The 121,896-nt window shown below is 42.6% G+C and overlaps 5 protein-coding genes and 1 pseudogene across 16 annotated transcripts in view; 3 read left to right on the top strand and 3 right to left on the bottom strand.

Moving 5' to 3' along the window:
* The first annotated feature begins 280 nt into the window (after positions 1 to 280).
* LOC135514789 (non-muscle caldesmon-like) lies at positions 281 to 56,076 on the top strand. Of its 7 annotated transcripts, none has more exons than XM_064938394.1 (16): positions 281 to 421; positions 24,025 to 24,120; positions 29,038 to 29,120; positions 35,546 to 35,680; positions 40,016 to 40,376; positions 40,472 to 40,501; positions 41,493 to 41,566; positions 42,007 to 42,265; positions 43,217 to 43,357; positions 46,104 to 46,147; positions 46,265 to 46,340; positions 46,827 to 46,961; positions 47,170 to 47,262; positions 49,438 to 49,506; positions 52,761 to 52,797; positions 54,142 to 56,076. In XM_064938394.1, the coding sequence occupies exons 3-16, from the start codon at positions 29,047 to 29,049 to the stop codon at positions 54,159 to 54,161; spliced, it is 1,548 nt and encodes a 515-aa protein (XP_064794466.1). In that variant the 5' UTR covers positions 281 to 421; positions 24,025 to 24,120; positions 29,038 to 29,046; the 3' UTR covers positions 54,162 to 56,076. The 7 variants fall into 7 exon arrangements, 5 of the variants coding, with proteins under 5 accessions (XP_064794466.1, XP_064794468.1, XP_064794465.1 ...); XR_010451729.1 differs by lacking the exons at positions 281 to 421; positions 24,025 to 24,120 and adding exons at positions 28,218 to 28,388; positions 50,995 to 51,060 and having other exon boundaries at positions 54,145 to 56,076; XR_010451730.1 differs by lacking the exons at positions 281 to 421; positions 24,025 to 24,120 and adding exons at positions 28,218 to 28,388; positions 50,995 to 51,060.
* A 9,533-nt stretch (positions 56,077 to 65,609) lies between these two features.
* Positions 65,610 to 70,035, top strand: LOC135514536 (troponin T, cardiac muscle-like). Its single transcript, XM_064937967.1, has 8 exons — positions 65,610 to 65,667; positions 65,819 to 65,935; positions 66,381 to 66,458; positions 66,565 to 66,678; positions 66,809 to 66,921; positions 67,169 to 67,259; positions 68,347 to 68,384; positions 69,857 to 70,035. Exons 1-8 carry the CDS (start codon positions 65,611 to 65,613, stop codon positions 69,894 to 69,896), a joined length of 648 nt encoding a protein of 215 aa, XP_064794039.1. The 5' UTR covers position 65,610; the 3' UTR covers positions 69,897 to 70,035.
* A 2,121-nt stretch (positions 70,036 to 72,156) lies between these two features.
* Positions 72,157 to 83,218, bottom strand: LOC135514788 (dynamin-1-like protein; annotated as a pseudogene).
* Positions 83,219 to 84,227: 1,009 nt separating this feature from the next.
* Positions 84,228 to 87,252, bottom strand: LOC135514786 (dnaJ homolog subfamily B member 9-like). The gene is made up of 3 exons (XM_064938392.1): positions 87,160 to 87,252; positions 86,463 to 86,702; positions 84,228 to 85,674 (listed from the first exon to the last, which is right to left on the bottom strand). Exons 2-3 carry the CDS (start codon positions 86,677 to 86,679, stop codon positions 85,232 to 85,234), a joined length of 660 nt encoding a protein of 219 aa, XP_064794464.1. The 5' UTR covers positions 86,680 to 86,702; positions 87,160 to 87,252; the 3' UTR covers positions 84,228 to 85,231.
* A 141-nt stretch (positions 87,253 to 87,393) lies between these two features.
* Positions 87,394 to 101,619, top strand: LOC135514785 (sugar phosphate exchanger 3-like). 3 transcript variants are annotated; one of them, XM_064938390.1, is made up of 15 exons: positions 87,394 to 87,507; positions 87,644 to 87,776; positions 88,202 to 88,316; positions 89,006 to 89,120; positions 89,515 to 89,607; positions 89,861 to 89,944; positions 90,134 to 90,279; positions 93,330 to 93,426; positions 93,686 to 93,770; positions 97,380 to 97,591; positions 98,002 to 98,143; positions 98,502 to 98,603; positions 98,882 to 99,081; positions 99,197 to 99,262; positions 99,412 to 101,619. In XM_064938390.1, the coding sequence occupies exons 3-15, from the start codon at positions 88,240 to 88,242 to the stop codon at positions 99,502 to 99,504; spliced, it is 1,512 nt and encodes a 503-aa protein (XP_064794462.1). In that variant the 5' UTR covers positions 87,394 to 87,507; positions 87,644 to 87,776; positions 88,202 to 88,239; the 3' UTR covers positions 99,505 to 101,619. The 3 variants fall into 3 exon arrangements, with proteins under 3 accessions (XP_064794462.1, XP_064794461.1, XP_064794463.1); XM_064938389.1 differs by having other exon boundaries at positions 87,644 to 87,780; XM_064938391.1 differs by lacking the exon at positions 87,644 to 87,776.
* An 8,100-nt stretch (positions 101,620 to 109,719) lies between these two features.
* The window catches only part of LOC135514784 (cyclin-dependent kinase inhibitor 1-like), a 13,769-nt gene continuing 1,592 nt past the window's right edge, over positions 109,720 to 121,896 (bottom strand). For 3 of the 4 annotated variants that reach the window (XM_064938386.1, XM_064938387.1, XM_064938385.1), the window contains exons 2-3: positions 114,232 to 114,734; positions 109,720 to 113,604 (exon numbers count right to left, since the gene is read on the bottom strand). In XM_064938386.1, coding sequence (XP_064794458.1) covers positions 113,546 to 113,604; positions 114,232 to 114,734 — 562 coding nt within the window. In that variant the 3' untranslated portion in view covers positions 109,720 to 113,545. Of the gene's footprint in view, positions 113,605 to 114,231; positions 114,735 to 121,290; positions 121,516 to 121,896 lie in introns of those variants that run through there. The other variant, XM_064938388.1, reaches the window with a different exon arrangement.

The raw sequence follows: 121,896 nt of genomic DNA, 5'->3' as shown, positions 1-121,896 counted from the left end.
TTCTTTCAGAGGCCCCTTGAAGGATAACCAAAAAAAGGGCATTCAGCAAATCAGTTTTGTCTGCTTAGATTATTTGGGGTTGTAGAACTTTCAATGTCGGCATTTATTTCCTCACTTTTTTACGAACTGATGGCCTGAGTTTCAGACTTTTGACATCGTGTTTTTTTTTTAAATACATAGGCTAAACAGCACTTGGACCAGACTAAGGGCAATGCACAGGGCTCTTCAGCTGTAAACATATGAGAGATGTGTGCGATTATGTTTTGAAGGGAGGGGCTTGCGCTTTGTAGTAGCCTATTATTGAATACCGTGGAGCAGACCGATCGGAAGGCAGATTCTGTCTCTCTACATTGACTGGCCTGCTTCGTGGTTGTTTGCTAACCCGGTGAAAGAACAATCGTTTATTTGCTGAACTCAAAAGGTACGTTTTGCGCTTCCGAGGTTGTTTGTGTTGTTTATCCATCTTGGTGAAATTTGCGTAGTGTTTATGATTACAACTTGTGCAATGATCTTTTTGTGTTGTGCGATGCTGCAATTGATTAGATATGTAATTTTAAAATAATAGATTTCTACAGCAAACTGCACAGGGTGCACACACCCAGCAGCTTCCTAATAATGTGGCTATCCTGCGGTTAGCATTTTTTCAATAATTTAACTTAAACTATAAAGAATTAAAGAGTCGATGTAGATGATTTGCGCATTGTAATCAAATGTGGTTGTTATCGAGTATAATATTTTATGGCAAATCACTATAGAAAACCTATTACCGATCTGAATGTGAATTCTGGAATGTCCCCGCTGCCCCATGCCATATATTCTTATCAGACAAATATGAGGAGGCAGTCTCCAAACTCATAGAGTGGGATGTGAGCCAGATCTCTCTCCCTTATAATAGACAATACATAGGCTGCATATCAACTGACAATTTCAGGAAATGTGTCGTTGATTTAATGATGCTTTTGATTGGTATTTGCCAGTGGGCTAACTCTAGGATCAATTATACCTACAGTTAAAGTCGGAAGTTTACATACACCATAATCAAATACATTTAAACTCAGTTTTGTGCAATTCCTGACATTTAATCCTAGTAAAAATTCTCTGTCTTATGTCAGTTAGGATCACCACTTTATTTTAAGAATGTGAAATATCAGAATAATAGTAGAGAACGATTTATTTCAGCTTTTATTTCTTTCATCACATTCCCAGTTGGTCAGAAGTTTACATACTCAATTAGTATTTGACAATTAAACAATTAAACAATTTAAACTTGGGTCAAACGTTTCGGGTAGCCTTCCATAAGCTTCCCACAATAAGTTGGGTGAATTTTGGCCCATTCCTCCTGACAGAGCTGGTGTAACTGAGTCAGGTTTGTAGGACTCCTTGCTCACACATGCTTTTTCAGTTCTGCCCACACATTTTCTATCGGATTGAAGTCAGGGCTTTGTGATGGCCACTCCAATACCTTAACTTTGTTGCCCTTAAGCCATTTTGCCAAATCTGGAAGTATGCTTGGGGTCATTGTCCATTTTTGGAAGACCCATTTGCGACCAAGCTTTAACTTGATGTCTTGAGATGTTGCTTCAATATATCCACATAATCTTCCTACTGATGATGCCATCTATTTTGTGAAGTGCACCAGTCCCTCCTGCAGCTAAGCACCCCCACAACATGCTGCCACCCCCGTGCTTCATGGTTGGGATGGTGTTATTCGGCTTGCAAGCCTTCACCTTTTCCTTCAAACATAACGATGGTCATTATGGCCAAACAGTTCTATTTTTGTTTTAGGTTTGAGTCAGGTTTGTAGGCCTCCTTGCTCACACACACTTTTCAGTTCTGCCCACAAATATTCTATAGGATTGAGGTTAGGGCTTTGTGATGGCCACTACAATACCTTGACTTTGTTGTCCTTAAGCCATTTTGCCACAACTTTGCTTGGGGTCATTTTCCATTTGGAAGACCCATTTGCAACCAGGCTTTAACTGATGTTTTGAGATGTTGCTTCAATACATCCATATAATTTTCCTATCTCATGATGCCATCTATTTTGTGAAGTGCACCAGTCCCTCCTGCAGCTAAGCACTCCAACAACATGATGCTGCCCCCGTTCTTCACTGTTGGGATGGTGTTCTTCAGTTTGCAACCCTCCCCCTTTTCCATCCAAACATAACAATGGTGATTATGGCCAAACAGTTCTATCAAACCAGAGGACATTTCTCCAAAAAGTTCGATCTTTGTCCCCATGTGCAGTTGCAAAATGTAGTCTGGCTTTTTTACGGTGGTTTTGGAGCAGTGGCTTCTTCCTTGCTGAGAGGCCTTTCAGGTTATGTCGATATAGGACTTGTTTTACTGTGGATATACATACTTTTGTACCCGTTTTCCTCCAGCATCTTCACAAGGTACTTTGCTGTTGTTCTGGGATTGATTTGCACGTTTCGCACCAAATTACGTTCTCCTCTGAGACCGAACGCGTCTCCCTCCTGAGTGGTATGACGGCTGCATGGTCCCATGATATTTATACTTGCATACTATTGTTTGTACAGATGAACGTGGTACCTTCAGTCATTTGGAAATTGCTCCCAAGGATGAACCAGACTTGTGGAGGTCTACAATTTTTTTCTGAGGTCCTGGCTGATTTCTTTTGATTTTCCCATGATGTCAAGCAAAGAGGCACTGTGTTTGAAGGTAGGCCTTGAAATACAGTCACATGTACACCTCCAATTGACTCAAATGATGTAATTTAGCCTATCAGAAGCTTCTAAAGCCATGACATAATTTTCTGGAATTTTCCAACCTGTTTAAAGGCAGAGTCAACTTAGTGTATTTAAACTTCTGACCCACTGGAATTGTGATACCGTGAATTATAAGTGAAATAATAGTCAGTAAACAATTGTTGGAAAAATTACTTGTGTCATGCACAAAGTAGATGTCCTAACTGACTTGCCAAAACTATAGTTTGATAACAAGAAATTTTGAAGTGGTTAAAACGAGTTTTAATGACTCCAACCTAAGTGTATGTAAACTTCCGACTTCAACTGTATATAAATAATTACGTTACAAATGCATTAGTTTTAACTGGATAATACCTCAAGTTATGAAGAACAAACAAAACAACATCCTCCTTTACACAAAATGAATACTTTTTCACTTAAAAGCACTTTCCTTTGATGTCATCCCTAAATATTTGGGATGAAAATAATTGGACATTCTCCAACTGTAAACTGTGGCCTTGTGCTGTGGCGTGGGATTTTACTGGCTCTTGTAGACGAATACTAGCTGTCTTCAATTGCCTGAGCCAAGGGATGTCATGAAAGCAAAGGATCCATCAGGTCAGATCCTCTCCACTGGGGGTCCAAATGACAGCCGTGGCCCTCATCAGGGATAGGCTTAACCATCTGTACTGGGTTGGTTAGAATCTTTATCCCTACGTAGGTCTAGCTGATGCTACACAGGACCAGCTGAGCCCAGTTAAACCATGATTAATCGGAGTAATCAACTTGATATCTAAGTTTATCAAAGCAACAGGAAACGCTGATGTTATAATGGGCTGTAGAAGGCCACTCATTGATTCAACACTGTCCAAACAGTGTGTGGTATTCCAAGAACCTTGTCTCTCTCTTTCTCTCTCATCTCACCGCATTGTGGTACAGTAAAGCATTGCAGTGAGATGTGCAATAACTCCAAATGAATCCACCCAAATAGTTTGGGCCAACCACCTTTTTTTTTTCAACGTAGTCTGTCACGGCCTTCCGTTTGATCTCAGGTTGATTACAAAGCAGTTAGTATGAAGTGAGTGAACGGTAGAAAATGGGGTTCGGGGGCTATGGAGCTGCAGAATGCTCCGAGCTAGACAGCACAGTAATTGTCCATGAAGCTGTATCTGATAACACTGCAGTGTTTGGAAAATATGAGGGGAATGCCCTTGTCTTATAAGGAACAGATTGAACCTGCTGACAGACGATTGATATAGCCTTTGGAATGCATAACAGCCGGGCTTATTTTTTAGTCTCTTTCTGCCTCTTTTGGCGACTTTTGTTTAGCGTATAAAGAGCCTGGGTAATGTGCTGTGCTGTATGGAGAGAGAGAGGGGGGGGGGGGGTCTGGAGGTAATTCTGCACAGTGATAACAAGGGTTTGGCTAGGGCCCGGGCAGGATGTAGGGAACACTGCCCTGGGTTTCCGGAGTCTGGTTTGCCCTGTGCATTACAGGCTGTCGTTACTCTGCTCTCTCTCTGTCCTTCATTTACAGAATGTTTCAGGATCAGTTCTTCCATAACCTTAATCATGACTCAAAACGACGTAAAGATGGGCTTCAGACCAGTGAAGGGAGGAGAATACGCCCTCAAGGACTAGAGAAGGGAGTTTAGGTCTAGTTGGCTGGAGGTTAGAACATTGGGATGGGACTTGGACATAGACTTGAGGCTTGACCCTGCAGCGTGCGATAGATTGTGGCCAACGGCAGGGCTTTGATGCAGCCTTTGGATTCACAAACAATATAGTAGATCCCCCCCCCCCCCTTAACTGTACTAGATAACTTTTCATTGCTCTCCGACTGACCTGAGCTACTTGTGTTCAAGCTCCCTGCAGGTGTGAAAACACATTCTACTCTGGAATCAATACCACTGTCTTCAGGGTTGAGAAGCTGATACAGTTATTAAGGGCAATGTTAATCCAGGCCCTCTCTCTTTCAAGGAGTGCCTGGAGACACTGTGGTTATGAGGGAAGGCTATTTGTTAGACACAGTATTTGAGAGAAGGCTAGTTGAAGCATAATGTCTTTTAAAGGTGGCGTCCTCTTAGGATTCATGAGAAATGTCTCGTTTTATTTTTCTGCGTGTCACTCTGAGTCTCTCTGGCTGCGTTTTACAAAGGCAGCCCAATTTTGACGAATCACATCAGATCTTTTCATGTCCGATATTTTTCAGAGCTGATCTGATTGGTCAAAAGACCAGTTAGTGGAAAAAGATGAGAATTGGGCTGCCTGTGTAAATGCAGACCTGGAGTTTTGCAGTGCCTCTGTGGTGCGAGGCAGAGCTTTAATCCACTGCACTATTCAGTTCCAGAAGTTCTTTATATCTCTGCTAGAGCCTACAGTTACTATTACCACCACTGAGAGAGGCTGCCAACTAAAGTTAAGTACGAAAAAAAGAGAACTCGCATCGGAAATTGTGTAACATAAACTGTTAGTTTTTGTTATTGCCATTGTTTACCGATAATATATTCAATTTATGTTTGTCAAATGTTCTGCAAGGAGTTCTAAATTATTACATTTTGACATGTGAATCCAAACACACGCAGTTCTCAGAGTTCGCCAGAGCATATTTTCTGGTTTGTCTTATAATGGACAACTTGTCTGTCAAACATGTTTTTGCCTTGTTCAGTTTATTGCCACTTGGGTTGATTTTATGCAGATTTGCCGCCTCAAGATATATTTGTGGGATCGAGGAGCCATCTTTATATGCAATTGGTTACACAACAAAGATGTCTCTTCTTCATCTCTGATTAAAAGAGTCAACATCATCAATGTCTCCAAGGGAGAAGTCTAATTGGAGCCCAATGCTCAAATTTGTGTCCTCTCGACAACTGTTCCCGTGGAGCGTTCAGTTAATTTGAAGTGGAGGATGATTGACATGGAACGAAACCTCAAGTGATTCTGCCCTGGACTCTGGCCACAGCATACTCACTGTTATTTATTTTGTGCTTTGAATATGATAGCATGTAATTTGAATGCACTGTACCCAGAACCACACAGTAAGTTGGAGCACATTTGGAAAATTTGAGAGAGGAAAAAAAACAGGAATCTGCTTAACTCTTAACTGGTGACGATCAAAAAATGGGGGCAAATGGGGCATTCCTAATTTGTGAAGTAAGAGCGGCCAGCTGAAACTGAAACTAGATTTTGTTTATTTTGGACCTAGAAAATATGCAATAACTAGCTTACAGATGTTTTGTTGGTAATATATAATCTTTCCTCTTATGGCATGAAATCCTCTTTTGTAATTCAACTTTATATTCAGTTTGTTGTTCTTCATTACCTAGCCAGGTTGCAATGGAAAGGTTCTGCATTGCATTAGAACCCGTGCCATACCAGGCTTGTATGTCTCCTCAGTCCTTGGTATGGATAGACTCTGGAAGTAGTCGAACTCTTCTGGGGAACGAAGAGTTTGGATGATGAAGAAGAACGCTGACACTCGTTCTTTTCGCTGTGGCTCAGATTAGAAGGCCTGTTAGATCAAACCTCTCCCACATTTCTCAGACTTTGAAGTGCTATCGTTCAAGGCCAGATTCCCTAATTGGTAGCATGGCAGACTGTTGATAATTGGCACATTTACCCATTGAATGCCAGTTGGCAGGCAGCGAGGCCTCCAGAAGTCCACCAGCTGTATAAGGATATTTTCACATCCAACTCACTCACAACACAACCAACTCTCTTTTTAGTGGATGGGAGATGGTACAAGAACCCTTGGCTTACTCAACACAAGTCTTATAAGGTAAATGTTTTTTGCCCCAAGGTATAGATTTCAACGGTGGGGGTGATCGTGGGAGTGTGAGTTCAAGTTCACTACCCCGAGACTCATACACTACTACTTATGTCATCCTCCAAAGATGTCTTATGTTCAGTTCCCAAAACAACGACGGGGCTGAAAGTGTGTAACATTGTTGAGCAGGCCTTTTGCCCCTGGGCTTCTTTCCTCATCTGATAAAACAAGCACAGGAAATGTCTCTGCGAGCTGATTTGCTCTGTGTTTTCCTTTGCCGTCTACCCACAGGGACCACAGACATGCCTAGTGCTTCAACCAGTCCCCTGGCAATAAGTCTCTTCACCCCCCCCCTTTACAGACAGCTAACATTCCTCCTTCTCTCCTTCTCCTCCCTCCTCTCTCTCTCTCTCCACCTCTCCTCAGCCCCCAAAACTAAACAAACATAGCTGATCAAGGCCTTAAAATCATCGTTTTAAAAGTCTCATATTTTAGGTTACTGGGGGAATTAAAGGTCCTATAGGTAATATAGTGAGGTAAATCCCAACAGTGTGTGTGAAAGATGCTATTGAGTGGAGGAAGAGTGAGGTCATGTTTTTTGGAGATGGAGAGAGTCTATGAGTAGGGACATTTACATTTACATTTAAGTCATTTAGCAGACGCTCTTATCCAGAGCGACTTACAAATTGGTGAATTCACCTTCTGACATCCAGTGGAACAGCCACTTTACAATAGTGCATCTAAATCATTTAAGGGGGGGTGAGAAGGATTACTTTATCCTATCCTAGGTATTCCTTGAAGAGGTGGGGTTTCAGGTGTCTCCGGAAGGTGGTGATTGACTCCGCTGTCCTGGCGTCGTGAGGGAGTTTGTTCCACCATTGGGGGGCCAGAGCAGCGAACAGTTTTGACTGGGCTGAGCGGGAACTGTACTTCCTCAGTGGTAGGGAGGCGAGCAGGCCAGAGGTGGATGAACGCAGTGCCCTTGTTTGGGTGTAGGGCCTGATCAGAGCCTGGAGGTACTGCGGTGCCGTTCCCCTCACAGCTCCGTAGGCAAGCACCATGGTCTTGTAGCGGATGCGAGCTTCAACTGGAAGCCAGTGGAGAGAGCGGAGGAGCGGGGTGACGTGAGAGAACTTGGGAAGGTTGAACACCAGACGGGCTGCGGCGTTCTGGATGAGTTGTAGGGGTTTAATGGCACAGGCAGGGAGCCCAGCCAACAGCGAGTTGCAGTAATCCAGACGGGAGATGACAAGTGCCTGGATTAGGACCTGCGCCGCTTCCTGTGTGAGGCAGGGTCGTACTCTGCGGATGTTGTAGAGCATGAACCTACAGGAACGGGCCACCGCCTTAATGTTAGTTGAGAACGACAGGGTGTTGTCCAGGATCACGCCAAGGTTCTTAGCGCTCTGGGAGGAGGACACAATGGAGTTGTCAACCGTGATGGCGAGATCATGGAACGGGCAGTCCTTCCCCGGGAGGAAGAGCAGCTCCGTCTTGCCGAGGTTCAGCTTGAGGTGGTGATCCGTCATCCACACTGATATGTCTGCCAGACATGCAGAGATGCGATTCGCCACCTGAAGGGGGAAAGGAGAAGATTAATTGTGTGTCGTCTGCATAGCAATGATAGGAGAGACCATGTGAGGTTATGACAGAGCCAAGTGACTTGGTGTATAGCGAGAATAGGAGAGGGCCTAGAACAGAGCCCTGGGGGACCCCAGTGGTGAGAGCGCGTGGCGAGGAGACAGATTCTCGCCACGCCACCTGGTAGGAGCGACCTGTCAGGTAGGACGCAATCCAAGTGTGGGCCGCGCCGGAGATGCCCAACTCGGAGAGGGTGGAGAGGAGGATCTGATGGTTCACAGTATCGAAGGCAGCCGATAGGTCTAGAAGGATGAGAGCAGAGGAGAGAGAGTTAGCTTTAGCAGTGTGGAGCGCCTCCGTGATACAGAGAAGAGCAGTCTCAGTTGAATGACTAGTCTTGAAACCTGACTGATTTGGATCAAGAAGGTCATTCTGAGAGAGATAGCAGGAGAGCTGGCCAAAGAGTTTTGGAGAGAAAAGAAAGAAGGGATACTGGTCTGTAGTTGTTGACATCGGAGGGATCGAGTGTAGGTTTTTTCAGAAGGGGTGCAACTCTCGCTCTCTTGAAGACGGAAGGGACGTAGCCAGCGGTCAGGGATGAGTTGATGAGCGAGGTGAGGTAAGGGAGAAGGTCTCCGGAAATGGTCTGGAGAAGAGAGGAGGGGATAGGGTCAAGCGGGCAGGTTGTTGGGCGGCCGCCGTCACAAGAAGCGAGATTTCATCTGGAGAGAGAGGGGAGAACGAGGTCAGAGCACAGGGTAGGGCAGTGTGAGCAGAACCAGCGGTGTCGTTTGACTTAGCAAACGAGGATCGGATGTCGTCGACCTTCTTTTCAAAATGGTTGACGAAGTCGTCTGCAGAGAGGGAGGAGGGGGGGGAGGGGGAGGAGGATTCAGGAGGGAGGAGAAGGTGGCAAAGAGCTTCCTAGGGTTAGAGGCAGATGCTTGGAATTTAGAGTGGTAGAAAGTGGCTTTAGCAGCAGAGACAGAGGAGGAAAATGTAGAGAGGAGGGAGTGAAAGGATGCCAGGTCCGCAGGGAGGCGAGTTTTCCTCCATTTCCGCTCGGCTGCCCGGAGCACTGTTCTGTGAGCTCGCAATGAGTCGTCGAGCCACGGAGCGGGAGGGGAGGACCGAGCCGGCCTGGAGGATAGGGGACATAGAGAGTCAAAGGATGCAGAGAGGGAAGAGAGGAGGGTTGAGGAGGCAGAATCAGGAGATAGGTTGGAGAAGGTATGAGCAGAGGGAAGAGATGATAGGATGGAAGAGGAGAGAGTAGCGGGGGAGAGAGAGCGAAGGTTGGGACGGCGCGATACCATCCGAGTAGGGGCAGTGTGGGAAGTGTTGGATGAGAGCGAGAGGGAAAAGGATACAAGGTAGTGGTCGGAGACTTGGAGGGGAGTTGCAATGAGGTTAGTGGAAGAACAGCATCTAGTAAAGATGAGGTCGAGCGTATTGCCTGCCTTGTGAGTAGGGGGAAGGTGAGAGGGTGAGGTCAAAAGAGGAGAGGAGTGGAAAGAAGGAGGCAGAGAGGAATGAGTCAAAGGTAGACGTGGGGAGGTTAAAGTCGCCCAGGACTGTGAGAGGTGAGCCGTCCTCAGGAAAGGAGCTCATCAAGGCATCAAGCTCATTGATGAACTCTCCGAGGGAACCTGGAGGGTGATAAATGATAAGGATGTTAAGCTTGAAAGGGCTGGTAACTGTGACAGCATGGAATTCAAAGGAGGCGATAGACAGATGGGTAAGGGGAGAAAGAGAGAATGACCACTTGGGAGAGATGAGGATCCCGGTGCCACCACCCCGCTGACCAGAAGCTCTCGGGGTGTGCGAGAACACGTGGGCGGACGAAGAGAGAGCAGTAGGAGTAGCAGTGTTATCTGTGGTGATCCATGTTTCCGTCAGTGCCAAGAAGTCGAGGGACTGGAGGGAGGCATAGGCTGAGATGAACTCTGCCTTGTTGGCCGCAGATCGGCAGATCCAGAGGCTACCGGAGACCTGGAACTCCACGTGGGTCGTGCGCGCTGGGACCACCAGATTAGGGTGGCCGCGGCCACGCGGTGTGGAGCGTTTGTATGGTCTGTGCAGAGAGGAGAGAACAGGGATAGATAGACACATAGTTGACAGGCTACAGAAGAGGCTACGCTAATGCAAAGGAGATTGGAATGACAAGTGGACTACACGTCTCGAATGTTCAGAAAGTTAAGCTTACGTAGCAAGAATCTTATTGACTAAAATGATTGAAATGATACAGTACTGCTGGAGTAGGCTAGCTGGCAGTGGCTGCGTTGTTGACACTAAACTAATCAAGTCGTTCCGTCGAGTGTAATAGTTTCTACAGTGCTGCTATTCGGGGGCTAGCTGGCTAGCTAGCAGTGTTGATTACGTTACGGTACGTTAAAAGAATGACAATAGAACGACAATAGCTGGGACACGGGTATGAGGGAACAGACGTGTGTGTGCGTGTGCGTCTGTGTGTGTGTGCACTTTAAAAATAAAACACCCGCAAATTTAGTTGCTAGAACTAATTATTATTAAATAACTGGTTCCACATATTTTTTGGGGGGGTTTAGTCAACTTTTCGGTCAAAGTGTTACCTGAACTTAACATTTTTAACAAATTATGTCTTTGCTCAATTTGTCTCATATGATCATTCAACTGGAAATTATTATTTTTGGCATCTTAACTTCCAATGTTTTCAACTTACATATTTGACACACATGATTACATTGTGCATGTTCATTTACGCAGTAATTGTTATTAAACATGTCCTCACCTGGGATTTGAACTCACAATCTTTTGGTTCACGGCATTACAAGCTTCCTGCTACTCCACCATGTTTGTATCAATTATTCTCTCATTATTGATTTGATTGACTTATTTAAGCAATTTGAGCTTTTTCTGTATAGTTCTTGGTGGGGCATATGACATTTTTGTTTTTAATGTTATTCCTTAATCACTATGATAAAGTGTACTTTTTAACAGATCTGAGGTTTACTTTTAAGTCCAATGTGTAGGAATACAGGTGAAATCGTTTATTGACACAGACAAGGTGACGTAGCTGGAAGATTAGACCGCTGTGACTGGAGTAGTTGTGAGTTCAAATCCCAGGCGAGGACATGTTGAATGCTAATTACTGTATAAATGTAATTATGTATGAAAATGTTGTATGTCAAAATCACTGTGTGTAACTAGTTCCACAGCCCAAAATAACAATTACTAGTTGAATGAACATATGAGGAAAATGTAGCAAACGCATCAATTTTTAAGTTTACTGAACTTTTGCCTATGTTTTCTCGTGTTAGAACCAGTTACTGTGTGTGTGTGTGTGGTACTGTATGGATGGTGGAGGTGGTGAGTGCAATAGGGAGTGTGGGGATTTCATGATGAATGCTGGCTCTCATGGGACAGAGCAGCTGGAGGAACCGGGGCTCTTCGGTAACAAGGGGATTTACCATTCGTATACAGCCGTTTGGATTTACCTCATGCTCAGACACGCAGAGTGGTGTCTTTTTAATTCCAGAAACTGGAGGATTTGCGTCATTGAGTTCTCCGATTGACATCAATGGATGATTTGTGTGTCTGTGAGATCTCGAGTTATGCAGGCTTAGGGTTCTGGAGACAGGATTCTGCACTTTTATTGCTGACTCGCCGTACTGTGAGAGCACACGAGAGATGAGGATGTTACTCATCTGTGTGTCACACAAGTCTAGGCTCTGACTGGTATGACACAGGATGCTGATGTGCTGCGCTAGTTGTAACACTACATTACTTTGATTAACACTTTAGCTGGAGTCAGTATGTAGTTACTCCCCCCCCCTTTTTTTTAAATGAATAAATAAATGATGTAACAAACATTGTCGGTTCATTACGCTGATTGTGCTGCTTCAGTTCAAAAGATGTGACTCTTGGAACTACAGTGTCAGTACTCTTTAGACTGAGTTGGATCATTCTGACCTGTCTGGATCAGAACTACAGCTTGGGACAACGCTCCCTTGCACAGCAGCAATCCGAAGCGATGACCGCTGCCATTTCTCCAGTTGGAGCCAAGTGTTATGTTTTTAAGAGGTGCAGACCTTTTTTTAATATTTTTTTTATTGTCTCCAGTAATGTTACCCACCTGAATTAGCCAGCCCAGTCTGGGGGTCTGCGTTCTGGCTGGTATTAGGAGCAGTAGTAATGGTCTAAGAGTTTATTGAGTGTACTCTGTCCCTCGTAATCAGAAGCATATTCAGGCATTGACATACAAGCCTCTCAGGGTTGCTCAGGAATGTATTACAAGCAACGAGAGGAGCCGAGCAGCGAGCAGATCTCCCCTTCCATTTATTTTCCTAGTCACATGTCATTGCTCCATACAGAGGAAGGCAATGGAATCTGATTTAAAGCTGAAGATCAAAGCATCTAAAATGGCTGACATGGAGGATCCATCCCCAATGTAGCACTTATTTTGTTTATTGTGTGTGTGTGTGTGTGCGCATTACTGTGTGTTGTGTTTCTCTCTTTCTCCCGGCACCTAATAATGCCAAAGACTTCTCCCCCACTTCAGAGAAAGGGGAATGTAAGTATCCCCTTCATCCATATATAGTACTCTGCGAGACCCGAGCCCAGCTTGAATTTGTTAGTTTGGAATCATTTCAGTACCATCGGGTAATTCATAAATTCACTTCACTGTTGGGTAACATGGAGCTGGCAGGTGGACTGCCTCCGTCCTATATGGTACCCTATTCCCTTAATAGTGGGCTCTGGTCAAAAGTAGTGCACTATTTAGGAAATAGGGTGCCCGTTGGGACGTTACCACTGCCTTTTGACAGGGGGTTTTAATCAGAGCTCCTCTGCATGGGAGAGAGGCAGAGTGTCTTACCTCATAAGAGACCTGCTCAAGGTGATTGGGAGAAACCATCAGTCATGTTATTGTTAAACAGCCCAGGTCTAGGGCAATGGGTCTGGTGCTAATGGCTGTTGAGGTGCTAGCCAAAACTCTGCTAAGAAGGGACAGATTCGGATTCATGCTGTGTTTCAACTCTCCTGCATACACTTGTAGGAAGCTAGCTGATGTATTGCTTGGTCCAAGTATTTTCTTAGTGAAGTAGTTTGACAAGTATTACTATTTGAAAATAAACCCTTCTACCTAACAGGCGGCCATCTTGAGTTAAAGATAAAATGATGAGTAGGCCTAATTATTTAATGGAACAAGACCCGATCTGTAGCATCAACAGTCTGACAGACCGAGAAAACCGGCTAACAAATTGAAATGCAAAAAGAAGTGGCAATCAGCCAATTCCACACATGCCAAGATGAGGACACTATGTCAACAAAACAACAACTCTAAATAAGCAACTCGATAACAAGTGTGATGCTAGACTACACAAAGACAATGGAGCAAATCTGCTAGGCCCCGCTGCTTATTTACGCAATGCACGGTTAGACTAAACGAAGTGAGCATGCTCATTAAAGGAGAGGGAGCGCTTCTTAATTACAGGCCCATTAGCGCTAATGGCTCTCTTCTCATCAGATGAATGCAGACACATCTTCATGAGGAGGAGCGTTTTGCTAGCTAGCTAAGACAAGGCTAACTGAGTGAGTTGGGTTGAATAGAATGTACACATGCGATTGTGTGGGGGGAGGTTTGGGGAGAGGAGGGGATGGGAGAGGGAAGGGGTGTGGGCGTATGACGTTGGGTGAGATGGGAGTAGATTTAAAGGGTTGGTTTGGTGGGTGGGTGTGAGGTAGTTGAGTAGGGTAGAGGGTTTCGATGAATAGCTGTGAGGAGGGTAGAAGGGGTGTGGTGGGGTTGGAGATTTTGGGATGGGTTGGGTACTAGGGGTGAGGGTAGAAGAGAAGGGGGGGGTTGACAAGCTGGCTGGCCTCATTAAGCCCTGCTTTAATGAACCCAGTAGCTGAGGGAAAAAGTAGAACAATGAAGGCTTGTTAGGGGGAGGCCTGTGTCAATGTCTGCCCCAGGTTGGCATGTTCCCTGGGACAGAGAAGAGGATGTCTGAATGCTCTTGTCCCTAAAGCTCTGTGCCACCCATTTACTATGACAGACATCTGGGGGACCACCTTGGATAATGAGCAGCCATTAGCTCAGGTTAAAGTTAATGACCAGTAATGGCACACCAGCCCTGCTTGGCGCGGAGTTTGAGCCCGTCTGAAATGAAATACCAGTCACTCAGGCTCAATACATAATAAACAGAGGGAACAGGCTGGAATTGAACAAGGTGTGTGTGCTTGTGTGTGCTTGTTCAGAGGTGGCACAGGTGGATGGGTATCATGTGAGAAGGAGATGGTTTTCCTTCTGAGCAGATTACTAGCAGAAAAGAAACCTGGGGGGGGTTTTGGATTTGTTCCCATTGTACTTAAGTTTACAGAGTAATCTCATTTCCAGTTTTGCCATTAGCTAAAACGGCACGGACCCCTATAAATGGGAACCTGAGCACTCTCCTAAACCCGACGACTTAATTATTTACAACTTCATGGTTGTCTGAGATGTGTTATTCTACTAGATTTTGGGAAGTAGACGCTTTAAATAACGTACATTAACCTACAAAAGCTGAATTTGTATCCTTCATTTGGCAGTAAAAGTCGCCTCCCGTTGAAGAGGAGTAATGCTCTTATCTAGAGTTGTGTCAGTGACGTAGCGTAAGGAGGCACGTAAAAAAAATACTTCGTAGTATTACTGAGGCAATGCGCCATTGTACAAAAATACTTAAGACACTCACGAGAGAACTAACCACGAGGCTTCCAAGACTGGACAAGACCGAGTGAGTGAGACAGAGGGAGAGAAAAAAAGAGTTGTGCGAGAGGAGACGGTGAGCGAGAGAACGGGCAGATGGGGAAGAGAAAGATGGAAGGGAGAGCGACTGGGATAGAAAGAGACAGAGTGAGTGTTTTGTTATGTCTCCGAGAGCTCTAGTGTTTCCTGGAATGCCTGGCAGCAGAGTCAGAAGTCAGAGCCACAGGGAGGAGGAGAGAAGAAGAGAAGGAATGGCCTTCTGTCCTGACAGACAAGCATTGCTGAGTTGACATAATTTAGCAAACTGTCAATGGTCAAGATGTTTCACTGACAAAAATGGCTATGCTACTGCGTGTGGATGTTGCTCTCTGGATGGGGCCCATTGACAGACAGGACTAGGAGAAGAGAGATATACCTATGCTTTATGGAGATCAATGGCTTCTGGCCCCCACTATCACCCTTGGGGGGGGCCACACAGAGTTGCAACCCGTCCCGGACGGACCTCCTGACCCCCTGCGACACTAATAATAACAGCCAGCAGAAATATGCACAGAAACGAGATCTCCTATAGCGTAGCCTAGCCTCCAGGATAGGAGAACACTGAGGCACGAGAAGGGTTGTCTCCTCTCTCCACTCAGACAGGAATGTAATGGTCTTGAGGGCTGAAACTCACAACTATCGATTACTATTATGTCACACGGTCTTTTACACTGAGCTAGCTGCAGGCTCAGAGTCTTAAGGTGAGCTATGTTTACACTAGAGGCAAACACGCATATAGACATTCATATTTATTACACACAGACAGACCTAGACATTGCGTCGTAAGCAAGGCATCTCTAGAACATCGAGAGGGTTGGAATAGGAGACTCCTGGTTTCTGTCTAAGAAGGTGGTGTTGTTGATATGGCTCTTCAAAATCAAGGGGAAGGTTTAGAACCTTGTGGTGGTGGGAAGTAGACTCGAGCAGGGTACAGCTTAGTTACATCCATCGCATCACAGTTAAGACCGTGGTTTTGGCAGTGCAATGAGAACCTCAACAGACAGGAGTTTATGGAAGAGCAGAGCTTGACTGATAAATTAGCCCTTGTCTCTGGTCACGGTTTCCACTCCCATTCATCAATCTGTACTGCTACTGAACACCTCTTAGTGTCACACCTGGCCTTTAGCCCCAATGCAGTGACCCACCCCACCCCCTCGTACAGATGTGCTCAGGCCTGTTGAGTGATGCTTGGATGCAAAGAGCAACAGACCTCGTCCTTTATCTCTTCCTCTTATTTCGTCCGAAACAAAAACAGCACCGGCAGCCGTCACAATGAGCTCCATTATAATCAGTTATCCTGACAGTGATTTAAAAAAAAAAGTATTTGTTCACTAAACAAACCAAAATGTTTTTACAAGGGAGTCTCGGAGCAGCCTAAATGCTGGACCTCTCCACCTTTCCTGTCCACTCAGAGTAATAGCCCTCGGTGAGGTCATTGTGCTCGAGCTAGAATCTTAATCCTCTCTCTCTCTCTCGCTGGTAATCTCTCCTCTATCTTTCTCCTATCTCTCCCCAGGAATGCAAACGGCCCATTATTGTGAAAGATCTCTTGTCACACAATACCCTTGAATATCCTTGCGCGACGCTTCAGAAAGCGCATTCCGCAGCCAGATTTACAGATTTGCGCATGGCTAAACGATCGGATTGATGAAAATGTATGCTCTGAGGTAAAACGTGTAATTTTGAAGCAGTGGTCATGGTACAAATTTTCTGCGGGGCAACACGGCCCCCTGGGTAGACAGAGACAGAACAAAAGGAGATACACAAACATCTATCAGTGTCTGATTCAGCCCGTCATGATCTGAGCAGGCCTCACAAGCTTCTCCTGGTGTGTAAGCGGTTTCGTCATGGCTTCGTTGCTGCTCGTGCTGCTTGTACGTTTCCATGTAAAGGCATGACAGGAAGTCATTTCTCCCACTGTGATACGGACCAGGCACATAAATCACTCCGATGTTTTCATTCATTTTTTTCTCTTGAAAGTATAGCCTCGTTTTTTTCCCTCTGGCAATCAAAGGGTCTCTCAATCTCTGCAAAACATACATTTTTTTTTTAGGGGAAACTTGTCAAATGTTTATGATACTTGTTTTTTTTTCTTTATGAGAAAGACATTTGTATGTTCCAGAACATGTGTTCCAGTTGCCGTGATAGATACAGTGTTTGTCTGGGTCCATCCGCCACTGCTCTGTGTCATAATAATTATGTGGATCAACTCAGAACATTTTCAAATTATATTTCAGTGACTCTCAATGTGAAAAAAACTGTTTGCATGTTCTTCACAAAGAGGGCAACAGATGCTACTGAGCCAGACGTCTGTGTGTCAGGGGAGAAGCTCCAGGTGGTATCTGATTTTAAGTACCTTGACATCATACTTGATTCCAACCTCTCTTTTAAAAAGCATGTGAAAAAGGTCATTCAAATAACCAAATTCAACCTAGCTCATTTCCGATTTATACAAAATTGTTTGACTACAGAGGTAGCAAAACTGTACTTAAAATCTATGATACTCCCCCACTTAACATACTGCTTGACTAGTTGGGCCCAAGCTTGCTGTACAACATTAAAACCTATTCAGTCTGTCTACAAACAGGCTCTCAAAGTGCTTGATAGGAAGCCCAATAGCCATCATCACTGTTACATCCTCAGAAAGCAGGAGCTCCTGAGTTGGGAAAATCTTGTGCAATACACCAACGCATGTCTTGTATTCAAGATCCTAAATGGCCTGGTTCCCCCTCCACTCAGTATTTTTGTTAAACAGAAAACTCAAACATATGGCAGCAGATCCACAAGGTCTACCATGAGAGGTGACTGTATAGTTCCCTTAAGGAAAAGCACCTTAGTAAATCCGCTTTCTCTGTGAGAGCTTCCCATGTCTGGAATACACTGCCATCAGACACACATAACTGCACCACATATCACACTTTCACAAAATGCTTGAAGACATGGCTAAAGGTCAATCAGATTTGTGAACATGGTCCCTAGCTGTGTGTTGCCGCTTTTCATGTCATCTGTAGCTTGTGAGGTGTGGAAACACTTTGTTGCTTTTATGAATTTTGTCTTGCTGCTTTTTGTTCTATGTTGCCATGTCTGTATGAGGCGTCTTGCTTGTCCTATGTTGCTCTGTCTGTATGCTACGTCTTGCTTGTCCTATGTTGCTCTGTCTGTATGCTACGTCTTGCTTGTCCTATGTTGCTCTGTCTGTATGCTATGTCTTGCTTGTCCTATGTTGCTATTGTCTATATTGTAATTGTTTTTAATAACCTGCCCAGGGACTGCCGTTGACAACTAGCCGGCTGGCTAAATCCGGCACTTTTACTGAAACGTTGATTAATGTGCACTGTCCCTGTAAAACTAAAATCAACTCAAACTCTAAACTCGAGGTATATGATATCTTGTATCTTGTTGTGTTACCTGCGTAACACAGCTCCGTGAGCATAAACAATGTGCATTCTTTATTTTACTGGACTGATTGTGTCTGGATTTGATGGTCAGTCTCAGTTTAGGGAGAGCATCAGAGGGTCCATTTCTCACAGTGGGACCGTCCCTCGGCTAAGACTGACCAAAAAGGGGCGACCGTGCTGATGCGGAAACTCACGGCATTATTTTTGGCACAAATCCATGTTGGGGGGGTTTGTTTTTTTTAAACATTTTTTTTTAAAGACATGACTCTAATAATAATAACAACACAACCTTATCGCGACATTTTGCTACTCATTCATTGAAGCTGCGGTGCTGATTGCAGCGCAAGTGGAGAAGTGCATTTTATGGCATATAAAAGTGTTGACAGTGCAGAGTATGAACTTTTAAACATGAACTCACTCATAAAAACAAAAGCTCTTTTCTGTATTCGTTGACAGTCTCTCTCTAGTCATGGTTTTAGATGTTTTGAAATCACAGTATAAACTTACTTTGTTGTACGCTCGAGGAAGCTGTAGACAGGCACATGGTCTGAGCAAAACTATTTGCTAGCGGTAGGCCTATAGGTGCACTTGATTTGCTCTCCGGGAACGCTGAGTAGGTGGAGTTTGTATCTTCAGACACATGAAATGGTTCAAAATGGGAACACTTCGCCTACCCGGAACGCAGGGCAGATGAAACAAGTCCACCTACTGTCAACAGCGCGAGACAGAAACATTTAGGAATTAATGGCTTTATCGCAGTTTTTTTTTATAGAAATGTTTGGCGATCGACTAGGAATGTCTTTGAAATTGATCGCAATCAACGGTTTGGTGAGGACAAGGTTACTGTTACTTATGCTTCACGATGTTATCATGTTCCGTACATGAATTGGGACCTCTAGTGACACAGGTGTATTTTGGTACAGCATGTGCCCCCAACCTGGAGACGGAGAGCAATACCAGAGTAGCAGATCCAGACCTTTTGAATGTACTGGCATCAGTAGTGCTTTGCTTTGAGTAAAACACATCATGTAGGTGTCAACACCCCAGCCTTGCTACACCCTGCTACTCTCTCTGGTCAGTGAATGTCAGATTAATGATCTGTGGAGGAGTGGTTCAGGGCCCATGGAGGGGGGGGGTCATTTATACTAAAAGATGGCAGGTGTCAAGATGGTAGGTTGTCTCCTGACGGCACGTGTCCCAAATGGCACCCTGTTCCCCTACGTGGTTCGCTACTCTTGAAGAAGTGCGCTGTATCCGGAATAGGGTGCCATTTGGGACGCAGGCAGGGTGGAGGAAGAGGAAGCCTTTCTCCTGAACAGGTGGGGTGAGCGAGTCATTCGTCAAAGTCCCCGGTCGTGAGTGAGTGTTTCAACTGAGTGAGCTTCCTGTCCACTAAACAGGATTCATTCAGTACCCACCCCCTTCTGTCAAACTGCTGTAGAGCGGCTTCATAGCCACGTCAGAAGATGGCAACATTTAGTGTACTGTATGTCCTAGTGGAATTACACAAGACAAAGGCTGTTGATATCCCGTGTCAAGGTTGACGTTTATTGTCATTAATCTTGCCCTGGAGACAGAACCGTGCGATTTCCGCTAGATAAGCCAACTGCAAAGTCAAAATTGGCTATTTTATTTTATATTTTTGGTCTTCGTTCAAGGTTAGCAGTGTGGTTAGGGTTAGGTTTCAAATCAGATGTTATGACTTTGAGGCTGTGCTAGCTAGTGACCAGTCGACAGAGCTGCCTCCAAAAAGATTCATGACAAAAAAAACCTGCGTCAAGAGCGGAGGCAGATATTTATTGAGATTAGTTGGTGTTCTGGATATTTGGACTAGAGTCTTGATGTATTATTTCATAGGTTACATGCTGACAGCTAAAACCACTCCGTCTTGACTAAATACAAGGGAAAAAGCCAAGCGAGCTTATTTATTGCTTTGTTCTACTGCTGGGTTGAGTGTTGTTTTTTTTTTTTCCTCTTGGCCAGTCGTTTGGTTTCCTTCTTTGATTGACAACAGTGGCAGGCGTTTGTCAGGGACCAAATAGTCTGGGGGCAGATAAACAAACGGTTTCTAACTGAGAGGGCCCCTCGGATTGAGACTGTGTTCAGCCAAGAGAAATGTAACCTACGGTACAGACCTTCAGGCTTTAGAGTGCAGAATGTCGACCCTTTCGTGGAAGAGAAATATGTATATTTTTCTAAAAATGAACAAAGAAAGGTTAGTTATTTTCAACTTCCTACTGGCTTCAAATGGAGTCTGCCTTTGCCACAGATTCACACACCCTTGTACCATAGCGATCCAGCCAGACAAAGATATAGAGTTGCAATGTGGTCCTTCTTGTCTAGGGCAAGCCAGTCTAATAATATTCTGGTTTTACTTTGCACTGTCCCAGGGATGCCACCCTCATCAGGCATGTTGCTTAGGGATACAGCCAGCCCGAACCAAACCTGGTTTCAAATAGTATTTGAAATCTTTCAAAGAGTTTTTAACTGTGCTTGATTGAGCTTGCCAGGGTTAGTGGAACCACTGGACTAGCCCCCAAAAGTGCAATCCCCACCCCATCTGGCACGCCAGGCAGACTCCGAGCAAACACTCAAAGAACTTCAACAATTCCCAATACTATTTGAACCCTGGACCTTTTAACCCCCCTCTTTTGTGGTCAGTATGTTATGAGTGGGAGAGCTGCCTGTATCTCACTGCACAGCATGTTAGCTAGAATTTTTTTTTTTTCTCTCTCTCTCTCTCCAAGTTAGGTTACGGGAAAGGGAGCTTTTATTTCTTCCATATTTGGTCATATGGAGTACAGCCAGTGAGCAGTAGCCTTCTGATGGAGTACAAAAAAAAACATCCCTATTTTGTGTGGGATTTGTTCTCCTTGGGCCGCGCTGCTCTGATACGGGCTGATTGTGGATCTGACGTTGAAAGTGCACCATTAAGGCACGAGCCTTTTAAAACACAACGAGGACAGGAGAAAAGGCCTCGTCTCATGTACTGCCGTTGGTCGTCATTCTGAAACTCGCTGAATCTTTTACAATGTCATTAAAGGGTTCACTGTATAAACGAATCCTAATGCGAATGACTCTCTTAAAAAAGCAACGCTGATAGCAGGATTATGTTTTACCGACGTCCTCTTTTGTCCTCTCGTCTCAGCTGTTGGCAGCGATCTCATTTGTACTGAGTATTGGACTAGGGTTGATGGTTTAACCCATGGTGATGTGAATTAACTATGGCATGGTGGGTGTATTTGACTTTGCCGACGAGCACGACGAGTCTCTGCCATGGTGCTTTAAAGACAGACATGTAGCGAAGGTTGAAGCTGATCAACTGAGGAAAGCTGATGTACAGGTGATTGTGTGTGTCAGGCCCGAAAAGGAAGGCCCATCTGGGGGAGAGAGGTCATAACACGTTTAACAGGTTTAATAAGCATTACTGGGGGAGTGGAGAGGAGTGGAGAGGAGAGGAGGAACAGAACTGTGTTTGGGACCAAACCAGAAGAGTAAAAATAGATTATTCCAATGACTAATGTTCTATTTAAAACACCAATTGAACATGCCACGCCAAAAAACCCAAGTTTAATCACACTGGCACTGGGAAATGTATCGAAATGTTCCAGGATGGGGCTAAATTTGTAATCTCTTATCAGAATTACGTAAGGCATTCGGGTGCCTTTTTTTCCTTCCCAAAAAAGGGTTATGTGAGTAATTTGATCAACATGTTACATCACACACTAGGTTTAGTAGCTGCGATGTCAAGCATATCAGTGAAAGAACCTTGTCTAGCACAACACTGATTTGGACAGTAACATCCAAGTGATCCGTTTTTGCCTGTGATGATTACAGTGTGTCGGTGACGGATTCTCAGCTGTGAGCTGTTACAGGTGACCTTAGGCTGTAGCTAGCAGTCAGTCTGAATATTCGTCTGGGAAAGGAGATGTGTCAGGGATCGTGAACCATTGTCTGGGAATGCATGCCGGAGTCTCCTTTTTCATCCCCAAGTGGAAACTCAGAGGCTTGGACCTTTTTTCAGCCCCAATATTTTCCCCTCAATCCTCAATCTCACAGCCAAAGTCAACACAATAGCAATCTGTGGTGATTTGGGAGGGATTGTGTGTGATCATCAGACTTAAGTCACTAATGATGGTGCGTCTTAAGAATTCAAGTTTAGTCGATCCTTATACTGTCCTTTCCAATGGGCTCTCAGCTCTCCAATATTCTATGAATAGTGCTTTAATTTGCCGAATTCTTCCGTATTAGCGCTAACCCGAAACTTCTCGCGGAATGAATTTGTTTTGGAGCGGATAGAGCCCGAACATATGAAGCAGATGGTTTTGAGATCGAGCTGAGCTCAGATGCTTTTGGCCACCTCATATCCTGCCCAAGGAAAGATGTGTCCCCGCTGAAGTCTTCTCCTCTGACACCACAGGATCTGTCCTCGGGTCAACTGAGTTGTCTGACAACCCCTTGGCATCAGTATGTAGGGGGGGGGAAGTATGTGCAGTCTCTCTCTCACACACACGCTCCTCCTCCTCACATTCTCCCAGTGTTGACAATGAGCACGTAGTCAGCAGCTGGTCGGATCATGCCTTTGCGGTCCAACAGCAGTGTCTGTACCATGACAGACGAAGAGCCTGGTGAGGAGGGGAGAGCGAGGCAAAGAGAAAGAGAGTCAGAAATGATGGCCTCCCCCCCATGCCTAAAACTCCAGTGAATTGATGTGGCCACATCCTGGCGTGTTTCACTGCCTGGGCTGGGCCAGAGGCAGTAAATGTGTTAATGGAGGCGAGGCACGGGGCCGGCGTGTGAGAGGAGAGGCAGATCACGCTGAACGGGACCAAGGGAGGACAACCTCTTCCAAACACATCATTACAGGTGGCGATGGACAGGACACATGCACGTTGGCTGGGCGCACAGAGACACACACAGACCAAGACAGACACACACTCCCAGATGTTCTCAGAAATGGAACATTCCTCTGCCCTCTGTATTGCTATCCACATTTGGATACATACCCATACCCCTACAGGTATCATCTTGGCGTTTGCCCATCTCAAACGGCCCCCCCTGAGCACCTGCATAGCGTTAGTCAGTCAGTCAGTCAGTCAGTCTGCCTACAGAAGACCATGGTATCTACTACAGCTAAACCTCTGTTCTGTTCCTCTCCTCTGTGTATGAGTAGACAGAGCGCAGGCTGTGTGACTGTGAGATAGTCCTGATGGCTCCTGTGTAAACACTGCTGGGTGGGAATGGGGAATCCTGGCCTGTCATCTGACTGACAAGGAGTGACTGCTACACTGTGCAGGGCTTAGTTTCAGCTCCAGTGGGGACGCTGCTCAGTCTCATTACTGTACAGGCCATTAGCTGGTCTGCTGCGCTGTAATACAGACACCGTCAACACACACACAGTGCACACAGACCTGAACTAAAACCTGAGTCCACCATAAAACATCACACCAGCAGGTCTGAGATCAGTGTAATAGGATTTTGGCTCACTGCCTAAATGACACTGCACCGGGATCAGGAGGCGACACACCTGCAGCGTTGACAGACAGACAGAGAGCCCTGACTTAGAGTCAGCCAGTCGGACAGAGTTGAGGAGCTCAGTTGGGGTGACCTGACCCAGGTGAATGTCATAGTCTAGACAGATTTCACTGTCTTGGCTCTCGCACCACACTCATTGACAGAACTGGGTCTCGAAACAGAAAGAGCCTTTTGATCATTAGGTTTCATTGGAACACTTTAAGTGAATAGCAGCCGGGGGGGAATGGAATGAAGAATGGAGTTTTAGTAGTTTTCTCCTTTTCCACACAGATTTGAGACCCTCCTCCTCCTGAACGTGGAACAGGCCGAGGCTGGAGTGACTGACACACTGACTGACTGGTGCTCAGATTCTCTCTCTCTCTCCAGGTGAGAGTACGCCTCCCATTTCCTCCCTTGGGCAGCTTCTCACTCACCCTTTCCCCCTCCCTCCCCATCCCTGTCTGTCAGTGTCAGAGCCAGACATGATTCATGTCTCCAACCGGAGGACGGGGAATTGGGGATACTGTTGTTGCGGCCGGAATCTGTTGCGCAGATAATCACGCCATTGTCAGGAATTGAATGGTATGGTTAGATTATATTACAATATGATGATCAGGAGGATGATGATGAAGAGGAGGAGGATGGTGAACTCAAGATTGTGATGATCAAGATACAACACTCCTTCCATGGCCTCCAACGGCTCTTAAATGCAAGTAAAACAAAATGCATGCTCTTCAACCGATTGCTGCCCGCCTGTCCAACATCACTACTCTGGACGGCTCTGACTTAGAATATGTGGAAAACTACAAATACCTAGGTGTCTGGTTAGGCTGTAAACTCTCCTTCCAGACTCACATTAAGCATCTCCAATCCAAAATTAAATCTATAATCAGCTTCCTATTTTGCAACAAAGCCTCCTTCACTCATGCTGCCAAACATACCCTCGTTCAACTGACTATCCTTGACTTCGGCGGTGTCATTTACAAAATAGCCTCCAACACTACTCAGCAAATTGGATGCAGTCTATCACAGTGCCATCTGTTTTGTCACCAAAGCCCTATATACTACCCATCACTGCAACCTATATGCTCTCGTTGGCTGACCCTCGCTTCATATTCGTTGCCCAACCCACTGGTTCCAGGTCATGTATAAGTCTTTGCTAGGCAAAGCCCAGCCTTATCTCAGCTCACTGGTCACCATAGCAGCACCCACCTGTAGCACGTGTTCCAGTAGGTATATTTCACTGGTCACCCCCAAAGCCAACTCCTCCTTTGGCTGCCTTTCCTTCCAGTTCTCTGCTGCCAATGACTGTCATATCTCCCTCACTAACTTTAAGCATCAGCTGTTAGAGCAGCTCACAGATCATTGCACCTGTACATAGCCCATCTGTTAATAGCCTACCCAACTACATCCTCCCCATTTTGTTATTTTTGCTCCTTTGCACCCCAGTATCGCTACTTGCACATTCATCTGCTGCACGTCTATTACTCCAGTGTTTAATTGCTAAATTGAAATGATTTCGACACTGGCCTATTTATTGCCTTGTCTTACTACATTTGCACACACTGTTTATATAATTTTCTATTGTGTTATTGCCTGTACGTTTGTTTATTCCATGTGTTTATTCCACACAAACAACTCTGTGTTGTTTGTGTCGCTTTGCTTTATCTCCACCAGGTCGCGATTATAATTGAAAACTTGCCTACCTGGTTAAATAAAGGTGAAATAATTGTTTGGTTTTTTTTAAATAAAAAAGATGATGAGGATGATCATAGTGATAACGATCCTGATGAAGACGTTTATTGTACATGGCCATACCAAGTCTCTCACAGTAGCCTATGGATAGACTGACAGTGAGTAAGAGTGACAGCAGCCTACCTCTCCACCCCACCTGAGAGGCCCAGACAGGGGCCAGAGCAAAGAGCACATAGCTCACATTCCACCAGCACCTCCTAATGAGTAGGCCCCAGCGAGAGAGAGGAGGTGAAGGATGCCTTGGCCTCACTCTCCCTTTCCCTCTCTGCTCCTGCCACACAATCCCTGGGTCTTGTGCCAGCCCACCACTGACATGGCAGATACCTGGGATACCTCTATTTCTCCCAGCTCCCTCCCTCCAACCACACCTGGCCCACCCTCACACCTGGGTCACCATAGCAATGTGCACACAGCTTGCGCTTACCTGCAGGTACAGGCAGAGCCAGGGAGCTGGGAGGGTGGGAGCTGGCCCACAATCCCCTCCTCTTCTTCTCTTAAAGGGAAAAGAACAGAGCATTCCTTGTGATGCCAAAAGTAGAAACCTTAGGCAGAGTCCCCATAGCATAACCATGTTTGCTTTCATGTCCCCACTAACAGTGAACTGTGCATGTTGGTGCATATCTAAGGTGCATATCTAAGTGCATATCTAAGGATATATTAGAATATATTCTAAGTAGGCCAAGTTTGTGTTGGCATCAATGTTTTTCTCTTTTCTTTCTTTCTGTCTTTTCTTTCTTCCGTTCTGCCTCTTTTTCTCGGGAGTTAATTTTAGTCCCACGCTCGAGTCGTCCAGAGCGGCTGCAGTCAAAAAGTTGGTGGGTGGCAGTCCAAATATTGTGTCATTTAATCAGTTTTGGACTCGGGCAATCTTTGGATAACATGGACTAAAAGCTTCTGTTGTATCTCAGGAAAACATCCTCCCATTCTATTTTCTTTCTGTTTATCCAATGAAGAAGTGTCAGGGGTGTAAGTTATCTGCTGACAGGCCTGCCAATGTTAACTTTACATTTGACAGCTTTTTTTGTTGTTGTTGTTTTGTTCATCAACTTAGTGCTTCGTCCTCTAGAAGAATATTTTGGAGTTGTTTTTAAAACGACGCTTCTTTCAAGATCCTGTGCTAACATTCGGAGGTTAAAATGCTGCATTCCGCAAATAGTTTCCGAGGCACAGTCTTGAGATGAATGTGTTTGTGCTAACGTGGTGAGGGCAAAGTTATTCGGTTGTGTGTCACAGTGATGACTCGTGGAAAAAGAGGCCTCCTATGCTGTTCTACTCGCAGAGCAATACAGCACGTCGACATTTCACTGCATATCAACATTGCAATGCCTCCTAAGCATGAAATGGTGCCACATTCTCTTCCAGCTCTCTCCTTGTGAGTAGGGAACACATCGTTTTGGATGTTGTTAACACAGACCTCTCCTGAAATGATAGGGGGACACGAAGCTTGCGCTATCTGGATAACATCAACATGGCTGTTAATATAATGTTCCTTAAGCGCTGGGTAGTTCCAGACAGAGAGTTGCGGCAGAGCATTAATTTGACTAGTAAATGTTTCATTATTGCCATTGTAGCTCTCAGGAGCTGGCAGACAGAGAGTGGGGAGAGGAAAAAGTCATTGGTTTACAGTAGAGAGAGCGAGAGAGAGAGTTTACAGTGGTGAGAGAGTGCTGAGAGAGACTTTAATTTACAGTGGGCGGAGAGGAGAGAGAGGTAGTGTGTGGGAGAGAGAGACAATAGTTTACAGTGAACAGGGAGAGGCAGTTCTAATATGAAACCCTCAGAGAGAAAGTCAGAAACATGTCATTCCTGGAAGCTCTCTCTCTCTCTCCATTCTTCTGCTCCATGTATGTTAGCTTTGACAGAATATGGGTGGTCCTCTCAAGCAATCAGTGCAACACTGACATGTCTCCATTCTATTGAGGGTTGTACTCTGGAATGCAAAAAACATATCTCTGCACTCACAGGCAAACTCAAAATCCAGTTGAATCTAATATCAAATTATGATCTATGCATAAATCATTATTCTTAAATATCCCCGAAATCATACTCGTACTAATAGCGTGCTCTCAGTCCCAGTGCTGCTTTTAGGAAGTATGTGATTAAACTAACGCTGTTTTAGGCTTTAGGGTTTTCGTTATTGCTCTCATTTTGTCTAATTACAGTTGTACGAATTGCCGAAATCCAAGTGCCAATTTTCTTCCTCCTGCAAATGGCGTAAGTGTATCTAAACATAGAGAGCAAATTATTGCGGTGTTGGAAATAATCTGGCCCGAGTCACACGCGCGTCGTAGTTTGACTATGATATAGTTAAATCTAGTTAAAATGAGAAGGAGGTGGGGTTTGAGAGAGGGAGAGAGAGAGGAAGGGAATGAGAGAGGGACTAGCCCTGGGAGTGATGGGTTTTGTTTAAATCATACCTCCCCTGTCCTTGTGTTTCCTGTCCTCGTGTGCGTGTTGGAGACCCTTTTCAGGTCCTCTCTCTGTGTGAGGCTACAGAGGGGCACAGAGCAGGAGGCTACAGCAGGATCCACAGCACAACTCAGGAAGCCACCCTGCCTCTCGAAAACTGATCCCAGATCTGATCCTAGCCAACCACTGACAACTCTGTAAACAAAACAGGAAAAGTAATAGAGGTTTGGGAAGGAGAGAGAGAGAGAGAGAGACGTAGAGTTACAAGAAAGGAAAGGAAGGGAGGGAGAGTGGGAGGGAGGGGAGGAGTAGAAGGGCGAAAGGAAGAGGCGTTTGCCTTTTCTGTTGACTGCTGAAGCCGGTGAAAGATTGTGCAGCAGCAGGAACTCTTTGTGTTGTAGCCGTGCTGGGATAAAGCAGTGGGAGACAGGCTGGAATGGTGTAAGAGGGAAGAATATACAGTATATTTCAAGGTCTAATCAACTGCTAAGGTATAGTACTGTAGCCTTTCACTCAATGTACTTTACTATTAGCTGTAGTAGCAGGCTAGATTGGGGTTGTGTATGGTTGTGTTATTGTAAGAGAAGAGCGTAGGTTGACGATGACCGGCTAAGGATCTTCTGGGTGGTCCCGCTCCTCTCCTCGGTCACGTACCCAGGGTATTTTTAGTGAGGAGCGTTAACATCCTGTGCCAACTTCTCTTCCTCCTCACACAATTTCTCCTCCTCTGTCATTCCTTCACTTTCTCCCTTTGTTTTTGTTTTATAGGAAAATGTGACTGTGTGTCTGGCTTGGCAAGATATCAATGTACCGTAAATGTACTGCAAGTATTGGTAGTGAATGTCGTAGTAGGCACACAAACATGCATCCCTGTATCGAGGTCTAGAGCAGAGAGACCTCAGGGTCATTTTTAACTACCAATCAAGCAGAAGAAAACTGAAGGAAACAGGGAAGAACTACCTACCATTTAAGAAACGCCTATTTTAGTTTTTCTATTGCAGAACCTTTTTAAAATGTTTTTTTGTTCCATGTCCTAATGAATATGACCCAGCAGGATACAGAGGTACCGGATGGTGATAAACCCGTATGTCCTTCCAGTATATAAACTAAAACGTCGTTAATGATGATGTCATCCTGCAGGGCGTAACCATGGACGATGACTTTGAGCGGCGCAGAGAGCTCAGGAGGCAGAAGAGGGAGGAGATGCGCCTGGAGGCTGAACGGTAAGGCTGGCCTCCTCTTCCGCCTCTTCTTCCTGTCGCCGCTTATTGCTCTTACTCATCTTCATCCTGCATCTCTTCTCCAACCTCTACTCCTGCTCTTCTTCCATCTCCTACTCCTCCTACTTCCCTTCTTCCTCCTCATCCTCCTGTGAACCTCAAACCTCTGCCATATCCATCAACAACGACACTTACACATCTGCAATATTATTGTCTTGTCTCATTGGAGTTTATAAACTGGGTGGTTCGAGCCCTGAATGCTGATTTGACTGACAGCCATGGTATATCAGACCGTATACTATGTGTATGACAAAATATGTATTTTTACTGCTCTAATTCCTTTGGTAACCAGTTTATAACAGCAATAAGGCATCTCAGGGGTTTGTGATATATGACCAATATACCGCGGCTAAGGGCTGTGTCCAGGCACACTGCGATGCGTCGTGGGTAAGAACGGCCCTTAGCTGTTGTATATTAGCCATATCCCACACCTCCTCGGGCCTTATTGGTTAACCACTCTGATCATGATCATGACGGTAAATGTGCAGCCAGAGGGAGTTGCAGGTACACGTGTCGTCCAGAGGGGGTGTTGATGGCACAGTGAGTGCTGTGATCATATGACCTCAGTGTTCTTCGGAGCCCAGTTGAAGTCATTTAAAGGGCTTTGAGCTGGGCTCAGGTTGTTACAGGTCCCTGTGATCTCCATGCCAAGTTGGAACCAGAGAGCCAACCCTTAAATAGTTTGGACTCTCCTCAGGGCTTTAAAAACATCACTCAGCAAATATTGGCTTCCTCTCCTCATGCAGGCAATAATCTACCACTGATCTGATGACATGTGTTGTGTTCTCTCTCTCTTTTTCTCTCTCTCTCTCTCTCTCTCTCTCTCTGACTCAATACGTTCTGCTTTGTCTCTCATCGTGTCACTGGTAGAATGTACTGTTGACCTCATATAGAAAGCCTCTGTGCATCCTCAAGTCAAACGAGTTACTGTAATACATGACAAGCCCAGACATTTCAATTGAGCTCATCTCAAATGGATCACCTCATCAACCATGTCTCCTTTTACGGAGCAAGGATACAGGAGACTACCAGCAGCTTAGTTTTCTCAGCCTGTCTGGGTAGCTTCATCCCTTATCCCGATTATACTTACGAACAACATTCATTTAACCTGCCGACACACATGGTAAAACTGGAATATGCATCATGGGCAATAGGATATGCAAATGTGTATCTCTGGAAGTCCAATCCCTTACTGAGAGATATGGCAGTGACATTAACTGAAGAATATGATAAGTGCTCTCTGCAAACAGGAGCTATTGAACAAGCCTGAACAGGTCTGTAAAGCCTTGGATGACACTATGTTACTGCTTTGATTGGCAAGCCACAAAAGTGTCAGTGCTCACTCTTAACATGTGTTGACAATACAACAGAACAGATGAACCGGAATGACATTTACTCTCGCGGGTGGCCAAATAGAACTATCAAAAAGCCACGCCTCCAGTCTTCTTCTTCTGATCTATGACCTGATGGATCATAGCTCGTAAAACCAACTGGTTGGGTAAAACAACTCCACGTGTGTTCTGTCCGCTATTTAACCCAGCATGTAAATACTGTAATGTGGCTGGAAACTGGGAAATACTTCCCAGTCAACTTAATCAGTGAATATAATAATCTTTTACATTTTAATTGTGACGTGTGATTATGTTGTACAACAAATGTAAACTTCTGCAGCAATGTTGCCGTCTATTGTCGTACCTTTGGGCATGTGCCTCATCGCTCCAGCTCTACGCCAGTTGATTGAGCGATAACTCAATGCAGTTGTTATATTTCACAACAGGTCATAAAAGCCGTGTTTTATATATATTTCTATTATCCCACAGTGTTTATATTATATGGAGAACATGGAATTTGGCAGAGAGAACAGACTGTGTGCGAGTAAGAGTAGTAAGCTGTAGGCACGATGGGAGTTTGTTCACGTCTGTTTATTTAGTTAAAGGAGTCATTTCAGTTGGTGGGACCATGCGCGATTTTCAACCCAACTCACGTTATTGATAAAAGATGACATCGATAATATTTTGCAAATATGCTTGCAGCAATCAATATTTCCATTTCTCATTGCAAATGAGAGTAGGCCATCTTTGTAAGTAAGAATTTGTTCTTAAAAAACATGTTGTCTTGTTGGACTAATCGAGTCAACCATCACCAAATATGATGTAAAAAGAAAACACACGCACACACACAGAGAGAGAGACACATAGAGAGAGGAGACAAAGAGGAGTGAGAGCACTCCAGTCTATACAATAGTATCTGCAGTCAAGGCTGCCAAACTCTTTTACATTATAAGTGTTTACTAGTAGAGATCACAAGGAGCTGTTTCCTAGTCGTTAGGCCTTGGAGGTGTGTGTGTGTGTGTGCATGTGCATCACAGGAGGTTGGTGGCACCTTAATTGGTAAGGACAGGCTCGTGGTAATGACTGGAGTAGAATGGTATCCAACACATGGTCTCCAGGTGGTTAATGCCATTCCATTTGCTCCGTTCCAGACATTATTATGAGCCGTCCTCTCCGCAGCCTCCACTGGTATGCATGCATGCTTGGTTTACTGTGGTGCCCGTGTACATGCAATATGGAGGTCTGAAAGTTCTGGAGGGGTTCAGCCAGATTGAACCGTCATCAGGTGGTGAAGGCTTGACGAGCTCCATTCGCCTCCTTTAGCCCGGTGAGCCAAGATTCTTGTCTGCTCTCCCTCTGTGTGTGTGTGTGTGTGTGTGTGTGTGTGTGTGTGTGTGTGGAGAGACCTAGGAGTTCCCCAGCACTTTTGGCTCTGCATTGTGTCAGAACCCAGTCTAGAACAGAACAATCTGTCTTGTTGACAGAGAGGTGAAGCTCCAGTCCTAATCACCAGCAGGCCAGAGACGACCAGGCCAAGGTGGACTCCGCTTCACCGTCTACTGTGTAGTTCTGCTGGGTTTAATACTCTGCACATACTGGAATTAACGTATGAATGTAAAGGCATCCGCACAGCTCCCCTAAAGAATGTGGTTTAGAAAGCAGTGTTTGTGTTTCTAGTCACTGTGGACCCAGGGGTTACCTGACTGGGCTTTTTGTACTGCACTCTGTGACAAATGACATACAGCGATATAGCTGGGATCTCAAGCTGTCTGGTTCACATACTGTCCTCTGCCCTCTGTGACTGACCAGGGCTTTGCTATGACAATGTAACACACACACACACACACACACACACACACACACACACACACACACAGGAAAGTTTTGACTGGTTTTAATTTGTCCCCTTTAAAAACTGATATTCTGTTGGAATGTTCCCAAACCTTGTAACCCTGTCCTGTGTTCTGTCATGTCACACCCCCTTTTTTTTCTGGTGACCGAGCCCAATGCAGTTGACTTGATTTATGTCTAATTTCATATGACATGCAAAACAGTTCTGTGCAGGCCAGTGTTTGTCAGTCTGCTGCCCTTTGAGAAGCGACGCTACCATTTTGCCCCCATCTCCTCCACATCTGTGTGCAGGTCAGGTCTCCAGAGAGGCCAGGAAATAACACCCATCCTCAGTGAATTGACCATTCCAAACAGACCCAAACAACACCCATCCTCTGTGAATGGTCCATTCCAAACAGACCCAAACAACACACATCCTCAGTGAATGGACCGTTCCAAACATGCCCTCCCCAACTGGCAGCCTGCACCATACGCTTGTGTCTGTTAGGGCCTCTGCCCAGCTCTGAAAGATTTGGGTAGACTACAGTAGGAGCAGTGGTCTGGTTCCCTCACCTTTTGGTGCTCCTGTGACCCACCCACTCAATTTCGGGGTTAGTTAATTTTGCCCACAATGTATATAATGCAAAGAAATGTGTCTCGACAGGACCCATATTGTCAAGCTATAACTCAAAAGGAACTTGTGCACCAGTGTGACTCATCACCATGGGAAGCACTGTACTTGCCCTTTACTCAGTTGCTCAGACATAAGCACAGGAGCTACAGAGGTGGTTGACGAGCAGGTTAAAAGGTATGTAGGCCTATGGAGCACTGATAACACCACAAGGGTCCCTAAGAATGTCTGTAGACTTCAGGACAGGGGAAATGACGCTGCGCTCTCTGGGCCTGGCGGAGAAAGTGGAGGACGGGGACGAGCGTGGGAATGGGCCAGACGTTTTGGCAGTAAATCACGCCCCCCTCCCTGTGCACTCTTTCTTTCAATCTCTCTCTCTCTCCATTTTAGTCCAGTAGAAGTGAAGAAGTGGTTTTCCCATGGGCTTTCCGAAGTTGTTTTCACAGACATTGCTGAGATATTTTGTCGTAAAGAAAATATATGGGAATCTTTTTCCCCGAATGTGTTTGGTGACTGGACATTTCGTGTTTACTCAAGTAGTCAGGAAACTGAATGCAACATTAGGCTTAAATCAACTTTATTGTACACACTGTAAAAATGGACCACAGCAACAAATTGGGTTACGAGATATAAAACCAATGCGGAAGTGTTTTACTGTTGAACATTTCACACACTTGCAATAAAACGATTACCTTCATCCTCCAGCGACAGAATTTACTCCACCAGGAAAACATCTTCCCGTGATGGCCGACATAAGTTATGCTTGTCATTGCAAGGGAAGCTGGCTAGCCAAAGTCAGGCTCCTACTTGATAGGAAGATTTATTATCTTGAATATGGGATAAGATCTCTCCCTATTTTCTCTCTCTCTCTCTCTCTCTCTCTGATGGGAGGAGATGCCGTACTGAAGTGCTATGTGGTCTATAAGGAATGAGGATATTGCATTGGCGCCTTCGTTGGTGCAGCAGTCTAGAGCCAAGAGCGCCAAGCGTTTGATTGACAAGAACGCTAACTAAGCTGATAAGAGTTGGTTGGACTGTCCATGAGGCATCGTCAACCCTGAGATACTGTCATACAAACTGCGCTGTGCCACTAAGGACTGGCTGTTGTCTCCGTTTCCCATGACATTTGGGCTGTTTCTGGGACAATACTTTTCTCCAGAGCTTGAGTCCGTCTTGGCTGCTTTTTTTCTTTTTTGAATGTTTTTTTTTTTTTATTCTTTTTTTTTTACAAACTGCACTTCTAGCCAGTCATCTATGTGCAAATGTTAAGCATGAAGAGCAATGTAGACTGTTAGAATAGAGCTTCTAGTCTGATGGAATTGTAAATGCATATCAAATTGCAGAGCGGTGCAGACCTTCGAGCATACACACTCTCTCCCTGGCACTCAAACGCACATGCACTCCCATGTACTGTGAGGGAGAGAAAGAGAGTGTGGGTGTTTCACAATATGCACGCGTACTCATGTGTTCCGAGTACGCAAATAGGAGCACGGAGCTGTCGGAGTATGAGCACAGAGGGCAGTTCACCGATGCGTACTTTGTTCCTACATGTTTTGAAGCATGCGTCAATGCAAGCTTCAACTGAAATATTCCCAAGATCGTTGATGTAAGATGACGAGAGAGAGAGAGAGGTGTGTCACTGTCCCCCCAGGTTTAGTTTGGGCGTGAGCAGAGTCTTGTGTTCAATTATAACAACATTCCACAGTCAGTTTACCCAGCAGGAGAGCCTGCTGTTCGCAAGCTGTTAAGTCTCCCATAAAACCTCTCTGCTTAACATGTTAACTGCACATGCTTCAATAACATGCAGTACGCACTGCCAAACGACCATATGATGTTAGCTTAGCCGATGCCTGACAGTGATGTTGAAGATCACACAGAGGCAGACAGAATGGACCTCTTCTCACAAACAACAGAGGCGGGAAGAGAAGAAGTTGGTTCAGACCTTTAGGGGAGAGGCTTTCCCAATGTTTCATGAACGATTCATGAAATTGACGATTAATGTAAATAGAATGGACTGGTGTAAAGCACATCTGTGGGCCAGAGACTTTCCTGTCAGACTGTCAAACAGCAGGGCATTGAGATCAGTGATCTGGCCTTTGTAAAGTTCTCGGCTGGCTGACATAGTACAGGCAAAACACACAGACTCGTGTGTGTGTGTGTGTGTGTGTGTGTGTGTGTGTGTGTGTGCACACAGACACTATACACACTAGGGCCCTTCACACACTACAGCTCCCGACCACTCCAACCCTCCACTGGGCCTGGGCTGAGGCAGGCGTGGGCCAGCAGCCATGTTACGCTCGGGGTCCTCTCCTCTCATTGCTGGCCAAGCCACATCTCCAGACACTGTTTTCATCATGCTGTCAAAAGTGAAACCTCAGCAGCAGTGGTCTGCGCTCAGTAGCGTAAAGCAGAACAGGGCTGGGTGAGAGTACAGTGAGTCAAGTAGATAAGACACCATGAGTCTTTATATTGTACTGTAAATACCCTGATCCCTGTCTAAGGAAAGAAGAGCTTACTCTCAGCATCACTGGGAGAGAGAAATGACTTGCTCTCTCTCCCCTCTCTCCCTCCATCAGGATGGCCTTCCAGGGTAGTAATGAGGATGAGGAGGAGGCTGCAAGGGAGCGAAGACGCAGGGCACGTCAGGAGAGGATGAGAGGGATGGGAGGCGAGGAGCCCAGTGACAGCGTGGTGATGACCAACAGCCACAGGTAAGACCTGAAGACGTGTGTTAGCTCCCAAACATAATGCCTAGGCTTTAGCTCAGGGGCTAACAGTATTGTGGTGGGCAGGAGATTGTGGTTTGAACCCAGTTTCCCCTTTAATAATGGATGTGTGTGTAACGAGGTTCTTATAGTAAAGTGAAACAAAAACAAGTAATCAAAAAACAATTTAGTGAACTGAAATAAAATAATTAACTAATCTGTTTGAAAAACTATACTGGATAACTGAAACGATCATCTTCGACTTCAAAACTAATTAAATAGAATAACCATCACGAATTATGTTCAGTTTTAGTTTTTTGGCAAGATGGTTTTGCCAAGAGCAGCACAGCAGATATTTGGAAGGTTTGAGTGGTAAGGCTAAATCAACCTTACTGCAGACGAAAGACGAGGAGTGAAGTCGGGGGAGATGCATCTGCGACAGCCGAAAGTCTGACACCAATGTGGTTTTCCAACAGCGAGGCGCAAATGTTTTCTTTACAATGTCGAAATCAACATGTATCTAACCCCCATGTCACACACCAAACTGAAAATATCCCAATGTAATATTATGTTGTTACACGTTGTACAGTCAATGATGGAGAGAGAACCTCAAATATCACATTTAGTTGTATATATCCACTGTACACTTGGTTCCTGTTTCATGTCATGTTCGCGCGGGTCAAACAAAAACACCCTAATTATTGGTTGACAATACAGCCTCCACAACAGACGATGGATGCAGGATGAAGTCGGTGAGGAGTAACTGCAGAAACGTCATCACTGTTGGATAATTTTGTTGATGTATTTGAATATTTTAGTTTGTATTTTATCCCCAATTTTTTTTTTTGATCTTGTCTCATCGCTGCAACTCCCCAACGGGCTCAGAAGAGGCGAAGGTGGAGTCATGCATCCACCGAAACATGACCCGCCTAACCGCATTCCTTAACACCCACCAGCTCAACCCAGAAGCCAGCCGCACCAATGTGTCGGAGGAAACACCATTCAGGCACCCAGGCGGCCACAATGAGTCTTTAAAGCGCGATGAGCCAAGTGAAATCCCACCGGCAAAACCCTCACGATTCTGGGCCAATTGTGCGCCGTCCTATGGGACTCCCGGCCAACGCCCGTTGTGGCACAGCCTGGGAAATGAACCTGGGTCTGTAGTAACGCCTCTAGCACTGCATGGGATGTAGTGCCTTACGCCGCTGCGCCACTTCGGAGGCCCTAAGTTGGACCATTTTTATCCCCAGAATGTAACACGCTTTGAAAGATTTGACAAAAGTGATCTGCTCGAAAGCGTCATTTAAGACGAGCACGATGCAAGACGATGCTCTCACACACGGGTGCGCTGTACACTGCTACAGCGTGGGAGCTACGGGACCACAACTGGTTCCTGGTTGCTGTTGTGGGAATTGACCCACTACTACTGTTTTCTACTGTGTATCTACAGTTGAAGTCAGAAGTTTACACACACCTTAGTCAAATTTATACTATGTTTCCTGACATTTAATCCCTGTAAAAATGTCTCTGTCTTAGGTCAGTTAGGATCACCACTTTATTTTAAGATTGTGAAATGTCAGAATAATAGTAGGGAGAATGATTTACTTCAGCTTTTATACCTTTCATCACATTCCCAGTGGGTCAGAAGTTTACATACACTCAATTATTATTTGGTAGCATTGCCTTTTAAATTGTTTTACTTGGGTCAAATGTTTTGGGTAGCCTTCCACAAGCTTCCCACAATAAATTGGGTGAATTTTGGCCCATTCCTCCTGACAGAGCTGGTGTCACTGAGTCAGGATTGTAGGCCTCCTTGCTCGCACATGCGTTTTCAGTTCTGCCCACACATTTTCTATCGGATTGAAGTCAGGGCTTTGTGATGTCCACTCTAATACCTTAACTTTGTTGTCCTTAAGCCATTTTGCCCAAACTGGAAGTATGCTTGGGGTCATTGTCCATTTTTGGAAGACCCATTTGCGACCAAGCTTTAACCTCCTGACTGATGTCTTGAGATGTGGATATATTGAAGCAACATCATTTTCCTACTGATGATGCCATCTATTTTGTGAAGTGCACCATCCCTTCTGCAGCTAAGCACCCCCACAACATGATGCTGCCCCCGTGCTTCACGGTTGGGATGATGTTCTTTGGCTTGCAAGCCCTTTTTCCTCCAAACATATTGATGGTCATTATGGCCAAACAGTTCTATTTTTGTTTCATCAGACCAGAGGACATTTCTCCCAAAATTACGATCTTTGTCCCATGTGCAGTTGCAAACTGTAGTCTGGCTCTTTTATATTGGGTTTGGAGCAGTGGCTTCCTCCTTGCTGAGCGGCCTTTCAGGTTATGTCGATATAGGACTCGTTTTACTGTGGATGTAGATACTTTTGTACCGGTTTCCTCCAGCATCTTCACAAGATCCTTTGATGTTGTTCTGGGATTGATTTTGCTTTTCGCACCAAAGTACGTTCATCTGTAGGAGACCGAACGCGTCTCCTTCCTGAGCAGTATGACGACTGCGTGGTCCCATGATGTTTATACTTGCGTACTATTGTTTGTACAGATGAACGTGGTACCTTCAGGTGTTTGGAAATTGCTCCCAAGGATGAACCAGACTTGTGGAGGTCTATAATTGTTTTCTGGGGTCTTGGCTGATTTCTTTTGATTTTCCCATGATGTCAAGCAAAGAAGCACTGAGTTTGAAGGTAGGCCTTGAAATACATCCTCCAATTGACTCAAAATATGTCAATTCGTCTAGCTTCTAAAGCTATGACATAATTTTCTGGAATTTTCCAAGCTGTTTAAAGGCACAGTCAACTTGGTGTATGTAAACTTCTGACCCACTGGAATTGTGATACAGTGAAATAATCTGTCTGTAAACAATGGTTGGAAAAATGACTTGTGTCATGCACAAAGTAGATGTCCTAACCAACTTGCCTAAATCTATAGTTTGTTAACAAGAAATGTGTGAAGTGGTTGAAAAAACAGTTTTAATGACTCCAACCTAAGTATGTAACTTCCGACTTCAACTGTACGTCATCTCGCTGAGTCTACCTTTAAACCTAACCCATGACCTGACCCTTCACCTTACGCATAAGTGACATCCCAAAACACACACACTAAACACATAAATGGCTCCCAGCCTCCCACAAATATCTTTTGTCCCTTAAACTGAAACAGAAAATAAATGATGTAAAAATGTTTTTATCAAACTTGAACCAGATAAACGTCTTAAATCTAGTAGAAATAAAAAATGAATAGAAAATAACAAAACTCTAACAACCTTGGTGTGTAACCCTGATCTCATCCGCTGTTGGAATGCAGCTCAGGCCATCCCTGGAGGAGGTTTCCTGTCCAGGTTTCCTGTCAGCTGTCCTTTCCTATCCTCTTCTGTTTTTGTTTTTATACAGTGCACTCTCTCAATAGAATAGATGCACGGTGGGTTGCTGTCATACTGTCGGCTCGTAGCCTTTCTAAAGCGTTGAATACGTCTTACAGTAGAGAAACCCAGACATCATAGACTTACATCATTTAGACAGAGGCCCCCTTCTTTTGTCTACCAATCAGTCATAAATAGCTCACCCTACTGTCCGCCCCCATACCATGTCCAGTCGAGGTCCGTACAGCTGTCGACACTGGAAGTAGTGGGCTGCTCTGACATCCACCAGTACAAATGCACTGTTGTAGTGGAGAATGGTTTCTCTCTGTGAGGTCACAGCCATATCCTGTGGGTATTGAACAAGTCAGGGATTGTCTGGACCTGTGATCAGACGTAACCCGGCCCGTTGTTAGCACAGAACCCAACACAACCAACATCTGCCAAACGGTGTTGTCAGCCTGTATTCAACTCTGTGGGTAGTATGTGTGAGGTGGTTGGAGGGTTGGATGCAGACCAACGTACTGTGTTGTATGTATATCCTGTCAGCTTGCTATGAGGCTCGGCAAAGGAGGTAGCTAGTCGCAAGGTGAAAAAAGCAGCCATGAACTTTCGTGTAGGCCTAAGTTACGCTGTTGGACCTAACATGTGGATAAAAGAACAACCTGCAGCTAGGAAGCCAGAAGACTCAGTGAGGTAAATTGATTAGACGTGTCAACTGGAAATGGAGCTGTAATGCTATTTCCCCTGTTGTTGATGTCCATATGAGCCTCTTAGAAATCCATATTGACTGTGTCGTGGTGCCCTGATCTTGGGGATTGTTCAGCAGAGAGGGGTAGTTTAACATCGAATTCAGTGGTTTACTGTTTTTGTCCCTCAGTGTGATATTGATTGAATGTGTAACTGACTGTGACATTCTCTCTCTCGCTCTCTCTTATTTACTTTTATTTTTTTCGCTCTCTCAGTGTAACCGAGACTGTGTCGGTGTCCTCCTCCTCTGTGACCTCCTCGGGTGGAGGAGACGATGATGAGCAGGCCCTGCTGGAGCGCATGGCCAAACGAGAGGAGCGCAGGCAGAAAAGGATGATGGAAGCTCTGGAGCGAGAGAAGGATCAGAACCCCGGCAATGCCAGTAACCACGGCAGCGGGGAGAATAGTGTGGATGAGAGGTCCGTCGGCCGCAGGGGCCGTTACCAAGACAACGAAGAAGAGGTGGAAGAGGGGAAGGCTGCTCCGGAGGAGGAAGAGGCTGAGCAAGGAGAGGAAGAAGAGGAGGAAGAGGTGGTGGAGGAGGAGAAACCGAGACGATCCTATATGAGAGAACAGGTCAGTCTATTCTTATTTTATACTTTTCTGTCCATTTTCACTTCATTTTCCGTCAGCATGTTTTCATTCATAAAATGTACCTTATTTATCCATAGGAATCCATTGACGAGAAAACTAGAAACGAGGTATGACCGTGGATATATTGATTGGATTGGTGGCTGGAGTTTGCTGATCGTTTATCTGATTTTGATTAAAAACGTGACACTCCCATTCCTTCTCATAGGAAGATACAGGAGAACAAGCGGTGGTTTTAAATGAGGTTAAGGAATCAGTCAACTCAGAGGCAGAGGTTGAAGAAGATGCTGAATTAAGTGATAAGGTAGAGGAACCAGATCAGTTAGAGGTAGAGGGCACGACAGTGACACCGAACAATGAGACTGAGGAAGACTGTGACATACCAACAATCCAAAACGGCTTGGATGTGGTAAGACCTTAACATAGAGGTGTGAAACAGGAGCATGAAAATCTCTGGATAACTCAAATGTCTCCGAAATAGTCTAGTTGATCCGAAATCTGATCAGAAATCATACTGTATTATAACTCTAAAGACAACTCCTCATGCCTTTGTCAATGGAGCAGAGTAGCGGTGTAGCCTAAATGAATGTTTCCCAGACATTGAAGTTCTCTAGACGCTAAATGTGGTCACAGTGTGGTTTTTACATCCACGGTTAACAGAGCTGCACCTTATAAGGTGTGGTAGTGGTCACCAGTCGTGTGATTATCTTTAATATAGTTTAATGCCAATGCCATCCACTGAGTGGTCACAATACGGTCACTGTGTGTTTGCCTGCATGTTTGCCTCTGTGGGGAAGAGGTTGTGTGTGTGAAACCCGTGTTTTGCATCTGTTGTCATGTCTACTCACTTTCCGCAACCCCCGGTTTTGCTCTCAGGCGTGTGTCCGAAATGACACCCTATTCCCTACATAGTGCACTACTTTGAAGACTTGGGCCAAAAGTAGTCCAGTGGAGGACAGGGTGTCATTTTGGACAAAGCCAGGGTCACAGAGTGGAGTCACTGGTCCTGGTTGGAATGGTGTGATGTCACATAGACCACAGACACGAGCATTCCTTCATTCCCAGAGTTCAGTGTGCTCAGGGTGTGTTCTGTGCCTGCAGGTGAATGAAAAGCAGAATGGACGTCTGCACGAGGAGACTCCTCCAAAACACAAAAAAACAGAAAGGACCCTGAGGTAGGAGCCAGAGACATACGTGCTCTAATGGTTTAATGCTACACGCAACGTACACACACATACAAAACACACGCACTCTGTGGTCTTCGCTTTACATTGGTCATGATTCAAAATATGGGGGGAGGAGAGAGGTGTGAGAGTCTTGCCCAAGGTGTCTTTAAGGTAATTGAAGGGCATATTTATCCCAGCGCACACAAACACACTGTTGCTTAGCATGGTTTGTTTCTAGAGCAGAGCTGCTGTGTTTGACATGGATCATGTAATCCTAGCTCCCCAGGGGGAAGCACTAGAGTGAAACATTAGACACACTGTTACCTTAGACAGCGCCAGGCTGAATCTTAGTGTGTGTGTACATGTGCATTTGTGTGCTTGTGCGTGTGGGCTGTCTTTCTACCTGTGTGACGACATTAACCTCTCCTCCTGTGCGTGACCCGCGGCAGCGTGCGCTCTCTGGAGGCGGGGGCGGAGGAGGAGCAGGACGACGCGGCGAACCTGGAGGCGGAGCGTAAGCTGGAGGAGCTGAAACGGCGCCGTGGCGATGCGGAGAGCGAGGAGTTCGAGAGGATGAGACGGAAGCAGCAGGAGGCTGAGCAGGAGCTGGAGGAGCTGAAGAAGAAGAGGGAGGAGAGGAGGAAGATCATAGAAGAGGAGGAGAGACAGAAGAAACAGGAGGAGGCCGAGAAGAAGGACAGAGAGGAGGTGGGGTTTGAAGTGGACAAGGGGAGTGTCTCTTTAGCAGTGATGTCACTCTCACTCTCTCGCTCTGTGCCGCTCTCCTTCACTGTTCTGCGCTCTCTCTCTCTGTCTGTCTCCGTCTTTCCCTCCCCTCATCTATCTCAAGACTGTTCCGTTGATGTAGTCATACCACCTGTTGAAGATAACAAGCTATATGTCATATTCCTGCCTGCTTCACCATGACACGATCTTATTATACTGCATCGTTATCGGCGCAACCCTATTTGAATCGCAATAATAATTCATTTATAGGCCATCATTCTTCTTCCCCTGCTATATGACCTCACCCTAACATATCTAAGCTATGATAGTCAGTCCATAATTTGCCTGTTCACACTTGCGCTTGACACTGCACCATTCACTGTCCAATTACCTAGTCTACTGTGCTGTACTGTCTTATCCAGACAGGTTTCTCTGGTTCCATCTCAAATGGCGCCCGTATCCCTATAAAGTGGACTAATTTCGATCAGGGCTCTGCGGATACGGCTCTGGTCAAAAGTAGTGCACTTTATAGGGAAATAGGATGCCATTTCAGACACGGCTTCTGTCATTTCCAGACAGGTCTCAGGTCTGTGCTGTGCTTGGCTTTGGCCAATGGGGTTGTCTCATGTTGTGGTGTATAAGAGACTGTTTGGTGTCAGGGCGGGAGAAGCCTGGATATAGTTGGACATCAAATATAAATAGTGTTTCCCTACTGCACTGTACAGTACCAATAAGAAACAGACTGTAATACAGTAATGAACTGTAAAGAGGTATTTTCACTAGAGGAGTAATGCTTTGATCTATAGACTAGGCCAAAGTTAAAGTTAGAGGAAGATACCCGTGCTTAGTTATCGTTTGCGTGCGTACATTCCTGGTTGTGCGTGTGTGACCGTTTTAATAACTGGGCGTTCTGCTGTGTTCCGCATCTCCCAGGAGGAGAAGAGGAGGATGAAGGAGGAGATAGAGAGGAGGAGGGCGGAGGCGGCCGAGAAGAGACAGCAGATGGGGGTGGAGACTGTCGACGGAGAGGCCAAACCCTTCAAATGCTTCAGCCCCAGAGGATCCTCCCTCAAGGTCAGTCAACAACTTCTGACCTTTGACCTCTCAGTCACCTCCCTCTGTGTTGTCTGTCTATGATCATGTTCGAATACTGTCACATAGATTTAACCCTGTCATCAATCTAGCAAGTACACTGCAGGGATCTTTAAAGCTACTCAAGATGTAACAGTTGGCTCCCATATAATAGCTTGCACTTCTTAGTCTTTTTGGTGGCATAATCTCTACCTTATCTTACATAAGATTACATCTTACATCTTCACCTCATTCTAGGTAACCGGACAGTTTTACTGGGAACATTACGGCATCATTGTTGTTGACAATAAGTGTCTCTGTTCTGTTGTCTTCTGCCTGTGTGAGTTTGTCTGTTGTCTTGCTACTGCGCACAAGGCATGCAAACTGGAAACGCCACAACTTATCACCATAAAGATAATATTTGTCATGGAGTAGTGTGTTTAATCAACTTATGTGAATAAACGCTCCAGTGTTGTGGAAATAAACTCCCATGCAGTGAATGTCCATGGGTTTTTTTACTATTCTACCAATGGAGAAAGTCTAATTACTACAAGTTTAGCAAATACCCATCTCACAGGCTGGACTCACTTAAACCTGCCCTGAAATAGTCTTACTTTGTGTTTTATTGTTTTTAAAAAATACTTTGAGGTAATAATCTATTTCCATTTGTTGTCGTTTGTGGTCTGGTCTGTTGGTATATGTTAACATCCTTCCATTCCTCTCCACAGCTTTACTTTGTCATCATGTTCACTGTAGGTACAGCTGATGGTAGAAGTTGCCCATAGGTTACAGATCTAGGATCAGATTATCCTTCCCCATATCTAAACCTGAACCATTAGGAGGGAGGAATATAAAACCAGACCCTAGATCAGTGTCTATGGGCAACGTTGTTCTACTCATAGCTAATGCGTGTGTGATGCATTGTTGTGAGGTCATACTCATTCCAGTGTCTGTGTTATTATTGTTTTACAGTGGAGTGAGTTGTGTACCTTTTGTTTGATTCAGACTTACACACTAGTCCTTTTAATAGTAGTTTGATTTATTTGAGTTGATTCCTCCAGTGTGCTGTTCCTGTAGTTCAAGTCACCATACCGTAGTTGTGACAACATTTCCTGTAGTTCCAGTGTAACGATGACACAGGAGGACATACTCCGATCCTCTTGTACTATGCCAGAGTAGTGACGTTAGGATGCAACGTTCCAGAAGTATTCCAGAGTAGTGACGTTAGGATGCAACGTTCCAGAAGTATTCCAGAGTAGTGACGTTAGGATGCAACGTTCCAGAAGTATTCCAGAGTAGTGACGTTAGGATGCAACGTTCCAGAAGTATTCCAGAAGTATTCCAGAGAGTTAGGATGACGTTAGGATGCAACGTTCCAGAAGTATTCCAGAGTAGTGACGTTAGGATGCAACGTTCCAGAAGTATTCCAGAGTAGTGGCGTTAGGATGCAACGTTCCAGAAGTATTCCAGAGTAGTGACGTTAGGATGCAACGTTCCAGAAGTATTCCAGAGTAATCCAGAAGATTCCGTTAGGATGCAACGTTCCAGAAGTATTCCAGAGTAGTGGACGTTAGGATGCAACGTTCCCAGAAGTGGCGTTAGGATATTCCAGTATTCCAGTAGTGACGTTAGGATGCAACGTTCCAGAAGTATTCCAGAGTAGTGGCGTTAGGATGCAACGTTCCAGAAGTATTCCAGAGTAGTGACGTTAGGATGCAGAAGTATTCCAGAGTAGTGACGTTAGGATGCCAGAAGTATTCCAGAGTAGTGACGTTAGGATGCAACGTTCCAGAAGTATTCCAGAGTAGTGGCGTTAGGAGGCAACGTTCCAGAATGTATTCCAGAGTAGTGGCGTTAGGATGCAACGTTCCAGAATTATTCCAGAGTAGTGGCGTTAGGATGCAACGTTCCAGAAGTATTCCAGAGTAGTGACGTTAGGATGCAACGTTCCAGAAGTATTCCAGAGTAGTGACGTTAGGATGCAACGTTCCAGAAGTATTCCAGAGTAGTGGCGTTAGGATGCAACGTTCCAGAAGTATTCCAGAGTAGTGACGTTAGGATGCAACGTTCCAGAAGCTGCAAATGGGAGTTATGACTAGATAAAGAGGGCTGCTCCCTTCGAGAACGTCAGCCTCCGAGGATGCAGGAAACCGATTAGGTTAATAGGATTAGTGTACCCGCACTGGAATGGGAGCTCTTTAAAATGTGCTGCTTCAGCCTGAGAATGGGGTATTTCCTGTCGAGAGGAGTATTTTAGCAACACCCACATTCGGTAGCAGAACTGAGCGAGAGACCAAGCAGGGTTCTTTTTTATTTCATTTTTTAGAGGGAGCGGGGATGGATGGTTGTTTTTTCTTCTGTTCAGGAACGCTCCACCCCCCCCTTTCAGCCCTGTTGTCGTATATCATAAACAGCAGTCGGAGCGAGGTTCCCACAGCGCAGGGTCTGAAAAAGGCCAGTGCTGCTCTGCTCTATGCTTTTCCTGGCTGGGTGACAGTAGCTGTAGCTAGTGCTGTGGAGAACAGAACAGTCAGTCACATTGTGTCTCGCTGGGCTTGGAAAAGCCCAGTCTAAACAGGGATGTAATGGGTCTGGTAAAAAAAAGGGAAAGGTAGAACAGGAGAAAGGAGGAGAAGGAGGGTGCTGCTATGTTTGGATGGTTTGTGGGATTACTGTGTGTGTTTGGGAGGTGTGTGTGTGGCTACTGCCTAATAAATGGTGGATGCATAATTCACTGATCTGTCTACAGATTGGTGAAAGGGCAGAGTTTCTGAACAAGTCGGCACAGAAAAGGTGAACAGTCATTTCCATTTATTGTTTGAATCACAACCGGTGCTTTCAGTGTGAAGTCTTACAGTTCAGTAATAAAATGACCCTTTGGCTAATTCTGTTGTTGTATGTTCTGAGCAGCACGGTGAAGACGTCTCACTCTCCTGTCGTCTCTAAGATTGACAACAGACTGGAGCAGTACACCTCTGTTGCGCAGGTCAGAGGTTACGCATCAACACAAATCACCTGACTAGACCTACTGTTACCAATGAGCCCTATGAGAACAATGTGAGAAACATGTTGGAAAGACCTCTTGTGTTGACTGGGACTGTATAACTGTTACCATTGCTGATTATCATATCTAGCACATCGAGTATATATGAATCCTGCTCTGAATCTAAAAGCTACAGTACATGCATTAGATAATGCTAATGGTACTATACTACAATATGCTTTATTTATAAGCCTACTCTGTATGGCTCCTTTCTCCAGCCCATTTTAAACACGTCACAAATCGAGTACCAGATATGAAAACGCAAAATAAGACATTTCTCTTCTCTCCTTTGCCGACATCGATCATTCCCCACTCTGAATCCAGCACTAACACAGTCTCCCATTCCCTTTTCTCTCTCTCTCTCTCTCTCTCTCTCTGTCGCTCTCTGTCTCTCTCTCTCACTCTCTGTCTATATGTATGTATACACAGAACAAGGATATGCGGTCCCCGCGCTCCGGTGCCGTGGACCTGCCAATGGTGACAGATGGGATACGTAACATCAAGACCATGTGGGAGAAAGGCAACGTGTTCAACTCACCCGGGGGCGGCGGGGGCACGCACAAGGTGGGGACCGGATTAACAACGGGGACTCTGGAACTCCATTTGGGAGCGGTTTGGGAGGAAGTCAGGACCGGGGAAGGGGGGGGAAGGGGCTGAGAGAGAGGAAGGGGCTCGTTTCACTGCCACTTCCTGTTCATCCCCGATGACGAGCTGCCCAGGGCGTTCTGCTGAAGTTGAACTTTGTCCGTGTCTGTTCCCCCTCTCCACACAGGAAGCAGCTGGGATGAAGATAGGTGTGGCGGGCCGCATCAACGACTGGCTGAATAAAACCCCCGAGAGCAAAACGCCGGGAGGAAGGCCCGCGGTAGGTCGTCTCCACGGCAACCACTTACTGTACAGTGCTTTTGTCCTCTTTGCACCTCTCCATCTAATCCTTTATTGAGATGAACTACGTCTTTCAAGGGAGACAGCGAACAGACACTCATTATGAAACATACTATATGTGCGGCCCCCAACTCTGTGTTGCTCCTGCACTTCGGCGAGTATTCATCAGACCAGACTCAATATTAGGAAGGTGTCCTTAATGTTTTATACAGTATTTACTAATAGTTTTGAGAAGCGCTGTTAGCTACCATGTATTTTTTTGTATATTTATTAATAATTGCCTGCAATAAGCAGTAGTAAGATGATGGGCCGTGTTGGGAGAAAATAGTCTAGCGTCACCCAGGGATTTTGAAATACAAATCATAGCAAAGTGGATGAGCTGTTGAGTTATAACCATGAAGTCATGAAGGGAAAAAAAACACACAGCACTTAACAGCAGTCATTTATTTGTGTTGTAAAAGCACATATCACATGTTGTCAGAGTACCTATTAGTTTTAATATGAAATGTGGCACGGTTCCTACCATGGATCACATGCAGGTTATCAGAAGGACTTAGAGATTTAGTCAGACAGGCTGCTTCCCATGCTGGGCTGCGTGGATGCATTCCAACATACCAGTGATTCATCTCAAATGGCACCCTATTCCCTACGTAGTGCACTACTTTTGACCAGGGCCCATATTCTGCATTTATCCCATTATTTTACCCAAAGGGCTCAGGCTTTTCTGTTTCTATCTACACGGGCCCGGCGCCCGTGTCTCACTGAGTCATGGCTATGGTGAACCTGCTTTAACTAAAAGCAACAGTCTTGAATGATGCAACGGTCGTTGATTCTGCTCGCCACAAGTCTTTAGGCGGCAGGTAGCCTCGTGGTCAAGAGTGTTGGGCCACTCACCAAAATGTCACTGGTCTGAATCCCTGAGTTGACTAGGTGAAAAATCTGATGTTCCCTTGAACAGGGAACTTAACCCTAATTGCTCCTGTCAGTCGCTCTGGATAAGAGTGTCTGCTAAATGACTTAAATGTAGTGTCACACTGATGATAACTCAAGACCTGACATTAACATAAAACACTGGCGTTCCGCTTGTGTGGGGTAAGTCTCAATGGAAAAGCGCTTGTAGAGTACTCCATTATGCTCTGATCAAAAATAGTGCATGGAATAAGGGTGCCATTTTGAATGCACTCCAGTCCCTTAATCACTATGGTCCACTCCTGGACTATATTTCAACTTCAGATGGTGCTTATTTTAAGACGTTCAGGCACCCAGACCTGTTTTCGAATAGGTGCACAGTGTGAGAGGAGGCACTAGATATGAATGCAAACTTACATAAGGTAGCCACTGCCATAACCACTGTAGGAGTCATAGATCATGGTGGCGTAGTGATACGCCATGTGGCCGCTAGAGGGCCGTTGCCATGGTGACGCGGCGTTGAGAAGAAGTAGTGCAGAAGGTCCGGGCGTTGTGAGTGGTGTGGTGTGGCTGGTTATACGGTCGGTAACACGATACCTGCTGCCGGCCTTTGACGTGTAGCTTTTTAAACCGCTATGAAACCCTGTAATTTTGCACGGACGTTAAAAGTAACTGTCTCTTAAATCATTTCCGTAAAATACTTGATTGATTGAATCGTGGTCGCTCTCCGATATAGATTCTGATATGGGTGACTGACTTGCCCTCTGGGAACGTTTGCTCTGGTCTGCCTCTCTGCCTGCTGACAAATTATGTCTTGAAGTGACTGCAACACCTGTGTCTCCCTCTTGTGGTTAAACGGAGCATAACACAATTGCATTTCTGAAATAAATATTTTACTGACTGTCGCTCTTTCTTCTGTCTTCTTTCCTTTAGAAGCTTCTTCCATTCTTCAATCTGACTGTTTCTCATTTCCTCTCTGCCTGGTAGTCCTTCTCTGTCTTTTTTTCCTTCTTCTTCTTCCCGCTGGACTTCTCTTTCTGCCTCCTCTCATCCCTTTTCTCAGCACCTCAGGTATTGTAAAGTAATACAACCCAACTGTTGACGCATTTCTGTTTCCTCAACTCAAATACTGCAACCATTGTTGGAATTGTGTGTCTTGAATATGAGTTGACGAGGACTACAGACACTGATGCACTCCCCGCCCCCCCCCCCTTCCTTTTTCCATCCCTCCCGTCTCTCTCTGCAGGATCTGAAGCCAGGAGATGTGACTAACAAGAGAAGTCTGTGGGAAAACAAGGGATCCTCCCCAGCCAAGGTAACCTGGCCCACCTGAACTCTTCATAGTATATACACACACACACACACACACACTCTTAGGAAAAAAAGGTACTATCTAGAACCTTGAAGGGTTCTTCAGCTGTCCCAATAGTAGAACCCTTTGAAGAACCCTTTTTAATTCTAGGTAGAACCTATTTGGTTCCAGATAGAACCTTTTGGGGTTTTGGAAAGGGTTTTCCTATGGGGACAGCCGAAGAACCCTTTGGAACCCTTTTTCCTAAGAGTGTACACACACATGCATAAACACACATACCTGAGTTTAGACCATGGCTAATGCCATGAAGAATGTACACTGAACAAAAATATTAATGCAACATGTAAAGTGTTGTTCCCATGTTTCATGAATTGAAATAAAACATCCCAGAAATGTACCATAGCAACAAAAAGCGTATTTCTCACAAATTTGTTTACATCGCTGCTAGCGAGTGTTTCTCCTTTGCCAAGATAATCCATCCACCTGACAGATGTGGCATATCAAGAAGCTGTTTAAACAGCATTATCATTCACACAGGTGCCCCTTGTGCTGGGGACAATAAAAGGCCACACTAAAATGTGCAATTTTGTCACACAACACATTGCCACAGATGTCTCAGATTTTGAGGGAGTATACACTTGGCATGCTGACTGCAGGAATGAGCACAAGAGCTGTTACCAGAGAATTGAATGTTAATTTCTCTACCATAAGCCGCCTTAGTCATTTTAGAGAATTTGGCAGTATGTCCAACTGGCCTCAACCGCAGACCACGTGTATGGCATTGTGTGGGTGAGCGGGTTGCTGATGTCAATGTTGCGAACAGACTGCCCCATGGGGGCGGTGGGGTTTATGGTATGGGCAGGCTTAAGCTACAGATGACTAACACAATTGCATTTTATCGATGGCAATTTGAATGCAGAGAAATACCGTGACATGATCCTGAGGCCCTTTTAAAGTATCTGTGACTAACAGATGCATATCTGTATTCCCAGTCATGTGAAATCCATAGATTAGGGCCTAATGAATTTATTTCAATTGACTGATTTCCTCATATGAAGTGTAACTCAGTAAAATCTTTGAAATTCCTGCTTGTTGCGTTTTATATTTTTGTTCAGTATAGTTACAGATATGCAAAAAGTTTGCAAAAATTACTGGAATTTGTACCATCATACTTTCTCACACATCTGTGTCCCAAATGGCACCCTACTCCCTACACAGAGCACTTTTTTTATTTTTTTACTACAGCCCTATGGGTCTTGGTCTAAAGTAGCGCACTACATAGGGTGTAAGGTGCCAATTGGGACACACATACAGTATACTCCCCAGTACATTCGCATGATGTCACACAACGACAGTACACCTAAAAGTATACCTGGGGAGTGTTTTGAGGCCCTGTAGTATTCATCTGTTAGTTAATAATATCATATGATGTACATTTGCCAGCTAGGGGGATAACAACGGCTTGTTGCTTTGTCTTGTTTCTGTTTGAAGAGCTCTGAAGAAGAGCTCTCTTAGCTAGTTGACTTCACCGTTAACTAGTCTGGAAACCCTGGAGAGGTAAAGATGTTTTAAAGATGTCAACTTCGCTGCACTGATATTATCACTGGAATGACCTCAGTCTACTACGATGTCAGGTCTTCTCTTTTATTAGTAAAAATCACACTCAGGCCTGGTCCCAGATCTGTTTGTAGCAATGACAATAGGAGCTGGCAAGTCAGCACAAACAGATCTGGAACCAGCTGCACTGTAAATAGAAGGCACTGTTAAGGGCCATGTGTTGTGCTATTGCTATTCTATAGGTAATTAGAGCCTCAAGTGCCTTTCACAAAACGGCTGTTCTATATTTTTTTCCAGCCTCTCATTGCTATGCCTCTCTTGACACAGCAGCAGCCATGCTTCCTGTATAGTCCTTTCTACTTTGCTCTATATTTCAATTCATGCTGTTGTAGAAGTACACTTCATTTTACACACAACTCTGGCCTTGCTAGCAGAACCATTACTTGCTACTGTATGTGTGGGTCCTTTTAACCACATTCTGAACAGGCAATTGTAAGGACAGCTATCTCCAACCTCTACTGTGACCCTCGTAATACAGGACCCCATGGCGCTCCAATGACCACAGTGTTGGCCACAACCCCACCATGTGGCCTCTGTTATTTACGAGGATGACATTTCACCGATAAAAGACACCAATAATGATATTTATTTATGGAATGGCTCTAAATTTGACCCCTGGAGCAGAGAGGCTTGTGAAATAGGCCTTGTTCTGCAGTCTCCCGATAGCTGAACACACAGACAGAGTATAGCAACCTGCCAGCAGTGCAGTCCAATCCTGTGGCGAGCCACATAGAGATGGAGGGCCACTAGACTGCTGGTTAGTGCTGACGTAAACCAGGCGTGGAGCTGGGGAAGGTAGGGGGCTGGCGGTTATGAGCTGTGTTATTAACTAACCACACATTGTGGTGATGTCAGGAGAGCTGTATGAGGAGATAGGGGACGTAGGGGCCTAATGGGCTTGGGATAAGTTCATGGAAGCGGGCGGGGTATCGGTGTTTGTGTCCAGAATGGCCCTGGTCAAAATTAGTGCACACTGTAGGGAATATGATGATATTTGCGACACAGACAGGGCAGTGTTACCACAGGGAACTGTGGGAGATGTTGTCCACGAACCACCACGACCAGGCTTTACTGGATAGACTTTGTGTGGTTGTGTGTTTTTTGTAGATGCAGGGTTTGGATGTGTTGGACAGGATGTTCATGTTATTTCCCAATTCCCCCAATTGGCTGGAATAACCTTCTTGGTTCGGGCAGGTAGCCTAGTGGTTAGGGCGTTGGACTAGTAACTGAAAGGCTGCAAGATTGAATCCCTGAGCTGACGAGGTTAAAAAATCTGTTGTTCTGCCCCTGAACAGTCAGTTAACCCACTGTTCCTAGGCTCTCATTGTAAATAAGAATTTGTCCTTAACTGACTTGCCTACTTATATATATATATATATATTTAAATGCACTCTGTCTCAAACCTCTCGGTCTCAAACTGAAGTCCCTAAAAAGAATGGAAATCATTCTCAAATTAACATAAAACCTTCCTTATTAATGTAGAAGAGATCAATTTGGTCAAACCACAGCCTGAGATTGAAAGGTTCCAGTGCACACAGTATCTCTCAGGTTATGGTAGCATTGACTAAATGGACTGTTGAAGTGACTGCTACCTCGGATGACTTTCTCTCTGACTTTTCTCTCCATCTATCTTCTCGCAGGTGACTGGTAGAGGGGAGAATAAATCTGTTGCCAATGGTGAGTCCATTCTGTTACCATAACCAACATCGTTTTAAGCCTTATGCGGAGGTCAAAGTTGACTGACTGTGTGTGTATCTGTGCCCATCTTGTTTGGGCCTATGCATGTCTTTGTATCTACAATAGTCATAAGTCTGCTCTACTGACAATACCCACCCAGAGTCAGTGAGGTTAAAGGGGACTGCTCCGTCTGAAAAAGGACAGGGAAAGGAGCCTGTTGTAATTTACGACCATGTGGCCCGGCAGCACCCATAACTCCCTCCCTTCTTTCCCCAGCTCCCATAACCCCTTCCCTCCCTCCCTATAACACCATTGCCCCTGGGACCTGGTGCCAGCTGTAAATCATCTCTGTTTGCTGTTTGGCTCTCTGGCAAATGGCAGTTTCAGATGCTACTTTCGCATTGTGTTCTATTTCCAAAGTGGCCTGCCCACCACGACTATTTTGTCCCAGTAGAGAGAACTGGCCTTCAAGGATGTCAGATGTGAAATGTGTCGTTTGTCCAACCCCCCCCCCCCCCCATCCTCAACCCCCTCCTTACCCCGACATGGATTCTATTGTCGGGGTCGGACCTTCCAGGCTGTGAACAAATGAACAGCTGTTGGGTTGACACACTACTAGCTCGTGTGGTGGAAGATTATCACGCCATACACCTCATTTTGTCAGGGGCTAGCAGAGGAGAGGCAAACGTACTGTAACAAGCTCACTTCACAGTTCAGGCAAGGTGTGGTTCCATATTTGGTGCATTCTGAAAATCTCGACCCCAGACAATCTGTCTCTCTCTCTACTTTTAATGGTGAATGTGTAAAAGTAGAGCGAGACGCTTGAAATAGCTACACACATCCAACGTTTCTCGACACACACACACACACCTTGTATTCACTCCCTGTCTTTGTTGTCGCTGAGAGAAGGGCAAATGACAACATGGCAGGAGTCAGTTATATAAATGTCAGTAGAGACGGGTAGGCAGGCAGGGACCTCAGAGGCCTCTGACACCACATCGAACAGCATGCAACAACCCCAGTCTCATGCAGAAAGGCCTGCTTGACTGTTTTTCCCCGAGGGCTCTAGTCATACTGCAAAGACACCAGATCAAGATTACTACCAAGACCGAGGTCTCTTTAGTTGGCTAAATTTGACTGACTGTGTGTGTAAAGGCATAATGGTTTTGTCCTTCGGTAGTTAATTAAAGGTTAAATCATAAATACTTTTTTTTAAATGTAAAAAGTATGTGTGAGTAGGTGGATGGATGTGTGGGTCTAACCCATCTGAAATAGGTTAGAGGTTAGAGTATTCAACTCTTAGATTTTGACTGTAGCTCTGATAGACTTGTCTCTGTCCCTCAGCAGGTATGGGACACGAATGATACGAAGAGTTTCTTCTGAAGGCTGGTGGGGACCAAGACAATCCAAGACTCTTCCTTTTTCTATGTGTATTATACCAAAACAATATGACCACCACCCTGAGGGAACCCAAGGAATGGAGAGAAACAGGAGATTTTATTTAATTAGCACTGTACTGAAACGAATAGCCACCATCTCGTATCTACAGTGTAGTGCCTTTGCACAACGAATTTGCTATGCTTTACTTTCTCAACAAACAAATTAATATGCTGTGAAATTTGGATGTTTTTATGATATGGTCATTTGTTTTATATGTAATAAGCAACAACTTGCAGAAGAAAAAAATAATAATTGAGATTAGATGTATTTCCCATACGCTCTTCAGTACATGTGTACTTTTGATATAGTAAAGACATGGTTTTTATGAGGTGTCCAGTTCCACAATCATCTCCGTGTTCCAAAGAGAGATATCTACCATCGATGCTCTGTCCATGTCGTCCATCTCACTTCTTTTTTTAAATTTATATTTAAAGCAAAGCTTCACACATAGCTATTTTATTCATGTTCACCAGTTCAGGAGAGAGATTATAAGCACTCCGTAGATTTGGCTTATTTCACTTTATTTTGTCTTACCAATAGTGCAACAACGGTCTGAGTTAATATGTGTTAGCACAGAAGTACACGTCGTTATGAATATTATACTGTATCTTCTATTACAGCTTTATACTCGAGATTTGTTTCGCTTTTGTACTCTAAAATTAAATGACTACCAACCGACAAGAGGCAATGAAAGGCAGTGCAAGCAACTAAAGGAAAGTTGTATATTAAGACGGCTATTATAACATTTATTATCCTCGTTTCAATTTATTTATGTTTTTTTGTTGTTGTTTTTTTACGTGTTTTGTCATTGGCTGTTTTTGTGACTTTTGTACCTGCTGTTTTGAATTTCTAAATTCACTTTGTTAAACTTTCAAACAACCCATAATGCAGCAGGTGTACTTAGAGTTACGTCGTCATTTTAGGGACTCTCTGACCCACAACATTCCACGCCACTAAGCACACCGCCGGGCTTATTCACATGCATGCTCCAATGGCTTCTATCCAGGACGTTAAGGACCTCCGCTTTGTCAGTGAGGTTGTCTGAATATAGCAGGCCAGATACACATTTATACACCGTGCCTGTACCTTGAGACGGCATCGGTTTTAAGCCGTATGCCGCCTTGCCATTTAAGCCCAAATCCCATGTGCTAATAACTATAGCACTCTGGGAAGAAGGGAAAGTGCACATTTAGATGTGGACAATGATCGAGGACTGAATCAGTCAACAGAAGAGTCATTTTGACTCCAGACGACAATTGCGCTTGACGCTTGTTTTGAGTTTTCTTAAAGTTGCATTTGCGGTATGTAAGATCGTGTTTCCAGCACAAATCCTTTACATCCAAAATGGTCTCAAGGCCTTGTTGTTGCAGGCACCGAATAAACTGTACCTTCGACTTTGCCAACTCAGTTTGACTTCAGCTGTTTCTTTCTTCTTCTTTTACCGTTTCTTTATTGAGGTTTATGCGTTTCACGTTTCGCTCATTCATTTTGCATGACATGCTTTGTTGATCTGGGTATTAAATAAAGGTTATCAGGGGCATTGAAAGATTGTCAAGGTTTTATACAGAACAATCACATTCCATGACTCCTTAGAACTACAAGCAATGGAGTCTGACCAAAATATATGACATTATTTTACATTGCTGTTATTTCATATTTTGGTAATTTTGCTTTTTATTTCAAACACCCTCATTTATTGTGTAGAGTTAACTATGCAAGGCACACTATCTGCAGTTTCAGATCAAACGTTGATGGTAGTGGGTAGTTTCCTACAGAATACATGTTCTGAAATATTTGTACCGCTGACTCAACAACTGCAATAAAGAGATATAAATTGTTCCAATTTGTCTAGTTTATTTTCCTCTTTCTCTCTTAACACTGAACTCACAATATCATTGGCTGCTTAGACCGTTCAACCTCTACCTATCTTGGAACTCGGAACCAAATGAATGTTAAAAGTCTGTGTGAGTATGACATTACATGACTACAGCTATTAGATCAGCCGCTGTCAAGTCGTTGTTCCTCCTTTAATGGTTGAGATATATACTAGGCTTTCTCTAGCTCCAGCAATAGACTTCACTGCCCTAGCCAATCAGAGATAAGAGGTGGTGACATTGGTGGCAGGGCTGTATTATGGGAGCCTTAAGAGTCTCATTGAACTTGTCTGTTTCTGGATCTCAACGAATAAGACCGGCCCAGCACTACTTTACCATCTCTCTTCCCCGTGGGGTTTGGAGGTAAGGCTATTAACTGTGACCCCTGACTTGACTGTGATGGTAACACTTTACGGGGATGCATGCATGCATGAATGCCTGCTCTGAGGCTGGACCTATGCCTCATAACCCGTGTCAATCCGGGCACTGGGGATGTGGAATAAATGTTCTCTGGGCAAGAGGGACCATATATTTTTTTTGCATTCACAAATGCTAAACTAATACATTTCAGGCACTGCCAGAGAGAAAAGTCTATGGATTCTGTTGTTTTTTCCCCATTTGTTTGATTTGCTTCTCATGGCTCAGACTGGACAGAGACAGACTGTCAGTGGGCGCTAAGCTCGTCCTCTGTAGGGGGAACTGGGTGTTAGCATGCTTTGGGCTTTGACTTAATGCTGAAAGCGGCACCCGCAACATTCCTGCCACTGTCAGACCATGTTATTCCAGCGATCGAGCCAGGATCCAATACTGACCACACACATTAAAGCAAAACACATTTAATTCCACAGGGAAACAAGTCTCATCGCCTGTGAATTCTCGGTGGATTTCAGTTAATACGTTTTGAGACAGCTCTTTAAACAGATGGTCTATATTCTACTTCACACCTCTCTTAGCTAGAGTTCTCTGTTGTATCCATTTGGGGGTCGTACTGGGACACTTGTCCTCAACTAAATTGAAAGTCTGTGTTAAAGAGCTACACTGTAGGCTAGCTACTTCAGTCCAAATATATGTTATGCATAGGAGTGTGTCCCAAATACACTTCACATGAACTGGCATGTAAAGTCAGACGGTGGGCACAGGAAGGGACAGAAAAGGGGTTAGGGAAGGAGGGAGGGAGGGATGGGTGAGGTGAGGGGTAATGGTTTTCTAATCCAGGTCTCTAGGGTTGCTTCAGTTTTTACCTTCATGGCAAATATGGTCAATGTTAAGATTGACTCCCATCTCCTCTGATAGTTTCATAATGGGATCATCTTGGGAATGTAATGCATGTTGCTAAAAGCTGTGGAGTTGATGGGTGTTGTATGTAAAGCTCTAGATGGCTGGCCAACCCCTGTTGTCCAAAATAAGCTGGCCTTGACTGGCATGTTGTTCATTGATTTACTGTGTGTGTGAGTACGAGCACACAGGCACTCAATAAGCTCAGCCAACTTCATTGTCTGGAAGAGCACCTAACACCTGCTGATGATCTGTGCTTTATCATGGTTAAAAATAACCCCTCTGTATATCAACGGGGGGACACTAGTTTTATGATCTGACGATTGGTCTTTCAAACGGAAAGGTGTCATCTCAAATGATTCATCCACATAATAGCATTCTGACATTTGTTAGTTAAATATAGGACTATATAACCTCAGGAATCTGTTCCTGTCTGTAAAGGTAATGATAACCGTCAGGTTGTCCCTAAAATGCCCCGAATGTGGTATGACAAGGCCATCAGCTTGAAATAACAAGTTGGAGTTGAATTAAAGGGGCAGTACATATCTGGGAGATATCTGCTATTCCTTTTCACATGTTCACGTGTTCACCTTCTGTTTCTAGAATAGAGTAAACACATTTAGTGCACTGATTTACTATTGGGACGGTAGGGCAGTGGTTGTAAAGAATTAAATTAAAAAGTTGAATTTACTGTTATCTGTTTGCCTTAAACTGGAAATCTATAAAGAAAGTATTGGAAAGTAACAGTGCATTTTAGTGCCTGGTGCAAAAATACTTAAATGTGGCCCTCAAAGTGTCCGTTGCAGTCCCAGTCCCAGTGTAATGGTTAGTGTGTTATCCAGACAACAGGTTTTCCTGACGATAGAGCAGAGAGGAGAGGCCCTCCATGCCAAGAGGAAATGGCTGAGGATTAGTCTTGGAGCTGTTTAGAGCTGAGGGCCTCAGGGCAGCCAGTGCCAGTGGTGAAAGAACACCACATACACTACTGTTCAAAAGTTTGGGGTCACTTAGAAATGTCCTTGTTTTTGAAAGAAAAGCACATTTTTTGCCCATTAAAATGACATCAAATTGTTGTAAATGACTATTGTAGCTGGAAACAGCTGATTTTTTATGGAATATCTACACAGGCGTAGAGGCCCATTATCTGCAACCATCACTCCTGTGTTCCAATGGCACATTGTGTTAGCTAATCCAAGTTTATCTTTTTAAAAGGATAATTGATCATTAGAAAACCCTTTTGCAATTGTTAGCACAGCTGAAAACTGTTGTCCTGATTAAAGAAGCAAGAAAACTGGCCTTCTTTAGACTAGTTGAGTATCTGGAGCATCAGCATTTGTGGGTTCGATTACAAGTACATTAGAGTGTCTAGTTTGAGAAACAGATGCCTCACAAGTCTTCAACTGGCAGCTTCATTAAATAGTACTCGCAAAACACCAGTCTCAACGTCAACAATGAAGGGGCGACTCCGGGATGCTGGTCTTCTAGGCAGAGTTCCTCTGTCCAGTGTCTGGGTTCTTTTGCCCATCTTAATCTTTTATTTTTATTGGCCAGTCTGAGATATGGCTTTTTCTTTGCAACTCTGCCGAGAGGGCCGCCTCCTGGAGTCACCACTTTACTGTTGACGATGAGGCTGCTGTTTTGCGAGTACTATTTAATGAAGCTGCCAGTCGAGGACTAGTGAGGCGTCCTCTAACTCAGTTGTGCACCGGGGCCTCCCACTCTTTCTATTCTGGTTAGAGCCAGTTTGTTCTGTTCTGTGAAGGGAGTAGTACACAGTGTTGTACGAGCTCTTCAGCTTCTTGGCAATTTCTAACATGGAATAGCCTTCATTTCTCAGAACAAGAATAGACTGACGAGTTTCAGAAGAAAGGTCTTTGTTTCTGGTCACTTTGAGCCTGTAATCAAACCCACAAATGCTGATGCTCCAGATACTCAACTAGTCTTCTTTAAGCAGGACAACAGTTTTCAGCTGTGCTAACATAATTGCAAAAGGGTTTTCTAATGAACAATTATCCTTTTAAAATGATAAACTTGGTTTAGCTAACACAACGTGCCCTTGGAACACAGGAGTGATGGTTTCTTATAATGGGCCTCTGTACGCCTATGTAGATATTCCATTAAATATCCGCCGTTTCCAGCTAAAGTAGTCATTTACAACATTAATCACGTCTACACTGTAATGGACAAAAAATGTGCTTTTCATTCAAAAACAAGGACATTTCTAAGTGACCCCAAACTTTTGAACGGTAGCATGCATGTACATAGACTCCACTCAAACACGTCAGATATTACTGTACTGTGTATCTCTATTTGCCACAGATGTAAAATGTTACTAGGTCTGAGTGGGTTTAAAATGGTCCCTATTCCTTATCTAGTGCACTAGAGCCCTGGTTAAAAGTAGTGCACTATATCAGGAGTAGGGTGCCATTTTAGACACCGCTTTGTGTGGGGAGGAATGATTCAAAGGGTTCGGTCTTTATCAAGTATTTCTACAATCCATCCATGCCCCTGTCAGTTCACCACTCTATTCCTTCCCTCCTGTGCTTATTTGTGTGAAACAGAAAACCTCAGTACTCTTGTCTCTCATGTCCAGGTAATCCAATCTAAGCATGGCAGATGAAGAAAATGAGTAAGTGTAGCCTATTTATCTTTGTCATCTCAGAAACTATAGAAACGACAGCCAGTGTATCTAGTGATGAAAATGTTATCCAAAACAATGTCTTCCAACAAAATGTCTCATGTTTTTTTGTTTGTTTTCTTTTCAGGGAGGAAGGTACAGTAAGACTTTGAGAATGTATTATTACTTTTTGACTGAACAAAATATGCTTCAAGCCACTGTACGCTGAGTGAACAAAACATTAGGAACACCTGCTCTTTCCATGACATAGATTGACCAGGTGAATCCAGGTGAAAGCTATGATCCTTAATTGATGTCCCCTATTAAATCCACTTCAATCAGTGTAGATGAGGGGACAGGTTAAAGAAGGATTTTTAAGCCTTGCGACAATTGAGAGATATGTGTGTGCAATTCACAGGGTGAATGGGCCAGACGAGATATTTTGAAACGGGGTATGGTAACAGGGGCCTAGCGCACCGGTTTGAGAATGTCAAGAACTGCAACACTGCTGTTTTTTTCACGCTCAACAGTTTCCCGTGTGTATCAAAAATGGTCCACCACCCAAAGGACATCCAGCCAACTTGACACAACTGTGGGAAGCATCCCTGTGGAACGCTTTCGACACCTTGTAGAGCCCATGCCCCGGCAAATTGAGCCTGTTCAGAGGGGGAAAGGGGTTTACAACTCAATATTAGGAAGGTGTTCCTAATGTTTTGTGCACTCAATTGCACATATAATGCTAAGATTGACTATATTAGCTATATTGCTGAGCTCACTTCACCTATGTCTGCGCAGTTGCAGAAACCCCCGCAGAGGAAGGTAAACGCTTTGCATGGCTCCGTGCGTTACTTGGACATTGTTTGATGGAGCGCATGATAGATATACTGGAGCAAGTCTATTGTGCTTCTTGTGTCATTGTCAAAGCCTGTCGTAGGCCATTCGTTACTGTTTACACTCAAATTCTCCATGAATTTCAAAAAAGCATGCTTCGTGTACCTGATCAGAATACACGTTAAGTGAGATCTTTTTCACGTGAAATTTAAAATGCTATGTCTACGTTTTATCTGTCAAGATAAACATGTGGAATTTGCATATCATTTGTATACTGATTTCCTACCCTTCTGTCTCTGTGGTGTATGTTTACATCGACATCCAATTCATGAGTATGAGACTTTTACCCTTTTCATGCGTCCATCTCCATATTCAATCCAATAGCTAGACAGTGTTGTTCACTCCAGAATGATTCTCAATGTTCTGACCAAGGTTGCATGACATGTTTGTATGTACTGTATGGAAATCACGCTGATACTGAATTAGATTTAAACAATTGGATCCAATCTGATCCTTATGTATGAAAATTACTTTCATACCAGTTTGATGGTGTAATAAACAGTTTGTCTTGATCTTAACGTAGAAGTGGCCCCGAGGACAGATCTAGGATAAGATCACCCAACCCCAATTCTAAACCACAATCATTATTATCCTTAAACAATATCTGACCCTAGGTCAGTGGTTAGGGCCAACTTCTACCAACTCATTGCTTTATATAGAACCAATAATCAATCTACTATCCACTCATCAGTCGAGGTTGAAGTCCCAGCAGAGGAAGGTAAAGCTTCCCATGTGCTGTGAACTGCATGGAAACAGATCTATATATTATATATTATTATATATAATTATTATATTATATATTATCAAGGTACGCATATAGTACAGCTAGAGATTCAGTTGTCTTCAGGGTTGAAATCATCTATATTCCTAGGTCATACATACCAGTTTCATAAAATGCATTGTAACATTTTGGCTCTAGTCACTGGTATTTCTCTCTGCCTCATTGTCTCTGCCTTAGCATAACAGTGAACCTGCCCCAGAACCTGTAGAAGGTCAAGCTTTTCTTGGCTATTATTATTATTATTATTATTGGCTTACTACCAAAACAGTTATCATCTTTATCAAAGGGATAGTTAAGTGATTTATCTGCAGTATATCTAAATATGTACAATTGCTGAACTATCCCGTTTTCAAGTCATTTGCTTCACTCATTGCAAATTCACTAATCAACGACATGACTTTTACCACAGAACCTGCCTCTGCAGTTGTAGGTAAACCGTGTCGTGGCTTGATATGCTTCTTGTGTTTGCACATTATTTTTATGATTGAATAATAATAATAATTGATCCCATTGCTAATCCTTCCCTACCGTTACCATAGAGACCACACTAGACATAGAACCAGGTGATGCTTTCTTGCTTTTCACATTAAATATCACTACTGCACGTTAGGAATGCGCCCCAGCTACGACATCAAGGTTATACTTTTCTTTACCGTCTTGCCAGAGATAAGTGTTTAGAGTAAGTCTGTCTTGTTTGCTTCAAGCTTTATTCACATACTAATATTGTATTTTCACTATAGAACCAGAGGCAGAACCAGAACCAGAGCCAGAAGTAGAAGGTGAAGGTCATGTTCTGCTTTACCATGGTCTTTAGTTTCTAGTATATATGTATATTCGTGCTAATAGTACACATTCACTAATGCCAGTGAAGTAATCGAAGTCACATGAGCAATTGGCATTATATTAATGTAGCATACAGTACATACGTATTTTCACAACACTGACTGAGTTATTTTTATTTTTATATATATTATTGTTCTCGACCTCGTATTTTTACACTCAACTGATCCACTCCGCGTTCTCTTAACCTAACCTAACCAGTAGAAGGTAATTTTGATATTTTTACCTCGACATTACGAATTTTTCCCCTGCATAGATTATACCTTCTATCTGCAGTAGTAACATAATATATTAACTCGGCACGACAGCAGCATGCAGCTAATCTGTCCCACGGGTGCTGTCAAAGCCGCAACAAAATATTTTTGCACATTCATTTTCGTAATTATTTGCTTCATGCTTTATTGATTCATTAATGTGTCCTTGCGACACAGTGCCCCTGTTGTCGTAGGTAAAGCTTTTCTTGGCTTCATTTTACAAATATGTACAGTGCATCATCTCATATTCTAATATTCGCTTCACGCCTTCCTATCTTTGCTAATCAGTCTGATGATGCTTTTATCACAGAGCCGCCCCCCGCAGTAATAGAAGATAAACGCGTTTCTTGGCTTCAAATTCACTTAGTTTGAGCTGCATTTGATATCCCATATGTATGCATGTTATAAACTGTATTATAAACTGGGTGGTTCCGAGCCCTGAATGCTCATTGGCTAACAGCCATGGTATATCAGACCGTATACTATGGGTATGACAAAACGTGTATTTTTACTGCTCTAATTATGTTGGTAACCAGTTTTTATAATAGCAATAAGGCACCTCGGGGGTTTGTGGTATATTGCCAATATACCACGGCTAAGGGCTGTGTCCAGGCACAGAACAGCCCTTAGCCATGGTATATTGGCCATATACCACACCCCCTTGGGGCCTTACTGCTTAAATAGCACACCTTTCACTGGTACCATTTGGGCCCCTTTAGCATACCCAGCGAACAAACGTATCATATTGATAACCCCCATTACTGATTCATATGTACTGATTCAATACCAATAGACCTTTACAGCATCTGTTTTTACAACGTCATATTCTCACACGTCACTGATCCACACTTCCGTCTTATCGACTACTAAACGAATCCTTCTCATGTCCCTCACATAGAAACGCCTGCAGGAGAAGGGGCCTGTTGATACGTTGTTGTCTTGTACAGAATGCATGAAGTGTAGACCTATAACTATAGACTGTGACGGTCTGATGTGAATGTTCTTTTGTATTCCTTAGTATCTAATAATCTGTGTTTTATACCATTCCGCTGCCTGTCAGAACATTGAGCCATCACTATGTGATAATGCATTGGTTTTGGTTGCGTAATACACACTTTCATACAGTAGGTTTCACTAGATAAGGCCTATCACTGAAATACCCTGCCGTAATAATCCAATTTGTTACCATAAATGTGTGAATATTCTGTTGAAAGCTCTGTGTGTTCATCCCTTCTTTTTCTGTATGTTTTTCACCAACAGCCGGTGGAGAGACTCAAGGTGAGCGCTGTCTAGTTCTTTGTAACTATAGTTCTAGATCGAGTCTTGTTCTATGTAACTAGTCCTAGGTCTAGTCTTGTTCTATGTAACTAGTTCTAGGTCTAGTCTTGTTCTATGTAACTAGTCCTAGGTCTAGTCTTGTTCTATGTAACTAGTCCTAGGTCTAGTCTTGTTCTATGTAACTAGTCCTAGGTCTAGTCTTGTTCTATGTAGTCCTACTAGTCTTGTTCTAGTAACTAGTCTAGTCTTGTTCTATGTAACTAGTCCTAGGTCTAGTCTTGTTCTATGTAACTAGTCTTGTTCTAGGTCTAGTCTTGTTCTATGTAACTAGTCCTAGGTCTAGTCTTGTTCTATGTAACTAGTCCTAGGTCTAGTCTTGTTCTATGTAACTAGTCCTAGGTCTAGTCTTGTTCTATGTAACTAGTCCTAGGTCTAGTCTTGTTCTATGTAACTAGTCCTAGGTCTAGTCTTGTTCTATGTAACTAGTCCTAGTCTTGTTCTATGTAACTAGTCCTAGGTCTAGTCTTGTTCTATGTAACTAGTCCTAGGTCTAGTCTTGTTCTATGTAACTAGTCTTGTTCTAGGTCTAGTCTTGTTCTATGTAACTAGTCCTAGGTCTAGTCTTGTTCTATGTAACTAGTCCTAGGTCTAGTCTTGTTCTATGTAACTAGTCCTAGGTCTAGTCTTGTTCTATGTAACTAGTCCTAGGTCTAGTCTTGTTCTATGTAACTAGTCCTAGGTCTAGTCTTGTTCTATGTAACTAGTCCTAGGTCTAGTCTTGTTCTATTCTAGTTCTAGGTCTAGTCTTGTTCTATGTAACTAGTCCTAGGTCTAGTCTTGTTCTATGTAACTAGTTCTAGGTCTAGTCTTGTTCTATGTAACTAGTTCTAGGTCTAGTCTTGTTCTATGTAACTAGTCCTAGGTCTAGTCTTGTTCTATGTAACTAGTCCTAGGTCTAGTCTTGTTCTATGTAACTAGTCCTAGGTCTAGTCTTGTTCTATGTAACTAGTCCTAGGTCTAGTCTTGTTCTATGTAACTAGTCCTAGGTCTAGTCTTGTTCTATGTAACTAGTTCTAGGTGTAGTTGTCAAGTTCACTGTATGTGTTTTGTAGAGAATTTCAGAAAATCATGTGTCTCAGTCTAATAATATTGGATTGTTTTTGCTATAAAACAAGACCGTACATAAGTCACATGTAGATTTCGTTTTGAGAAGTTTTGAAAAACGTCTGTTGAAACATTTTCAAAGATTATTATGTTTTAAAATACTTTTCAAACCTTTTTCTAAATTTGGTTAAGAGGCATTTCAAAACATTTCGATTTTACTAATCAGATTTATATTGATTTTGATCACTTCTTATTTCTACTTTGAATCAAATATAATATAATATATAATATAATATATCATATATCATTGTGACTTACAGATTCCAAAGCCAAACCAAAGTAAGTGTTTGATTCTATTTCGGCCAATAACTTTCTCTTGTGGTTTGCCATGTCACTGAATCAAAGTAATTGAATGGAGAGTATTTGATGGAATCATCTCTAATGTTTTTCAGAAGTTTTATGCCAAATGTTGCCCCTCCAAAGCTACCAGAGGGAGATGGTAAAGTCGATTTTGATGTGAGTGATGTAATCCTACCAGCAAGATTATCTGAATATAGCAATAAGAGTGCCCAACTCTCTAATCACACTGTGTGTGTGTGTGTGTGTGTGTGTGTGTGTGTGTGTGTGTGTGTGTGTGTGTGTGTGTGTGTGTGTGTGTGGTTTACAGGACCTGCATAGGAAGCGTCAAGAGAAGGACATGGCTGAGCTGACCTCTCTGATTGAGTCTCACTTTGTCCAGAGGAAGAAAGATGAAGATGAGCTCATCAGTCTCGTCAACAGGATCGTAAGTCCTCTACTGTGGCACAGCTGGAGCTCACACACACACACACAGCTGCTCACACACACACACTGCTGGAGCTCACACTCACACACAGCTCACACACACACACTGCTGGAGCTCACACCCACACACTGCTGGAGCTCAGACACACACACTGCTCACACACAGCTGGAGCTCACACACACGCACACACACTGCTGGAGCTCACACACACACACTGCTCACACACTGCTGGAACACTACATGGGCGTGTTGGTGAACTGCACACGTAATGAGTGACATTGCAAGCCTGACGTTCTGGCTGGCTCCCATAGCTTAAGCCCAGGCTCAGTGTGCCAACATAGTCTTGAGGTACACAGATTAATCAAGTTGGATGCCTTATCTGTGTGTGTGTGTGTGTGTGTGTGTGTATGCGCATGTGTGTGTGTGTGTGTGTGTGTGTATGCAGGAGAAGCGTCGTACCGAGAGGGCAGAGCAGCAGAGAATTCGTGCTGAGCAAGAGAAAGAGAGACAGGCCCGTCTAGCCGTGAGTCTCTCATTGTGTAATGTTTCCATTGTGATATCAAGGCCAACTGCGGCCCAAGTTGTTTTCTTCTCTTCTTTAACCTTCTGTTGCTCACTACCCGACGCAGGAAGAGAAAGAGAGGCGGGAGCAAGATGAACAGCGTAGGAAGCACGATGATGACGCTAAGAAGAAGAAGGCCCTCACTACCATGACTCACACCTACGGTGGCATCCAACAGAAGGTCAGCGCTAGCTCCACACTCACTCGGTCTCTCTCATGATTACAACATTCGCATCAGATTTGCTGCCCCCTCGTGGTTATCTTGACACTTGCGTGCCCTCTCGCTGTGCTGCGGTGATGTCCATCCACAGCAAGAGGGCAAGAAGGGAGCCAAGAAGCAGACGGAGAGAGAAAAGAAGAAGAAGATTCTGGCTGACAGAAGGAAGGCTCTGATCATCGACCATCTCAACGAGGACAAACTCAAGTATGATGTATTTAATTACCCCAAAATACTCACAGGTCTTTGGTTGAGTCCCAAATGGCACCCGGGCTCTGGTCAAAAGTTATGCACTTTTCAGGGACACACGTTGAAAGCTCTATTTCATTGTTGAAATGATCTACTGTACATAAATACATATGGTTGCTTAGAAAGTTTCCTATGAAAGAGAGACCAAAATTAGAACCGCATGCGCTGACTGTACGCTGGCTTCCCATTGGTTGTCGTCCTGCAGGGAGAAGGCCAATGAGCTGTGGCAGTGGATGATGGAGTTGGAGGCGGAGAAGTTTGACCTCAGCGAGAAACTGAAGAAGCAGAAATACGACGTAAGGGTTCTCACTCAGGTCCAAGCTATGGTGATAATACCCGTGGCTGTACTGTGCATTGTGATCCACAGGGTAAGAACAAGATCACTGGTCGTGCCCAATGACATGACAGCATAGTACGGTGATGATTGCAAGATTGTGATATTTTACCTCAAATGGGTCTGGGTCTTTTTCTTGTGTCCTGACCTCCATATCATCTCCTCTGAACTCCATATCATCTCCTCTGTCATCCAATGACTGCATACCACAGGAGGCTGGTGAGGGGAGGACTGTTCATAATAAATAATGGGAGTGAAATGAGAATAAATGTACTTACTACAACAGTGATAGGGTTGTCTCACCAACCTTAAAATGAATGCACTGACTTTGTACATCTCTCTGGATAAGAGGGTCTGCTAAATGACTCAAGTGTTACTGTGAAATGAACGGTATCAAACACATGGAAACCACATGTTTGATACCATTCCATGTATTCCATTCCAGCCATTCCTATGTGCCGGTCCTCCCCAATGAAGCTGCCACCAGCCGCCTGTCCTATATACCAAAGCATCACACGTGTCCCTTAACATTCTGTAAATGGAGTCCATTTCACTGAGAGTAACTTACACTCATGAAATACAAAGCAGTTGAAATATATACATGCGTAACAAGCCACATCCCCTACTCTGAAACTGGTGGTGTTAATCCTACTGCCTAAGAGGACACCCTACGAGGGGCGCAGCTGTCTAAAACTCTGACTTGCTTCCAGATGAATGTTCTCCAGACCCGAATCAATGAGCAGCAGAAGTTGTGAGTAAATGGGCTGTGGGGGCGTCAACCTCACTGTTGTGTAGTCCGCTGTCAGTCGTTGTTGTCAGAGTGAGCGTTTTTTATTTTACACTCGGGGCTCAGGGAAGCTCAACCGGGCGACTGGGTCAGGTCAGGTGGTGGACCACAGGTGAACCACTGGTGAACCACACACTCCTCAGACAGGTGGTGGTGCAGCCAGGCCGTGGCTCCAAACTGCAGGATCCCAGGTTTCCCTACAGGTGTCAGTCAGTGTGTTGTCTCAGTGCTTAGGCAGCCTCCACTGTGTGTCCCTTCACAGATCAATCAGCTTCTGGCCCGTGTCCAGGACCACCAGAGGTAAGTACCCAGAGCCACACTGGTCAGTTTCCCCTCTATTTAAAAGAGCTTGGGGGGCCTAAACCAACCAAGCAATTATATTGAATGCTACTCATTAAAAAAATAATAATAAATAAAAGCCCAGTGTTGGAGTACTATCAAGACATTCAGGGGGGTCTCAAAAGTCTGAAGTGGCTTCCTCTCTTTGTCTCCTCTCCTTAATCTGTATTGATCTGAAGACACAGGGTGTGTGAAAGCAACCTTTCCTGCTTTTATTCTCTCTCAGTGCAGACGAAGGAAAGGAGACAAGGTGAAGGAGCTACTTTAGACCATTGAGATACACCAATTGTCCCTCACCCATTCACTGTTCACTGTCTTAACCCCAAGGCCTTTTAAAGTCACATGATCCTGCTTGAAGAGAACTAGCTGGGCGCATATGATTCAACCTGGGAGAAAACATTAGGATCGTAGTGCTGCATCCTAATTTGACCAGTCTTTTGAGTGGCTCCTTCCATTCCATCCATCCCTCTCCATTCATCTAGAATAGACCCCAGTAGTCTGGGAAGATCGTGATCCTAATCAACAGCCTACTATTGGCCCCAGAACATTGTGTCATCATCAAAACTGACAGTAGATTAGATTCTCTGTAGGCTAAGGAACTTAGTTAAGTTGTATGTATTGCAGTGCATACAATATGTACTGTAATGCCTCCAAAAAATGACCTCTGGAAAAATATCTGTAAGTTAAAGTACAGAATCCAAGATGTCTGGGTTGACTCCTGTCCACTATCTGAAGTCTCACTGTTTTCTGATGGTAAGTTGAATTTTACAGATAGATTGGCTGGCTATAGCTTTTTAATTCATATGTCAGACTTTAGGAATGATAGATTGATAGCTTATGATAAATTATACATTTAAATTGTGCATTATGGGTGAAATTCTAACTTCCAATTCAGTCAAATGTTCACTTAGTCATGCACTGATGTCAATGGGAAACTACGAGAAAAATGAAAGCTAGGATTTGGCCCTAAGAGAACATCACGGTAAGACCGCTGAAGATAGGACACGATCGCCATGTCATTCATTAATTCATCCTCGTCCTTCACTAACCCCTGTTTGTGAAAGTTCTGTGTTCCCTTTCATCCTGTGACGCATGCCAACTCTCACAGAACTGTCTCTGTTTCCATTCCCATCTCCCCTCTCCCCACTTTCATGCATCAGTCTATCTCTGACTCATTCTTTCAAAAAACTCAACTCTCTCTCTGGTCCTGTAATCATTATAGAAAATGTTGAGGATAGATATGCTGAAGATGTTGCTGTCATATGTATTCACCTACATTAGCATAATAATCACTTTTACTATTCCTTTTAGCTCTTAGTATAACTACATGTATTGTTCTTAAGTATATCAATATAATAGCGACACCTACTGGTCAGATAGAAACAGTGACAGAGGTGTTTGACTGGTCTGTCGACTCTTGTGTGGTTTCACAGTGCCAAGGGCAGAGGCAAGGCCAAGGCGGTCAGGAGGTAATGAGACCTGGCAGGATGAAGTCTCCAGGACTGAGACGCCAGACGATGATGGAAGATTGTTTTGTTGTTCTTCTTGTTATCAGTGCACATGCAAATTACTATGGAAATGTGCTGTTGTCACGGTCACTGTTTGCTGTGCATGAGGCTAGAAACAATAAAAAATATGTTTGCTTTTGATTGTGTCTGATTTAATTTCAAAGAAAAATAATGAAAAGTTTGAGGCCGAAAAAAAATGTACAAGACTGGTGCTACCCATATGAAAATGCACGGAAGACTCCAGCAAGTCGCTTTGGATAAATGCGTCTGCCAATTTGTATATATTATTATTATTATATAATGTACAATAGTGTGGCTCCAGTAGCGCTGACGCTTTCGTCTCAATTCCCTGGGGGTCGTGAATTCAAATCTAGCTTCCTTCTCTCCCTCCACCTCCGGCTGATAACTTAACATAACGTAAAGCGTTTCGAGCATCTGGGAAAAGCGTTATATAAATCCAATCAATTGGTATTATTAGACTTGGCAACAAGTGATTGAAATAAATACATCTATCGGTTAACCAGACATATAATACCACAGTACAACATAACACATAATAGTGCCTGCACAGTGCAATCCCTTACAGAAAGAACACGACTTCACGTGTAGAAAATTTCACATAAGAGATTTCACTTGACAACGTGCTTTAAGGGACATTTCACGTGATGTTTCACATGTGAAATCGGGTTTTTGGAACACTGCACATGTGAAAACAGAAATGATACACACTGATTTTATCATAGTGTTTTCGACACATGATTATATTGTGTGTGTTTATTTCTACAGTTATTAATAATCATTTAGTCCTTACCTGGGATTTGAACGGAATTCCGATCGTCCTGTTACCCCCACCATATCTGTGTCAAAAACTGATTTCACCTGTATTCCTACACCGGACTTTAAAAAATATATAATCTGTTTTGTTCAAAAATACATTAAAAAAACGGTATTTATCATAGTGATTCAGGAGTAACACGGAAATAGAATAGTATGCCCCATCAACATTAGATATATATACAGAAAACACTCAAATGACTGAAATACCTCAATTAAATCAATGATGTGAAAATACACAGATTAACTGATAACTAAAATAGCAGTGCACCTGGCACTCTTTTGCTAAGTGCATAGGTAATGAATGAGTAGGGGAATACTACAGACTTTGTGGCACAGCAGAAATATCATCACACCTCAAATCCCAGGTCATATTTTAGCTGAACAGCGAACCACGCACTTTAAAACCACCGTACCTTTTCATTACTTTACTTCTAAATCGTTTGGGATGGTTTGGGACCGTCACGTGATGTCCTGACGACTGGTAAAACACATGCCTTGAGAACATCTCACAAACATCCTAATATGGTCCTCACCCTTAAAGGAAAAACCACATGAATTTCACGAGATCGCATGTGATCATATGTGAAGTTAACGTGATAACATGGCAATATGTAAAGCAAAATGTGAAAACATGATCTCATGTTCCAAAAATAAGTTTGCAAATGATTTCAAATGTGAAATTTCACTTGCACATGATTTCACATGTGAAGTGTTCCAAAAACACATTTTCACATATGAAATGTCACACAACGTGTTCAAAAACACGCTTTCACGTGATATTTCACGTATGAAATCATTTGGGATTTCCATAAGGGGAACACCAGAAACCTGAATTTCCTGCTACACCACCAGCTCTGTGGCCATGACAGAAATCGGCCACAGATTTATTGTCAAGAATACATTTTTGCACTGTTAAAAGTTGCACAGAATCAAGTCAATAATTGTGCGATTATCTGACAACACTAACAAAAAAAGTAGCAGTGCTCAGGGACACATAACATGAAGTGTGCATAAATGCACTCAGGTTAGAACTTGTACACTTTCGGTCTGGAATACAATTAATGTCTCAGCAGTGCTTGGTAACTATGTAACTCAGCAGTGCTTGGTAACTATGTAACTCAGCAGTGCTTGGTAACTATGTAACTCAGCAGTGCTTGGTAACTACGTAACTCAGCAGTGCTTCAAAACGTATTTGTTAACAAGAACATACAGTGGGGCAAAAAAGTATTTAGTCAGCCACCAATTGTGCAAGTTCTCCCACTTTAAAAAGATGAGATAGGTCTGTAATTTTCATCATAGGTACACTTCAACTATGACAGACAAAATGAGAGAGAAAAAAATCCAGAAATCACATTGTAAGATTTTTTATGAATTTATTTGCATATTATGGTGGAAAATAAGTATTTGGTCAATAACAAAAGTTTTCTCAATACTTTGTTATATACCCTTTGTTGGCAATGACAGAGGTCAAACGTTTTCTGTAAGTCTTCACAAGGTTTTCACACACTGTTGCTGGTATTTTGGCCCATTCCTCCATGCAGATCTCCTCTAGAGCAGTGATGTTTTGGGGCTGTTGCTGGGCAACATGGACTTTCAACTCACTCCAAAGATGTTCTATGGGGTTGAGATCTGGAGACTGGCTAGGCCACTCCAGGACATTGATATGCTTCTTACGAAGCCACTCCTTCGTTGCCCGGGCGGTGTGTTTGGGATCATTGTCATGCTGAAAGACCCAGCCACGTTTCATCTGGGGCGGCAGGGTTGCCTAGTGGTTAGAGCGTTGGACTAGTAACCGGAAGGTTGCAAGTTCAAACCCCCGAGCTGACAAGGTACAAATCTGTCATTCTGCCCCTGAACAGGCAGTTAACCCACTGTTCCTAGGCCGTCATTGTAAATAAGAATTTGTTCTTAACTGACTTGCCTAGTAAAATAAAGGTACAAAAAAAGGGTGAATGGGCAAGAGGAAATAGTTAAGTTCCTTTGAACAAGGTACGGTAGAAGGATACCTGTGTGTATCAAGAATGGTTCACCACCCAAAGGACATCCAGCCAACTTGACACAACTGTGGGGAGCATTGGAGTCAACATGGGCCAGCATCACTAAGTCCATGCCCTGACGAATTGAGGCTGTTCTGAGGGCAAAAGGGGGGCTGCAACTCAATATTAGGAAGGTGTTCCCGAATGTTTGGTATACTCCGTGTATGCATAGTCAATCTCCCATAGGTCCACAGACCTGGTGGCGCAGCACAAACTTCAGTTAATTATCAACCAAGAAGTTGTGAGTTCAAATCCCAGGCGAGCTGGATTCCCAAGTCATCAGCATACTGTCCTTTAATGTTAACACTTTCACTTAGCAGTAAAAATCTCTGGAGCAAACCGGAACTGTTTCATTTCAATGTCAATAATTCTTTTTAAAGCAAAAATATTCTCAATGACATTTGACACTTGGGTTTTCACATACTAAAATGTTCATGGTATCACGTTCACATTTTGCATCCCCGTGTTGTCACATGTATTTAACATGAGACAATGTTGTCACATGTATTTAACATGAGATCATGTTTTCAGATGTGCTGACGTTGCCACATGGTCACGTGTAGTTTCCTGTTATCACGTCACTTCGTAGGTTGTCACGTGATATGACATTAACTTCAGATAAAAATCGCATGAGATAACATGTGAAATTCCTGTGTTTTGTCACGTAAGGGATGCACCACATATTGCCCCCACATTATAGACATAAAATGACATAGTAAGTGGCACCAGTGCTTTTGACATTAGAACTTAAAATACCTTTAACAAATAAAGATATTCAGGGTTACAGTATATTTTGGAGTGTTATACATTTTCATAAACAATGTGGGATGGGAGTATCAAATTTACGGGAACTGGAGAGGGTTTGAAACTGAGGTTTGAGTTTCAGCTTTGATTTAGGCTACAGAAAGAACGATCCATCAATCTCTCCATGTTGTGTTACACACGGACAGCTGAAGATAGGACAAATTTGTCCTTCAAACATTCTTGGTTATGACTACAAAGTACAAATATGTCTTAATGAGGAATCGGTTTCTTACACAGGTGAGCGATGATATGTATTTAGCCTTAACATAGCTGTGAGCCAGTACCATGTATCAACACACTTCCATGACCCGCAACAGTGCACTTTAATATTAGCAAATCCAAGTCTTCCAGACATGATGAGTAGATTACAGATTGACTTCAGTGGAGTTCTCCTCCTTACCATAGATGAGTCTCTCTGATCTCAGCAATGACCTGACAGGCCTTCTGCAGAGCCTGTGGACACACAATGAGATACACTTGACTATGAAGCTTGTTGTGAATAATTATACCTTTAGTGGTTGCTTTTTTTGAAATCTACTTCCTGTACCAAAGTTTGAATGTGTGTCAATCCTCTCTGTTCATAGTTAAGGTACCAACCTCTAGCATGTCTGCAGCCTCTTTGCGTCTCTGGGCCATGTCCTCAGACTCAGTGAGGAGGTCGTTGAGAAGACCAGACTTATAGAGCTGACCCACCAGCTCACTCTGCAGACTGTCCCTCACATGGTTCACCAGGAAGTGCATCACTGCCTTGGGCACGCTATTGTACGGAAGAGGGAGGGAGGGAGAGAGAGAGAAATCTGAGCTGCTGGCCTGATGGGAGCAAATACCTCTAGACTTCAACACTGCACAGAAATACAAAGGGTGGCAGGTAGCCTAGCGCTTAAGAGCGTTGGGCCTTTAACCGAATCCCTGAGCCGGTAAGGTGAAAAAAATCTGCAGCTCTGTCCTTGAGCAAGCCAGTTAACCCCAAACAACAACTGCTCCCTGGGTACTGTGGACGTCGATTAAGGCAACCCCCTCTCTGATTTAGAGGGGTTGGGTTCAATGCATTCAGTTGTGCAACTGACTAGGTATCCTCTTTCCCAAAGAGAGAGGGACAGCGTCAGAAAGCACCTGTCTTGGATGTTTTTCCGAACGATGAGAAAGTAGGACTTGATGAGTCTCTCGATGACCTCACAGTCACGCTGCTCCCGAGAAGACAACTTCCTGGCAACGGAAACAGGCTGCGGGAGGAGCAACAGCATCAGCCAATCACTGAAGAGCACCACACAGCATTTTGAAATTGAATAACTTTATTATTCGCTCACCACATCCAGCAGGTTGACAGCAAGACCCTTATGAGGGCTGGAGGGGCCAGAGGTGGGGGCCCCCTCGTCCCCTTTCTTCAGCATGCCTCTCCAGTTCCCTGTCCCCTCCTGGTCCCCCTGGGGCTCTGCTCCGGGAGCCTGAGGTTACACACACACACACACACACACATACATACACACACACACACACACACACACACACAACACAAACAATCAGATGTAAAGCCATTTTTTTACAGCAACTTGTGCCTCAAGGTGCTTTGAAGAATCACAATGCAAACCAATCTATTTAATTCAGGACCAAACTCAAACGCACAGAGAGGGAGAAGGCAGAGAGGACATTGTTAAGAGAGGGCATGAGGACTGGCGAGCAGACTGAGTAGGGCACAGCTGGAAGCACGGAGCATGCCCATCTCATGCCCCACCTTGGCAACCTCCGCGTCCACAGAGGCAGGGGGCTCGGTAGGAATGGGAAGCTGGCCGACTGGACCATTAACTACTGACTAAAAGGAAGAGAAGAGAGGAGGAATGAGAAGGGACTTGTGAAGTCAGGAGAGGTAAAGAAGAAAAGACCAGGGACAATTGGTATTATATTGCGATTAAAGAGAGCTGGAGAGATTGAGATTGGGAGCCATTTTGTTTGGGGTATTATAGAAGAGATTCAGAGTATGGTGGTTAGTTAGTTACCTTATCCCTGGGGACTGCAGTGGGCAGCTCTCTCATTCGGTTTCTCCTCGACTCCTACAGGACAGACAGCAGGGAAGAAAGTTGCATCCCTTTTACAACACACAATGTCCTCTGTTGCTCACTTGATTCCCGGTACCACCCATATGTAAAATGTGAACGCGCATGACTAAGTCGCTTTGGCTTAAAGCGTCTGCGAAATGGCATACATCATCATGTTATTTTTACATCCCAACTACAGAATTCATGTCAACAGAAATGGTTGTCACCTCTATGTTGTTGTTCATGACCCCACAGGCATCAGCAAGTCAGGGTGTTTGGTGTTGACGTAGGCCAGCTCAATGGCCACCAGATTAAGCACCTGGAACAGGAGAGTTGTATGTGATGTGATACAATAACCTGATGCAGTTGGCATACAAATAACCCACGTGCAGATTACACCGATTGAACCTGGATTTACCATCTCATTGGTGGATGTCAGAAGGTGAATTCACCAATTTGTAAGTCGCTCTGGATAAGAGCGTCTGCTAAATGACTTAAATGTAAATGTAAATGTGATAGGCAGCCTTTTCCTGAGCAGAGAGGTGACCACTTCTACTATGGCATCACGGAGCTTTGGAAATCTCAACAAATCCTATGGAAAACACACAGGCATCAGGTGTGTGTGTGTGTGTGTGTGTGTGTGTGTGTGTGTGTGTGTGTGTTTGTGTGTGTAGACGTGTTTATCTATACTTGTGGGGACTAGAAGTCCCCACAAGAATAGTAAACAAACAAAATCTAGGGCCATTTTAAATGCTCTTCCTAGGGGGTTTAGGGTTAAGGTTAGAGAATTAGGGATAGTTTTAGGGTTAGGAGCTAGGGCTAGGTTTAGAGTTCTGGTTAGGTTTTTGGGTTAGTTATACATGACAGTGTGTTGGTGTGTGTGTGTGTGTGTGTGTGTGTCTACCTGTGTGCTGTAGTTGCTGCAGTGCTGGATGATCCTCTGCATCTCCTCATGGACCAGCTCTACACAGCACAGGCTGGGATCCTCCAGTCTCTTCACCTGCTTCTTCACCAGCAGCTCAAACGACACCTCGGGCACAAACAGAGACGGACGAGGGCCCTAGAGAGAGACAGAAAGAGGGAGAGAGAATGAAAGAGGGAGAGAGCGAGACATTAGAGACAGACATGTACCGTGTGTTGTTCAGACAAAGTAGCATTAAGAGAAGGACAGATGATCATTTATCCGTTCCCCAGGTTAAAGGTATGCCCACTCTTTAGTAAATACTGTTAGAAGGAGAGAAGAAGAAACTCTTCTACTCACAGTGGCGTTCCTGATGGCAGTCGGGATATCTATGGTGTCGAGTCCTCCTCGGGGATCCACTGACTCGAAAGTTCGCCCAAAAGTCTCGTGAAATATGTAACAGATACTGGCACCACCGCATCTGCAAAACAAGAGGATAGATGAAGTTGACATGTTGTGACAAACCTGATGTACTACTTTGAATCAAAGGAATAGTGCCAACATTCAAATCACAGGTAATACTACATGAAGTGCATCTCTGGGTTTTCACAGGCATTTTGCCCACACATTGGCACCTCCTTGTGGAATAGAGAGGGTACTACTACTCACAGCTCGGCCGTCTCAATGAACTTGGCCGTGCCCTCGATGGTGTGGCAGTACTCCGCAGCGAACTTGGTGATGAGCTGCAGCAGGGTGGCATTCTGGTCCTCAACGGGCTGGCCGTAGCTGCTTAACAGAGACTGGAACTGGGCCGCCAGCAATTTGATACGCGTCTTCAGCTCCGGTAGACAGTCTCTGATGTGGTGCATCAGTAACCTAGCAGGGACAGGAGAATTAGAATCATACAACTTACAGAACATTGATTTGAAAGGGACTTGAATGGGAATTCCAATCTAGTAGTTGTAATTCTATGGGCACAGTATCTGAGACCTTGAAGTTTCATTAGATACAGTAGGTAACTGTAATGAGAATATTTCTAATGAATAAAGTTCATGTTCAGTAAAAGTGTGACACTTACCTTTCTGTAATACACATGATTTCCAGTGTTCTGTTTGTGACACTCGGGGTGAAGGTCACTAGACTCGATGCAGTATGTTATGGATTAAACTATCTACTGAGTGATTGACGCCAAACTGGAGGTACAAGAACATACAGATTATTGTAGCATTGTCTGTGAACACTGTGATTCTGTAGTAGCTGACAAAGTCACTGGTCTTTTGTTTTGACTTCCTACAAGCCTCTTGGCTGGTGTTTACAGAACAGTTGTCAGCTGATGAGGATATACAGTGCATTGAGAAAGTATTCAGACCCCTTGACTTTTTCCACATTTTGTTATGTTACATACAGCCTTATTCTAAAATGGATTACATTGGTTTTTTCCACCAATCTACACACAAAATACCCCATAATGACAAAGCAAAAACAGGTTATATTTTTTTGCTAATTATATATATTTTTAAAAATAAAGAAATACCTTATTTACATAAGTATTCAGACCCTTTGCTATGAGACTCGAAATTGAGCTCAGGCGCATCCGGTTTCCATTGATCATCCTTGAGATGTTTCTACAACTTGATGGGAATCCACCTATGGTAAATTACATTGATTAGAAATTATTTGGAAAGGCACACACCTGTATATATAAAGGTCCCAAAGTTGACAGTGCATGTCAGAGCAAATACAAAGAGGTCAAAGGAATTGTCCGTAGAGCACAAAGACAGGATTGTGTTGAGGCACAGATCTGGGGTAAAGGTACCAAAAAATGTCTGCAGCATTGAAGGCCCTCAAGAACACAGTGGCCTCCATCAATCTCCAATGGAAGAAGTTTGAAACCACCAAACTGAGCAATAAGGGAAGAAGTGCCTTGGTCAGGGAGGTGAACAAGAACCCGGTGGTCACTCTGACAGAGCTCCAGAGTTCCTCTGTGGAGATGGGATAACCTTTTCATAAGGACAACCATCTCTGCTGCACTCCACCAATCAGGCCTTTATGGTAGAGTGGCCAGACAGAAGCCACTCCTCAGTAAAAGGCATGACAGCCTGCTTGGATTTTGCCAAAAGGCAACTAAAGACAAAGACCATGAGAAACAAGATTTTCTGGTCTGATGAAACCAAGATTGAACTCTTTGGCCTGAATGCCAAGCATCAAGTCTGGAGGAAGCCTGGCACCATCCCTACGGTGAAGCATGGTGGTGGAAGCATCATGCTGTGGGTATGTTTTTCAGCGGCAGGGACTGGGAGACTAGTCAGGATCGAGGGAAAGATGAAAGGAGCAAAGTAGAGAGAGAGATCATTGATGAAAACCTGCGCCATAGCACTCCGAACCTCAGACTGGGACAAAGGTTCACCTTCCAACAGGACAACGACCCTAAGCACACAGCCAAGACAACACAAGAGTGGCTTCGGGACAAGTCTCTGAAGTATCCTTCACTGGCCCAGCCAGAGCCCGGACTTGAACCCGCTCAAACTCCGGAGAGACCTGAAAAGTTGGGCAGCGACGCACCTCATCCAACCTGACAGAGCTTCAGAGGATCTGCAGAGAAAAATGGGAGAAACTTCACAAATACAGGCGTGCCAAGCTTGTAGCGTCTTACCCAAGAAGCCCCAAGGCTGTAATCTCTGCCAAAGGTACTTCAACAATGCAATATGAATACTTATGTAAATGTAATATTTAAAACAACATTTTTTTTAAATAAATTAGCAACATCTAAAACTGTTTTTGCTTTGTCATTATGGGGTATTGCTGTGGTGGGAAAAGTACTCAATTGTCATACTTGAGTAAAGATACCTTAATAGAAAATGATTCAAGTAGGAGTGAAAGTCACCCAGTAAAATACTACTTGAGTAAAAGTCCAAAAGTATTTGGTTTTAAATATACGTAAGTATCAAAAGTAAATGGAATTGCTCAAATGTATCAAAAGTAAAAGCATAAACAATTTCTAATTCCCTATATTAAGCAAAGCAGACAGCACCAATTTATTTTTATTGACAGATAGCCAGGGGCACACTCCAACACTCAAACATCATTTACAAACAAAGCATGTGTGTTTAGTGAGTCCGTCAGATCAGAGGCTGTAGAGATGACCAGGGATGTTCTCTTGATAAGTGCATAAATTGGACCATTTTCCTATCAAAATGTAACGAGTACTTTTGGGTATATGGAGTAAAAAGTACATTATTTTACTTAGGAATGTAGTAAAAATATAAAATAGTAAAGTAAAGTACAGATACCACAAAAAAAAACTTAAGTAGTACTTTAAAGTATTTTGACTAAAATACTTTACACCACTTGGGTATTGTGTGTAGATTGAGGAGGGGGAAAAAACTATTTAATCAGTTTTCGAATAATGCTGTAACGTAACAAAATCTAGTAGTAAAGGCCTTCTCAGCAATGACCAGTTAGACACTTCCTGTGCTTCCTGCTGCAACTTGTGATAAATCAGATTGATTTTTGATTGACTTTACCTGTGACTACCATTCTATTTTGTTCACCTTGAAATTCCTATTACAGAACTCCGTGCTAGTAGTTGCAATTCTATGGGCACAATATCCGAGATCTCAAAGTTTCATTAGATAAAGTAGATTGCACTTTGTGATTCATAGGTTGTTTGGCTGACCAGAGCTAAGAACCTTGACTGGCAAGTGTGGTTACAAGTCACTACTGCTTATGTAATACCCAACTGCCCTATGGAGGAAACAATAACATTCTCACCTGTTCAGAGTCCTGGCCAGATATTTGTTTCCATTTCGATTAGCGGGAGAGGGATACTTCTTCTGCAGGAAAGCATGTTCATCTCGGATGGCATCGCTCCCCGACTTCTTATTGTTGATGTCCAACTGACTCCTGCGTGAAACAGAGACGTGTCGGCTTCACAATAACACAAGACAGATTTCAGCTGATGTTCATTGTATGTAAGGTAGAGTAGAGGCTACTATTGGGAGTGAGTGTAACGTGCTACAGTAGAGTATAAAGCCAGACCTGTTGACCACTCCGATGAGGCCCAGTTTGACAGGGATGACCCGGCCCAGCAGGGCGTCCATAGCATCAGTACCAGCGTCCATCAAGTCCAGCTTGGTCACCACCGCCAGTGTCCTCCTGCCTGTACACGACAACAGACTACAGAAATGAGTCCAACACAACATACTGTGCACACCATACACTTTTACCAGTCGCAGAGAGAGATAAGTGGCTGCCCAAACACTGTGGATGAAAATGAGCATTATAGCCTATTATAGCCCTTTCATTAATGTCAAAACTCAAATCAGGGTCAAAGCAGAAAAACCCTGACATCCAAACTGTCACCATCAACTAAATAAGCGAGAGAAAAAAACCTCCAACCCAGTACTGACCGTCGAGGTCGACCTCGCGGGCCACTTTGAGGGACTCTGAGGTGGCCATGTTTGTGTTGGCAGCGGTCGCAGCCAGGATAATGGAGTTGGGGTTCTAGTGTATCGCGTCCAGCCAAGTTTTCAGTTGCCCTGCATGTCTGCTAGGCTACTAGCTTCTCCTATGCAGAGCAGACACTTAGTGTCTAGTTCATCTCCATCTCTAGTCACTGTTACCTTGGTAATGCCGGGTAGATCCACCAGAGTGAGGTTCACCACATTAGGAGAGAAGATCTTCAGGTGAATAGGCTCATCACTGATCCCCTATAGGAAATACAATGACAAACAATGAAAAGCCTTGTTGAATGGGTAAGGGATGTATGATGTGAAGGAGATCAATTTATAAAGTCCTAAATAATTACACTGTGATCGTCTTACCTTGTCAGTGCCCGAAATTCTTTCCGTTTCATTTTCATTTTCCCGCCTGATTTCACTGACGTCTGTGTAGATCTGAAAAGACCAGCTTTGTTAATGTATATTTTCTTCAATCAACAGCACAGAAAACAGAATATCATGAGTAGCAACATGTATCAATGTTTGAGATAAGTCATACCTTGTTTTGGTGTGTAAGAACTTGCCCCATTCACCTCCTTCCACGCCTGTGGAATACAATAACACATGGTTTAGATATACATTTTCACCTGACCAAAATAAGGTAATGGAATATGGGAGATGTATCAATAATATAATGTATCATACATACCATTCAGCAGAAATTATCCATAGCAACTTGCAGTCATGTGGTATACACATTTAACATATGGGTGGCCACAGTGTGAATCGAAACCCACAACTCTTGGCTTTGCAAGTACAATGCTCTACCAACTGAGCCACACAAGATTACAGTCATATAATTAGAATACTATATTAATAAGATCACAATCATTTAAGGAATAACCCTAGATGCACTACTTGTTCAGGTGTGGACGGTCTGGTCTACAGGTCCCTAATAACTGTCAAGGGAGGAATGTATAGGAAAACACAAAAAACCAACAGACAAGACCTTTACATAGCTGAGTGTGTCCACATTGTGGGGTCGGCCGTCAAAGAGATAGAGAACGTTTCAGCTCCTATTTTCAAAACTGTGGTCATTTCAAAAAACAGCTCTCTCTGGGTTTAACATGACACAGTGGCAAGCGTGTGATCTTCACGACTTGCTGAAATAGGCTGGTACAATCGGTGTGATGGGGTGCAAAACGCTGAGTCAGAAATAACAACACGAGTGGCAGGTCAGAAACAATGACACAAAGTGGTCTGAAAATACCCAAAGAGCAGAATGAGGACACACACACACACACACGGTTAGTGGTCAGTGTGGTCACATATTATGGCATTCCATCCCAGGTAGGCCTACGTACCATTCTCATCTATCATTTTCCTACCATCTCCAGGATCCACGTGGACTAGCTGTAGGATGAGTGGCCGGCGGATCACTGCACCTGTCCCACGGGGCAGCATGTCCTTGCCACAGGTTCTCCAACACAGAGCTCTTCCCACTGATCTGGAGACAGACATCACAGTATGTCACATCATGGAGTTGGGTTAACAGCTTTCACATAAGGACAGATCTGAGAACAGCAGTGTTACCAAATAATATGGCACATAAGGTTGTCCTACAGTTATTGACAGAGAGTTCTTCATAATTGCTGCTGACAAAAAGCAGGCTTTGCCCGGGTCAAATGGAACATGCCAGCTGTCCACCAACACATGCACACCAATAATAGCCACACAACTGGCTCATGCACAAACAGAGACAGAAAGAGGTTTATTTTTAACTGCACCAAGCTCACTCAAGTTCAATGGCCCATTTTCAGCAATCCTGATGTTTTGCTGAACATAATGAAAACCTCGAACACAAAATAGCTGGATAGACAACAATGTATGTAGTTAGCTATCTTTCAGTGTCACGTGAAGAGACTAGCAGCATAACCATATTTTGACAGCTACGAAGGGGAAGGGTTTTACCTGGGTTCCAACGACTGCTATCTGCGGCAGCTGTAATATGTCTGCTCCCACCGTATTGAAGACATCTTGAAGCTTGTTTATAACGCGGATTAGGGCCTCCATGTTCAAGCTAAATTGACACCTTTCTAGAGAGATAAACTAATGGAACAGCTATCCACCAGCTCTGTTAAAAGTCATTCAACGGGCCTCCCGGGTGGTTAAGGGCGCTGTACTGCAGCGCCAGCTGTGCCATCAGAGTCCCTGGGTTCGCGCCCAGGCTCTGTCGTAACCGGCCGCGACCAGGAGGTCCGTGGGGCGACGCACAATTGGCCTAGCGCCGCCCGGGTTAGGGAGGGCTTGGTCGGTAGGGGTGTCCTTGTCTCATCGCGCACCAGCGACTCCTGTGGCGGGCTGGGCGCAGTGTGCGCTAGCCAAGGTGGCCGGGTGCATGGTGTTTGGGTTGGATGCACGCTGTGTTAAGAAGCAGTGCGGCTTGGTTGGGTTGTGTATCGGAGGACGCATGCTCCTCAACCTTCGTCTCTCGCGAGCACGTACGGGAGTTGTAGCGTTGAGACAAGATAGTAGCTACTACAACAATTGGATACCACGAAATTGGGGAGAAAAAAAAAGTCATTCAACGTCCCATATTGCACATAATGAGCATTGAAATAAGCCAGTCTGCGACTGCGCTGTGTTTATTGGGACTTGTTGTCTTCCAGATTCCAAACGCTCTCAAATGCTGCTTGAATTTTCCAAATAGGACTGCATTTCCCAAGATTAGGCCGCTGCTCAAAAACATATTCTAATGTAGTTTTTCGATAGATGTGTAAGATCACTTTACTGGTCAATTACACACAAGCTCCAACGGAAATGTGACATCCTCTTTTAACCCAACCCCTCCAAAAGACACTGGGCAGCCGGGGAGCTTTTGTGGGGGGTTTAAGTGCCTTGCTCAAGGGCACAACGGCAGGCGGCAAAAGCCTCTATGATTTGATACCGTCAACAATCCAATTATCAGCTCCCGTCAGACCCAGGACTGGCAACCCTCCGGTTGTATGCTCGCCTCTCAAACCGCTAGGCTAAAATAGTAGCTACATTATAGTTGCAGATGATAATATACATAGTGTTTTGTGAACCTATTCTGAGATTTACATTAATTGATCGAATGTCAGAGCATGAATAGAATACACACATTTAGAAGATACTACAGTCATCTAAATCCATGGACCAAGAGAATAGAACATGATAGGATAGAATGATAGGAATTGTAGAAATACATTTTAGTCTGCAGGGACCTTAGAGTAAATACATTTTTTATTTCCAAACAAGTACTAATCCTCATCCTTTCAATATTTAAAAAATAGATCATCCTTAGGATTAACAAAGTGCAGACAGCAGTCAAAAACTCAACATTGGTTTCACACAAAATGACAATCAGGCAGCAAAGTCGAGGTAAGAGACAACAGAACAGAGAACAAAGGTGCCGACTGCAAATATTGCACATAATGAAATGGCAGAAGAGGCCCACTTTGCAGAAAAAAAACCCAAGATGTAACAGTTGATAATGGTGCATAACCATGTTAAATACATGTATATCGCTAGGTTCTCTTCAACTTCACCATGAGATTCAACTCATGTGCTCTATTCCTAACAGGGAAAGGTTTAAGATGGGCCTTGAAGTAAGTGACAGCAACTTAACACACTGGGGAGACTGAATGAATAAGTCCACAATCAAATGCAACAGCTCTAAAAGTACAAGGCATAAGCAATATAAACGTGCTATAACACTGAATTTGTCATGATATTGGAAGAACTCTTTCTGAAAGAGGAGAATTGCTTTGGTTTTGCATAGCAATTTTAATGCTCCAGGAGGAAAATAGAAAGGACATGAAATAAAATGATTATTTTTTTCTTCTTCAACTCAATACAATTGCTACTCTCAAACAAAGATGGAAGCCAATAGAGAACCTGAGAAATGGGAGAGCCGGTGCTTAGCACGATGTAAACAAAGTCAATTGAAATCCAAATGGAGGCATCGTAACATGCAATGCTATCCAGAAGTAAGAACCTATTACATAAGCCCAGTTAAATTATATCCAAAATGAGTGAAAGGTATTGCGTGAGAACAGTTTGTTTTATGGCCCATAGGCATCAACACATTTATAGCACACATTTTCTTCTTCTTTCCAAAACCACCCAAAATCATGCTCCACAAAGTGTTAAATTAACAGTAATTCCAAAATACCCACGATAGCTAAACTCATACCCAGTGAGTAGTGGGATATGTGTCTGGTGATCAATCAAGAACAGTCTGTGTATGTGGTGACCATGTTCCCTCTGCGCTGTGTCACTGTCCTGCAGTGTTGTTTTGCTGAGGCCTGGAAGCGGCTGTCCGCCCCGCCCGTGTGTCCGTTAAACGAGAACATCTTCTCCATGTCCTCAAACACATCATCAAAGTGTTCTCCACCAAAGGAGCCCTGGAAGTGTCTCTTGTGCCTGTTCTGGGCCTCCTGGTGGGCCTGGAAGTGGCTGTTGAAGGCCCTCTCGTGCTGGGCATGATGGGAGTGCTGGTTATGACCGAACAGGTCAGAGTCTCGGAACAGGTCATCAAAGTTGAAGTTAAAGTTCTGGTGGAAGTGCTGTCCACTCCTCCCACCTCCTGTGCCTGGCTCACCAGGGGAGGGGCCATGTCCAAACTGGTCATACTCCAGTCTCCTCTTATCGTCTGATAACGTCTCGTACGCTGGCAAAGGAAAGGAAACATGAGTCTCTTGGTGTCCACAGACATCAGGAAAACAACAAATGCTTTAACATTTAAAAATGTCATAACTGACTGTAATGGGAATATTAATAAGATCAACAAAGTTCATATTCAGTTTAGAGTGATTAACGCAACGTTAAGCATATTTACACGCTTTCCCTTTCTGTATTACACATGATTTCCAGTGTTCTGTTTGTGACACTCGGGTTGCTGGTCACTAGACTCGATGCTGACTGTTATGGATTAAACTCACATCTGTTGATAGTGATTGACGCCAGACTGGAGGTAGAAGGACTGAGGACACACGGATTATTATGGTATTGTCAGTGAACACTGTGGTTCTGTAGTAGCTGACAAAGTCACTGTCCTTTTTGACTTCCTACAAGCTTCTCGGCTGGTGTTAACAGTACATTTCGCGTTGCTGATTAGGCTATTGAGTCTTCTCGGTGAAGGCCAGTTAGACATTCTCTGCTCCTGTCCGGGCTATTGTTATCCCTGCAAATTTGTAATTAAACCAGATACATTTTTTAAATTGATATTATCAACGACTGCTCTCCTTGTTCACCTGATAATGTCCATTACACTGACAATATTAAAGATTGGAAAAACACCCATTACTTATTGAAATGTTTACAAAAGTATTAATACAACTACAGGATGAATAATTAACACTCCGTCCAATACATTTGATGTGGACTTGACGTAACGAGCCCTAATGGAACGGACGAGGAAGTGCCCATCTACCTAACACAGAAGTTGACTGAACTCACCCTCAGCTATTTCCCTGAACTTTGCCTCTGCGCCAGGACTCTTGTTTCGGTCAGGATGGTACTTCATGGCTAGCTTATGGAAGGCCTTCTTGATCTGGCGCTCGGAGGCATCTTTTGGCACACCTAGGATGTCATAGTAGTCCCTCTGTGCCAGTATGAACTCAGTTATCATGAGAATGCATACTGCTAACATTAAGACTGACTGTGCTGTGGCCATATTGTTGGTTAGCTCTTGCCTCCCTGCCCAGGAAAGAGAGAGGTTTGACAGTTAGTTGACAGTTTGTTACTGACACAAGCAAATTACAATGTAAGGTTGACAAAAGTATAACCATGTAAGCATGTTTTAACCTATACTGTAGAAAGGAAGCACGGCATGGTACATCTGTAAAACCTGCTGTGTGACATAGGCTTTTCTTTTTGTTTCTCAAATAAATAAATAAACTTTAGCTAGGGACTACAAATGTATTTATTCTAGTGAACAGATGGTTGAATCAGCCACAGAATGACCCAACCGTTTACATTGCATTTAAAGCAATTGGTAAGGCAGTTTAAATCAGTGAAAGTGGATGGGGGAGAAAAAGAGTGTCAGAATCACAAGCACGGAGAGACTGTGAAAACTACTTGAAACACAGTTCTGAACTGTATGCTAATTCTAAACTCAAATAAGCGTTGAATTAAAATAAAAGAGAGGATTTACCTTGAGATGCACTAACAACAGCCTCCTGGCTCTCTATCAGACGACACTGGCACAGCTGATCCGTAGGTGACAAACTATAGCGGGTTGCATCCCCCGGAGCTGTTACTCCACGACTCGCAATACTATTGGTTCATTTCTTCACCTACTGACTCGAAACACCACGATTGGCTGAAACTAGGGGCATGTGGCTCTTATTTGCATGCGTTCACTTCCGGTACACTCCAGCCCTGTTGGTGGCAATAGGAAACATGAAACCACAGATGAAGAAAACCGATTGCTACAGTGTAGCAGACTGGACTGTAGACAGATGATCTCACACTGGCGTCGGTGTTTATGTGAATAAAACAGGTAAGTCCTTATCCGTTTGACCTCGACGTTGATTGCATATTTGCATTTCCATACAGTGTTATCCGATGCCTAATGTGTCTTTAGTGAAAGAGAAGTATCGAGCCAGTGTATTTCATATGCTTTTACATATCACCAGAGTGAGTCACTTCAGTGCTGCACTGCTAGCCAGCGACAGAAGCAGACAGAAAGAAGACAGCTCCCAAGGCTATTTATTGCTGTCCATAGCTAAATTCTTCCTATCTAGAACGAGTACACGTTTTGCGGAAAAAGTAGGTAAGGAAATCTCGATCTTTTTGGGGGGTTTTGCCTTTATTGACAGAATGTGATTCAGAGGGTGTTTACACCAGATACATCTTCCAGGCCAGGTTCCAAGGTTTGTTGGCTGTTGGACTAACAGTAAGGTCCCATGGTGAGAAGTAGGTTAATGATAACAAGCTTATGGTTATCTTTTTTTGGAAGAGGCTGACCAAGACTTTTGACTTGTTTGTGGCTTTTATATCATTGGCCTTTTACCTACATTTGCTATGGGGAAAAATATCCACCTGGTCTCATAGGACTTTAAACCCCAGTTCTCTCTTTTCAGGCAAAGCTGTGTTTTTGACCTAGGCTGTAGTGTTGAATAAACTAGTGTGGTGCTCTTCCCTCTCTGAACCCCCTCCCTCTCCTGCCTGCCTCTCCTGCTGTTCCCTTGAAGACCTCCACCCCCTCCCATCCCTCCTGGTGACCCCTGTGATGTCGTCCCCGTGCTGTGGCTTCCTGGCGCAGTACACCCACCATCACCTGGTCGCCTTCCTCCTCACCTTCTTTAGGTAAACTCAACTCCTGAACTCCCACCAGCCTTGTAGGGATCTGCTATAAGACCCTCTGAATGTTCAGAGTTCTCATTCCAGTTCTCGTTGCCCTGAATGCTCTCTACACAAGCACTTATACCAGAGCATACATGCGCATTTGACACACAGCCTCACTTGTGCTCATTTAGGCCGACATCCACCTTAAGTAAATAGGGGCCCCAGCGAGTGCTAATGCCTGGACTGGAGCTACAGTACTCAGTCTTATAAAGCTCTCCACTGTAGTTACACTGTAAAAAAATAGCTTCCTTTGCTTCCTGGTCAGACTGGTTGTTATCAGAGAAGGAGAAAGTGAACGTGTCAGACAGTTGAGCAGTAAGAATCAGATTCATGCTGAATCGGTTCTTCTCACATTCCCTATCCTGACCTCCGCACTCTGAGCCCTGACCTTTGACCCCTCTCGGCTGTGCCAAAGAAGTTGTGGTTTTGCTTTCCAGGCCCTGTCATCAGGAAGTGACGTATAGCCTAGAGTTCTTATTTACAGGTTATAGTCTTGAGGAATTTCTAGTAGTTGTAAACGGGCTGAGAACTGCACACCAGCTGCTTTAAACAGCTAAACACAGCATTGGAAGACCCTGGGTGTTTCTGGTCCCTTGTTGTGCTAGGAATATAACAGGGCTTTATTAAGTCTCCCCTCCCTCTCTCTCCAGCTATGTCCTCCTGCACGCCTCGAGGAAGACCTTCAGTAATGTGAAAGTGAGCATCTCAGCCCAGTGGACTCCCTCTGTGCAGAATGGCAGCTCTCCTGCCTTCTCACCCGGGGAGGTACGTACTCGAGAGGATGTGGATTCTCCTCCTTGAATTATCTCTCCTTTTTGCCTCCCTTGAATGAGGACCTCTGATATAATGACTTAAGTCCTGGATGTCTGCTGTTTTGCCTCAGTTTGCACCATTGGGTTTGGTCACATGCGATCCTCAATATTTACTTTGTGTGCAGTGGATGGGGAAGTGTTATCAGGTGTGGAGCTACTGACGAGTGCTCTGCACGTGACCATAATGTTGAAACAGACCATGAAGTACAGCTAATACTAATGGTCAAACGGTTAAATAAATCCCTTTACTCAGTTACTCTGACAATGTTTTTGTGTTAAATGATCTAAAGTTGATTTATTGTGTTACTGTATGTATCTTTGATTGTCTATTCTGTATCTTCCTCCAGACATGGGAGGAGAATAACCTGTTTGCAGACTCTGATGGAGCCACTCTGTTCCTGGGTGTCCTTGACACCATCTTCCTGTTTTCCTACGCTGTGGTTAGTGTCGGGGTCAGCTTGGGTCACGGGGGGGCTACTGGTCGGTAGTCTAGCAACAGTGACTCAATGTAACCTAATCAGTCAGATCAGATTTACTTCTCTTTCCTGCCACATGCTAATATGCACATTAGACTAATGTATGCTAATTCATTTAATGTCATCTTTCATTATCAACATGGAAACAAGCACGCTGATGCGTAGTCAAAGCAGGAGGACAGGGTAAACATGCGTGTGTTGTTCAATATTCATGCAGGGCTTATATATGAGTGGAGTGATCGGAGATCGCATGAACCTCCGATACGTCCTCTCCTTTGGTCTGTGTGGTTCAGCCATAGTGGTAAGTGCTTTTATATTTCATACACATCTACACAGTTGTTACAACAGATTTATACAATAGGTACTTAGTGAAAACCTACAATATTCATATACTGCAGATTCTACATTTTGATCCCATTTATATTTCACTGTGTTTATTTAGTGGCGTAATCCAATATCACTTTCTGTTTTTCCCTCCTTCACTTCCCAGGAGTTTGTGTTTGGTACCCTGACTGAGTGGCTGCAGTTCTATAACATCTACCTGTACTGTGGTCTTTGGGTGCTGAACGGCCTACTGCAGTCTGCTGTCTGGCCCTGTGTGGTGGCAGTCATGGGGAACTGGTTTGGCAAGTCGGGGTGAGTATCATATCACTCTCTCTGCCATGACACTAGTATACTCCAACACTGATCATTATTAGGGCTGGGAATTGCCAGGGACCTTACGATATGATAGCGATACAATATTTATTGTGATTCCCACAATTCTATATGTATTGTGATTCGATATTGTGATTTTATTGCGATTCAGTGTTCCAAACGATATTGCTCACCGTATGTCTGAGAGAGCCATGAGAACTAGTTTTGGTCAGTCATGGAAATAAAAGGGCTGAAAACAAACAGTCACCCTACAAATAAGATGGCGAACAAGCTACAAAGGGAAATACTGGAGTTTGGGTGTCGGTACAGCAAACCTAGCGCCAAAATAATATTGCAATATCGTCAAAAAGAATCTCCTCATCTGTAACTGTGTTCGTTTGCCCCATCACTACTGATCAATGCAGATCACTCACAGATTGAGTAAAGGTCCGTGAATGTCAACAATCAGAAGTTGTCTTTACAAACAGTAGCCTTGGGTGATTGCTTTAACTCTGGTGTCGTTCCATATGATTTCAATCGCTTTCTGATGGCACCCCTTTTGATTTGCCTGAAACCTTTCATACATGTTTGGTGAAATTGGTCAGAAAGTAACTCTTTTTTTTGACCTGAATGCCAAAACATTCAGGAGATACTTTTTTTTGCCCCACTGTATTTAGTCAGCCACCAATTGTGCAAGTTCTCCCACTTAAAAAGATGAGAGGCCTGTAATTTTCATCATAGGTACACTTCAACTATGACAGACAAAATGAGGGAAAAAAATCTCCACTATGGCCAAGACCAAAGAACTGTCAAAGGACACCAGAAACAAAATTGTAGACCTACACCAGGCTGGGAAGCCTGAATCTGCAATAGGTAAGCAGCTTGGTTTGAAGAAATCAACTGTGGGAGCAATTATTAGGAAATGGAAGACATACAAGACCACTGATAATCTCCCTCGATCTGGGGCTCCACGCAAGATCTCACCCCGTGGGGTCAAAATGATCACAAGAACGGTGAGCAGAAATCCCAGAACCATACGGGGGGGACCTAGTGAATGACCTGCAGAGAGCTGGGACCAAAGTAACAAAGCCTACCATCAGTAACACACTACGCCGCCAGGGACTCAAATCCTGCAGTGCCAGACGTGTCCCCTTGCTTAAGCCAGTACATGTCCAGGCCCAGCTGAAGTTTGCTAGAGAGCATTTGGATGATCCAGAAGAAGATTGGGAGAATGTCATATGGTCAGATGAAACCAAAATATAACTTTTTGGTAAAAACTCAACTCGTCGTGTTTGGAGGACAAAGAATGCTGAGGTGCATCCAAAGAACACCATACCTACTGTGAAGCATGGGGATGGAAACATCATGCTTTGGGGCTGTTTTTCTGCAAAGGGACCAGGACGACTGATCCGTGAAAAGGAAAGAATGAATGGGGCCATGTATTGTGAGATTTTGAGTGAAAATCTCCTTCCATCAGCAAGGGCATTGAAGATGAAACGTGGCTGGGCCTTTCAGCATGACAATGATCCCAAACACACCGTCCAGGCAACGAAGGAGTGGCTTCGTAAGAAGCATATCAAGGTCCTGGAGTGGCCTAGCCAGTCTCCAGATCTCAACCCCATAGAAAATCTTTGGAGGGAGTTGAAAGTCCGTGTTGCCCAGCAACAGCCCCAAAACATCACTGCTCTAGAGGAGATCTGCATGGAGGAATGGGCCAAAATACCAGCAACAGTGTGTGAAAACCTTGTGAAGACTTACAGAAAACGTTTGACCTCTGTCATTGCCATCAAAGGGTATATAGCAAAGTATTGAGATAAACTTTTGTTATTGACCAAATACTTATTTTCCACCATAATTTGCAAATAAATTCATTAAATCCTACAATGCGATTTCCTGGATTTTTCTTCTCATTATGTCTGTCATCGTTGAAGTGTACCTATGATGAAAATTACAGGCCTCTCAGGTCTTTTTAAGTGGGAGAACTTGCACAATTGGTGGCTGACTAAATACTTTTTTTGCTCCACTGTAGGTATTCAAAGGTGACCTATTTTGCATACTGTTACGTTCTCCAACAAGAAAACCAAAAATGTCACGCAAACAGAAGGGGGAACTAAGAGTCAATGACCAACAACCAAAATGAAACGGGTGGTTTTAGGAGAGGTTCTGAAAGACACGGGCGTGTCCACTGAAAGTTCACTAGCAACCACAACTGGAACCTAAAAGACGTCCACCACTGGCGCCCACTAAATTTGCCAAAGAGGCAAACAAAAGAAAAACCCGAGGTTAAAGACAGGAAGCAAACCAAAAAGGTGGAGCAAAACAAAATCAGATCAAGGATTTTTTGTTGTTGTCTAGAAATCAAAATCAGGTGCGCCAACTGAAGGTGTTAACCCTCTGCGTCTATCAAGACAACTGGAGCACAGGGCCATCCGCTCTTAAATAACGCCTGGGCCAGGACAGGTTAACGCCTTCCCACTAAAGAGATGGCAACCAGCATAGGTGTATCCAATACTGACTAACAAGGTGACACCAATCGGTGCGCCCTACGTGCTAACGAGCTATACGTGCTAAAGTCCAACCTTAAAACATAAAAGAAAAACCAAAACTTGTAACAATTCCCCACCCTACCATGAGACATCCATGTTTTTAGCACTGATAAAGATAAACGGGTGAGTTTGATATCATTTAAAAGCTTACAAACGGGGTTTTTAGTCTATTCTATGATTTCATTTTGAAAAGTTTTTAATTTTAAGAAACTTTTTATGCATAAACACTTTATCTAAAAACAAGTAACCTCAGATTTGATTAATTTTCACAAATGTTGTAGTTTAGACCCTATTTTACATAATCTAAGACCTTATTTTACATCAAAGGGGGTGCCGTCAGAAAGTGATTGAAATCATACGGAACGACCCTGTGATGTACCGATTTTATTCTTGGTTCTGTTGTATTCTGGAAGACAAGGTTCTAATTGAGTATTGTGTTGAGCATGTTGTGTGTGTTGTGCGTGTTCTTGAGAATAACCGCTGTATGTCTCCTCCTCCCTCCAGGCGAGGTTTTGTGTTTGGCCTGTGGAGTGCCTGTGCGTCTGTTGGGAACATCCTGGGTGCTTTCCTGGCATCCAGTGTTCTCAAGTACGGTTATGAGGTGAGTGCAGACACACACAGATATACCTATTACAGATCCGCTCTGGGACTCACCTTTTTTTATAAGGTCTAGATGAAAAACGGACATGCTATGTAGCATAGACTATACCTGGTATGGTCTAGTTAGTAAGTCTAGAAAATGTCACTACATTGTTGTCTAGAGAATAGTGAAGCTGTCTTTCTCTCAACCCCTTGCTACATAGCACGAACAGCACAATTCACAATACAAGTCACCCCAGTGTTATGCTGTGTTTCTGCAGTATGCCTTCCTGGTCACTTCAGTGCTGCAGTTTGCTGGTGGGGTGGTGGTGTTCTTTGGTCTGCTCACCTCCCCTAAAGAAGTGGGTGAGTATTAGGTCAGCATATGTCCAGTTTCCCTTATTGGTCTGGCATTGTCTCCCTATCACTGTGTCATACTGTACATTCTTTCACTTCAAGTCTAAAGTTCTATTAGTCGTGTGAACAGGATACGCATGGTACACACCGTCCAATGAAATGCTTACTTGCTGGTTCCTTCTCAAAAATAATACAAGATAAGAGTACGAGCATAAAGTAAATGGCTCAGTAGAATAGAATAAACATTGAAGCAACTTCCTCCTTTCTGTGCCATCTAATTGTTTGTTTCAATTCTCTTGACATTAATCGTTATTGTTCCTTGAGGAAGTTAAAAAGTGTGTGTGTGTGTGTGTGTAGAGGTCGACCGATTTATGATTTTAACACAATGCCGATTATTGGAGGACCAAAAAAAAGCCGAACCGATTTAATCGGCCAATTTTAAATCATTTTTAAAAAGTGTTTATTTGTAATAATGACAATTACAACAATACTGAATGAACACTTTTAACTTGATATAATACATCAATAAAAATCTATTTAGTCTCAAATAAATAATGAAACATGTTCAATTTGATTTAAATAATGCAAAAACAAAGTGTTGGAGAAGTAAAAGTGCAATATGTGCCATGTAAAAAAGCTAACGTTTGAGTTCCTTGCTCAGAACATGAGTACATATAAAAGCTGGTGGTTTCTTTTAACATGAGACTTCAATATACCAAGGTAAGAGGTTTTAGGTTGTAGTTAATATGGTATTTAGTATTTATAGAACTATTTCTCTCTCTACCATTTGTATTTCATATACCTTTGACTATTGGATGTTCTTATAGGCACTTTAGTATTGCCAGTGTAACATGTATAGCTTCCGTCCCTCTCCTCGCCCCTACCTGGGCTCGAACCAGGAACACATCGACAACAGCCACCCTCGACGCAGCGTTACCCAGCGCTCCACAAAGGCCGCGGCCCTTGCAGAGCAAGGGGAATAACTACTCCAAGTCTCAGAGCGAGTGACATTTGAAATGCTATTAGTGCGCACCCCGCTAACTAGCTAGCCATTTCCCATCGGTCACACCAGCCATTAGGCTGATAGGCTTGAAGTCATAAACAGCGCTGTGCTTGCGAAGAGCTGCTGGCAAAACGCACAAAAGTGCTGTTTGAATGAATGCTTATGAGACTGCTGCTGCCTACCATCGCTCAGTCAGACTGCTCTATCAAATATCAAATCATAGACTTAATTATAACATGATAACACACAGAAATACGAGCCTTTGGTCATTAATATGGTCGAATCCGGAAACTATCATTTCGAAAACCAAAACGTTTATTATTTCAGTGAAATACGGATCCGTTCGGTATTTTATCTAACTGGTGGCATCCCTAAATCTAAATATACTTGTTACATTGTACAACCTTCAAAGTTATGTCATAATTACGTAGAATTCTGGCAAATTAGTCTGCAATGAGCCAGGCTGCCCAAACTGTTGCATATACCCTGACTCTGCGTGCAATGAGCTCAAGAGAAGTGACACAATTTCACCTGGTTAATATTGCTTGCTAACCTGGATTTCTTTTTGCTAAATATGCAGGTTTAAAGATATACACTTCTGTGTATTGATTTTAAGAATGGCATTGGTGTTCATGGTTAGGTACAGTCATGCAACGATTGTGCTTTTTTCACAAATGCGCTTTGGTTAAATCATCCCCCAGCGTTGCATCGATTATATGCAACGCAGGACACGCTAGATAAACTAGTAATATCATTAACCATGTGTAGTTAACTAGTGATTATGATTTATTTATTGATTGTTTTTTATAAGATAAGTTTAATGCTAGCTAGCAACTTACCTTGGCTTCTTCTGCATTTGCGTAAAAGGCAGGCTCCTCATGGAGTGCAAGGTAAGGTTGCAAGATTGAATCCCAGAGCTGACAGGGTGAAAATCTGTCGTTCTGCCTCTGAACAAGGCAGTTAACCCACCGTTCTTAGGCCGTCATTGAAAATAAGAATGTCTTCTTAACTGACTTGCCAAGTTAACTAAAGTTGTAAAAAAAAAGAAGAAATCGCCATCCAAAAATACAGATTTCCGATTGTTATGAAAACTTGAAATCAGCCCTAATTAATTGGCCATTCCGATTAATCAGTCGACCTGTAATATAAACTCAGCAAAAAAAGAAACGTTCCTTTTTCAGGACCCGGTCTTTCAAAGATAATTCGTAAAAATCCAAATAACTTCACAGATCTTCATTGTAAAGGGTTTAAACACTGTTTCCCATGCTTGTTCAATGAACCATAAACAATGAATGAAAATGCACCTGTGGAACGGTCGTTAAGACACTAACAGCTTACAGATGGTAGGCAATTAAGGTCATAGTTATGAAAATTTAGGGCACTAAAGAGGCCTTTCTACTGACTCTGAAAAACACTAAAAGAAAGATGCCCAGGGTCCCTGCTCATCTCCGTGAACACGCCTTAGGCATGCTGCAAGGAGGCGTGAGGACTGCAGTTGTGGCCAAGGCAATAAATTGCAATGTCTGTACTGTGAGACGCCTAAGACAGTGCTACAGGGAGACGGACAGCTGACCATCCTCGCAGTGGCAGACCACATGTAACAACACAGGATCGGTACATCCGAACATCACACCTGCTGGACAGGTACAGGATGGCAACAACAACTGCCCGAGTTACACCAGGAACGCACAATCCCTCCATCAGTGCTCAGACTGTCTGCAATAGGCTGAGAGAGGCTGGACTGATGGCTTGTGGGCCTGTTGTAAGGCAGGTCCTCACCGGACATCACCGGTAACAACGTCGCCTATGATCACAAACCCACCGTCGCTGGACCAGACAGGACTGGCAAACAGTGCTCTTCACTGACGAGTTGCGGTTTTGTCTCACCAGGGGTCGGATTCGTGTTTATCGTCGAAGGAATGAGCGTTACACCGAGGCCTGTACTCTGGAGCGGGATCGAGGTGGAGGATCCGTCACGGTCTTGGGCGGTGTGTCACAGCATCATCGGACTGTGCAGGCAATCTCAATGCTGTGCGTTACAGGGAAGACATCCTCCTCCCTCATGTGGTACCCTTCCTTCATGCTCATCCTGACATGACCCTCCAGCATGACAATGCCACCAGCCATACTGCTCGTTCTGTGCGTGATTTCCTGCAAGACAGGAATGTCAGTGTTCTGCTATGGCCAGTGAAGAGCCCGTATCTCATTCCCATTGAGCACGTCTGGGACCTGTTGGATCGGAGGGTGAGGGCTAGAGCCATTCCCCCCCCCCAGAAATGTCCGGGAACTTGCAGGTGCCTTGGTGGAGGAGTGGGGTAGCATCTCACAGCAAGAACTGGCAAACCTGGTGCAGTCCATGAGGAGGAGATGCACTGTAGTACTTAATGCAGCTGGTGGCCACACCAGATACTGCCCGCCCCCTTGTTCAGGGACACATTATTCAATTTCTATCCGTCACATGTCTGTGGAACTTGTTCAGTTTGTCTCAGTTGTTGAATCTTGTTATGTTCATACAAATATTTACACGTTACGTTTTCTGAAAATAAACGCATTTAGTTTAGCTACAATGTACTTTGACTCTTTTGATGAAGAGTGTTGTTTCTCTGTCCCATCAGGTTTGTGTTTGGAGTCAGAAACCAGTCTGAGACCAGTGGAAAGAGACGCAGACAGCCACAGGCCTCTGATGAGTGATGAAGAGGATGAGGAGGGATCGGAGGAGGTGTGTGACGGAGGGTACTACACCATCCGGCAGGGGGATGAGGAGCGGCGGGAAACACCCAAAGCCATCGGATTCTGCCAGGCCTTCTGCCTGCCCGGAGTGCTGCCTGTGAGTGGGATATTACTAGAGCTCTCTGTGTGTCTCTGTCTCTTTCACATGACCTCCCTAACACCGTCGGCGGTCACCCACTCTCTCTTTTGCACTCACCCTCCTATCTCCCTCTTTCATTCACCCCCCCCGTCTATATCCTTATCTATTTCTATATCTATCATCTTATCATCCTCTCTGCTATCTGCCCCTCCCGGTTTATGAGTTTCCATTCTATCTCAATTATTTGGCTGACAGTTTTGTTTAGGAGGGGGTGGACACGTCGCTAGTTGCATTAGTATCTTTCTCTGAACAAATGGACCAATAAAGCAAGTATTGTATTATGGAGCATCTGACGATCTGAAGATTTTAGTTGTGTCTTTCTGAGATGACTCATCCAGTAACTGGTGACTGTCATCCTCTCTCCCCAGTATTCCCTGGCGTACGCCTGTCTGAAGCTGGTCAACTACTCCTTCTTCTTCTGGTTGCCCTTCTACCTGAGCAGGAACTTTGGCTGGAAGGAGGCCCAGGCCGACAGGCTCTCTGTATGGTACGACGTGGGAGGCATCATAGGTGAGCATTACGGCCCAGGCCTAGTTAACGCTGGCTGTATGGACTGGTTTATATGAATGACATTGGTGTTGTTGACTACGGTTTAGATGTGGTAACATCCTAGCTCGCTATGCGGAGTCATTTATCTATGCCGTCTAAAGGGGTCTACACAGTCTACGCCAACGGAGCCGACGGAGGTCTGTTTGCAACGCTCTCTACGTAGTTCCACGTACAGTTGTGCAACTGGATTTTTGGAACGACTGTGTAGACCCCTTTAGACGGTACAGGAAATTGTGTATTAATCTTCTGCGCTCTCTCTCTCTCTGCGCTCTCTCTCTCTCTCTCACTCACTCACTCACTCACTCACACACACACACAGGTGGTACGATCCAGGGCCTGATCTCAGACTTCATGGGGAAGAGAGCTCCAGTGTTAGCCGTCAGTCTGCTGCTGGCTATGGGAGCCCTGGTGGGTTACAGCCGTGAGTACTCCTCCTTCTTTCATCTGCCGTCCTCCTTTTTCGAGCCCAAAACATTTCACTATATTATTCAGGCCAACATTCCATTTTTAATGGGATCTAATTTATTTAAGGAAAAAAATGGAAATGGTTCATTATTGTGTTTTATGCCAATTCTAGACCACCAAAGGGGAGCCCATGATGGCGGAAAAAGACAAATAGAACCACATCCCTTGCTGTCTCCTACACAATCCACACAAAAAACCAAACGTGTGAATTAACCCTGTGTTGTCCCCCCTCAGACTCCCCTCCGGACCAGGTGGTGAATGCAGCTCTCCTGGCCACCACAGGTTTCTTCATAGGAGGGCCGTCCAACATGATCAGCTCAGCCATCTCTGCAGACCTGGGGCGACAGGAGGCCCTCAGGGGCAGTCAGGAGGCTCTGGCTACTGTCACCGGCATAGTGGACGGGACCGGGAGTATTGGAGCTGCAGCGGGACAGGTAACACACACTAGAGACCGAGAAAGTACACACATACATACAGTACATGCATACACAGAGAAATATGTGCTTTCCAGTGATTTAATGTTGAGTTTTTTTTTACCTTGTCTTCCAGTATTTGGTATCAGTGATCGAGAGCAAGCTGGGCTGGATGTTTGTCTTCTACTTCTTCATCGTCATGGTAAGATCATCATGTCTAACCCATAATGTGAGACACTGTTCACGTCTTCCAGAAATGAGTCACTCATTCTCCTCAGAAGCATCTTACATAAGGCACTGTGTTGTCCCTGTTGGTGACATATTTGGTCCTGTTATTTGATCGCCTCACAGACTGGGTGCAGCATAGTCTTCATCTTGCCGCTGATCGTGACTGAGATTCGGGCCATGTGGAGGGAGAGACGGGCACGGACACACGAGCTGTGAAGCCTTTCTCACGGGGGGCCATGTTGTTTCCTACTCCTTCCCTATGGGGCCTACTGGCCTGTCAGTCAGACTATGTCCACTGATCACTACTGTAGATGTATGTACAACATGTCTATGAATGTGTCCAGTCTATGTATATATTTGGTCAGAAACGCGTTTTTTTTGTTTGTTTTTTAAAGATATTACTTCAGCGCCTTTTACAAGTGGGGGCAGGGCCCTCTCAATGTTTGTGGTCAGAGATGGGAAGTTCCAAGGAGCTAACGATTATTCCAATTCCGTTACCAGTTTACTGGAGTGTATAATGATTACTTGTATAGAATGATTGAATTTGCTTAGTAGAGATCAGATTTCAAAGACACACAAAACTCTCCATCACTCAGTCATAGAATCTCACACACACGTCCGCTCAGTGGATTTTTAGTCATTGCCTGTAGCACACATTGTAGTCAGTGACCACGTTTACATGCGCAAGGTATTGTGGACAGTAGCTCCTATCCCGCAAGGTCTTATTCCGGTTAAGCTGTTTACATGCACTTTTGATATCCCGCTCACAAGTATCCCTGTACGGATGAATAAACTGATTATTCCTCATGTTAAATTGATATGGGTTAAATATTAACTGAAATATGGCCTATAACCTCTCACATTTGGCGTAGTATAATGTTAACTCCTGCAGAATTATGCATTTCTTGCAGTGAAATTACACAACAAATGTTAATTTTGTCTCGGAAACGAGTGGAGAAATACGAATTATTTCAGCATCTCTTGAGGAAATGCAAGTGCGTGTGTTCTCGTTGACACTGTTATGCAAGCAGACAGTATTTCAACCACATAAAATATGCACCCAAGACAGACTAAAGTCTTATCATAAACCAATTTAATCGTTTTCTCAGCTTTTAATTTCACTAAAACCAGTCAAACTGATGACATTTGGGCATTTTGCAAAGACCAAATCTTTTCACTGTTCTCCCCGGGTCCCTAAACGAAACAGACAACTTTACCGGTTTTAACTAGATTACTAATGCACTCATTCTGTCAATGTAAGACATTATTCTGTTGAGCACTAATTTATTTAGTCTTCTGGGGCAACAAGTTATGACAGAAGAGAAGCTGCATGTATCGAACTATAGTTTAGAAACAAATGTCCTTCCAAATGTCGGAAATTGTAAACAGAAATTTGTCTAAATTACGCTACACGGTCCAGGATGGAGTATCGGCAAAATAAATTATTATGGTGGATGGAACTGAGCAGTTTGTTAAACAAATCACTTCAAAAAGTAGGCAATCAGATGAAAACATCACACCACCCATTATACCTGAAACTGAGCCTACACAGACTGCGAAAAACAACAGTAAACGGGATAAGATGTTTGCATGCCACAGTATCCCATCTAAGATCAGCAAATCCAAGGCATTTTATTCGGGTTTCTCATAACCGGGATACAAACTTTTTCAGGTTATTGTAAACGAGATATGATGTTTACGTGTGTCAACTCCAAGAGAGTACTTGAGTACCCCAAATAATAACGGAATATTGGTGTGCATGTAAACGTGGTCAGACTAAACGGTACGTTTGCCCCAAAAAGTTTTTAAGCGGCTTTTTTCAGTCTTAACGGTCAGTTAACATTAACTGCACGCATCTGCAATATTTTCCTTATCAAAGTTATTTAAAGGTATACTGATTTTATTTACTGTGGGTACATGAATTAAAACGGTACAAGTAGTTCTTCTGGTTGGCTTGGTATCAGTTGCTAAATTACTGTAGTGGTTTTAACCAAGGCCGCAAGTACATTTCAGCTGGTCCAGGGCCTGCTAAACTGGATGACATGGAATGTGTATTTAATTTTATCATTGTCGAATGTATGTTCTTAATCTGTGGTAAATGTTCATTTTTTTTTCCCGTATGTGCACTTTAAATTCATGTTTTAATGAGCCTATGTTTTATTTTTTATTTTTACTTTTTCAAAACTGTTGACTCCTATCTTTCATCCTTCCCAAGGGAATTTACGATATATTTTGGGAAACCACCTCAATGAATTTGAACTTAAATGACCTAAATTGTATTCACAGAACTGACTTTTTTTGTATAAATCTCATAAAGCAATGAAACCAGCATTTAGAAACCTTGAATTAGCATACTTGGCAGGATGATTTATTTTCACCTATAAAATGGACACAAATTAAGAGGATCCGCTCAGAAGGATTTAGTAAATTACTAATGGGATAGATATCCTGTAGAGGTGTAGTGGATCAATTCTGCTCCATGCTGTTGCAGATGTGTTACGTCACTTCAGAACCACCAGGAGGAGCCCTTAAGGCCGAAATAATACCAGAAAAATGTGTGATAATAGTAGTTCTAATAGAATTAGTAGACTTAATATGTGTAGAATTAGTAGGTCTAATAGAATTAGTAGACTTAATATGTGTAGAATTAGTAGGCCAAATATAATTAGTAGGCTTAATAGCATTAGATTTAATATGTGTAGAATTAGTAGGCCTAATATAATTAGTAGACTTAATATGTGTAGAATTAGTAGACTTAATATGTGTAGAATTAGTAGGTTTAATGGAATTAGTAGGCTTAATAGAATTAGTAGACTTAATATGTGTAGAATTAGTAGGCTTAATAGAATTAGTAGACTTAATGTGTAGAATTAGTAGGCCTAATAGAATTAGTAGGTCTAATAGCATTAGTAGGTCTAATAGCATTAGTAGGCTTAATAGTCTAATAGAATTAGTAGACTTAATATGTGTAGAATTAGTAATTACTTAATATGTTAGAATAGTGCCTAATAGAATTAGTAGGCTTAATATAATTAGTAGACTTAATATGTGTAGAATTAGTAGGCCTATTAGAATTAGTAGACTTAATATGTGTAGAATTAGTAGGTCTAATAGAATTAGTAGACTTAATATGTGTAGAATTAGTAGGTTTAATGGAATTAGTAGGCTTAATAGAATTAGTAGACTTAATATGTGTAGAATTAGTAGGCTTAATAGAATTAGTAGACTTAATGTGTAGAATTAGTAGGCCTAATAGAATGAGTAGGCTTAATAGAATTAGTAGGCTTAATAGCATTAGTAGACTTAATATGTGTAGAATTAGTAGGCCTAATAGAATTAGTAGGCTTAATAGAATTAGTAGACTTAATGTGTAGAATTAGTAGGTATAATAGAATTAGTAGGCTTAATAGCATTAGTAGACTTAATATGTGTAGAATTAGTAGGTCTAATGGAATTAGTAGACTTAATATGTGTAGAATTAGTAGGCCAAATAGAATTAGTAGGCTTAATAGCATTAGTAGACTTAATAGAATTGTAGCCTAATAGAATTAGTAGGTCTAATGGAATTAGTAGGCTTAATATGTGTAGAAATAGTAGGCCTTTATATAATTAGTAGGCTTAATATAATTAGTAGGCTTAATATAATTAGTAGACCTAATATGTGTAGAATTAGTAGGCCTAATAGAATTAGTAGGTCTAATAGAATTAGTAGGTCTAATATTAGTAGACTTAAATTAGTAGACTAATAATATAGACTAATATGTAGAATTAATTAGTAGGTCTAATATAATTAGTAGGCTTTATGTGTAGAATTAGTAGACTTAATATGTGTAGAATTAGTAGGCTTAATAGAATTAGTAGACTTAATGTGTAGAATTAGTAGGTATAATAGAATTAGTAGGCCTAATAGAATGAGTAGGCTTAATAGAATTAGTAGACTTAATGTGTAGAATTAGTAGGTCTAATAGAATTAGTAGGCTTAATAGCATTAGTAGACTTAATATGTGTAGAATTAGTAGGCCTAATAGAATTAGTAGGCTTAATAGAATTAGTAGACTTAATGTGTAGAATTAGTAGGTCTAATAGAATTAGTAGACTTAATATGTGTAGAATTAGTAGGTCTAATGGAATTAGTAGACTTAATATATGTAGAATTAGTAGGCCAAATAGAATTAGTAGACTTAATGTGTAGAATTAGTAGGCCTAATAGAATGAGTAGGCTTAATAGAATTAGTAGACTTAATGTGTAGAATTAGTAGGTATAATATAATTAGTAGGCTTAATAGCATTAGTAGACTTAATATGTGTAGAATTAGTAGGTCTAATGGAATTAGTAGACTTAATATGTGTAGAATTAGTAGGCCAAATAGAATTAGTAGGCTTAATAGCATTAGTAGACTTAATATGTGTAGAATTAGTAGGTCTAATGGAATTAGTAGGCTTAATATGTGTAGAAATAGTAGGCCTTATATAATTAGTAGGCTTAATATAATTAGTAGACCTAATATGTGTAGAATTAGTAGGCCTAATAGAATTAGTAGGTCTAATAGAATTAGTAGGTCTAATAGAATTAGTAGACTTAATATGTGTAGAATTAGTAGGTCTAATATAATTAGTAGGCTTTATGTGTAGAATTAGTAGACTTAATATGTGTAGAATTAGTAGGTCTAATAGAATTAGTAGACTTCATATGTGTAGAAATAGTAGGCCTTATATAATTAGTAGGCTTAATAGAATTAGTAGACCTAATATGTGTAGAATTAGTAGGTCTAATAGAATTAGTAGACTGAATATGTGTAGAATTAGCAGGTCTAATAGAATTAGTAGACTGAATATGTGTAGAATTAGCAGGTCTAATAGAATTAGTAGAATGAATATGTGTAGAATTAGTAGACTGAATATGTGTAGAATTAGTAGGTCTAATAGAATTAGTAGAATTAGTAGGTCTAATAGAATTAGTAGACTGAATATGTGTAGAATTAGCAGGTCTAATAGAATTAGTAGACTTAATGTGTAGAATTAGTAGGCCTAATAGAATTAGTAGACTTAATGTGTGTAGAATTAGTAGGTCTAATAGAATTAGTAGACTTAATATGTGTAGAATTAGTAGGCTTAATAGAATTAGTAGGCTTAATAGAATTAGTAGACCTAATATGTGTAGAATTAGTAGGCCTAATAGAATTAGTAGGTCTAATAGAATTAGTAGACTGAATATGTGTAGAATTAGCAGGCCTAATAGAATTAGTAGACTTAATGTGTGTAGAATTAGTAGGTCTAATAGAATTAGTAGACTTAATATGTGTAGAATTAGTAGGCTTAATAGAATTAGTAGGCTTAATAGAATTAGTAGGCTTAATAGAATTAGTAGACCTAATATGTGTAGAATTAGTAGGCCTAATAGAATTAGTAGGTCTAATAGAATTAGTAGACTGAATATGTGTAGAATTAGCAGGTCTAATAGAATTAGTAGACTTAATATGTGTAGAATTAGTAGGTCTAATAGAATTAGTAGACTGAATATGTGTAGAATTAGTAGGTCTAATAGAATTAGTAGACTGAATATGTGTAGAATTAGCAGGTCTAATAGAATTAGTAGACTTAATATGTGTAGAATTAGTAGGTCTAATATAATTAGTAGGCTTAATAGCATTAGCATACTTAATATGTGTAGAATTAGTCAGCCTTATAGAATTAGTAGACTTAATGTGTGTAGAATTAGTAGGCCTTATAGAATTAGTAGACTTAATGTGTAGAATTAGTAGGCCTAATATAATTAGTAGACTTAATATGTGTAGAATTAGTAGGCCTAATATAATTAGTAGACTTAATATGTGTAGAATTAGTAGGCCTAATATAATTAGTAGGCCTTATAGAATTAGTAGACTTAATGTGTGTAGAATTAGTAGGTCTAATAGAATTAGTAGGTCTAATAGAATTAGTAGACTTAATATATGTAGAATAACTAGGTCTAATAAAATTAGTAGGCCTAATATAATTAGACTTAATATGTGTATAATTAGTAGGCTTAATAGAATTAGTAGGGTTAATAGAATTAGTAGACTTAATATGTGTTGAATTAGTAGGCCTGATATGTGTTAGAATTAGTAGGCCTGATATGTGAATTAGAGATTAGTGTAGAATTAGGCCTGAATTATGTGTTGAATTAGTAGGCCTAATATTAGTAGGCTTAATAGAATTAGTGTAATGAATTAGTAGGCCTTAATATGTGTTGAATTAGTAGGCTAATAGATTATGACTTAATATGTGTAGAATTAGTAGGTCTAATAGAATTAGTAGACTTAATATGTTGAATTAATTAGAATTAGGCCTAATATGTGTAGAATTAGTAGGCTTAATATGTGTAGAATTGATATGTGTAGAATTAGTAGGCCTGATATGTAGGTCTAATGAATTAGTAGGCCTAATATGTGTAGAATTAATAGGCCTGATATGTGTTGAATTAATAGGCCTTAATATGTGTTGAATTAGTAGGCCTGATATGTGTTGAATTAATAGGCCTGATATGTGTTGAATTAGTAGGCCTGATATGTGTTGAATTAGTAGGCCTGATATGTGTTGAATTAGTAGGCCTGATATGTATATAATTAGTAGGCTTAATAGAATTAGTATGGTTAATAGAATTAGTAGGCCTGATATGTGAATTAGTATTAGTAGAATTAGGCCTGATATGTGTTGAATTAGAATTAGGCCTGATATGTGTTGAATTAGTAGGCCTGATATGTGTTGAATTAGTAGGCCTGATATGTGTTGAATTAATAGGCCTGATATGTGTTGAATTAGTAGGCACGATATGTGTTGAATTAGTAGGCCTGATATGTGTTGAATTAGTAGGCCTGATATGTGTTGAATTAGTAGGCCCGATATGTGTTGAATTAGTAGGCCTGATATGTGTTGAATTAGTAGGCCTGATATGTGTTGAATTAATAGGCCTGATATAGTGTTGAATTAGTAGTAGACTTAATATGTGTTGAATTAGTAGGCCTGATATGTGTTGAATTAGTAGGCCTGATATGTGTTGAATTAGTAGGCCCGATATGTGTTGAATTAGTAGGCCTGATATGTAGGTAATGAATTAGTAGGCCTGATATGTGTTGAATTAGTAGGCCTGATATGTGTAATGAATTAGTAGGCCTGATATGTTTGAATTAGTAGGCCTGATATGTATATAATTAGTAGGCTTAATAGAATTAGTAGGCCTGATATGTGTAGAATTGAATTAGTAGGCCTGATATGTGTTGAATTAGTAGGCCTGATATGTCTAATAGAATTTGAATTAGTAGGCCTAATATGTATATAATTAGTAGGCTTAATAGAATTAGTATGGTTAATAGAATTAGTAGGCCTGATATGTGTTAGAATTAGTAGGCCTAATGAATTAGTAGACTTAATATGTGTAGAATTAGTAGGTCTAATAGAATTAGTAGGCCTTAATATGTAGAATTAGTAGCCTTATAGAATTAGTAGTGTTGAATTAGTCTAATATAATTAGTAGACTTAATATGTGTAGAATTATTAGGCCTGATATGTGTTGAATTAGTAGGCCTGATATGTGTTGAATTAGTAGGCCTGATATGTGTTGAATTAGTAGGCCCGATATGTGTTGAATTAGTAGGCCCGATATGTGTTGAATTAATAGGCCTAATGATATGTGTTGAATTAGTAGGCCTGATATGTGTTGAATTAGTAGGCCTTATATGTGTTGAATTAGTAGGATATGATATGTGTTGAATTAGTAGGCCTGATATGTGTTGAATTAGTAGGCTCGATATGTGTTGAATTAGTAGGCCTGATATGTGTTGAATTAGTAGGCCTGATATGTGTTGAATTAGTAGGCCTGATATGTGTTGAATTAGTAGACCTGAGAATTAGTAGGTCTAATGAATTAGTAGGCCTAGATATGTGTATAATTAGTAGGCCTGATATGTGTAGAATTAGTAGGCCTGATATGTGTTGAATTAGTAGGCCTGATATGTGTTAGAATTAGTAGGCCCGATATGTGTTGAATTAGTAGGACTGATATGTGTTGAATTAGTAGGCCTGATATGTGTTGAATTAGTAGGCCTGATATGTGTTGAGGCCTGATATGTGTTGAATTAGTAGGCCTGATATGTGTTGAATTAGTAGGCCTGATATGTGTTGAATTAGTAGGCCTGATATGTGTTGAATTAGTAGGCCTGATATGTGTTGAATTAGTAGGCCTGATATGTGTTGAATTAGTAGGCCTGATATGTGTTGAATTAGTAGGCCTGATATGTGTTGAATTAGTAGGCCTGATATGTGTTGAATTAGTAGGCCTGATATGTGTTGAATTAGTAGGCCTGATATGTGTTGAATTAGTAGGCCTGATATGTATATAATTAGTAGGCTTAATAGAATTAGTAGGCCTGATATGTGTTGAATTAGTAGGCCTGATATGTGTTGAATTAGTAGGCCTGATATGTGTTGAATTAGTAGGCCTGATATGTGTTGAATTAGTAGGCCTGATATGTGTTGAATTAGTAGGCCTGATATGTGTAATGAATTAGTAGGCCTGAATAGTAGGCCTGATGAATTAGTAGGCCTGATATGTGTTGAATTAGTAGGCCTGATATGTGTTGAATTAGTAGGCCTGATATGTGTTGAATTAGTAGGCCTGATATGTGTTGAATTAGTAGGCCTGATATGTGTTGAATTAGTAGGCCTGATATGTGTTGAATTAGTAGGCCTGATATGTGTTGAATTAGTAGGCCTGATATGTGTTGAATTAGTAGGCCTGATATGTGTTGAATTAGTAGGCCTGATATGTGTTGAATTAGTAGGCCTGATATGTGTTGAATTAGTAGGCCTGATAGTGCCTGAATGTAGTAGGCCTGATATGTGTTGAATTAGTAGGCCTGATATGTGTAGAATTAGTAGGCCTGATATGTGTTGAATTAGTAGGCCCTGATATGTGTTGAATTAGTAGGCCTGATATGTGTTGAATTAGTAGGCCTGATATGTGTTGAATTAGTAGGCCTGATATGTGTTGAATTAGTAGGCCTGATATGTGTTGAATTAGTAGGCCTGATATGTGTTGAATTAGTAGGCCTGATATGTGTTGAATTAGTAGGCCTGATATGTGTTGAATTAGTAGGCCTGATATGTGTTGAATTAGTAGGCCTGATATGTGTTGAATTAGTAGGCCTGATATGTGTTGAATTAGTAGGCCCGATATGTGTAGAATTATTAGGCCTGATATGTGTTGAATTAGTAGGCCTGATATGTGTTGAATTAGTAGGCCTGATATGTGTTGAATTAGTAGGCCTGATATGTGTTGAATTAGTAGGCCCGATATGTGTTGAATTAGTAGGAATGATATGTGTTGAATTAGTAGGCCCGATATGTGTTGAATTAGTAGGCCCGATATGTGTTGAATTAGTAGGCCTGATATGTGTTGAATTAGTAGGCCTGATATGTGTTGAATTAGTAGGCCCGATATGTGTTGAATTAGTAGGCTTAATAGAATTAGTATGGTTAATAGAATTAGTAAGCCTATTAGAATTAGTAGGCCTGATATGTGTTGAATTAGTAGGCCTGATATGTGTTGAATTAGTAGGCCTGATATGTGTTGAATTAGTAGGCCCGATATGTGTTGAATTAGTAGGCCTGATATGTGTTGAATTAGTAGGCCTGATATGTGTTGAGGCCTGATATGTGTTGAATTAGTAGGCCTGATATGTGTTGAATTAGTAGGCCTGATATGTGTTGAATTAGTAGGCCTGATATGTGTTGAATTAGTAGGCCTTATATGTATATAATTAGTAGGCTTAATAGAATTAGTATGGTTAATAGAATTAGTAGGCCTGATATGTGTTGAATTAGTAGGCCTGATATGTGTTGAATTAGTAGGCCTGATATGTGTTGAATTAGTAGGCCCGATATGTGTTGAATTAGTAGGCCTGATATGTGTTGAATTAGTAGGCCTGATATGTGTTGAGGCCTGATATGTGTTGAATTAGTAGGCCTGATATGTGTTGAATTAGTAGGCCTGATATGTGTTGAATTAGTAGGCCTGATATGTGTTGAATTAGTAGGCCTGATATGTGTTGAATTAGTAGGCCTGATATGTGTTGAATTAGTAGGCCCGATATGTGTTGAATTAGTAGGCCTGATATGTGTTGAATTAGTAGGCCTGATATGTGTTGAATTAGTAGGCCTGATATGTGTTGAATTCGTAGACCTGATATGTGTTGAATTAGTAGGCCTGATATGTGTTGAATTAGTAGGCCTGATATGTGTTGAATTAGTAGGCCTGATATGTGTTGAATTAGTAGGTCTGATATGTGTTGAATTAGTAGGCCTACTAGATTTTCCAGCTGTTGACACTGAAGATCATATGAATGTATAAGGACGTACCAGATTATGAATGAAGACCCGTCCAAGAAAACAATACTTTGTGTATATTTACATAATTTAATAATGATCGGAAACATTAACAAATTAACATCAAAGTCAACAGTGCACCAAAAACCGGTCAATGAATCTTCCACAAATATGTCCACAATTTCAACATTTGTCATTTTATTTTCAAACTATTGCCAAATCAAAGGTAATATTCTGCTCCCATGTAATTACGTTGTAGTACACTTTCAATACATTAGCCATTATCTTATCAAAAACATATATGAGGATATTATTCATTCATGCATATAAGACATGCAATACTATGTTTTGATATACCTGCGATAGACAGGTGAATTCGATTTAGAGCAAAGTTTATTTTGCCACTGTGGGACACACTGGGCCGGGGGAGGGGGAGGGGGGCAGGATGGAGCAGCCCAGTAGCTGTATACAGATCTATGATCATTAACTTATCACAGTTCGCTTGCAAAGGGAATTCTGGGGAAACCAGTACAGTCAGTAATATTAGGGCTGAGTATTGCCTTGTTTTAACACTGTTTTTTTTCTTTTGGAAAAGTTTTATTGGTACAATTCCTTTAAAAACAGCTCATACATTTTTTACATCATTTATACACATAAAAACGGCAAAAAAGCATAAAACACAGCATTTGAAAGTTACATTTAAATTTGTTAAAAAGTACATGTTGTTAAAACCAATGAAAACAACTATAGTTGTCCTTTCCTTGTAAAAACATCAAATCTGTAAAGGCCATTTAAAATGTGTACTAATGATCTAACAAAGGTAAAACATTTTTAAGACATGAAAAACATGTTAAAAAGCCACTTTGTTAAAAGGCTGTCTTCAGTCCCTTGTACAGGAGCGGGGTGAGTCTTTATCAAGCTCACCTCATCCTGCTCTTCTGAATGGATCATCTTCCCGTCCTTCAGGGCCCAGAGGGGATCCCTCCCCTAGGCGCATCGCCCTAGGCGCCGCAGCTCTGTTTTAACACTGTTGTAATACCAAGAAAGCGCCTAATATCTATTAATCATTTTGTGTCCGACCCAAACTATGATAGCCCATCGTCGGTGTCCCAGTGCAGCAGTGACGGTTTAGTTTTTCTAAACACTTCCCCTTCCATGAGAGTAGCTCTATAAAATCAGAAATGTCTTGTCAATGTTTTAGTGCAATACACATAATCAGTTAGTTTTACCAAAAGGGCATTTAGAATTATTTCCCTACAAAAACAAGATGCATCGTTAAAAATAAGTTAACAGACTTTTAAAGTTTTATTTTGAACACATTGAAAGACAGGCGCATATAAACCAACGTACACACAGACTCAAGTCCGAACACACACACAAACACCATCAAATATGATTAAATAAAAAAGGGATAATCAATCAAGTCAAGAAACCGGTGTTATAAGAACCTCTTTGGAACCTGCTGAAATTGGGATTTTATTTTAGGAATAAGGCCTGTTTTTCTTTTGAAGCCAGAAGGAGGCTCGTATCAGCTACATGTATGCCTTTACTAGACTATGGGGATATTTTATATATGAATGCTTCCACTCAGTGTTTGAGATCAATTGACACTCTTTACCATGGCACTTTGAGATTGATTTTGAACTGCAAAACCCTTACGCACCACTGCACTTTGTATACCAGGGTTGGCTGGCCTTCTCTAGTCACTCGTAGGCTCAGTCACTGGTCTACTTTTATTTACAAAGCCATTTTGGGTTTACTACCTTTTTATTGTGGTGGGTACAATGTGGTGGGTACTCTCTTCGTTCGCTGGACTTTATCCTGCTAACTGTTCCAAATGTCCCAACTGAAATCGGTAAAAGGGCTTTTAAACTGGAAGAACTTTTGAAGCTGATTCCCTGACCTGTCAATGTTTTTAATTTGCTGTTTTATACTCTTGTGAATTCAATGGTTTCTACTAGATTACTTGTAGTTTTTCATGTTGTCTGTCTGTCATTTTTTTTGTAATGACTTGGTGCTGCCTATCTTGGCCAGGGCGCTCTTGAAAAAGAGATTTTAATCTCAATGAGCCCTTCCTGGTTAAATAAAGGTTAAATTAAATAAATACATAAAAATAACAAAGCTCAGGACTCCCAGAGGACTTGAGTTTCCTCCGTCCTGCTTTGAGCTGGAATGGGTCCTATCACTCTGACACACTGACTCTTTTACCTGATGTGTAACTAAAGCCTATGATCTGAACCCGCTATCCCACTGAACCAGCTATGAACAGCAATAACAAACTCCTGTAGTTTCCAACAAATATTTTGGAATTATTTGACTTTTTTTTTCTATTTTGTATATCTTTTTTTCTATTATTTTTGTCAATCACTCAATGAGGTAGGTAATCCAGATGATGTCTATTTGTTCGAACATGACACATTTAGGGAAAGGCACTCCCAGTAGGACTGCTATTTTTGCCACTATTAGTTACAGTATTGCGACGTGACTCTGGCTATGGAGAATGAACGGCATAACGTTTGGAATGCAATGCCAACGGGTAAATCTGTGATACTGTATATTAATCGCAGGTATATCTGAGATGGATTTGGAGATGCTGAAGGCATGTGGATTTCTATGTCCCTTGACTCAAGCCAACGCTTACAGATGACTCACATATAATATGTTTTTTCTTTCTTTTTTTTTTGGTCAACTGCCTCAGTTGTCACATCTGTTCTTGTATTGTAGCACAGGAATGGAAATGTGTTACAGCTCAGCTCCTCGTAAAAAAAATAATCATTTACTGACAGAACCTGGAATGTTCCGTATGCATTAAGGATTCATGTACTTTTGTGAACTGCAACACCATTTAACTTCAATTCCAAACAATGTCAAAGCTACATTCCTTCATACAGGAAAGAGTTCAAAACCTAGAGGCTGCCATTATACAACGACAAGAGTAGAAAAGGCAACGTTGTTAAAAGGATTTAGCCAACAAAGCAAACATACAAGATATATTCAGTTTTGTTACCAAAAAGTTTCCAAGAATATGTTTTACTACCTTAAAAAGACAAAGGGAGCTAAATAAAATAAAAACGATTTATTTTATTCAGTTGTGCACTGAGATTTTTGCCAAATTGTACAGAGACTGTGGTGCCAACGGTGAAGTGTATGCTAGCCATAATAACAATATTTGACAATGAACTTAAGCTAATTTAAGCTCGTTTCCTACTGACACCAAATATCACTCTGTAATAATACTCACACCAAAAGGCTTAAGAATAAAACAATTACCGTAATAATAGACATTTACTGAGAAGTACTACTGCTCAATAAGATGTATCATTATCATACCGATGCCTGATAGCCTAAGTGCTGGAACTTCACAGTTGACCTTTGCACCCTAGGCTAATCATGGTCACGTTACCAATTTGACCTGAGGTGACCCCGGGGCCTCTTACTCGCGTGGCTGATACTTTTACAGCCGTGGTGAAACTGACGACGACACGTGGAGTGAGGTCAGGAATAGTTGAACTACTCTTAGAGAGGTTGTTAGAGTGTGGGCCGAAGTGGTTCGGAGTTAAATACTACACCAAGGGTACTGTTGGAAGAAATCTCTTACAACAAAGCCATTGTGTTTTTTTCCTGATGAGTGCATTTGAATTATTTCACAGTATAATCTAAAGCTTAGACAATAATACAAGCTTAGAAAATATAGATGAAATACAGCTATATAAATATATATACAAACATCCATCATTTCCACTTCCTTTTCCACTTCCTTTAAGACATATTGTAGCTATGAGCCCTTCGACCGTCAGAGTCGCTACAGAACGCTGCAGAAATTATATATCCATCTTAATGAGGTGATTTCCAAACGGAGCATGCCCACTGAATTGCACTCTTTCCTGGGCTGTGTTTACTGCCAAGAGGACTGTTTGTGATGCATGGTCGTCCTCTTCTTCACGACAAAGAATTCTGTGGATGACCAGCAGAGAGAGAGAGAGAACAGGTGTTAGTTCCCAGTCCCAGTAATGTTCTATCAGGGAAATAATGTGTGCATCTCAAATGGCACCCTATAGTTCACTACTTTTAACCAGGGCCCAGAGGGTAAAAAGTAGGGCACTTGATATGGTGCAATTTGTGACGCACACATCATGGCTTATAACAGGGTTATATAAACTGTTTGGAGACATAGCACAGGTAACACAGTGTTGTTGCATGGCCTGTTCCTAACATAGTTCACATACAGTGCTTTTGGCAGCACACTGAGTTATTCACAACTGTCACTCAATGGTTCATAAAAGGTTAATAACAGGTTCTTTTGACGTTCAAAACAACCTGTAAACTTATATTATCTCTCTTTAAATGAAGACCTCTGGGCTTATGGTTGCTATAATAATAATACAAAATACACAACTGTATTTATTACTATTATTTATTTATTATCATCATAATTATAGTCACGTTAACCTCTGGACTCACGATTTCTGTCAGAAAATGTGTATACTACTAACTCTCTATTGCTTTTGTTTTCGTACGGCTTTTGTATGAAGCCCAATAGAAGGATAAAGGAGGGAGGAAAGATCGTTCATTGACACTGACCTGTTATGGCGGCTTGTCTCCGTTTGACTGCTCCTGCCCTCTGGCTGGCCATCTTCTTCTCTGGCCTCTGGATCCTATAGCTCTCCCTGGTGGTCACCTCCAGGTACTCCTCCCCACAGCTGGACAACCCTGGAGACGATGCCCGCGCCAACCTAACATTCTCTCTCCCCGCCCTCTGCCCGTCGATGCCAATCACCGGCTTCCTCAACACACAGCTGTGGTAGAACGCCGGCACATCCTGGCATTTCATCTCCTCCCACTCCACGCTGGCGCCCTTGGCAGACGGCTGGCCGGTGTTGAAGTCAAAGTCCCAGCGCTTGTTGGCCGACTCCACGCTCATACCCAGGTGCCTCTGGAAATCCTGTTGCAGCTGCTCGTGGTCCACAGGCCCAAACAAGTTCCTCCTCACCGGGCCCTGGGCCCTGCGCTTCAGCTCCTCGACACTCCGACAGACCAGCATGGCCCTGTCAGATGATAATGATGATGCCGCCATCTTAATGTCCCTGAGAGAGAAAGGGAGATGGTTAGAGGTGAGGTGTCTGTTTTTTCTATGAGGTGTGACCCAGGTCACTATTGGTGTGGTCGAGGTTTAGGCTACGCACAAACACACGCATACTCATACCAGCGTTTGACCTTTTGGGACATCGTTGAGTGTAATGTTATCAAACACACATGCCCTACCTCCCTCACATTCAACTCTGGACCTTGAAGACAGTTCCACTGCATTTTTTTCATTGTTCCCCCTAATCAGGGATTGATTTAGACTTTGGACACCAAGTGTGTGCAATTAATCATCAGGTAGAACAGAAAACCAGCATGCTCCGGACATCGTAGGGTCAGAGTTGAGTACCCCTGCCCTTAGTAATTAACCATATGGTAAGAGACCCACACACCAAATAAATCTCCATCATCCACAGAATCAGAATAGAAGAACACCTGAAGTATGTAAAAATGAACCTGCTCCACCTGCTCTGGTCTCTGCTCTGGCTGCCAGAGGTGAGAGGTCAGGAGGAAAGGTCACATGGTGTGGACCGGGAAACGTATGGAGAATGTTTCACCTCACGTGAGAATGTTTCATGTGCTCTTCTAGTAACCCCATGTAATTGCAGGGATACATTCTGAACTTTTTTGTAGTTTACTAATTACAACCGTCCAAAACTAGTGTTATAAATTCCCACCTTTTTTTTGTGACATGCAAATATTCTATCCATCAAGGAAACCTGGCCCTGTATCCACAAAGCCTCTCAGAGTAGGAGTGCTGATCGAGGATCAGTTTTGTCTTTTAGATCATAGTGTAAACGATTATATGGACAGATCCTAGATCAACACTCCTACTCAGACTCATTGTGGACTGATCAGCTTTTTGTTCAAATGTTCAAAGTCACATAATTCCCCACAGCGATTATATTCAAAACGTGACAGCAAGTAAAACAGTATACAGCCTACATTACGACTTCCAAAGTCTAGAAAATATGCATTCACATTCAATAGATCACATGTAACAGTCTGACTTCCTGAAATGAATACCTGTTCGGTTGGTCAGAGTTGCCTTGCTGAGTCTATCCTAGGTCCTATAATGACAAAGTCCCTCAAAAGTTCCCTTCACTAAAACATCTTAGATCTTTTTTTTTTTCGTATTATTTTGCCTCCTTGAAATACAGTGTTACCCGCCAGAGTGTAACAGTCAGTTACCCACTATCAGCATCAGTGAATTGGAAGGAACCACACTGAAAAAGGTGCGCCAGACAGGCAGTGGACCATTCCTGCGCCTCGGCTCATCCAAAACATCTTTAAACCGCAAACTTTACAGCGTCTGGGATGCAACTGTTAAAACGTCTGGCTTAAAATGCCAGCCCCTTCATACAAAGAAAAGGGCTTGAGTAAAAGAAACCATTATTCCACATTGAGAACATTAGGTTTTATGGATCAGATGGACAACCTTTTTGGACGTTCATCTATAAAGAAAACTCAAAGAAACAGCCAAATTGAAAATAAAACACACCAAAAAATAAATAATAATAAAATGTTTGAATCAAATTTGTGGATGTTATACTTTGAGAGACGCATACACTATGCTGGGTTGTTTGGATGACTCAACGCCTGGTTTGCAGGCATTCGGTCTATTAGTTGGGTTGTTTTATTTAATAACTGATGGGTTATTGATGCTGGGTTTTTTTCTTTAATAACTGATGGGTTATTGATGCTGGTTTTTTTTCTTTAATAACTGATGGGTTATTGATGCTGGGTTGTTTTATTTAATAACTGATGGGTTATTGATGCTGGGTTGTTTTGTTTAATAACTGATGGGTTATTGATGCTGGGTTGTTTTCTTTAATAACTGATGGGTTATTGATGCTGGGTTGTTTTATTTAATAACTGATGGGTTATTGATGCTGGGTTGTTTTCTTTAATAACTGATGGGTTATTGATGCTGGGTTGTTTTCTTTAATAACTGATGGGTTATTGATGCTGGGTTGTTTTCTTTAATAACTGATGGGTTATTGATGCTGGGTTGTTTTCTTTAATAACTGATGGGTTATTGATGCTGGGTTGTTTTATTTAATAACTGATGGGTTATTGATGCTGGGTTGTTTATTTAATAACCTGATGGGTTATTGATGCTGGGTTGTTTTCTTTAATAACTGATGGGTTATTGATGCTGTTGTTGTTTTCTGATTTAATGATGCTGGGTTGTTTTCTTTAATAACTGATGGGTTATTGATGCTGGGTTGTTTTATTTAATAACCTGATGGGTTATTGATGATGGGTTGTTTTCTTTAATAACTGATGGGTTATTGATGCTGGGTTGTTTTATTTAATAATTGATGGGTTATTGATAACTGGGTTATTGATGCTGGGTTGTTTTCTTTAATAACTGATGGGTTATTGATGCTGGGTTGTTTTCTTTAATAACTGATGGGTTGTGAGTTTAAAACTGATGGGTTATTGATGCTGGGTTGTTTTATTTAATAACTGATGGGTTATTGATGCTGGGTTGTTTAATTTAATAGCTGATGGGTTATTGATGATGGGTTGTTTTATTTAATAACTGATGGGTTATTGATGCTGGGTTGTTTAATTTAATAACGGATGGGTTATTGATGCTGGGTTGTTTTCTTTAATAGCTGATGGGTTATTGATGCTGGGTTGTTTTCTTTAATAACGGATGGGTTTTTGATGCTGGGTTGTTTTCTTTAATAGCTGATGGGTTATTGATGCTGGGTTGTTTAATTTAATAACGGAAGGGTTATTGATGCTGGGTTGTTTAATTTAATAGCTGATGGGTTATTGATGCTGGGTTGTTTTCTCCCCCTCCTTTCCTAATGATGAGAGTTTGTGTTCAGTGTTTGGTTTGTTGCGTGTAGAATATCGTAGCCTATTCATTGATGATACGCCATGCTTTACAGAAGTTGCAGCTTTTGATTGCCGATAGATAGGCCGAGTGCACAGTTCGGAATCTGTCTGCATGGTGGCCGACCTGCCTATATTGTGCCCATCCCTCTACCTCCGTCCTTCACTAGCTCACTATGAAAGACGCAAGTATTTGTGTTCTCTGATGTACGGCAAAAATCAGTCTCCTCCATTCCAAAATGACCAAATCTTGTGAGTCAAGTCTTGCACTCAGAAATGGGAGTCAGCGTGCAAGGAGTGGAGGAATATATTCATTTTGACTCTCCACCCCTATGACTCTCCACCCCTATGTTATGGTCGTTAAGAGTTGGGAAAACGGTAAGAGAAAGGCAAGCGACAGCAGTGAAGTCCTGTATGGCTATACTTTGAGAAGTTAAATGAGAAGGATATGCAAACTTTGTGAAGTGGAATTGAGGTACAGTAATGGAGGTACAGGTATAATCAGTGGTGACCCGTGTTTCAGGGCAGAGCCCCACCTGTTTTGAGACCCTTGTTTTTTGTTTAAAAAAAATATATATATGTATATATATATTAATATTTTTTGGGGGGGGATTCTTGTCTGTTTTGCATGTTATTTTGGTATTAATACGTGTCACATATCAGTTTGCAAACAATGTACAAATATATATACAGTATATAATTGAGTTAATAAAGCCGCAGCTCCAAAATGCAGGTGTTTCAGCCAAGCTCAGTGCTTTCTGTGGTGGCGGGGCTGGCCAGCAGAAAATAGGAGCATTGCGCTGTGACTGGCTCAGTGTTCTGTCACTCATGGGAACCTTATGCAATTCCCAAGCTTAAGTCCTTAGAAAAGGTAGACATCAACATTTCATCCCTTTGGGTCCTGCCATAGAGTTACATTCCAAGTGCCCTTCCAAGTGCTCAAGGTCTTTGGCCACAGAAATGACATCAAATCACGTTATATGTACAGTAGCTTTGATTGGACTGATCATGTCAACATCTTACTTTCACAATCTTAGCAAGCAGTCATCATCATGAATCAAGTCGACAATCTACTGGCAAATCCTTTTTAATCCTTGTCATTTGAAGAGAAATAATGAAGAGAAACTATAGATAAAATGTACCGGTGCTCATCGGCCATTGGATATAAACATTACACAACAATTTGGAGATCGCAAATTCAACAATGAGTGGTTTGTAAGGAATCAGTGACAGTGGCTAACTGCAAGGATTGCAACTGGGAAGTCTGGAATAAACAGCTCAAACTGGGAAAATGCATTTTGAACGGTCATTCAACTCACAAATTGTAAATTTGGCATCTTTCTCTTTGATGACAAAACCTTTGCCCACAAAGGAAAGCAAATCACAACAACGTGAGTGCAAAAATGTCTTATGCTCCTTCATAAATTTTGTAGGATGCCAGAGGGATATGTGTACTGTAGAGAAGAAAGTAATACTAAGTGTATGTTGTGTAGTAAGCTGTTAGTAGCCCATGTGCCTCACCCTAATAATTTGGTCTATTTTCACCAACGCGGTATTGTAAACACATCATTCCTGGCCGGTGTGTGCTTGTTTACTAACATTTTTTTGTACAGCTTTGATAGTGCTACTGTTAGTAGTGGTGATGCTTGGCATGCACGTGCAAATTCAGCACACACAACATTATACATAATTGTGTTATTTGATGTGTCAAATTAAAAGCTTATTTAATGCGTCATATAAATAGTGTTATGACGTGTATCTTTTTTGACACACAGAGACCCAAACAGCGTTCAATTTGGTCTATTTCTTTTTACCTCTTATTTTTACCTCTTAATTTCACCTACTTTTCTAACTTGGTGGTGCACATGTAGCCTTACAACCTGTTTTAGAGAAATGTAAATATTGAATATTGTAAGAGCTTTTTTGTCAGTTTATATGCCCCCTTTATTTATCCTACGGTTCTGACTTGTTCTGAGTTCTGTCGCCGTACATTTCAAAAGTGCTGAACAAATAGTTATCTTGACTACGTCCGTCGTCGCTCCCTCATTAATGTCTTAATCAAAATTACAGATTGCATCTCATCCGCTTGTCGTCCCCTTCTGCCATAGTTTGTACATCTCAATTGTCAGTAGAAATCACATTTGTTTAAGCAAGTCGGCCGTCCCAAATCTTTTTTTCTGCCACCAAGATTTTCATGCTAAAATCACCACTGGGTGGAATGCTTAAGGCAACCCCGTGAGACCCCAAATAGTTGTTTGCAGGAGCGCATCTGCATTATGAATTCAAGTAGATTTTTATGAATTTGTCATAGTGTTTTAACGGAAAACTGATTTTAAAAAATGGAGGTTTAAACATTAAGAAATGTTTACTATTTGTCACATCCCTAATGGTTAATACATTTTAAGGTTGAACACTGACACTTTTATAGCTTTAACGAGGCTTACACAACTGTATGAGTTCCTCGAGCCTATGGATATCCAAATTGTTGGGATAGTTAGCACTTTTTACAATATGGAAATAGTAATGTTACTAATTTTATATTAAAATATGTAATGTGCAAAAATATTCTAGGAACATTTTATTTTGCACTGTACAAACTTAACATCATGAACAAGAATGACACTTAGTTACTTTTGGCCACGTCAGAGACGATCTGAAAGCCACGCCCCTTATAGGAAACCCCTCCTGAATAGAACATTGTAAAAAAAAAAAAGACCGAGTTGCTGAAAGTAAATAAAAACATGATTGATGGTTAAAAATGAACCCATGTTGGGTTATTCAAGAAAGAATTCAGCATGTGTTCTGTCCAATATTTACCTTGTGCTGAGTTACCAAATAACACAAATGGTGTTGTTTTTAACCCAGCATTTGTTTGAGTGTAAGAATCTTGAGGAAAACAGGAGCGAGAGCCAGGGAATTGATGGGGTTGAGCATGGCCTGTCAACTGTGTTAAAACAAATGCACATTATATTCGTTGCTCTTTAGCTATAGATATTGAATAACTTACATAAAGCTTAATCATAAAGATTCTAGTAGGCTTTGTATGATATACGTTAGTCCTGCTATGCCATAGATGCCCATACTCTACACTGCGTTCATGACGCAGTTTGAGAATATTCTTATTAGCCTGTTCAGTGAATAACACATATTTTCAACGTGGTTTGAAAACAAGTTTTACGTTAAATCCTTTGATTGAAATAAGTATTCTATCCAATAACATATTTTTTTAATGAAAATAACATTATCCTAAACGAATAGAAACTGTCATCCCTTCAAGAGCAACAGCTCAACTCTTGCGAGTGAAAGTTTGTTTGCGTCGAAAAAGTGGGCGCGGTAACTAGATCATTTACAACTCTCTGGAATCCCCAGACCCACACAAACATTCTCAACCTCCGATAATATTTATGTCCAACTTCTGCAAATAGGCGATAAGATGAGAAAAAGTTTGAAACACATTTTAAGAGTACGGCACCCGAAATCATTGCCAGATGTTAAAAATAGATTCAAATGAGCCTTATTGAAGATAGCACAGCAGAAGTATACATCACAGATGACGCAGTTACATTCGCATACTACATGAGATGTTGATCAATGAGATGCAACAGAAAAAAATACACATGGTCAATAACAACCCGAAACGGCACAGATTTGCCTCTGCAAAGTCTGAATAAGAAAGCAAAACTTCTCAAATGCTGCCACTTCTCTTACCAGCAGTGTCCAATGATGCACTCAAATGTAAAATAATGTTGCGATTCCCGATGTTGTTGCTCAAAAATAAAATGAGGCGCCTCACCGAAGTATATACTGATACTCTTCACTGTCCACGATGAACTAATATAACAATATAACGTTAAAAGCTCCCAGTTATTGCGCTCCCTTGTCCACTTATGTGACTTGTTTGGTCCAACAAGGCAATGGGACGTCCTACCGCCACAGAAGACTTAATCACGTGATAATCATCATAACAATCGGGGGTTTGGAGCTGGACAATGGCCAAGGAAAACACGTTGATGTAATCAGTCATTCCTGACGTCTTTAAATAAATGTCATCATATGACACAAAGGGTTGGTAAATGTGTGCACCCTGGCCTTGCATTCTTCAGTGCACTTAGAAAAAAAGGTGCTATATCTAGAACCGAAAATGGTTATTCGACTGTCCCCATATGAAAACCCGTTTTGGTTCCAGGTAGAACTCTTTCCACACACACAGAGGGTTCTACTTGGAACCCATAATAGTTACACCTGGATCCAAAAACGGTTATCCTATGGGGACAGCCAAATAACCGTTACGGAACCCTTTTTTCTAAGAGTGTA

Source organism: Oncorhynchus masou, chromosome 26 (genome assembly GCF_036934945.1).
Source record: "Oncorhynchus masou masou isolate Uvic2021 chromosome 26, UVic_Omas_1.1, whole genome shotgun sequence".
Lineage (NCBI taxonomy): Eukaryota > Metazoa > Chordata > Actinopteri > Salmoniformes > Salmonidae > Oncorhynchus > Oncorhynchus masou.
This window is presented reverse-complemented; position numbering and strand designations above follow the sequence as displayed.

What these genes read in the sequence shown, in the direction of transcription:
- LOC135514789 (XM_064938394.1), top strand. Translation starts at nt 29,047, where the DNA reads ATGGACGATGACTTTGAGCGGCGCAGAGAGCTCAGGAGGCAGAAGAGG. An exon ending in AAAACAGAAAGGACCCTGAG is followed by an intron (nt 41,567 to 42,006) that starts GTAGGAGCCAGA and finishes GACCCGCGGCAG; the next exon opens with CGTGCGCTCTCTGGAGGCGG. An exon ending in CCAGAGGATCCTCCCTCAAG is followed by an intron (nt 43,358 to 46,103) that starts GTCAGTCAACAA and finishes ATCTGTCTACAG; the next exon opens with ATTGGTGAAAGGGCAGAGTT.
- LOC135514536 (XM_064937967.1), top strand. Translation starts at nt 65,611, where the DNA reads ATGCCAAATGTTGCCCCTCCAAAGCTACCAGAGGGAGATGGTAAAGTC. An exon ending in TCAGTCTCGTCAACAGGATC is followed by an intron (nt 65,936 to 66,380) that starts GTAAGTCCTCTA and finishes GTGTGTATGCAG; the next exon opens with GAGAAGCGTCGTACCGAGAG. An exon ending in TGAAGAAGCAGAAATACGAC is followed by an intron (nt 67,260 to 68,346) that starts GTAAGGGTTCTC and finishes GTCCCTTCACAG; the next exon opens with ATCAATCAGCTTCTGGCCCG.
- LOC135514786 (XM_064938392.1), bottom strand. Translation starts at nt 86,679, where the DNA reads ATGGCCACAGCACAGTCAGTCTTAATGTTAGCAGTATGCATTCTCATG. An exon ending in GTTCAGGGAAATAGCTGAGG is followed by an intron (nt 85,675 to 86,462) that starts GTGAGTTCAGTC and finishes TTCCTTTGCCAG; the next exon opens with CGTACGAGACGTTATCAGAC.
- LOC135514785 (XM_064938391.1), top strand. Translation starts at nt 88,240, where the DNA reads ATGTCGTCCCCGTGCTGTGGCTTCCTGGCGCAGTACACCCACCATCAC. An exon ending in AACTGGTTTGGCAAGTCGGG is followed by an intron (nt 90,280 to 93,329) that starts GTGAGTATCATA and finishes TCCTCCCTCCAG; the next exon opens with GCGAGGTTTTGTGTTTGGCC. An exon ending in TCTACTTCTTCATCGTCATG is followed by an intron (nt 99,263 to 99,411) that starts GTAAGATCATCA and finishes ATCGCCTCACAG; the next exon opens with ACTGGGTGCAGCATAGTCTT.